At 36.6% G+C, this 136,001-nt stretch overlaps 4 protein-coding genes across 7 annotated transcripts; 3 read left to right on the plus strand and 1 right to left on the minus strand.

The window, feature by feature from the left end:
- Positions 1 to 5,564: 5,564 nt before the first annotated feature.
- On the minus strand, positions 5,565 to 39,788 carry LOC121431697 (CCR4-NOT transcription complex subunit 6-like-B). 2 transcript variants are annotated; one of them, XM_041629350.1, is made up of 10 exons: positions 39,660 to 39,788; positions 36,448 to 36,630; positions 35,344 to 35,530; positions 24,691 to 24,869; positions 19,319 to 19,387; positions 16,416 to 16,573; positions 14,672 to 14,826; positions 12,864 to 13,018; positions 11,974 to 12,264; positions 5,565 to 10,892 (listed from the first exon to the last, which is right to left on the minus strand). In XM_041629350.1, exons 2-10 carry the CDS (start codon positions 36,617 to 36,619, stop codon positions 10,462 to 10,464), a joined length of 1,797 nt encoding a protein of 598 aa, XP_041485284.1. In that variant the 5' UTR covers positions 36,620 to 36,630; positions 39,660 to 39,788; the 3' UTR covers positions 5,565 to 10,461. The 2 variants fall into 2 exon arrangements, with proteins under 2 accessions (XP_041485284.1, XP_041485286.1); XM_041629352.1 differs by lacking the exons at positions 35,344 to 35,530; positions 36,448 to 36,630; positions 39,660 to 39,788 and adding an exon at positions 28,702 to 28,757.
- Positions 39,789 to 43,397: 3,609 nt separating this feature from the next.
- On the plus strand, positions 43,398 to 61,190 carry LOC121432179 (39S ribosomal protein L1, mitochondrial-like). Its single transcript, XM_041630036.1, has 9 exons — positions 43,398 to 43,530; positions 46,875 to 46,998; positions 48,268 to 48,433; positions 52,597 to 52,725; positions 54,309 to 54,389; positions 55,609 to 55,798; positions 56,450 to 56,553; positions 58,358 to 58,439; positions 60,587 to 61,190. The coding sequence occupies exons 1-9, from the start codon at positions 43,398 to 43,400 to the stop codon at positions 60,721 to 60,723; spliced, it is 1,146 nt and encodes a 381-aa protein (XP_041485970.1). The 3' UTR covers positions 60,724 to 61,190.
- A 5,727-nt stretch (positions 61,191 to 66,917) lies between these two features.
- Positions 66,918 to 72,143, plus strand: LOC121432044 (extracellular superoxide dismutase [Cu-Zn]-like). Of its 2 annotated transcripts, none has more exons than XM_041629862.1 (6): positions 66,918 to 67,268; positions 67,663 to 68,051; positions 69,685 to 69,798; positions 70,369 to 70,535; positions 70,893 to 71,013; positions 71,767 to 72,143. In XM_041629862.1, exons 1-6 carry the CDS (start codon positions 67,157 to 67,159, stop codon positions 71,848 to 71,850), a joined length of 987 nt encoding a protein of 328 aa, XP_041485796.1. In that variant the 5' UTR covers positions 66,918 to 67,156; the 3' UTR covers positions 71,851 to 72,143. The 2 variants fall into 2 exon arrangements, with proteins under 2 accessions (XP_041485796.1, XP_041485797.1); XM_041629863.1 differs by having other exon boundaries at positions 66,920 to 67,268; positions 67,663 to 68,045.
- Positions 72,144 to 86,164: 14,021 nt separating this feature from the next.
- LOC121431580 (broad substrate specificity ATP-binding cassette transporter ABCG2-like) lies at positions 86,165 to 134,879 on the plus strand. 2 transcript variants are annotated; one of them, XM_041629125.1, is made up of 17 exons: positions 86,165 to 86,526; positions 103,071 to 103,276; positions 106,307 to 106,366; positions 109,129 to 109,243; positions 110,475 to 110,627; positions 113,099 to 113,256; positions 121,055 to 121,206; positions 122,265 to 122,360; positions 123,020 to 123,210; positions 123,837 to 123,902; positions 124,629 to 124,714; positions 125,406 to 125,495; positions 125,942 to 126,066; positions 127,576 to 127,730; positions 128,601 to 128,690; positions 130,711 to 130,778; positions 131,138 to 134,879. In XM_041629125.1, exons 1-17 carry the CDS (start codon positions 86,383 to 86,385, stop codon positions 131,283 to 131,285), a joined length of 2,103 nt encoding a protein of 700 aa, XP_041485059.1. In that variant the 5' UTR covers positions 86,165 to 86,382; the 3' UTR covers positions 131,286 to 134,879. The 2 variants fall into 2 exon arrangements, with proteins under 2 accessions (XP_041485059.1, XP_041485060.1); XM_041629126.1 differs by lacking the exon at positions 86,165 to 86,526 and adding an exon at positions 100,089 to 100,208.
- Positions 134,880 to 136,001: the final 1,122 nt, after the last annotated feature.

Genomic DNA, 136,001 nt, shown 5'->3' on the forward strand with positions numbered 1-136,001 from the left:
GTCATAGATATTTGAATTCCCTCTTTTAAATATGTTTTAGTATATTTGTGCCTAGCAGCTCTCCCAGAAGGAATTGATTTTATGTAAGCATGTATATGTTATTTATTTTCAGTTTTTATTTGGACAGGGAAATTGTTTCAAATGCATTCCCTCAAAATCGTGTGGGTTTAGCTAGACAAGGGAAGGGGGCATAGCTCTGTCACGCACCCTTGATCTATTGGAATGCTAGCAATCAAATTTTGCTTTTATGTTGCATTTTTTCAGTTTTAGGATTGTTCAACAATTTGAATCAGAAGACTTTGTATTGCCAGTGATATATACCAGGGGGTGTTTCACAAAGATTAAAATATAACTTGGAATCGCACTTAAATACCTAGTTACGTGCACTATAAAAGCCATGACCACATTGGTCAGATCATGCCAAGAGGTCACACACTGCTGTGTTTTAATCAATAAGATTGCATGTTGCATATCATGTTTGCGTCAGCATTTGAGAGCGACTCTAAGTCATACTTAAGTCATTGTGAAATACCTCCCTGGCCATAGACTCCAAATCTGCACATGGACAATTGGACATACTAATATTTTAGATAAACTTTATGATGAAACCTTGTGAGGGTGTGTGGTTATTGACTGTTAAGCCCCACTCTTGTGGTCAGCTACCTTTGATAGCTGAGAACAATGATAAATTTGATGTAAACTGGGCCGCGGCTTCTCATTTAATTCAGGTCAGGGGGTTACATTATCATAAAAGAGGTAGCAGGGCTATATTTAGCAATAACACTCAATAATTTGATGTAATGTATGTACATGGGTATGTGAAATATATATATGTTGATAACAATCTTGATTTTTCCTTGTGCCTTGATTGTGTATTGCAAGTGTTGTAGTTGATGGCTAGTGTTTCACAAAAAGGGTGCCTTAAAATCGCACTGAAATCACAAGTTGCGTGTGGTGTGAAATATCTTCAGGGCACCATTTTGGGAAACTCAGGTGTGTGTTGCGCTTAAGCACGATTTAAGCCACACCATGGACATAGTAGAGAGTCCATGGTCACACGAAGAAGATTCAATGACTGGAGTTCCAACAGGCAACAAATTTATTCAAGCAGCTGTTCATTTCTAAAGAAGCTCAAAAGAAAGAATGGCAATAAGGACCTTTCGATGTCTGCCTTCGAAGCCGCCAGTTTCAGTGAAGAAAGCAGAGGGGTGAAATTTTACGAATATCCATTTGTATCAATCTTCCATCTTTCATATTCATAAACAGACTGAAATTTGAATGCATGACAAAACATCAATAACCAAGCACTATTATGGCAAGATATTTGCCCGGATTATATCAATTAACCTGTAATTAGTGAAAAAAGAAAGAATTTAACCTTTACTAAAACCAGATTTTAACACTTCCGATCGTTTGCGGCGAATGAAAATTTCAAATGTGGTTTGTAGTATATTGCTGTTCATTACTGTATATGCCAGAGGAGTGCCCGCACATGCCCACTCGAGCAACTTTGAGTCGTATTTCAGGACATATTGCGTAGTTTATTTTTGCATGCCTCCAAACATTGTACTACACAACCAGACCAAGATGCGGCAAAAAGTAATTATCACAAAAGCCCTTTCCCTTTATGTATGACCTATAGCTGCGGAGTCATGCGGGAATCATTTGTCTACACATTTCCAAGAGTTGTTGAGCAAAGTGCATGCCTGACATACTTTCTGCTGGTGGCTTCAAACCTTGTTCAAAGAGATTTTATTTGCTGTTACTCCATCTCATTTGAAACCTCCTTGGTCTCACTTAACTCTGAAAAACCCATTGGTACCTTCTTGGAGGGGCAGCTCAAGCCAGATTTGATACAATACTTCCGATTGGCCCACCCATGAAATGGTATTCGGTCTAACCCGACAAGACCCGCCACTTGTTTCATGAAGTGATTTGTTCGTGATATTCATTGACAAACTCTCTCTTGGCCAATCAGATACAAGGATTTCAGGAGCTTATAACAAAAAAAATCATGCAAAATCCTGGACAAGTTGCTTATTGAAACACTCCCAATGCTGATAGGTGAATGGGTTTAAAAATCAAAGTTGGGTTCAACTTTGAACACCTTTGGTGAATGTTCCGGGAAGATCAAGAGAGAAGAGCGGAGAGCAAGAGAGAGATCAATTTCAGGTTGTCATAAAGGCGGATGAAACAAAGTATTGCAAGCAATCAAAAGGGGTTATTTTTAAAGGGAGTGTCGAGGAAAAGATAGATTCCCTGTTTTTTAACACTGTACTCCAGCATTATATGTTATACTGAAGTAAAGAAACATGATAAATGTCAATAATTTGCAAATAAGCGTACAAAGACCATTTTTTAGGGTTTAATCATCTTGCCAGTCTTCTGGTGTTTCATAAAGCTGTTTGTAAGTTAAGAGCGACTTTAAGAAGAACTGGTGAACCTTTCTTTTTGAGTGAAATAATCACCGATGAACATTAAATGGTGAATATCATTTACCACCAGAAAGGATCACTAGTCCCCATTAACTTATGAACGGCTTTTAGAAATATAACTAGTAAGCCATGCTGCTTTGTCGATCATCAGTAATAAATAAAGTTAGGAACTATAATTGGATTGCAGTTATTATTTTCTTTTGAAATCTCTTATCATTGGGCATAAGCTGCTGATGCAATTAAAATTGGAACAGAATACAAAGACAATTTTAATATTTTTTCACCTATGTAGTATGCCTAGCAATTGAGTCTTGGAACTCTCGTTGGAATGCTCCCCAGGGAGTTGAGAAGGTGCATATATTGTATGCGGGCATGCAAGGATCCGATTACCGGCCCGGGGTAATAATATATCTGTAAAGCGCTTAGAGACGTTTCGATGAGTTAAGCGCTATATAAATGCAGATTATTAAGGGCTCCATATCAAACTTAATTGGGCTAATCTAGAAAACGTGTGGTCACTTCTTTGATAAAGTGATAAATATTAATAATTGCTTCACTACTCAGATTCACAATGGCCCGTATTCTGAAGTCGGGTTGAACTTAAACTCAGATTTAAAGTTGTGGGTTTAAGTATGGATAGCCAATTGTTACATAAAACACTAACAGTAGAGATATATTTCAGCTCATTTGGCTCTCGATTCATTCACAATTGTCTAGGAAGTATAAATAGATGATTGTCTTCACCATTGATGAATGAGGAAAGAGCACAGTATTACATAAGAAACATACAACTTGATAATAATTTTGAAACGTTTGGCTTCCCATAATTTTAGCACAGAGTTAGACCATGGTCTAAGTTACACCTGATTTCAGAATACGGGCCAATATGTTGCAAACTTCTTTGTCTTTCTATACAAATTAACAAATTTGTGATGTCATAAGATGCAAGCTAAAATCTTATCAAGTATCCATGCTCTCATCTCTCTTGTTTTGCATTCACTCAGTCCCCCTCGTCTGCGCACACACATATCTGCGCGATTCTAGTAAAAGATTCGCAACGAACACAAACTCTATACATGCAACACATAGACAGATATTCATTAAAAAATCTGACTCAAAATGGTGGAAACATAATGAATTTTGGGCATGTGACGGCCTCAAAATGCAGCCTTTCTCATCAAAATGCCTGAATCAGGTGCAAAGTGAATGGGTGCACAGACATGTGGTATCTTTTTTCAATCTGAAAATGACTGCCCAAAGTTTTTTCAAAGAAAATCCTATATTTCTTTCAAATTTGTATGAGATATGTCGTACACTTACACATGATAATATAAGGAACATTATGAACAGAAAGATTTTGTGAAATAAAAAAAGTTCATGTTAGATTTTAACTCAAATCGTTAGGTGCGCAGACTTGGGGACCACCATCATGCATAACAAATGACACAGGACGCCAGTGAGGTTTCATGTTTTTTTAGCATTTCTATTATCCACATTTTTAATAATAAATCCCAACAGAAAATGGGGAGAAATTTCAATTAAAACAGACGAGCATTATTATCCCCACTCAATAACAGACACGACGTAATCTCTCTGCACCACAAAAAAAAAATGTCGCAGAAAAATCATTGAATTGGGATGGAGAAAGAAGAAAAATATATTAGACAAATTCTGATCCTACATCTGGTTCTACATCCTCTCTATCATTAACATTCTATGACTATGCAGCCATTTTTTCCCCCAAGATAGAAAAATGATCCAGTGTGCCAAATATCTATCTGGTCATCTGGAAAAATTGCCACAATTTACATCTACAATGCAATTACGCAATAAATTATTAACATTAGTAAATATATACTGCCTGTAAGCATGACCACTTATTGACAGCTGTTATCATTTCCATCTAATTTTTTTTAAAGTGTTTTGTAGACTTTGAAGTTGGCTCACCAAGAAACTGCATGGAATGAGAGCTCTGGGCTAGAATAAGAGGTAGGGAAGATACGTATCTCCTGATAAGAAAATTTAAAGAACTATTACAAAAACAAAATATGGTTCAAATTAAATTTGAATGTTTCAAACAGACATATATCCACTTGGTGTCAACTAAATTCCAAAGACTGCAAACACAGATGTGCCGATAGTGGTATTCCTACCAAACCATACAGTACCTCAAATTCATACAAAATGCTTAAGGAGCATATTTCCAATTAAATTTTGTTGAATACAATCCATAATTCATAGCACATTCAATAATGCAACATTAAAATAAGTGAGAAATATTCAAATTATTATTCAGAATGTCCAGATTGATTTCCAAAGCCCTTGCTCCAACACATGGTCTTGGCTTGCCACTGAGCCAATCAACTGCAAATGCCGGATCTGCCATAAATGCAGACGGTATTGAATTGGGATGAGTGGATGCTATCAGCCACCTAACATTGTTAAGAAAAAAAAACGATTGGAACTTGTACGAGAGACAAAAGCCTGTCTCGATTGTCCCACATCCAACTGTACTCCAAGAGATTAAATTGTACAAGAAAAAAGTGGAATGCTTACTATTCATCATCACACAAATCTGCCAAATACTGGTTAATATTACTGAATCAAGGCTGTGTTTACACCACAAGTATTTTCACCACCGAGCCTGTTAACGCCAGGTGTAAAATACGTTTCCGTGGGCATGTGGTTGCCTGTTGTATAAATAGGGGCACACCATAGATTTCATCACTAAAACGTGCATGTAATAATAAGTTAATGCATTTATAAAATACACAGATGTTTGTAGTGTGAATGGGAACTATCTTATTCTCCACTTCGCTTATAGAAATATGTATGGAGAGCGGAAATGGAAACACAGCCGTCAACTGTACATTGATTTCTGTATTGTGGATGGGACAAATCAATAAGCACGCATGCATGTTGTAATATAATTATTATGTATCCCACCAATTGTCTACAAACTAAGTTATGGCTTTGCATCAGTATATATTGCCGATTTCCATCTACATCCATTTCTCATAAAAAAATACATATCAGACATGTCTCAATGAAACTTAATTCAAGAGACCTCTGCATGCAGTAGCGGACCGTGACCCGAAGGAGACAAATGATTAGTGGGGTACTGTATTCTTTGTGAACAATGCTGTGCCCCTCCAATGCTTTGTCTCCTCCGGATCACGGTCCGCCACTGTCTGCATGCAAACTTGGACAGCTTTAAATATTAATACTTTTCATGATCAAATTCACCAAATATTTCTGACATACTTCCCTGCCAAGCGGGTAAAATCATCACCATTTTTAATCATGGAAGGATCATTTTTAATCATGGAGGGATCATTCTCCCATTATGGCATGTTGTTGAAGATGATAAAATATTAGATCATCCATGGCAGGGCTGACAATTGTCATGTTCAGGGAATTCAGAGAAGAAACTTATTCCTGTCCAAGCCATTCAATTATAAGTGGAAAATTACAAATGTGGTTTCATGTCTGACAAAATATTACCTGCTTTTATAATAAATAAAAGTTTATGATGCTCTATAGTGACGTAACATAAAGACTTCTACAAAGTGTTCCCATTCTACTCACAATTGGCATACGATATTGGTCTTACACCAGGGACAAATTGCATCTCGGCGACGTACAATGCAGTGTAAACACAGCCAGTCTACGGGTACACTACCAAAATAACACCGAGTGGGAAATCAAATAAATGTGCATGGTAGTATAAAAAACAACATCAAAGAGGGGAGGGTGGGGTGAGAAAGAAGGGATGGGGGTAGGGGGCACATACACAACACCATCTCTTCGTTTCCTAACACAGAAAATACCTCTCCCTCCAGATCGAAAGCTCTCTCTTCATTTAAAGCTAATAATATTAATAATGAACAACAATCATCTACAATAAAAAAAAAACAAAGATTAATTTCTACATTGTAAGTGAAACCCTCATCATTGAGCCCATGTTTGCTGATATCCACGAGCCATCTTTCAAAAATATCTTTATTTCAGTATTTTTTCTTAAATAATTTTCAAAGTCACACGGTGAACCATTAAACGTGGCAATTTTTTTTCATTCATTCGATAGATCCCGCCAATTAATCACAATTTGGGAGATCTAGACCTAAAAGTGACCAGTAAATGCCTCTTAGATAATATAAACAAAATATACGCATCAGCATTAATTTCCTATCGAAATTAGATACACCCTCAATTTTTTTGGTAAAAGCAAGACAAAATTTGAATTAAAAACCTTCTCGGACTGGCAAAAAAGGTGCATAGTGTATAAAGTTAAAAGAAGTTATTACACATTCCATTATCGAACCTGGAGTGGGTGAATAGTTTTCCAGAAATTGCACTTAATTAATAAAAGCTGTTCCCACTCACACAAACTCTCTGATATATTATGAAATAAATTGCCAACCTGATGCACTATAGTTTGGCTCAATATTATAGTCATCTAACAGGCATTTAAAAGCAAACTTTAAAAATCTTCTTGCAAAATTACTGCCGAAAGTGCAGTTTGTCCTTGATTTTATTTGATTATTTGAAATCTATGACTGAACAATAAATGTACCTGAATTCAGCGCTCATTTAAAAAAGGCTTGACTTGATGGACTTTAATTACCCCGGTTCTTAGCGAGGCGAAAAAGAGAAAGCAGGCACAGCCTCGGCCAACTCCATTTCGCCTCGGGTGAGAACCCAAGGCATGACTTCCAGAGGGACGAATAGGCGTATAAAAATATTCAACACACAAACAATATAACATACTATACACAGATTATGACACTAAATTCAACAGACACACAATGATAGCTCTGAATAGATTCAAGGCAACAAGGCGCTGGGGTAACCCCAGTTCCCTATGACCTCTGTTCATACTTATTCTTTCTTTTAAATTCTATGTACAATTTGACAATAGTTTGGCTAAAAAGTCTTGTACTGAATGAGCACACTGGGTCCCTCTGGAATGGCATTTGAAAGTCCCCCTATAAGAAAAGTTGACAGCACCATCGCTTTAAATTAGTGCATATTTACAATCAAGCTCTGGTCCTCTTTTCTCATTGGTCCAAATCAAATCACATGCATATTCATTAAATTAACATATTCATGAAAGATTGGAGAATGGCCAGCAAAAGTGGGATGGTTGATTTGGACTTCACTTACAAAACACACAAAAATAAATAGAAAAAAAAAGACTGATTCAAGTCATAATATCCTTCCACCCCTAAAGCATCAAACTGGATCAAGCTTTTTTCATAACTTCAAGTCTTTTCCCCATAAAAAAATCTGTGCCTTAGCACAAGAGCCTACTACAGTGCAAAAACAAAGAGATCTTTAAAATAAAAAGAAATAATGAAACTGTACACTACACATTACAGTAACAAACAGCGTACAAAATGAAAAGGAAAAAAAATAAAGGTGGTCGACATGTCAACGAGTGAAACACGCACCAGAAAGAGTATAAACCGATTTTTCTTGAGAATTTCTTGCCAGAATAATTTCATCTCCAAATGTACAATTTATTCTCAAAAAGACCTAGGATTGCATGAATTCCTAGTTTATGATACAGATTTACAATAGAAATCATCTGATATTTTCAAAACATATACTCATCCCCACCATCCTCGTTAAAAAACTGCAATATAAGATATGATGCCTGGGCCCCGTCTTACAAAGAGTTACGATTGATCCAATCCATCTTAACTCTATGGAAATCCATCAGTGTCATAATTTTTCAACAGGAAATTTGCACAATGTGTCCTTTGTAAACAAAGAGAAACACAGTGATTTTTTTCAAGAAAAAGTTTAATGCATGAATATTCATCATAGTAGAAAATATTTGGACCAAACATGCATAACAGATGTTGACGTTGCTGGCCGTCCATAGTTGTGATTGATCAAATCAATCGCAACTCTTTGTAAGACTGGGCCAAGATTGTACACATGCCTCGTATGATGCCAGCACAGCTTTTTTAAAAGGTATTAATGAACTTTTCTAAACCTATTTCTTTGAGATGTTTTGAGAAAGTTGCAATAAACCAAAGATATTTGTTTTAGGAGGTGCTTTAAAGGGAAGAAGATTTGCCATCCCATGAACTTTGTTAAGATTTCATTCATGACCCTTCTGAGTTTATACCCGCAGTGAAATCTGCTTGCTATGCAAATACTAATTATCTATCACACAAATTTGATTTACGATTTGATGGCTAGGATAAATACTACAAGCAGGATTGACCCAAAAAGCTTGATATGAGCCATAATTTGGGTAAACTTTCCCAAGTTTCATGGAGTTCACATAGGGGGAGGGGATCATTGAGATCATGTGTGGCCCTCCACCTCAAAACCAACAATAGGTAGCTAATGGTAAATTGGTCTCTAAAACTGAAAATCTAGAAAATTGGGTTATCTCAAGGAGTTTAAAGGTACACTCTTCTTTTTCTTTCTGTCAAATTTGAAGATGTTAAGTTAAACCAAAAATGTGAAACATAGGTTTGTTTCACACCATTTTACTAGGCTGCTGGAAGATTAATTCAGCTTACACAGTAATCACGTGGCATGCTTGAGTGAACCACAAACTTAAAACTTATTTTTCTCTATAAATCTCTCACTGAAATTAAATTAAATCAAATCAAGTAACTGTATAGGTTATTGTGAATCAATTATGTCAAGCTATTTATCTTTCCAAAGCTTAGGATCTGCTTTTGAATTAAGCAAAAATCTCAAAATTCAATTTGGCCAACTGGATTTTGAGGTAGAGGGTTGCAAATGATTGGGGCTGGTACAAAACATGGTCTCCAGTTTGTTTTGTAATATTGAAAATATTCTAATTTCTGGTAGTCTTTCTGATTGTTACAAGATATAGGGAGAGAAGGCGGGACATAGATCGCCTGACGTTAAAGTCCCATATTAAAGGTCAAAATGTCATGTAGTTCAAGGGGAAATGCACTTTATCACAACCGAAGTTTGCTTTATTATCTTTACATTCATTTTTTTAACAAGAAATTTGTGTCAAATTATGCATAGCACAAAATATTCTTATATAAAAATCAATAAATTAATGTGGTATGAATAAACTGCATGTTAAGTGACGGATTGCATAATTGATTACACTCCCAAGCAAGGGAAGAGAAATTTAGTTCATTATTTTGAATTTCTACTATTTATTTATTGCCAATGTTACTTGTATCTTTTAAAAATTTGAAAATTTGTGGGAGAATACCCCTACACCTGGCATATAGCATATTTTGAACCGCACTACTAGACAGAGGTAATAAAGATTTCTACAGCAATGGAATAAAATGTGATCCAAGAAATGGTATTTCTCTCTGGCAAAATAGCATCAATTATACACACTGTACAAAGTACGAATTACATAAAAATTCAAATTACCACAAAAACATTGCCAAGTGAGAATTAAACCTACACGCTCCCTCTCGACCAAACGGGTCCGGGATACCTGTAGCTTCAAGCCTCGGTCTGATTAACACAGGTTGTGTGTATTTGCATACTTCAAAAACATGAAGATAAAGTGCTGTCGAACTTAACCCTATTTCGTTTGTCGGAACGGCACAAAAGGACACTACTTCAAGATGAACAGCAACTCTAACATATCACTGGAAAATAAACTCCTTCGACTGAACCGACTATAATAACCTCTACTCACAAGAGACTGCAACACATGGACCGCTTTATGTACAAAAAAAAAGAAAGTGATCTGTTAACAACACATCAAACAATTTCACCAGAAAAACGAGGCATGAGGTATGTCGTGAATTGAACAAGATTATATCCACACAAAAAACAAGAGCCAACACTATACTACAGGACAATCTACAGAGTGTTGGCTCCCTCCTTTTCCAAAGTTCAAAGCACTTTAACTTCATAAGATGTTTTTAATACTCTTCTATAATTTACAAATTAGATACAAAAACACACAGAACCTGCTTTATTAGTTTCAATAGTTTTCTTAAAAATTCTCGAGTTCCAAGAACGAACACCACCCTGAGACCCCAAGCTCCGCTCGCTACCGCCTCGCGAGGGGGTAGTTCGGCGTTGGATGGTAGAGCGTCGACGATGGGGGCGACGACGGCGCTGAGGGGAGTGGCATCTCGAATTCGGTGAGGAGCGAGAAGTGGTCTGAGGGTATGCTGGCGTTGGGGCAGCCGTGGACCTTGCTCGTGTCGATCCATTCAAAGTCCATTGGACCCAGGAGGCCCAGGACAGACATGGCCTGCCTCGAGAAGAAGATATAATCAATGATGCCCTTGAAATCAAAGGTGTAATTGGTGAAGCGCATGGGGTTGTTCTGGTAGACCCGCTTCAGCTGGAACGAATGCGAAATGTGCCCGTTGGTCTCCGAGTTGGAGGAGAAGTTGCGGAGGACCTTGTAGTTGAGGTCTTTGAAGTCAGGATGGCGGACGGAGATTTTTCCCATCTCAAGGTACTCAACAACACCTAAAAGACAAAAAACAAAGCACATGAAATTAATAATAATCCACTTTTTATAATCGGGGGGGGGGGGGAGATTCACAAAGATTTAGGTGTGACAAGTCGCCCTTAAATTCCAAGCTGTATGCAGTATAACAGGCATCCTCGCAATGGTCATATCATGCCAAGATGATTTGCCCTACTGCATAATAATCAACAAGATTGTGTGTTACATACATATCATGTGCATGTCAGCATTGAAATATAACTCTAAGTCACACTTAACTTTTTGTGAAACACACCCCTGTTACACCCACAAATGTAATAAAATTATTACATTTGAGGGTGTTATTACATTTGTGGGTAAAGTGTTGTTACATATGTGGGTGTTATTACATTTGTGGGAATTATTGTATTTGTGGGTGAAACACACCCCCTTCCTTCAAATTATTCTTTCTTAGATGTGCACAAATAAATCTCTCTCTTGTATCATAATCATAGTAAGTTACATTAAGGAAAATCTAACATATTCAATGAAAAGCCAAATCCTAGTTTATATTCTTGGAGCAGAAAATGAAATATTTGTCATTTTTAATAATTCAAAATAGGAACCATGAATATCATTGTTTCAGGAACAAGTAATCATGTATCCTCCTGAAAGACAAGGAGACAAAAATACATTTATGTTTTTATCTTAACAAGCTATCCCTCTTCTACACGAAGATCTGCATCTTCAGGTTTGCAGATAACTATGGATAAGACATGTATAGAACTGCGTACAGAACTTCTAAAAAAAAATTCTTATGCCACTACTTTAGTTCCTGAATCTTAATCAGAAACTCTGTATAGACATAATGATATAAAAAATATGAGATGAAAAAACAAATGCATGCCTGCCAACCCTGACAAAGGAACAAATAACTAGGAAATTTCAAGAAATATGCATATCCTTAAATTTCCTATTCAATAACTACAGACAACTGTTCACAGAAATAGGAACACATGGAATGAAATAGCAAAAATCTCTCCCCACCCCTAAATAAGAATATTCCTATTTGATACAGCACTTGGCAGCTATCCAAATGCCAGGGAGACGTTTCATACTAACCAGAGTCGGGCAAGGAGTTGAGATCCCCGCACATCACTAATGGAATGGTCCCTGAAGTACTCTGGCTGCTACCACCGCCGCCGCCTCCTCCGCTTCCCCCTCCGCTCCCACCGGCTCCGCCCCCTCCTCCCGGTCTGAAGCTAACCGACTCCTCCTCGATGATCTTCTTGAGCTCGTTCATGAGCATCATGGTCTGGATCAGTTTGACGTCGCTGAACTCGGGGTCCCAGTGGATGTGGACATTTGCTACCAGGAGCTGCTGCCTGGCATTGGAGACTTCCTGTTGGAACGCTGTTAAGGGATTATAATAATAAGAATACTTTCTTATATAGCACTTATTACTTTACTTTACTCTGAAGTCTTTAAGCACGCTACTATAATGCAGCATAATTACCCTAGGTGATTTAGCATAAAAGCTGATAGGTACTTCTGCATTTCAATGAATAAAATCACGCTACCTCCACCTGGGTTGAGCACAGGGAAATGTCAATAATTTCTTGCTGAAGGGGATAATGCCTAACGAACTATGAAATATGCATACATTATGAAGCAGCAAGAAAGATTACAATTAGGTACATGTATTCATAAAAGGCCACTGATGTTTCTACATTATGTACAGAAGCGAAAAAATATGCATGGGCAAATGGCCAAAAAGAAATCCAAAGAAATGTCAAGTAGCACCCAAAAAAAAGATTACAATCAGTTCAATATAAAAGTTGTACAGAAACAGGAGAAATATCCCTAATATATTTTTTTCCTGATGCAAAGAAATGATTAAGTAGAAAGAACATTTTCCCCTTTTAACAATCTTCTCACAATCATTTTTGGTTTTAGATTCCGCATTAAATAATCTGTCTTATCTCTTTCATTATCAATCTTATAAAACTTACCTGAACCTTCATAGCATCCCTCTCTCGTTTCTAGAAGCGCTGCCAACCCAATATTGTCTTTCGTCATCACCCTGTTAAGCATGTCCTCTGACCCTTCAGCGTTTGCCATCGCTAGCTGGTTGAATTCAACAAGGTGTTCTTTGACTAACGCAAATCTGTGGGAATTATGATGTATATTAGAAGAAAAATATATCTTTAGTTATAGCACTTATCTTTGTGCTTTGCAGACTCACTCGAGTCATCTTTATACACAGGCTTTACTAGGTTTCCAAGACTTGGGCCCTATTATATTGAAAATACTATTATGGTATTAAACTTTGCCATCTTTTATTCTCAATGGCTATTCAGCACTGTTAACATTATAGTTGCTAGTGGATGGGAAAGTTGAAATAACAGTAAATTCAACGCATTGGTGCCCAGGGTAACAGGTGTTTCAATGAAGTGTAAATAAGTTGTGTATGAAATGTATTAAAAGGTCAAAAATAAGTTTTCAATCCAAAAGAAATATCCAGATGTACAATGCAGACTAACATGATTTAGTGACATAAACTAATTTATAATGAATATATACGTTTGCCATGCGATTATAGACAGGATAGTTTCTTGAACATGAAAGAATGGGGAGATCCCATCTACACTTAGGTATTACATCTATCATTCATCCAGTAGGTATTACATCTATCATTCATACAGTTATGCCCAATTTTATGCTTGGTTTTGTGAAACGGTCCCCAGACCATACAGGTGTTATTTTATTATTCATCTGAACCATGACTAACACAATAGATACACAAGCTAAGTTTGTACAAATAGGATTTTCCAGGTAACTTCCTCCTGTTACAAAAGCATGACTCATTCTTTCAATGCCAGCCTGAAATAGCAACTCAAGCACAAAATTGAAATTTTGCAAGAGTTTAGAAGTCAACAGAAGCCATGTCTTTCTTTCTTGTGTTGCAGTGCACCATCAATAGACCCCCTAAGCGTTACCACTAACAACTGAGATACTACAATCGCATGCCTTAAGCACCTGGACAAAGAATAACTTGATACATGAAAAGCCTGTTGGGATTCCAAATAACCTTGGTGGATTTTTTCTTATTATTACAATGAAGTAGGCAAGGGAATAACTTCAAATGAAAATGAAAGTTGCTTGAAAACATTTTCTAAATGAAGGTGACTGTTAAACACCAAGAACCCAAACAACGAGTTTAATTTGATGGAAATGCCTTTGCCTGGTATATTCATATTTCAAATCATTCACAAAGTTGTTAATTTTGAGAGTGTTCTTATCAAGGACCCATTGCTCTTAAGACAAACTGCAAAAATGTACAATTTGGTAATTCTACCATTAATGGCATTTCCGACAGTTCCTTGATATTGCGGACTGCTACCATGGTATTTATCTTTGAATGATGTTACCATAATCATACACACAAAGAGGCCAAGATTCACTGTCATCCTTGTCGTTCATGTTAAAGGGATTGTTTAATGTTATTCAGCAATGAAAAATATTTGCTTTTCTCTTGCAGCTATAGCTATAATCATAATTGTAGACGTTCAAGTCAGACAGGAATAACCAGAGTTTTTACAGCTAATCTGTCGCTTAATTGCTTCAATAATGACAAATTCAGTCATAAGCAACCACATGGACGCTTACTAGTCTAATTTCGCTCATGAATTGAGATTTTTTTTAGGTTTCTTCTTGAAACACTTTAGCCTGCACTGACAACATGTAGGGCCCTACAGCTCAGACTTTTGCAAAACTCTATACATTACTCAATTCCTTGAAACTTATCCTGTAAACTTACTTGCTGGTCCTAAAGAATATGGCACAGCCATCAACGTATTTTCTGTCCTCCTCTGACATGGTCTTAGCCCTGGACTTCGGGCTGAAGACACTGTCGTAGCCGTGCTGCTTGAGGGTTGGGCTGAAGAAATTGTAATACTGTTCCGTTTCGACTTCCTGGAGAGGAGATCAATCATTGGAAAACATGAAACAAGGTGAACACATGTTAGCCGTCACTCGATGAGGATTATTGTAATCAAAAGTATGGACTGAAATGGGGTAGAAGAAAGTGTGAGTTACATTTACATTAAACTGCTGGGGGCTGTTCTACAAAGATGAGGATTATTGTTATCTTAAATCAAAAGTATGGACTAAAATAGGGTAGACGTAAGTATGGGTTACATTTACATTGAAATGCTGGAGGCTGTTTTACAAAGAGTTAAGTTTGACTTGAGACTCGTGCTTAAATGCTGACTTGCACATGTATGAAAATTTAACATGCAATCTTATTGACCTATTGAATACTGAATTCTGTCATTCCCATAGACTTCGTACAGTATAACCCCATTCCAGTTGGTAACAGGTTAATAAGCAGTAGTGCGTGTCCTCTTAGTATGAGTTGACCAATGCGGTGATACCTTTTATATTAATGCGACTCTTAAGTCAAACTTAACTCTTTGTGAAAAACAGCCCCCTGGTATCATAGCAGCTAAGTATAATGAGCAATAAGTGCTTTACTATGGAAGGTCTGAGACCTATCATGCACTCTCCTATTCCATTTTCATGAAACATACCGAGAAGTGCCATTTTTCTATCAAGACATTTCTAATAATGTATTTACCAAACCTATCATTTATTTTTAAATGAAGAAAGAGAACAGGTTTTAACTTTCGTATGCAAAAAGCAACTGAAAAATACATCTAAGTGTAAATGATAGGTCAAAGAATTGCCAAACTTCAAATCACAGGAGAAAATTAATTTGTCTGAACCAATAAGATTACTATTCTCTGCCTCTTAAAATTAAAAATAGAATATCTCATATCAGCATGAAATTCCTTAAAAGATCAGAGAAAAAAATAAGATAGTTCTCTTTCTGGTTTTCACTTGGCAATATGGCGACCTGGAATCAAGCTCAGGAGGAAATGGACAACAAAAATGGAAATGGAGATTATAAACAAAGTGTCACGTTTCTGTAAACATAACTAAAAATAAAATACATGTGATTTCCTGAATTTTAGCATTGTTTCAATTGTGGTTTATTACTAGTAATAAGTAAGTACTAGTAAGATTGATTTATGAAGTACCTTACACGTTGGAAAGCCTCTTTAGCCCCATGCTGTCTGAAGATTCAGTTTAATGAACTTGAAGGAAAGCACTAACACTATAATAGAGACGTAACACAAAATTGATTTCAGAGGATGTTTAAACTTACAAACTTCAAATAATAGTCTGTGCTTTTAGCAAAGGACTCGATGTTTGTTGCGATGTTAGACCATGGTTTATTTATAGCCCTCAAGGTATTCAGATGAAATAAACCATGCTCAGGATTAGCCCTTGGCCATAAGCACATTCATCAGTGGACATTTTGCATAATCATACACAAAATCTGTAGAGTACTTGTTTCGAACCCCCTTCCGTTTTAAAGCTCTTTGTGAATTCAGAATGGCCTTTTAAGAGTTGAATTTTATCAAGTCTCGTAAAATAAGCCTCTGAAACCTTGGATGAGTTCAGCTGGAAATGAAGAATTGATTCTAAATCCGACATACCTGGAGGCATATGATGTCTGAACTTGCACCAAGGATCTCGTCCATGATCCCTTTTCTTCTATACTCCCACTCCAGCGCCCACGTAGGGCAGTAGGCATAGATCTGCTTGGTTGCGTACTTGTCACATAGAACGTTGTAGCTCATCACAGAGAATATGGCTGCAGGAACAATAAGGGAGAAATTTGGTTATTTGTAATGTGCCTATGTAGGTTAGGATCTATTTAGAAGTATACTTTGAAATTATATTGTGTAGGGTATGCTTTGATAGTATTTCCAGCCTTTGGCAACATACTGTATAAGAAGGGCCTATTCCATGAAATAATTTGTCCGTCCAACACCCTCCCCCCCCCCCCACAAAAAAAATAATGAATAAAAATATCCATTTTACCTCACTTCAAGAATTGTTCAAGCCATGATAATTGGAAAGCATTATAACTTTTCATTAGAACTACATATCAGAGACGAAACATTTCAGGAAGGTCCAACGTGTAGGGGGCTGGACATACTGCTTTGTGGAATTGCCAGAAGGGAACCAGGGAGCGCCGTTTTCTATGGCTAAATACTACAGTGAGTTGCTGTAGCAAGGATTATGAAAAAAGGCAAGAGGACCGATAATTCAAGGACTGGAGGAAATGCAAGCAAAGGCAGATGAAGGGATCAAAAAGCCTTTATCTCCAAACATATCTTCTTCTAATCCCTTCTTGTGTTTAATCACTGTGGCTATTCCTTATATCTACCAACATAATCTCAGTTTTCCTCTATTAACACATCTGTCTGTGTGTTATTCCCTTGAGCACTTCTCAATGCAGACCAAAAACAATAGATATTCAACAAGATACACCTACACAAAGCCGTTAAAGTGAATATATACAATATTGATGCGATACCTGCAATGATATAACTTATTCATGTCATTAGAGCTTTTATCTCTTGCTAATTGCATTTGTGTTGGTGCCAAACACCTCATTACCTGAAAGCAAGGTCATGCTATGAAAGGCAAACTCGGCCAAAAGTGTGACTTGCGGGTTGTGATTTCACATTAGCCATGTCTGATTCAATGTACAATACTGTCATTAAATATGCAGGATGAAAGCAGGATATCTTAGAATTCCTGTTATTTTTCTCACAGAGGTTACTTAAGTCTTATCAGTTCAATTCATAATTTTATCGGAATTATTCATGGCTGCTGGGAGCTTAATTGCTTACAAATAATCTATGCTCAGAGCAAATTGAGGCATGCTACAATATCAGCTCGACACAGAAATCTCAAGGTTCAACCAATATGATGTGCTGTAAAAACTGCCTTTACCCTGTTATCTCCACCAAGGGTTGCGCCATCACAGCTAAACTTCCCCCTGGTAACTAGGAGAGCTACTGGCATCCAACCAGACGCAAGCATTATCTACATGTATCTTAACACTCCTTTTTGGGCAAAAACCTCAATGTCATCAACTCCAGAGCTCCACAAAATCAATCTAAAGAATTTCTTTATACAGAATGAGCATTAGTTAATACATGTAGAACACGTACAATGTAAATCATAATTCTTGCATGGCTGCTTTCATCAGATTCAATAGGGCCGTCTGCACCATCCTGAGTTTTCAAATTAGCGTGCTATTTCTGATCCGACAAATTATCCCGATCTGAACAATCTCGAGATTATTTGCAATGGAGACGCAATTATCGTGCTAGTTCATAGGATTAATCTCAAGATTGCAATCCCAAGTCAACATGGGGGATTATTGGCAAAATAGCGCGCTATTTTACGAATTATCGCACTAATTCGTTGGTGCAGACGCACTCGGAATTATTTATTCTCGGCGATATACCATAATGCCTCGCTCATAAAAGCTCAAGCAGGAATCGCTCTTCTTGCGATGGTGGAGACGGGGTTTCTTGAATCTCGAGATTAATCGCGAGAGGGCCGATCGGGCTAAAATCTAGAGATTGGCAAACTCGGGATGGTGCAGCACCGCCTAATGAGGGGGAAATGCCATATCTGGCTGACACTTGCAGCATATCTTAATAAGGATGCTGCTAGGGACCACTGAGGTACGCTTTAATGATGGAACCAAAAATAGGGATGATATTTCACAAAGATATACGTCTCATTGAAAATCACGCTTTAAATTCCAGTGTGTAGCATGCTCATGGGACGCCCTCAACTGCATATGGATCAATGAACTTGTGCGTTAATGAACTTGTGCACATTGGTGCTTAAGCATGACTTTTAAGAGGATTTATCACAGATCACAAAGTCTTAAATGATCCACAATGTAAAGGGGAATGAAACCTTTGGAACAAGTAGGCTTGTGTCGAAACAGAAAAATCAAAGAATAAGAACAAAGAAAGTTTGAGAAAAATCAGACAAATAATGAGGAAGTTATGAGCATTTGAATATTGCAATCACTAATGCTATGGAGATCCTCCCATTGGCAATGTGACAAGGATGTGCGATGTCACATGTGAACAACTTTCCCCTTTGATGGACTATAAAATACCCTCAAAATGTCTCTTTTTGCTTTTTCTTATGGTTATACAGACTCCTTATCCGTGATGTATTCTTAAAAAATCTGTATCACATACCCTCCTATAGAAAGAACACATTATCTACTGATAGATGTGATAAACGATGCAATTTAAGTGAAATATACACTAAAGTAATGGCCCGGAGAGTTGTTCACAAGTGACATCACATATCTTTGTCGCATTGCCATTTTGAGGATCTCCATAGAATTAGTGATTGCAATATTTAAATGCTCATAACTTTCTCATTATTTGTCCGATTTTTCTCAAACTTTCGTTGATCTGTTTCTTTGTTTTTTCTATTTTCACACAAGCTTTCATACAATCTTGTTCCAAAGGTTTCATTCTCCTTTTAAATGTGCAGTATGGTATCTTACCTGAAGGTTTATTTCTGTTTGGATGTGCTACATGTATCCAAGGCCTTGCTGGGGGCAATGTGCCTGGGGCTAAAAGAACAAAAAAAAGGTGTTACGATTATGAAAAGATAGAATGAACACACATTGCAAAAGTCAAAATTAACAAAATATGACACAATCACTAATTAACATACAAACAATTATGTAGTGGGTAATATTCAAAGAACATAGTATTTAGTTTCAACTTTCCGATCTCCATTTAAGGGCACAAATCGCTCGGACCCCTTTACTAAACAAGGCAAAAGCATTTTGTATCTCACCGACTTACGAAAACAACTAGAAATATCGTGATTTGTGAGGGCACGCAAAAGAATTGTATCAAAACTTCATTCATTGTGAAATGACTGGGATGGAATAACACTTGTCATAAGAGTATTGCACGTAAACTTTAATGTTGACCTGAAAATGAATTTTGTCCATACCATGTGACCACCCAAAGCAATAGCATGCAGGTCCCCTATTACAGTACATCTACCATCCAAGTTTGGTTGAAAAGTGATTTACGGTTGCAGAGTTAGGGTCTTTTGAATTCATTAATTTAAATAAAATGACTTATATATCATGAACAATACTGGCATGAAATTGTAAAAATTTCTATCAGAATTGCAAAAAATATTCTATCAGGATTTCACAAAGTGGTGAATCCCTTTAATAAGAGATAAATGACACATGACATATGAGTTGTGATTATCTCTTAAAGCCTTGGTAATTATCAAGACTTAAAAACAACTGCTATTGCATTTAAAAAGTGTTCAACCTCAATAGTGAAAACCTACATGTATACACCAACAGAGACTATTGAACTTCAAGCAATTATAACTATAGGGGAAGGCGGGGTAAGTTGTGACAGTTTTTGCTTTTTGCATGTTAGAATTGATATGATTAATAATCTTGTCGAAATAAGTACCTTACCTTGAAATTTAATTCTTCTGAAATATTTTCCACCTATATATAACTTTCTATCCCCACACTGAAAGTCATCGTGACCTTTGAAAAATACGATGTCAAATGGCTCAACTTGCCCCATATATGGGGTAAGTTTGAGCCACCTTCTGGGGTAAGTTGAGCCACAAAAACTATGTAAAAAATGTATGAGGGGAGAACCAGCATGTCAATTTTTTGTTTAAAGTCTTTTCACTTGCTAATTCTCTATAAATACTAACATCCTTTAAAAGGAAAAGAGCAGTCATGTAAATTTGCTCCTTTCAGCCAGCATTTCAATCGATTTTTATGGTTTGTTTGTTTTTTAAGATACATTACCATAGGAATTACCATGGCTCAACTTGCCCAATGCTGTTTGGCTCAACTTACCCCAGTCCGAACTTAGTGCGATAATTTTGTATCCACACATTTATTATGCATCCATCATATAAAAGACTATGACAAGAATGAAGATCCATACCTGGACTAATAATGTTGTTATCATGTCTTTATTATATTTAAAGACATGTGTGTTTATAAAGCACTTATCTATTTCACACTCCTTTTTACTTTTTTGGCTGAAATTCATATTTTTCCCTCTAAAAAACTACTTTTTGTTTCAAAGTTGAAAACAATGTGGTGGGGTTAGGGGTTATGCTATGGGTCATCAATACATGACACCACCACAATGTCGGACTCATTCATTATTGGCCTGGGGCTGGTGGCTCAACTTGCCCCTATGCTCAACTTACCCCGCCTTCCCCTAACTATGAAAGGATTTGTCTTTAAATGCTGAATAAATTCTGAAAGGATAATAATGACAATTGCTCTTTTTTACATTTTCTTATATTTTGTTCCTTTCCTACTGCACCAATGATACTGATATTTATTTTGTACATGTAGATGTTACTTTAAAATTATAGCTTTACCATTCAGCTTTGCTGGTACACAGATAAAGGAGAACAAGTGGAATGCCTCTGGCCGTCTCACCTGCATCACGCGATTCAACATAGCAGCAGTGCTGACTTTGAAAACTATTATAACTCACACAAGATGTTCAGTGATACTTGGTTACTCTTATTTCCACGTTTTATGAATTAGACCAATACACTTACAGAGATAGGATGGTAATTCAACAAATACCCCCAATGCGGCCAAAGTTCATTGATCTCACATGACCTTTGACCTTGATCATGTGACCTGAAACTTACACAGGATATTCAGTGATACTTGATTACTCTTATGTCCAAGTGTCAAAAGTCAGATCAATAAACTTGCAAAGTTATGATGGTAATTCAACAGATACCCCCATTATAGCCAAAGTTCATTGACCTTTGACCCTGGTCATGTGACCTAAAATGTGCACAGGATGTTCAGTGATACTTGATTACTCTTATGTCCAAGTTTTATGAACTAGACCAACATACTTTCAAAGTTATGATGGTAATTCAACAAATACCCCCAATTCGGCCAAAGTTCATTGACCTTTGACCCTGGTCATGTGACCTGAAACTTGCACAGGATGTTCAGTGATACTTGATTACTATTATGTCCAAGTTTTATGAACTAGACCAACATACTTTCAAAGTTATGATGGTAATTTAACAAATACCCCCAATTCGGCCAAAGTTCATTGACCCTAAATGACCTTTGACCTTGATCATGTGACCTGAAACATGCACAGGATGTTCAGTGATACTTGATTACTATTATGTTTAAGTTTCATGAATGAGATCCAAAAACTTTTGAAGTTTTTATTGAAATTCAACAGATACCCCCAATCGGCCAAATTTCATTGACCCTAAATGACCTTTGACCTTGGTCATGTGACGTGAAACTCATGCAAGATGTTTGGTGATACTTGATTAACCTTATGTCCAAGTTTCATGAACTAGGTCCATATATTTTCTAAGTTATGATGACATTTCAAAAACTTAAACTCAGGTTAAGATTTTGATGTTGATTCCCCCAACATGGTATAAGTTCATTGACTCTAAATGACCTTTATGAAACTCTACTAGGATCTTCAGTATACAAATGATGCATGGGTTAGAGTGGGTCAGTAGGAACTGTGTGCACAAGGTAACTTTGGCATGGTTTAACCCACGAGGCGCAGCCGAGTGGGTTTAGACCATAATGCCAAAGTTACCGCGTGCACACAGTTCCACTGACCCACGAAAGAAACCCATGCATCATCTGTTTTATAGAATGGAAAAAATTTATTGAATAAAATACAAAAATTAATGATTTACCGGATGCATGATAATTTCATGCATCCGGTAAATTGAATTTACCGGACGCATGAAAAAATTTACCGGACGCATGATTTATTTACCGGATGCATGAAAATTCCAAAATGTAATGCAGACACTTTGATAACCCTGGACAACATAAATATGGGCTTAACTGCATAATATGTTGGCACAAAGGCATTATTATACCCAAAATGCCAAATACAGCTTTGCATTGACAAGATCTTGAGGCAGCCTCCGACCTCCAATAGCTGTGTGTGTATGCCCGGGCCGCGCCGGGGGCCAGCGCTTGCAGCTGCCTGGGCAGTGCAGTGGAGAATTTGGCTGTTCACAGCTCAGGGCAGTAGATCTAACATTAGATCGTATGTCTGGACTTCTCAACTAACAAGTATGCGGGCAGTTTTAATCCCAATGACAATTACGGTACCAGATTTGTACTTACAGATCATTTTGCATCCTTTATTTGATTCATTCTGCCTTGATCGAAAATTCAAAATTTTGACGTAAACAAGCGTAACAGTACATGCGCGATGACATCACAATGACCTTTTCGGGCGATAGCTTGTTTACAGTGGATATCGTTTTGATTATCGGGATATCGTTCGTGCAGCCCAGTAAAAATTCTTGCATAGCTCTCAACCAATCAGATTGCGGGGATTTTCTCATCCATTCTATAATAATACTTGATTAACCTTATGGCCAAGTTTCATGAACTAGGCCCATATACTTTCTAAATTATGATGTCATTTCAAAAACTTAACCTCAGGTTAAGATTTGATGTTGACGCTGCCGCCGTCGGAAAAGCGGCGCCTACATGTATAGTCTCACTCTGCTATGCAGGTGAGACAAAAACTGATTGCAATTTTTTACTTTAATTGTATGAATTTTGCAACAAGGATTGCAGATGAACTGCTCACGAACCAAATTTTCATTCGACAAAGGAAAAAATAATAAGAGTGGAAATTAGACCAACTAGGCATTAAACAGGTAAGACAAATAAAAATTTCTACCCAAGTGTTTGTATCTACAAATAAAAAATATACCGCCAATTGGCTCTGGAAGAAAATTTGTCATTGCTGAGAAATTAGCAAAATAAGCACAAAATTCTATCAGATGTTCGGTATTTTTCTATGCAATATTAATACACTGTACACTGTCCCACAAATGCTCTTCTATGTTAGTGATAATCAGAATTATCGATTTTCCGCTTACATTTCACAATTTCACAAAGATAAGTTTTCATCAATGTACCAGATGTAGAATCAATTATAACATTGTGACCATTATTTAAAACACTTAGTCATGAAATAACAGTTTTCTGCAATTACAGTACCATCTTTTGCCTTTAAAAGATGATTCAGAGTCAGGCAAACCACAACCATAATCAGACAATATGAATCTTTTCAAAGACTGATCAAACTTTGTTTGATTGATTCCATCAGTGGAGAAAACTCGATTAAGAGCACACTCAGCACAGCAAAGGGATGGTATGAGCAAAATTTAACAGCCCTCATCGCTGCTAATTTACAGAAGTAGGCGCCCATAGGCCAAGTAAAAGGTCGACATCCCGTGATGCGGTCTCATGTGGTTATCGTTTGCCAGGTGTGCTTCAATACTGTATATTGCCAATTCAACTAAACACTCTAGGTGGTCACTTCCCTTTTACTGCCATTCAGTTATTAATAATATTAAATACAGGTATGAAAAGCTTTTCATCTTATTGGTGAACTAGGAATAAAAATGTGTCAGTTTGAGCATTAATACATGTAAGTCATTTCTAATAAAAGGCGAGAGTGGAGTGCCTTTACAGTGTGACACCCCCCCCCCCCCTCCCCTGCCTAGGTTGGGTTAATAATGGCCTTAGATTAATTTCAACTTTGTCATCCCACCAGATCATCAACTAAAAGAGGAAAACAATATTACATTGCGTATGCAGGGTCTTATATCACGGTCACATTTGCTCTACGGCGGCCATACGGCGAGTCGAAAATAGCCGTTTTATTCATTTTTACTAAAACCAGCTATATGTAGCTGGTACAAACAAATGTTAAAACGGCTGTTTTTGATTCGCCGTAGAGCAAATGTGACCAAGGTATTACTAAGACCTACATGTAATAGATGAGAAAAAAAATACCTAGAGAGGGAAATATAAAAACTTACGATGTATGTGGTCCAACATGTAGGAGAGAAGCTTGTGGGTTCCTTTGGGTTCATTGTAGATACCCATGACTTCTGAGGCAAGGGGATTTCCCTTCAGACCTAGCACCTGGAGGGTGATGATGAGCCGCCCTAGCTCATAGGGTAACAACCGCAGCTGGTTGTTGTTCAGCATTAATTCCCTGGGGTGGAGAAATGAACCAAGGAGAAAATGGGAATGAATTGGCAAGTAGGTGATTTAAGCTGGCAAGCTCACAACCTGGGTTTAAATATCAACGGAAATGTTGGCACATGAACATGGGTGTGCAGAGCTACACTGTACATATTCATGCACAGTTGAGAGTCTAAAGTTACCACACACCTTGCCAGGAATGATCTCCAGGTACATGCAAAGAAAGTGCTTGTGGATATCATTAACCAAATCTTTTCTCCAAAAAGAAGTCCAGGGGGTAGGGGGTAAAGGTAGTTCAAGGTAGTAAGGAACCATAAACATTTACTGTTGGAGTCTAAGCCATATTTGGAAAATCCTTTGTTAGGATTTTTTTACTGCGTTAAGCTGCAAGACCCATAGTGCACATCTAGTATTACCTTTGGAGTCATTCAACATCATTGTATGTAGTACTGAACAGTGAAATCCTGCACATTCTGAAGAGAGGAGGGCACATCCACTACATACTAAATGTACATACAGGAGTAATCTATGTGTGTATTCAGAGAGTGTACATGTACACCATTTTCTATACAAAAATGCCCAATTTGTTTCAACCTGTGCTTTTCTAAACTGTTAATATTTTCCAGAAATAGTTCATCACACAGACCTTCATTTTTGAGGAGCGCGATCGCGCCGGCGCTCCTACCGCGCCCCTTAAAAAAAAATGAGGAGAGCAAAAAAATTGCACTCCTCAAAAAAAAAAAAAAAAAAAATTGAACAAAAAAATGAAAAAATTTCACATTTCACATCTTTAAATCCATGAAATAGCCCTCTTTTTTCCATAATTCCTTGAAATTACTTTGATTTAGTTGAAATCTATCAGAAAAATGAAGAATATTTATCTCTTTCCTGACTGATTTTAATTTAATCTCGGTAAATATTGCAGTCCCATGTAGTCCCATATGTAGATTTTCATGGCAACACCATGAAAGTCTACATGTGGGACTACAATACATGTATTTACCGAGGTAAGTTCAAATCAGAGTCTGGAAAGTGGTGAATATTCTTCATTTTTCTGATAGTTTTCAACTAAATCAAAGTAATTTCAAGGAATTATGGAAAAAAGAAGGCCATTTCATGGATTTAAAGATGTAAAATGTGAAATTTCAGCAATTTTTTTTTTCATTTTTTTTTTATTTTTTTTTTAGCAGGAGCGCGTACGACATCTTGTAAACATATTGACGTGACTCAGGCCTAGTTTCACCACAGATTAATTAATAGCACAGCTATTGCATATATACAATGTTAAGAAAAATCTACAATTTATCATACATGTATAGTAATGAATTGATTTGAGCTCCTCACGGAGAGCGATTCTGAAGAGCTCAATTGAGCTCCTCAAGGAGAGCGATTTATTGAGCTCCACGAAATTATAAACGTGAAGGCCTGATCACATACAGAAAACAATCCAAACTGTACATGTAGGCCTACTCGTAGTCTTATGTGTTTTTGTTGCATATTTACATGTAGGCTAGCAATGTACATCTATAAACATGAAACAATAAATCAATAACATGAAGAAAATTTAACAAGTAGAACGCCTATGGCTCTCTCGCCTGCATTACGCGATTTAATATAGCAAGTGCTGACTTTTTTATAACAATTATTGAATAATTATTCACAAAAGAAAAAACTCATAGGATAATACAATACTCCATGTATGTCAATTGAGTCAACATGAGAGTTGACCATAATCATGTGACCTAAGACTTGGGCAAAACATAGGCCTACTTGATAAACCTTCAATGTATGTCTATATTTCATAAACTACACGTAAATACACAAATACCCTTTTTACACAGGCTAAAATTTCCTTAACCCCGTACTATAGGTGGGGCTAAATTGCCATTTAGCCCCACCTACATGTAAAGTGCGGGGTTAAGCTTAGCCCACTTTCTTTTTACACATCATTTTTGCAAAGTGGGCTTACCCCACCTATAGTACGGGATTATTTGGCCCTGCAAAAATCAGGGTTATCCCACCAATTGCGGTGCTAAGAGCGATAGTACGGGGTTAAGATCGCTAGTGTAAAACGAAAGTGGGCTAAGCTTAACCCCGTACTATAGGTGGGGCTAAATGGCAATTTAGCCCCACCTATAGTACGGGGTTAAGGAAATTGTAGCGTGTGTAAAAAGTGTACGAGTGAAGTACTTGTACTACGAATGATCGACAAAAAAAAAAACGACAAGCAAGCATTCCTTATCTGGGGTTAGCAATAACAATTTGGCATGTGTGAAAAGGAAAAAAATTAGTATGGTGTTAAGGATAGTACGGGGTTAGCGATAGTCCGGGGTTAAGAAAATCCTGTGTAAAAAGGGTAATGGAGATCCACAAACTTAGAAAGTTATGCCAATTCAATACCCCCAATATGGCCAAAGTTCATTGACCTTCATGACAATTTAATCTTGGTCATGTGACCTGAAACACACACAAGATAGTCAGGAATACATGGTTACTCTTCTGTCCAACTTTCATTAACTAGATCTATAAACTTTTAAAGTCATGACAATTCCACAAATACCCCAACATCAGTTCGTTGGTCCTAAATGACCTTTGACCTTGGTCATGTGACCTGAAACTCTGGCAGGATCTTCAGTGATACATTTACTCTACAGTATTATGACTATTAAAGTTTCATGAACTAAGTCCATATACATGTACTTTCTAAGTTATGATTACATTTCAAAAACTTTAACCTTGTTTAAGATTCCAATATTAATTCTCCCAACAAGGTCTAAGTTCATTGACCCTACATGTGGATGACTTTTAACTTTGGTCATGTGACATGAAACTCTGGTAGGATGTTCAGTAATACTTGATAACCCTTAATTCCAAGTTTCATGAACTACATGTAGGTCCATACACTTTCTAATTTATTACATTTCAAAAACTTCTCCTTGGTTTATAAGATGTAAATGTTGACGACGCCACCGAACTATAGGCCTACATGTAAACTCCATATACTGTACTTTCTACCCTGTGTTAAGTTATGACGAAATTTCAAAACTTAACCTTGGTTAAAGGTCAAGTCCACCTTGGAAAAATGTTGATTTGAATCAATAGAGAAAAATCAGACAAACACAATGCTAAAAATTTCACAAAAATCGGATGTAAAATAAGAAAGTTATGACATTTCAAAGTTTCGCTTATTTTCAACAAAATAGTTATACGAACGAGCCAGTTATGTCACTCACTCACTATTTCTTTTGTTTTTTATTGTTTGAATTATACAATATTTCAATTTTTACAAATTTGACAATTACAATGTAGGACCTCCTTGCCCGAAGCACGAAATGTTAAAATAATGGAATTCCACGTGTTTAGGGAGGAATGAAACTTCATTTTACATGACAATGACAAGAAAATCAAAATATTTCATATTTCATATAATAAAATACAAAAGAAATAGTGTGTGAGTGATGTCATCAACTCTCTCATTTGGATGTAACAGGCTCGTTCATATAACTATTTTGTTGAAAATAAGCGAAACTTTAAAATGCCATAACTTTCTTATTTTACATCCGATTTTGATGAAATTTTCAGAGTTGTGCTTGTTGAATTTTTCTCTTTTTATTCAAATCAAGTTTTTGTTGGGGTGGACTTGTCCTTTAAGATTTCAATATTCATTCTCCCAACATGGTTTACAGTAAGTTCATAGACCCTACAGTAGATGTCCTTTGACCTTGGTCAAGTGCCCTGAAACTCACATAGGATATATTCAGCAATACTTGATTACCCTTAATTCCAAGTTTCATGAACTAGGTCCATACACTTTGTAAGTTATTACATTTCAAAAACTTCACCTTGGTTTATCAGATTTAAATGTTGACGATGCCGCTGCCATCGGAAAAGCGGCGCCTATAGTCTCGCTCTGCTATGTAGGCAAGAAAAAATATTGAAAAGATTATTAAATAAAATCCTGTTCATTCAAGTACAGTAGGTCTAGCAACTCTACTGTACATTTTCTCATTGGTCTTCCAATGCAGGCCTTCAACACAAAGTATAATTTAAATATTGAACAATGGATCATTCGGTGGTAATAAACAATACATGTAAGGGTACTTTGAGTGGCGATGTTTGTCCCAGTGCCAAACTGCATGTATGATAATTATACAAAAAAGAAATAATACCAAAACTTGGCAGAAGTCCACGAATAATTCATGTAAATGCACATCCGTTTACACAGAACCTGACAATAGTTAATGGACAAAATTACAAAGAATCACTTCACAACAAAGTCAACAATCCTTTTCTCAGCATCTGTGACAAGAATGGTTCAAAGGCCAACACATTTTATATTGCACAGTGTAATGTACATGTATGTGTATAGTAAAATACAAGAGAGGGCATGCCTCTGTCTTGCATTTCCAAGTACATCATGTAGGAAATTGTGACAAACTGTACAGTCATAAATCAATAAATTCAAAAGGCACAGCATATACATGTACATGAACATTGTACATGCAACTCTACATGCAATTCTGTCTCTACAATACATGTTGTCCATGTAGGTGTGAATACACTAGAGTACATACATGTACAATACAATGTTGAACTGGGGTTGGGTTTTTTTTTATCATTAGGGGCATACAAAAGAGCTACATGTAAGTTCCAGTGCAAGAAAATAACATGTACCTGTACATACACTGTACATTGTACATACATGTACATGTATGGATTACACTGTACACTATTCTGTACACTATTCTGTACACAAACTGTATTGTGTGAATAATCAGACCCTTACTGTAGTACTGTACATACTGGGTATTATCATATCAAGTTGCTATTTTTGTAAATCTTTCACATCAAATTTTATTCTTGCCACAATAAATTCCAATCTTTAAAGTACTAAGGTAAAAAAAAAAGTAAAGGGAACTTTATACTATAATGGCTCACACGCCTCACAGATTTGCATACAATCCATCATATCACTTTTCCAAAGAACAAGGACAAAAAAATCTTCACTGTATCTTCTATTTTTATATGATTTTGCTGATGTGACAATTTGCAAAAGGTTTTTTTTTCTCTCTCTCTCTCAATAAATTTTGCACTCTCAAGGTACTGTACAAAACAGGTGGGTGTTTCATAAAGCTGTTCGTAAGTTAAGAGCGTCTTTAAGAACGACTGGTGATCCTTTCTTGTGGTAAATGATATATTCATTGGCGAGGGTTAAGCGTGTAGGAAAGGGTCACCAGTCGTTCTTAAAGTCGCTCTTAACTTACGAACAGCTTTATGAAACACCCACCAGGTGTGACCTTGCCATGTAATTGCATATTACTTTTGGTAGTTTTGAAGTTCAATATTTTGATGATCAAGCTTGTATTAGTGTATGTATGTAATGTACAGGTACATGTATGCTGTCAATACTGGACGGCAATACAATGCACAACGGCATGTTGTGAATGTCAACTCACTCTAGATCTAAAGCCAACACTAGTTAATTTGGCAAAAGTGAAATCTTGGCAACATCAAATTTAAGGGGTGTTACATCGTACATGTACCACCCTAGCCAGACATCCTTCACCCACTATACATCATGGAACTACATGTAGTAGCTCCATAGTATACTTGTACATGTAGCTTACATATAGGCCCTACGTATATTTACATTTTTTTCAACTTAGGTACATGTAGGCAAGTACAGTGTAGGGGGTCTGTAAAATACATGACACCCAACAAAAAAATGTTGCATTTTGAATACATGCAGTGTACATGTACAAAGATTATTTACATGTTGAACCCGAACGCACAGGGTCATGACAAATTTGACAAAAGGCTGTTTTTATCAATAGGGCATTGAATTGACGACAATGAGGGTTTCCAATGAATACAGTCAGTCTACAGGGAAATCCCTCACACACACATCACTGCGTGGGAGGGTGACTCCATTGCACCTCATACACAAACAATAAAAGCAAATTTGTGTGGGAAGCCGATGCCTGCAAACCACAGGACATGTTCATAGTAAATGAGTGCAGGAGTGTAGAGTACTGTACATATGAAGTCATGTATATTAAAGTTATTATTATAGAAAGTGACACAGGTGATGCATGTCCTTTGTTTACTGACCAACAAAAGATTAAATGACTTTTGCACTTGAGAAGACAGAAGATAGTCATCAGACACCCCCAATTTAATGAATGACAATCCCTAATACAGAACTATAAACAGGGGACATGTAAAATGATATAAAGCCTCTATGTTAATTACATGTACTCAAAATTAAACACAACTTTTGATACACCTATGGTTTGCCATGGACATACATGTACAATGTATGGTGCAATAATGACAATGTACAATTAAGTACAGTAGTCCTCATATACATGTACTGTAGGCCTACAGTATTCCTTTGCTCCATTCAGCAAATTTTGGGCCAGGGTGGTGGGGGGAGGCGATAATAACTCAGAAGAAGCACAACAGTATATTCCACATGATTGCAAGTTAATTGGTCATAAACTGTCTCAGGGAGGGGGGGGGGTGTACATTAAATAAAATCGTAGGGATCCCAATCAGTATTTCATAATCACATTGTTTGTATACCATCGTGTAAAAATGAAAATCATTCATTTTTACAAGCACACTTCCACATTCTATGGCAGTATGAACTTTTAAAAAGGATCTTTCAGCAGCATAACGTTATTCTATACAGTATAACATCCAAGTAATACCCTAAACTAGCTGCACATCCAAGTAATACCCTAAATTTGCTGTATCCGTCAATGTGAATTCACAGAAAAAAGACTCCTAATTAGCATGATAACTCTTCAGTCTTCCTGTTTTCACAGAACACAATTACCTCCCCCCATCAATATTTCCGCTCCTACAATATCATTTCACAGGCAGAGAAGCTACCCCGCTGGATATACATGTACATGTATTAAAGACAGTTCAAGATTTCTTTTAATAATTGCTTGATATGTGAATTCCATGGCATGGGTACCAATGAATGACCAAAACTGAAACAAAAATTAATGTAAGCAATAAGCACCTGTAGTGAACACCAGAAATAGGGAAATTTGAAATGTACGAGTTGATCACAGCCTTGTCAAAGATATTCCTACATTGTACAAGCACTGTTATTAAAGTGTCATTCAACAATCTATTATACACACTATACTTGTAGTATATACCATTGATAATTTTCATTCCAAATCAATTCCAACTTCAAGTCACTAAAAATTGTATTGCTATTGATTAATAATGATTGATGCATGAAGAAAGTAATATTCCATGCACTTTAAACTAAATGTGCACATTACATACAAGGATATATGTAGCATGTAGGTACAATGTACATGTACAGTACACCATGCAGTAAATTACCGGTATTAATGAACAAGAAAAAGATGAAAGTAGGCCTACAGTGTCTATGTAACATGATACAAGCACTTTGCTGAAATTGCTATCACATGATGGTACTTCATTCCTGTTGAGTTCGCAAAAACAATGTGGTACATGTACATCGTACATGGACTGTACATGTATTCAACAGCCTCCATAAAAACAATGAAAAAAAAAGACACTTGGATACATTTTTACATTAATGTGGTGTTGCAAGAAACTTGCGATCAATTGCAAATCTATTTCTGGTCCCTGCATCAATCACATGTCTTGTAGTTACATGTACATGTAATTGCAAATTTAATTGATTGCTAATCTACTTCTCCTTGAAACAAGAAGTTTCATCTGATTTGCTACAGCTAACGTTGATCTGTCAGTTGTAAAATTGGAACAGAATATTTGCAATTGATCGCAATTATTTTTTGCAACACCCCCTAATACTACGTCCATTATGTAGACAATGATGAATTACATGTAAGAATAGATTAAGATTATCAATTGATCATTGATTTGACTGCACATGATCAATTTTTAAAAATCACGCACAGGTCTGATAAAAAACAGAGCTGCCAACAGTGTGCAACCCCAAAAAGGAAATTATATAACATTTGGCAAAAAATCTGGAATTTCCAAAGGAAAATGGATAAAAGCGACCCTTAAGTTAAACCCAAAATTGCCAACCTCTGGGAATAATGAATGTATTCAGTGATGCTGAAAACAATTATTCGAAATACTGATCCACAAATGACACATTGGTTTACCTCAAATTACATTATTCATCCAAAATACCTACATGTTAGTTTTAGAAATTAGAGACATGATGAGGAGACTATTTTTCTCAATAAAATACAATTTTCTTAAAAATAAAAAAAATTATGAAGAAAGAAGTAAATGTCACAACTTTCTGGCAAAAAGTTAATTACAGTGAAAATGTCAGTTGGCAGCTCTACAGTAACCTTAAAACTTCAAGTTTATAAAGCACCCATAAGCATGTTCATGTATTTTTCCTATTCTTGAAAATCTCTTGTCCACCTGAATCTTTTAAATTTCAATAGATTATGATTTTTCTATTATTCTTTGAGCTTGTTTTTCACATTGGGCACCTTCTGTGCTGTGTAGATATTTGGGGGAAAAGGAATGTAAAAAAAAGTACAGCTGTTGAGAGTCAGAAGATGATGACCATAATAAAACTTCCTTCGCAAATTTGACAAATACCAAGAGCTTTGATGCTTAATATTCATAGTAAAAAACATGAGCTGTAACATGAAAAATCTATCAAGTACATGTACATACTGTTGTTGTTTTAGCTTATGGCGCTTATCATTCATTAGTGGATATTTGCGCCAATACTTGCGTAAATCCATAAAGAATGGCTTGCATTAACCCTTTGCGTTCTGATGTTGCAATTTTGCACTTTCGTACAATTAAAATCAACAATTGTAATCATTAGTTTTGTCCCCTAGCTTCAAATAAAACTAATAAAATGCAACAGTTCTTGGATAACATCTACGATAAGTATACATGTAAATGGTGCAATATGGATAGCTTGAATTAAAGAAAATAACATGGAAACAGTCGTCATTATTATCCCCCAAAAATTAATTCAGTGTGCAAAGAGTTAAAGGAGAATGAAAGTCTTGGAATGCATCAGCTTGTGCGAAAAATAATGTAATTTGACAATGGGAAGATGTACAATGTCCATAACACTAAAATGCTCAATGCTCAACTTTAAAGTCCATTTTTTTTTTAAAGTTTCATTGAGCTTTTCTTATTCTTTGATTCTTCTGTTTTCACACCAGCTAAACACATTCCCAGTGTTCCATTCTCTTTTAATGAGCCAGAATCTCTAGGAGAATCTTTCTTTAAAGTACACTTGTCTTGAATCAGAAACAACGCCCACATTACAGATCAACAGGTTCATACAATTTACGTAAAGCACATCACCATCACCATGACAACTAGATACTTGAAAATGTGAAGTCCATTTCTAATAGGCAAATACACATGTTGGATTCTTTATGCTTAAGTTTTAGAAAAATAATGAACTCAATTAAATTTAAAAAACCCACAAACAAACCTGTGTATGTTTTTCATAACTTTACAAGTCTACATGTACATGTACATACTCAGGAATGAAAATTGAGTACCCCACCCCCCCCCCCCCCCCCCCATTTGTTTTATAATTCATGGATCAATATCTAGTCATTTTGGTGCATTCTTTCACAGGATTTTGTTATATTTGATAAATTTCAAAGTAACTTCAACTTTTATCCTCCATGAAAGTAAGGCTTTAATTACTACATACATGTATATGGAAAGATAAATGGTTCATGCCAGAATCGTATTCTCTTTTCACAAACTGGGCATCAACGGTCTTACATGTACATGTACACTGTAGCTGTCAGCGAATTGAAAGGGACTCTGCAGAATGAGTTTCTTTATGAGGAAAACGTGTTCTTTCATTAGGAATTACTTGCTTTTTAAAAGAAACATCTGTATTTCAGAAATTGGAAGTGATATGACCCAAATTCCTTTAGCATCATGTACATGTACATCATACAGAAAATATCCCCAATCAAGGAAAAGTCAATTTTGAAAAAAAAAATCAGAGTTGCTTCCTTTGTCATGACAGGGTGTTGCATACAATACAACTAATTTGATCAATTCGGTGATATCACCATGAGAACCGCATACCTTTAGACAGTTATCTCCTATGATCTCTTCAGTATGTGTACAACGGGGGTGTTTCACAACGCATCTTGACAGTGGTTTTCACTCACTAATTTGTTCTGAGCCAATCAGACACAAGATTTTAGAAGCTTAGAACAGCTGACAATAAAAATTACTATTGTTGCATAAAATACTCCCCAGTTTGTTTTGCAAGAAGATCTTGTCAGTGATCTCAAATTACTAATTTGATATTAGCCAATCACATGCAATGATTCCACTAGCTAGCTCGTATTTTAACTGTTGTATCATTATTTCACAAAATGCTCCCTCCCCTTTGTTTCACAGGATGAATTGACTCATTATGATGATCCTCAAACTGATCATTAATTAACAGAATATCGTTAATAATCACAACAGTGACATCTTACCTGAGAGATATCAGGTCCCCTATCTCTACCGGTAGGCTCCTCAGCTTGTTATACGACAGGTCTAATTTGACAAGATGAGTAAGCTGACAGATATCAGCAGGCACTCGGGTCAGTTGATTGTCAGTCATATACAGCACGGTTAAATGATTTAATTTCCAAAGCTGCGGACTGATATTGCGTATAGTACCTGGGGGAGAAATTGACAAGTTCTTTAAAAGCGTTCCTAAGCCAAATCGCCTGTCACATAGAAACCTTTTTTTTTTAAATGTCTTTACATGTACGTACACCCTGTCCCTTATAGGTTCATACATGTACTTTGTTTCTAAAGATCTGGGGAGCGTTTCATGAAAGGACTTGTCAGACGTTTTATCCGACAAGTCCAGTTTATCCGACAGTTACTATAGTAACAGTGCTTCTCAACCAATCAGAATCCAGGAAAGTTGTCAGATCTGACTTGTCGGACAAAAATATTGATGAAACGCCCCCAAGACATCCAAACCTCTAAAACAGAAAAATAGGGATGATTTGTGAAAAACATATAAAGGAACATCATTTCCAAAGAAAGTAGTAGGAATATTATCAAGACAAGTTGGTTCATGAACCACGAGTCTCGCCTGACATCGCTATCGACAAAAATATGCAATATAATCTTTTGACCTTAAATTTTCTCATAGACACATGTGTAGCAAGGCTCTACACTAACCCCTTTTTCTTCTTGTACGAACTGATGTCAGACCAGTAAATACCCAATTTTTCAATTTTTTACTGGACCGAACCTAAAATTTACTGGTCCCCAAAAATAAAGAAAAATATAAAAAAGACTTGGTTATTTTGCTGTCTTTTATTGCTTATTGTTACCTCCCCCCCCCAAAAAAAAAACATTACATGTACACACAACATAAATCATGAGAGCCATTTTTTGAGAGAACATATATTTTGTATCAGTTAGATATAATCTTACTGGTCATGTCAGACCAGTATTCTGGCTTTTTCTGAAAAGTTACTGGCCTGACGGCAATTTTTACCGGTCTGGGACCGTCGGACCAGTGCCAGTGTCGCGCACTGTGTGTAGTATTTGGATCAAGAGGGAAACTGATTGCTTACCTGTAAGTTCTAGACCCTCCCAATGTGACTTCTTGCCCCCGATCACCTCGTCCTGTGTCATGATACGATGACTCCTTTCTCTTGATATCCCATTGTGGCCCTTGTGAGTGTTGATTCCGTTGTGGTGACTATGGTTGTCGTACTTATCTTTATCATATTTATCTTTGGGCATCCTGGTGGCCTCTGGGATACATGAGAGAGGAAGAGAAAGTAAGAAAATAAGCATTGATCAATTCAATGTAAAATCAACCAAACAATTTTACAATAACAATTCAACATCACCATTCATCCAGCATAATTATTAACGTCAACAAAGCACCATTACCCCCCCCCCCCCAGGATTATTAACGTCACCAGACACCAGCAATGGCAAAATTAAAGACAATGGAATAAGAAATTTGCAGCTAGTGTAGCCAAAGTGTCCATATTTTTCCCATTTTTAGGGAAATAATTTTAGCTTTACTTTTGCCCAGATTTAGATCTCTTTAATTTCTAGTTTTAAATTGATCTAGCCATGTCGGGCCCTGGGAACAGCACTGCATATATTTCTGCTCAAATAATTAGTCATTCACACTAATGCAGGGTTAGCTATACTAACCTCGCACTACACTGTACCAACGTGATTACACAGTGGATTTTTGAGAAGTTGGTAAATATTGCTTCATAACAGAATTAATGTTTGCCGAAACTTTTTTTCGCTACTCACTAGGGCTGTTTTCAGTGAGAAGCTCTACAAATATATATATTTTTTAAATTTACGCATTGAAATTCCATTTTCACATAAGTAAAAAGGAGCCCGATGGTGGCGCTATTAAAATTCTCAACCTTAATTCCAACTTGTCTGTATTTTTATAATTGTGTCTAAATTCTTTGCACGAATATTTGATAAAATAAGGGTAAAAATTAAATACAATACCTTTGAAAACATACTTTAGATTACTGTATTATTGGTGATAACACTTTTTTGGAAATCATTTAAACCAACAACAAACTGAAAAACAGAAAAATTCTTTGCCAAGAACAAAACCAGCAGTACAGTTGTACAAGCCTTTCTTTGTCAAAAAAAACGATATACCGGTACCAAAGTCACTCTATACAATAAAAAGACTGAACACTTCACTGACTCGCATAACACTTTGCATCGATTTGCACATAAAATAATTTGAGTGCCTAGTCTTTCCCATGCAGTGTCTGATATGAATATTAAAGTCGCGTGCCCTTTTTAGGTGAAATATTTCTACAAGTATGTACATATCACTTCTGATATACGGCCCTTGTGAACAATAATTTTGAGAAATCAAGAGAAGGATCAAAAAGTGAGAAAATGACACTTGTTCACTGCTACCATCTGGCCTGTGGAGAATCTACAGGTAGGACTATGGTATGCCAATGCTGTATAGAGCACACACTTTAAAAAATCATTAAAATATCACTTTTGTGACCAAAATTACTAATTTCCATATAGTTTTAATTTATTTATCATTAGTAATGTGGGAATAATTTTTGTATTCACCAGAGCGCTCAAAAACTTGAATTTTGGGCATATTTTTGTGTACGCCCTCTATTGGTGGAAAGTAATATGGCAAGAAAATTTTCATTTTTTTGATCTCTATTTTTAATTAAGAAAAAATGATATAAAGAATCAAATTTAAATAAGGGCCAAGCGGTATGAATTAACAGGTCTAATGGAAACTGTCAGTGTAAAAAAATCAAGCATTTGCCCCAAAGAAAAAGAGAAAATAAGCCAAACATTGCCACCTTTATTTTGTCACACATGGAGATATAACTGAGAACAAGGTTATATTATAACCTTGTTCATTGAATGAGTGGAAAGTGACTTCATATTGTTCGGTATTAAAGTTTAATGCAATAGTTTTAATCTATCAACGAAGTGATTAGGCATCAGAATGTCTTACAATCCCATAAAAGAGCTGCATGTGTTAACTTGTGCCTGTGATATTTTGTGCGTGGTGCACGTACAACTGTTTCCACAGGTGGACTTAGTCCAAACTCTCAGTCGGCGCATCATTTCTGCTGTGAGATTATAAACTGAAGTCAGTTATCAAAATTCATTCGCAGTTATAGGGTCTTCTTCTTCCTGTTACTGCAGCAGTGCAGGCAAACTCCTCAATCGGGATATAATTGCTGCAGGTGTGTGTGGCTAGTGATGAATTATAATTAATGATGTGCCCCCGGATGAAAGTAGACATTTGAATTTTGTTTAGCCTTGTCTTAAAACCATCGACCGATCTTGGTTCTCTTCAGGAAACACTACAGGTCATCGTCTGACATGGCAGTAGAGGAGCTGGTCAGAAAATTGAGATCATCCCAGTTTACTTTCTCTCATTTTTAGATTTCTCCAGACGAGAATTCTAGTAAAGTTCATTAACATGTCAAGTGCGGACACCAATCTAGTCAATGTAAACATATCAGGTTTCATATTAGGAAGACAGCAATTCATAAAAAATGTAGAACATGAACCATGAACTGGCAGGAATCGATGTCACTGGATCTATTTTAGCACTCTCAATCCCTGTAATTGCCATTTGCTTTTCTGAATATCACAATCAGGAATGGCTGTCATGGCTGTAGACTCTTTTTTAGCTTCGATCTCGGGTCATTTTTTTTCGAATTTTCAGCCAGACAATGAGACATCACTTCACTTAGATTCGCCATAATTTTGATATGGACTGAAGTAAGTGACCTTAACAGCACGTCGTTAAGTCTATGTTATTACTAGTCTAGAATCTATAGTTGGCCGGTGCATACACTGCATAAAAATAGCGCAAAAGAAATTTGTGCTGCCATGCCAACTGCCATGCCTGGCAAAAAGTGGAACTGGAAGTGAAATTATTCACACACAGTGAGTAGACTGATGACAAATTTTATAATGCCTACTGCACATCAAATTTATAAAAAATCATCATAAAATTATTTACCTGCTTAGATTAGTGCTATGCTAGCTGCTTGCACGCTACCTTTCCTACGACACAACTCACACTGCACTCTGGTACTGCTACATGTATTGTAGGCATATACACACGATTCTCTCTATACATATCAAACAAAGAGTTTCCATTGGAAAGCGTTACTTACGAAACTTCACGTCCACAACAATTGCAACACGCAAATTCAATGCCAATTTCTACAACATTCACCAAAGGATCACACTCAGTAAATTGCTCTAAAATAGCTTTGATAATTAAACTTACCTTCATTGAGTCGGTTTTCACCAGTTCAGGAGGCAAAAAGACAAATAGCACATTTAACTTTTATGTTTTCTTTCCACAATTTCACAAAATGGCAGGCAAATTACGGGTAAATGAAATGAACCTTACGTACGTTCGCGCGTCCGAATTGATGGCGCGCGGCGCACGCAGATACAACATATACGCCGCGCGCCGCAAGGACCATTTCTCGTTATTTTCTCTATAAAAAAAAGGTAATCCAAAGCTAGGGGGGGGGGGGCTTGCATAGATTTTTCTTTCTTTTTTAACATGGGGGACAAGAGCATCTTTTCGAGAGATCGAATATACCGGGGAGACTTCGGCCAGCTAGCGAAAGGTCGTGGAATGAGTAGTTACATCCAAGGCCTGGAGATATATAAATAATATGGTGCAACAATTTCTTTTCTTTCTTCATTCATTTTTTAGGGGGTATAGGGTGTTAGGATGAGAATATGAAAAAAGAGGCATATTTGCTATGGGTTGTACTACGGTTTACCTGCAATCTAATATGGTAGGACTACATTTCGAAATATCTTCCTCGTGGCTGACCAGGAAAAAAAACTGACGAAAATGGTAGGTAAAAAGGTAAAAGGTGCAAAAACAGGGGAAAAAATAAGGGGGCAATTGCCTTAACTTGTCCGTGCCAGATTGTCCATTTGGCCAGACTGATCAATCAAACAGGGCAATTAATTCAACATATGTGAATCCAGGTGGGGACCGTGCCGCCCCCCTCCCCCCCATTAGCGGAGCAAAAAAAGGGGGAGAAAGAGAGAAAAGAAAAAGAGGGGGATAGAGAGGAGAAAAAGGAAGAGGAGAAAGGAAAGAAAATTAAGGGAGGGGTAGACTTGGAAAAAAAAATACATTCATGTCACTTTATGAAAGTATTGCTCGCGTTTCGCGTTCACATCGCATGTTTGATGAGATAGTATCTTCAATAGGCTAATAATAGCTATATGGAGCTTAAATTATCAAATTTTGAAGTAAATATGCAAAACAAATTTCAGCTCGGTCGAGCTTTTATTATTTTGATTTACAAATTGATTTTTTAAAAGGGCTCTGACTATGATCTTCAGCTCGCGCTGTGCGCTCACATTTTAATCGGTTATGTATACCACTATATTAATTCATTAATTGTTCTATAACAAACTACTTAAAATCCCCCGTTGCCCGGAATGGTCAATTTTCAGGACAATTAGAATACATGAAAATAAAAAAAAAATAGCTCGCGCTCGCACTATTTAAATGGGGCGTATGAAATTATGGTAATTTCTTATTGTTATACAAAAATAAAGCTAAGAAGTGCCAAAAAATATCAGCTTTGAGCGGCCGATCGAGGAACACAATGGGTGAAAAAAAATCACCCCCCCCCCCCCCATTGGCGAAAGCTGGATCCGCCCCTGAATATGTTTTTCATCATTTTTTAAGCTATAATTATATCATGCAAGCTTTGGGCTTTCATCTAATGAATTCCAGCATTTAGTGCCAAAAAACGTAAATATCTTATTTGCAAAAACGGTTCTTGTCAATGGAATGTGAAAAATAGTTTGAATGTCTTATTGGGTAATTACGTATGGAAAAGTAATTGAAAGTAAAAACGATCATCGACTTTTAATATTTTATTAGCAAAGAAAAAGGATTATTGTGATATACATTTTTTTATAGCATGTCCATTTTTTCAGATCGGAAAGAAAAAATGATTGTTCTGCGCGACCACTCCTTCCAAAAGAGAGAAAGAAATATGCCTTCAACAGAGATCACATTTTCCTCCTCAAATTAATATCAAATTCTGGATCTAGAATAAGTTTTGGAAATTCGGAAGGCATTCCTTTATATGTGGCATTGGATGGGGTGCAGAAGACGAAAAGAAAAAAAAAGGGGGAGGGGAAGAAGTATAAAAATGCACAATAAATAAACATATAAAGATTAAATGGAGCTCATTGTTTTGTTCCGTCGCATAAATATTTTTCCTCTTAGGTTTGCATTGAGATAAAAATTATTATATAATCTTTTAACATACTTATAATGCAACTTTACATATAAAATATATATCTATATCTCCAAATATCACAGCTCGCGCTTCACACTCGTATTATTCATTTTCTGACAGACTGACAATAAAGTCCTCTATATGATTCTTCTAACATGTCTAAAGGTGAAACTATGCTTTAAACGTTCATTGGTCAGTATCAACTCGCGTTTCGAGCTCACATTCATGCAACGATATTGATATCGTCTTTTTACAAATCCCCATGCTTTTTTTTCCAGGTCGGTATATTGAAAAACAAATCCTCGCACGCTTCGCGCTCTGCCACTCGCATTTGTACATAGATACGCGTTCTATTCGCTAATTTATTATTTTTTGCACAGAATGCCCTGTTTGCTTTTTCACTCCCAGCCCCGCCCCCCTCTCTCTCTTCTTTTGATTTTTTTTTTCAATTAGTTCAGCACACCCTTTGTGCTCAATAACAGACATTTTTATACGCCTGTTCTAGCTCTGTTTATGATTTTCCTACATGTCAACCAATAAATGAAAATGAAAATCAATGCCGAGCAGCCGAGTAGGGAAAATGTCCCCTCTCTATGATTCGTCAATGCAGGATCAGCCCCTACCTTGTAATTGCCAGCCACCGCGGCTTTGGCCTTGGAGACTTGTCTTGTGACTTTAGGCTTTACTAATTCCACAATTCGTTTTACTCAACATAAAAACGTCTTTTAGAGATTTTCATACCATAAACAGAGGCGGTTCCAGAACCTTTTTTTTACTGGGGGAGGGCATTTTCCCAAAATAGTTGACAAGCCACCCCCATTGCAGGCCATCACTCGAAAATGAAGGGTGTTTGGTCTCCATAAAAAAGACAAGCAGGCAAAAACAGAAAATAAAAAATCACTCAAAGATGAAGGGTGCTTGTTCTCGGGAATATTTTTATTAGGCCTATGATTTTCTCTTTGCGCTTTTCAATAAAAAAAAATAAGCCTGTATTTTTAATCCAACTACTTCTCGTGTCTCACTATTAGTGTCTTTCAACCACAGCTGGAATCCCTTTAAAGGAGAATGAAACCATTGGAAAAAGATAGCTTGTTTGAAAACAGAAAAATCAAAGAAACAGATCAGCAAAAGTTTGAGGAGAATCGGACAAATAATGAGAAAGTTATGAGCATTTGAATATTGCGATCACTATAGCTATGGAGATAGCAAATTGGCAATGCGACAAAGATATGTGATGTCACTTGTGAACAACTCTCCCCATTACTACAGTATATATTTCACTTGAATTGCCTCTCACATCTATCCATATATAGATCATGTATTCTTTCTACGTGAGGGCATGTAATACATATTTTCTAAGAAAACATAATGGATAAAGAGTTTTTATCATCATAAGAAAAAGCAAAAAGGGACATTTTGAGTGTATTTTATAGTCCACCAAAGGGAAAGTTGTTCATCAGTGACATCATACATCCTTGTCGCATTGCCAATGGGAGGATCTCCATAGCATTAGTGATTGCAATATTCAAATGCTCATAACTTTCTCATTATTTGTCCGATTTTTCCCACACTTTCTTTATTCTTATTCTTTGGTTTTTCTGTTTCTACACAAGCCTATTTGTTCCAAAGGTTTCATTCCCCTTTAATCAACATGATTATTTTCTTTTTCAATATCAAACGCTGAACTATATAGGTTCCGGTACCTGTCCAATCCCAAGTACCCGTACCGAAGCGGTATGTCTCCCTCTCTTGTTAATGTTAACCGTTCCCTTCAAAATGGCAGCCTCCATGAGAACCGAAATTCTTGCTCGGCTAGTCCGTGGATCAATTATCGGGATCGGTTTGTTCATGAATTGTCTATTTATTTTTGTATGAAAATATAGCTATTGTAATTGGTATGTACTATTTTGGCCAAAAGTCATGGTAAAGGTAGGAACTTGAGAATTTTGTGGTTCGTGGAGTGAGAGAGAGAGTGTCACTTGTCTTGCTCTTCCTCTGACTGAGCTGACATCGCCCATCGGCGGATCTGGGTGCGCGGTGCCGGCTGAGCCGGGGCGAGGGTCTCTCTCTGCACTGGCTGCACTGCCACTGCCAGTAGTCAGTACTGGTGTGGTGCTGATGACTTGCCAGCTCCCAGAATTGATCATATGGATTCAGATTTGGTCACTTCTTGTGTTGCAGCCACAGCTCAGTCTGCACAAAGTAGATCTTGATCAAAATCCTTTTATTAAAATCTATTCTTAGTTAACCCACAAATCCACTGCCTGGCCTTAGTTGCAGTTGCACTGGAAATAAATAATGTTGTTAGACTTAAAGCTTGTAAATACAGCTGGCATGATGGCAATCCGTCTGTTTCGAGCTTTTTAACATTAAAAAAAAAATATTTCTCCTACACAGACGGCTCGCTATCGTGCAGCCACCATTTTATAGGGGGTTAACTTAACAATGCATGCAAAATCCCCGACGGGGCTCATCAATTTTTGTCTTCATTTCATAAAAGTATGTAAAAAGAACTATACCAAATTAAAGATTATTATTCCGTTTTGGCCTGAAATTCACCAAAACGGGGAAAAATAAACTTAAAAGGGGATAAAACTGGTTTTCTCTGGCTGTTGCACAACTTCACTTCCCTGATTTATCCATACTTAAGACATAAACATATGGCCATTTAGTCACTGTACAGATCGAGCAAGAACTTTGGTCTCTGTAATTGGTGAGAGGAGCCAACAGAGTTCAGCAGAACAGCCAACATAACAGAGAGCTTTAAGTCTAGTAAACTAAGTAAAATAATATGGTGCTTAAATCAATGTTAAGTCGTTAACTAGGGAGTAGGGTCTTACTCGTAAGTTAAGTCTAACTGGCTCTGAAATATTGTCAAAGATATTCCACTTTACAGGGGAAAATATGCAATTTGTTCTATCGTTATACAAATAATGAGACCCTGTTGAACTTTGAATAAGGCATGTTTGAGACTGAGTAGGGTCTGGGAGATAGGCCTAGCCTAGTGACTTTTTGAAATCTTGAAGGAATCCCAACCAATTTGGTACCATTTGAAATCTTGTGAAATAAAAAAAAGAATAGTGCTTGTAACCCTAAATCAACTCATGATGTCGAATATTGACAGAGCTATATTCACATTTGAGTGGAAGAATGTGCAGATTTTTTTCTGCAGCAAAAGCAGATTTACAACACACAAAAAATGCAATGACTGGGACTGTATAATAATTTTTTAAGTGCAATGTGTTGCTATGTGAGGCAGTATATGCCCTTGATTTATAATGCATCATTTCATTAATAAAACTTCAAAGTTTCTCATGGTATTACTAGTAATTTGGAGGTCTTTCCCCTCATTTAAGGCTTTTTATAAAAGGATACATGGTTGCAGATACAAATTATGAAAATTGAAATTGAAATTGAAATGGTTTATTCAGAAAACTTCATCGCAGCCAAAGGCTGAATTGCGAAATTCTGTACAAGGTAAAATACAAAATATATACAATAACAATTGCTATAACAAAATGACATATAAAAGTAATGAAATAAATAAATGTTATATGCTGTAAATTAAGAAAGGAGAAGATTAGAATAATTTTATACATGGGATAACAGTAATATTGGATAGTTGTAACCACAATATGATTCTGTGGGGATAAAGTCAGTAATTCATAAGCTTGCATGAATAAAATAAGAAACAAATTATAAACAAATGATATTTCTTTAAAGAATTGAATATGAAATGTAACTGAGCCGGAATAAGGGGGAAAATGAAAAATATGTTGATGAGGTTGGTAAAACTGATTAAAGGACTTCTGTCAATGAGTTAAGTAGTAGTAGTAGTATTCACCTGGCTTACACGGAAATAAGAGATATCATAATTCTAATGATTGATTAAATATTTTCTCGCTGTATATGTATAAAAATGGAATTAGCATACTAAACAATTATACCAAGATGGGATAAAACAACAATGCCCATTGAAAACAAGCAATGCTAGATGTGGTAAAAGTAATATTAAGTACATCATGTAAGCTTGATTATCGTAATAATTTTGCTGCAAAGAGTCGTAACCAGAATTTAAAGCGAACGAAAACATTATGATATTATATTAGAAGATAGCATATCAATTTCGCTTTTAATAAAATTTATTATGCATAATTTGGATATCATTAACACATTGATTGCCTGTTGAGAAGTTGTGTCGTGTATTAAATTAATCGTAAATTTTGAAATTCATTACATATTCGATTGACTGTTAAGTAGTCGGACCATGTATGGGACAGCGCTTTTTCGACGGCGTTCTGTTCTACAGCGTATTTCAGTGTACATATTGCTGTAACGTAGTGAACGTTTGTGGACCGCCTCTCGAGTTGGAGGTAGCCAGTCGTGAAAGGGGGAGGAATGAAGACTCACGCCCTTTGCCAGTCTCATACATAGTCCTTCTCTCCGCTTATCTAGAGTAGATAGGTTAAGCAGTTCTAGTGCATGGTCATAATCTTGGTAAGCGGGCCCAAGCATGAGGCGGAATGCTCGTTTTTGTATTCTCTCAATTTGTTTTCTCTGTGATGCGTCGAGTCCAGAGTGCCAAACTGGTGCACAGTACTCTAATGCTGGACGAACATAGGAGGTATAAATTACCTTCAAATCATCAAGGGGTAGTTTGAATCCCTTGAGGATGCGCAACATATGAAGCCTCATGCTTGCGCGCTTGGTGATCTCATTGACATGATATGTCCATTTCAAATCATTCTGAATGCAAACTCCAAGTAGTTTCATGAACTGGACTTCAGATAGTTCCTGCCCTTCGAGTTCAACAGTGGGATTTGGTGGACTTGTTCTCATGAAGCTTATGTGCATGACAGCACATTTACTAGGGTTGAGTTTCATGTTGTTATCTTTAGACCACTGCTGAAGCTCATGTGCACTCTTCTGGATGGTGGCAGGGTCGCTCGTTTTCCTGCTTTCTAGTAGGAGTAGATCTAGAGAAAGTGGTATTTTACTGATCTCTAAACACAAGTCTGGAAAACAAGTTTGGACTTGGAGTTGGAATAATAGAGTAGATCTAGAGACCTAAAAGTAAAGACTAAAGCACCTAAAATCGGATGCTAAGCATAATCATTGTTCATTTCATTCTGATAGTGATAGAAAATCATGTAGTATGATTATATTATATAATTGTATGATTTTAGCCTCACTTTCTGTTCTTTTGTTCACAGGCTCTCAGATCGGGAAAGAAGCAAGCGGAGCAATGAGGATAGCCAGACAGATGAAAGTGTCCCTTAAGCCTCAGAAGACCAAATACATGATCCCCTTCCTTCACAGCAGATGCCTTTGTCAGAGGTGAGATTGCACTATAATGTTTTTTTTAATAATTTACCTGGTTAAATGGTTCCTTATCAAATGATGTATGACAGATGGGATTAGTAATACAAGTCTATTCCACTTGGCTTAATTTAACCCTATCTAGGCCGGGGGGGGGGGGGCCTCGGAGGCCCCCCCTCAACAAATCGCGCGATATTTTTGCCGTGCGAATTTTTTTGACCGCGCCGCTCGCTGACTTTTTACTTTCAAGTCTTGCGCAACTTTTGAGACCAATTTTGTGTCACCCGGGTACGTGGTTACGAAATTACACAACATTATGTAAGTGCATGTCAGACCGAAAATTGCTCAAAAACGTGATTTCATGTACAAAGTCAATGCAAATTGTGTTTTCAACCAAAATTCATAAATGTATGATTATTTTTAGTTTTTGTAGTCTAAATGTATTCATTTTATGCTTTTTATGATCACAGAAGAGTCCCCAACAAATTTCATTGAAAAAACAATGAAAAACAAAAGGTAAAAAAAACAAAGAAATACATAAGAAATTGCAAAAAACAATATAATACAAAAGAAAATGATTTGATATCACAATTTTTTTCATGTACACTTGCTAAGGACACCACAAAGAGTTTCTATACCAAAAATTAGTACATTTGGAGCTTTATTTAGGGAGTTAGAGGGAAAAGTATGATTTCTCATACTTATTACGCATAAATTAGCATAATCACTTAATAGCGATTCGCATGAAATTAATTACTATACAATCTGGTAGATTATGTCCCAGACAACTCGCGTGCCAATTTTCGGCGCGATCGCGTGGTCAACGGCCGAGATCTTAGGGGGGGCCTGGGAGGCCCACCCCCCCCCCCCCCCCGGCCATAGGAACTCCCAAAATACCCCGGCCTAGATAGGGTTAATTATAAGTTTGTCTCTTATCCAGTTTGGCCTACTCCAATAAATCTGACACAACTTTGGCAAGTTTCACTTTAGCTGAAACAAAATTTTAATCAGACCAAAGAATAGTAGTATTAGACAAGTGGTCATTAGACTGTTTGGCAGTTAGACCAAGTGCCAGAATGAGACAAAGTGAAAAAAAAAAAATTCAAAGAAATGAAGAAAAAAAAAAACGAAAGGAAATAAAAAGAAAAATATAAAAGAAAAAAATGAAGCATGAACTCAAACAGTTTAGCGAGGATCAAGATGGCTCATCTGAAAATAAGACCAACTCATTTCAGACCAAGCATGTACAAACCAAATAATATCATTAATTTATTCATGACTGCCCAGTGTAAACCAGCTCTCAAGTCAAAAGGAGGACTTTGCCACAGATGATTCAGATGGAGAAGACAGTATCGCGTTGGATGAGCTTGGTCTAGAGGTGAAACCTAAAGGTTATATGGCAGCGAGACCAGTCGACGATGTATACATGATCCAACATTATCCTCCACAATTGGTAAGTTATAGATACCGAGTGAGTCAAAAAGAGCTTCACACCTAAAAAAACGCTAATTTAGTGAAAGATGAAAATGCTCACTTTTTGATTAAATTAACCCGAGGGTTGATTCTAGAAAGCTTTTATTAAACAATCCTCATGTTATTTATTGATTTTTATTTATTTATTTATTTATTTATTAATTTATTTATTTATAAGGAGGAGGAGGCGCGATAGCTCAGTCGGTAGAGCTGGGGATTCGTATTCCGGTGACCCGGGTTCGATTCCCACATGGTGCGCTAGTGCCCTTTGGTAAGGCATTAATCCTCAGTACCAGGTCTTTCGGAGAGGACCTTAAGCCGTCAGTCTTCTTGTTGCTTGCTTACAAGCATTCATGCTTTCTTAGCAGTCAGGTAAAAAAATCACCACCAATGTATTGTAATGTATTTATTTGTCTTTTTATTTGTTTATTTATCTATTTATTTATTATTATTTTCATCTTTTTATATTTTTGGGGGGAGGTGGCTATAAATTTTACTGCAACTCTCATGCCTTCGTTGACACCAGATTCATTCATTGCAGACTGCAGTTATGTCTGATATTTTGACACATATCAAATTCGACATCACATCAAAGAACACCTCCTAATTATCCAAGTGTAAACATTTACCACATAAAAATGCTGTCAATTTATTTAAGAAAGGATACTGTTCAGGATATACTGAGGTGTTCATTACAGATCTTTTCCTTAAAATTACATTCTTAGGTGTACTGCACAGATTCGTTATTACCCACTCAGTACAATCAGTCATGTTGGAAGACTAACAATTCTGGTGTCTATTTGGAACAATAAAATATGGATGGATTAATTGCAAAAAAAAGTTTGTTCAGCACATCCTTAGACTCTTTTTCAGAGGGGAATGTCACGCCTGGTCCTACGTAAAACACATCCTTGGTGTATTGTACTGATACGATTCCCACCCATACATCCTGTTCATAATTGGATATTGTGCGCCAAGCTTAGCCGAATAGCTGTTGAACAGGATGTATTAAATCTCATTGATGTCACAATGAGATATATTTTGAATGGCTTCCACTTTCTATAAGCCTGTTCATGGTTGTAAACTGCGCACACGCAGTGAAAGGTCATTTGAGATAAACCATGAAGGTGGTTTTCAAATTCACTGACGTAGGCATATGTGATTTGATGATTATTCATGTATTCCTTTTAAAATATTCTTTTCATCACATCCAAGCTGAAGAGAAAGAAAAGTCTTCATAATCACTGGTATTTGACAGTAGCCCAAACTATAGTCAAAATGTGCCAGAAGCAGACAATAAAACAAACAAATTTCAAAAACTTTACCCGTGATGTACTATTCTAGTCACCTGGTCTGTACAGTACTTTTCATTCTTAGAATTTGAATGCTTTGTCGTGAAAACTTACGCAACATCTTCATTTGAAAATGTTATTGCTCATCCAAATGAAAAATCGCAAAGGTCATTTGAGAAAGGTTGATCATCAGCTAACCGTGAAGTGGCTTATTGTGTGAACAAGCGCTAGCTGTGTGGTCATACACTATGGGGTTGCGATCAAAGGCAAAGCACAAGTCCACAAATGTGCACTCTTGATTGGTTGACAGTCTATTTGTATTTGACATTTGGAGTTGTCTTTGATTGCAGCTCTCTCAGCAATGAGCCCCTGTTTAATAACCCTAAAACAAACTTTTTACAAGGTTCCATGACATTTGCTCCGACAACAATCGATCCACTGCAAATTCGACACATCAATCTGGTCCGGCCCTGGAGCTTAGTTTTGTCCAGCATCAATAATCTTTCCAGAACCATATCTCTTGTAATGACAATATCATTAAACCTAAATAGACTGGGCTATTTCGACGCCTAAGAAGACTGGGGGGCTGATTCAGCCCCCCCCCCCCTTATGATCTCGGCCGTCGATCGCGCGATCGCGATGAAAATTGGCACACGCATTACCCATGGCACTATCTACAAAACTATAACATCAAATTCTGCAAAAAATCTCATGTCTCATTAATTATGCTAATTTATGCGTAAAATCATAAGTTTGCTCTAATTAATAAAATAATGCCCCTGAAATGCTAATTTTTGTTTCACATACTCTAGATAGGCATCTGATCAAATTTATTTTAAAAAAATTTCAACATCACATTTATTTTCTTATGTATTCTATTGTTTTCTAAATTTCTTATGTATTTCGTTGTTTTTCGACTTTTTGTTTTTTATTGTTTTTTCAATGAAAATTGTCGGGGACTTTATTTTGACCATAAAAAAGATTTAAAAAATTAATTGATTTCAAGCAGTAAAAGGAAAAATAATGATACATTAATGAATTTTGGATAAAAACAATATTTGTATTGGATTTGTACACAAATTCACGTTTTTGAGTAATTTTGGGTCTGCGTGCACTTACGAGATGTTGCGTAATTTTGGAACTGCGTACTCGGGGGTCACAATTTTGGTCTCAAAATTTGCGTGAGACTTGAAAGTAAAAAGTCAGCGAGCGACGCGGTCAAAAAAATTTTGCACGGCGGATTTATCGCGAAAAATGTTGAGGGGGGCTGAATCAGCCCCCCAGTCTTTTTAGGGTTAAGAATAGAGTCAAAGGGTCTCTCAGGAAATGAAGGAAGATTACTGGTATCTTCTTGCGTAAATATTGATGCAAAAAAGTCATTTAACACCTCAGCTTTATCGAAGTCATCATCTACAGTTGTGCCGTCTGGCAGAGTCAACTCTCCAAGACAGGATTTGGATTTTGTCGTATTTTGTACATATTGCCAAAAAGATTTGGATTTGTTTTGACCTCAGATGCCAGTTTATTTTCAAAATTCTTTTTAGCCTGCTTGATAATACTTGTGGCTTTATTTCTGGCTTTGTTGTAATCCAATCTATTAGAGATAGTTCTATTCTTCTGATAGCGATTCCATGCTTTGTGTTTCTCATGAACTGCCTCACTTGCTTTCCTATCCAACCATGCAGACCTTCTACCTGATGGTTTGATCTTAGGAACGAAGAGATCTGTCACTTCTCTCAAAGCCTGTAGTATCTGTGCACATCTGATGTTTACATCAGAATTAGATGGTACTGCAAAACTGTTGTTTTCCTTTACATAACTCTTCATCTCCTCATAATTGCCACGAAAGTATGCATAACGAGGACCTGGTTTAACTCTAACTGGGCACATCTCAATTTCGAAAGAAAGTACAAGAAGGTCACTTTTTCCAAGTGGAGAACTCAAATTCCAGTATTCAATTATCTCTTCATGATTTGTAATTAACAAGTCCAACAAATTAGACCGCTGACCATTTCTCTGTCTTGTAGGTTCAGATACCAATTGTGTCAGAAATAAATCATCAAGCAATTCCAAAAACTGATCAGAAAAGTTCCCGCGACTTGTTGTTGAATTTCCTTCCCAGTCTATGTTTGGCAAATTAAAGTCACCAACAATAATGACATGAGTATGGTTGTATCGAGAGACAATTTCTTGAAGTTGGTTGAGAAGACTTTGATTATTTTCATCAGAACTATTTGGGCTTCTGTAAATGCATCCGATTAAAATCTTATCCCTAGCAGTTTCCAGAAGGCACCACACACTTTCTTCAAATTCACATGAGATTGGCAAAAGTTCTTGTACTTGTAAGTGTTCGTGAACATAAATTGCTACTCCCCTCTTGTGTTTGCTTGGTAAAAAAAGTCGGTAGCCCGGCAAGAGGGACTTTAAGAACGACTGGTGATCCTTTCCTGAAGTAAATGATATTCACCATTAAATGTAACTTGGTGATTATTCAGTGCGGAAGAATAGATCACCAGTCGTTCGTAAAGTATAAATACAATTAATACAATTAATCATACAAATCACCCCCAATAATCACTTACTATGTTCTTTTGTATGGTTCCTGATCTGAATTACAAAACCACAGAATAAAAAAAAATCTCTTACGGACTTCCAAGTGTGACTTGAACTATCAATCACAATAACATTTGAAAAGGAAGGGGTCTCAAGATTACTCAAGTTCATATTTTAAAGTCTGAGACCAGGGATGCAGAGTTTTTGCTTGATTCCACCTCTTTTGGTCGCCCCTTCATGACAAGAACATAAAAAAGAGGAGTAACATTGGTTTCATTCATTTTTTTTTCTTTCACAGGTTACATTCCATGAAGCCATGGAAAAGCTGAGGTCGCATGATCGATGGGCGCACGTAAGGAAACCGGAACTCTACAAAAACAGAACAGTCACCATAGGTATTCATCTAGATATGACTCTTGAGAAAAAGGTAAATCTATATATTTGTTTATCATTATGAATGAATGCAATTCATTGTTTTATTGATGATTCAAATGAATGATATCATTTCTTTGTCAGGCTTCATCTAGCAATTTGCTTGAAATTCCATGATCGTGAAAATTAAAGCCTCAAAATAGAATGGGAGGGGCACGGCGACTTTAGAGGGGACACTTTTTCAAATTCCGGGCAGCAGAGAAAACCAAGACCACTTCTAGAGGTGCATTTGATGGGAAAATAGCACCATGACCAAATAAAAAAAGGACACGATTGTATTCGCCTAGACTTTGATAAAAGGGAAGAGGGTGTCATGGCCATTATAATGGGTGTCAGAGACCACGGCCTCTCAAAAAAATAGAAGAAAAATGCATATTTGATTGTTTGAAATAGACATGAAATGAAATAATCCGAAAACTTGCTTTGCCCAATTGATCGGGGACCCGGCAGTCACTGTGTAGAGCTAGATCGACAAGGCTCTATCCCTTATTCCCTTTAAAGGTCAAGTCCACCTCAGAAAAATGTTGATTTGAATCAATAGAGAAAAATCAGACAAGTACAATGCTGAAAATTTCATTTCCAGCTGATTTCTCTTCGTTGTATTTGGTAATCATGGGAATGGAAGCAGCTAGTTTTCCATGTAAATCCTCCCCTGAGATGATCTGCATTTTCAGAGGAGATTGTTGACTAATTATGGTGCATTCAGATTTCCCCTACTGCGGCTGTTCGGCAAGTCGTAAACAGCTGTTTTATTAATTTTTGTTTGACCCCTCTACATGTAGCTGGAACAAAAAATCTTAAAATGGCTGTTTTTAAATTGCGAACGGCCGTCGTAGGGGAAATGTGACTGCGCCATTACTCCCGTCTGTCTTTTGAAGATGATATTTCTTCTTCTTATGCTGCTTTGTCTGATTTACATGAGAATTGTCCCATGATTACTATGTTGATATGTATTTTTAAGACCCAAGAAATCCACCCTTCAAGAGGTCATGCTATTGCATAGAAAGTGATTCATGTAGAATAAATTCATATCTTTAAAGAACTCCAGGCCTGCCAACTACTCCTTTTTCCAGGAGTTACCCTATTTTTTTAGATTTTCTTATCAACCAAAAAGAGGAGCGCTCTGTTTTTCCATTTATTTAAGATAAAAAATAAATCAGCCCACAAATGTATTTTTGTGGTGGGGTGTGGGTGTATGTATGGGTGTAAGAGTAATATAGTGTTTCGTTCAGCACTTGTAATTTCTCAATGTTTAAATGTACGAATGCTAAACATGTCTTGATTTTAAAAAAGTGAGGGAGACCCACCTGACATCGAGCAAAATAATTTGCGCCGCGTGATTATGACTCATGTTTTTTTCATTTTCAAATGTTTGTAGGCCAGTATCTGTCAAAGAAGAAAATTGTCAATTTTCGAAAAAAGTAAAAAAAAAAAAATGATAGTAAACACAAACAAAAGGATTGAAAAAATTCCTAGTTTTTGTCTAATTTTGTACAAAATCTCACCTATCTGTCTCTCCAATATTTTGTTTGCTTTCAAACAAACTTTCATGGTGATTATTTTCTCCCTTTTTTCCAGAAAAAAGTAGTTCCATTTCAAAACATGGTGATCCTACCACACCCATTTAAAGAAGACAACAAGGTATTATGCTTTGCTGAGGTGAGTATCATTTCTATCAGGACCTGATTCATAAAAATTATCATATCCATCATAAAAGTAATCTGAATCATGTGACCAAAGATAATTCCGTCCAACCTAAAAAAAATGGCAAAAATTGACCATTTTCCTGAGGGGGTTTGTGTCACCATGGGAACCACAGTTGCACCCACCCTTTCTAGTAGCAATACATATTGTTTATTTATTCAGTGGTAACTGCCATGGAATTCTTTATTTTGATTGTTTGTTGAGTATTGTTCCATGTGGGACACTGTTCTCACTACCGTCCTAAAGCTAGTTTAACGTGTAATTAGAACAGTTGAAGCAGTCTTGAGAGTGATCTTCCAACCCGGTTCAGAAATCCACCTCGTAATGTAGTTTTGAAGATCACTTTGCCTCGTTAAACTGGTTTTAGCGGAAGTGAGGCCACAACAGTTCTTCGGGAAGCGATTCTTTCGCACATTCCGAGCACGCTACTCCACACACTGTATGTGGAATGCCAACGCTGCTGTTTCAAATTTCGCGCAAGACATGTCATCCTACTGAGAATGTTTCCATTGCAATAAGACCGCTTTATGTGAAGTGGTTTTGAAAAACACTATTGGGTGATCAATTGAGAACGCTAGCAAAGCGATCTTCCAAACTGGTTTCTTGATCCGGTTTCCAGTAAACCAGTTTTAGAAATTTTAATGAGAACAATGTCGAAGTTATCCTTTGATGGCATTTTACCATAGTGATATAATTATTTACATGTAGATCCTTTATCAAAACTATGATTTCTTTTAATGGTTTACTTATTAATGTTCATCAATTGTCATTTTCAAGTATCAATTGTGTTTGGAAAAATAATTAATTAGCTTCATGCATCAATCATATGATTTCTTGGGAAGCAGTTGTATAATCTTTGCAGGGAATAATTTTGCTTTACAAATTTGAATAGCATTGAAAAGCTCTCAACTAAGTAATGCAAAGTCCTATGTAAAAATAGACTATACAAAGGACTTTATGCATAGCAGTCTTTAAAAAATGTGGAGCAAATTGCGATGCGATACCAGGAATATTATTCCCTGCACTGTCTTTGATCAAGAACATTTTTTCTCTTATAAGAATCAAATATATACAAGTATAAATGTGTACTCTTTCTTAGTTTCTCCTTAAGTTTAGTTAGAAATGTCTTGGAAAAATCTCTGACTAAATATGATGTTAACTTCCTTATTTCTAGGAGTCTGACACCCAAGTTGCCCTAGATTCAGGATCTTACATGGTTGGTAACGCTGACACTGTTCAAGACATCCTTGACCACAGGATACATCATAGGTCATTTGACTACTGCGTTGCCACTCCAGAGATGATGCCCAAGCTGTCCAAACTAAAGGAGAAACTGAGGAAAAGATTCCCCGCTTCTAAAAGAGGTTTGTATACATTTATCATTTGCAATTATTGTAATTATTATCATAAACATGTAGAGGAAGTGTAATTTTTTTCATCATGTGTAGATATATATATATGTCTGACCCTCTATGTGAATTTTCCTTAAAAATTCTGTTTTCTAGTTCTTATCAAAATGTGTAATGCTGTCAAATGATCATGACTGTGGCAGTTCATGAAGGTTGATTGTTGATTGGAATTTGCCATTTGTCTTGAGAACAGTATTCACCATAATGTACTTTAAGAGTGTTGTGGCCCAGTGGATTAGTCTTCAAACTTTGAAACAGAGGGTCTTGGGTTTGAATCCCAGCCATGGCATAATTTCCTTCAACAAGAAATTCATCCACATTGTGCTGCACTCAACCCAGGTGAGATTAATGGGTACCTGCCAGGAATTTATTCCTAGAAATGCCTCCGCACCATAAAAGGCTGCTGGGCTAAAGCCAGGGTCATAATATCCAAGTTCTTTGGAAGCACATAGGGACGTTATGACATAATGTGATATGTGCTATTCAAGAACTGTTATAATTATTATTAAATATGTTTGGATTACACAATTTCATCTGTGGAATATGTAGGAAATACGCTATTGCACTGTTGACATACATATATCTTTGTCATTGATTTACTGACAGGGTCTGTTAGCAACAATATCCCAGCCATGTTGAATCTATACAGAAAGGGACAGGAATATAAAGTACAAGTCAAGACCGGCACCATCAACTGTGCTATTGGCAAGGTAAGAGGAGTAAGAGGAGGAGGTGGAAGAGTGGGAGGGGAGAGAGGAGGTAGAACAAAGAAGAGAAAGAGAAAGAGGAGGAGAGGGGAGAAAGAGGAAGAGAGGAGGAAAAGTAGGATGAAGAAGAGGAAGAGGAGGAGGAAGGGAAGAAAGGAAATGGAGGAGAAATAGGAGGAGAGGGAAAAGGGGGAGAAAGAAGAGGAGGAAGATGAGAAGGAAGAAGATGAGAGAGGAGGAGAGAACAGAAAGAGTGAAGGAAAAGGAAGAGGAAGAAGAAGATGAGGAGGAGGAAAGAGAGGATGAAGAAGAAGATGAGGAAGGGGATTCTATGCAGGAGAATGATGGGAGGAAAGAGATGAGGTAGTAAAGGAGAAGGAATAGGAGAAGAGGAGGAAAGAAGGGAGAGTTAAGGGGAAAGGTGGAGGAAGAAGAAGAGGGAGAGGATGAGAGAGAGGAGGAAGAAGAGGAGGAGGAACAGGAAGAGAATGAAGATGAAGATTGCATTGACAAAAATAGAATAATTTTTTTGTGTGTAAATGATAATGATAATATTCACTCACCTCCTCTGTCACATAGAGAGGATCATTGTGTTTGAGTAACATCCAGCCTCTTGCAACATAAAAGATATAGGCCCATATTCTGAAGTCGGGTTTAACTTAAACGCGGGTTTAAAGTTGTGGTTAAAGTATGGAAAGCCAATTGTGACATCGATCACTAACAGTAGAGACATCACATTTCAGCTCATTTGGCTCTTAAATCATTCATAATTGTCTTGGAAGCACAAATAGATGATTGTCTTCACCATCAGTGAATCAGGAAAGAGCGCAGTAAACATAAGAGACATACAACTTAATAAAAATTTTGACATTTTTGGCTTCCCATAATCTTAGCACAGAGTTCGACCATTGTCTAAGTTAAACCTGACTTCAGAATACGGGCCATAATGTCTATCTACAGCTATGATCAATCATAATTCTATATCAATCCATGTTACTAGAATTGTTAATAAGATTGATTGTACCTCATTGTGATACAAGTCCAAACACAGCTCAAATTGACTAAATATAGCTATTGGATAAGAAGTTGGTTTGGCACTTACCATGACAATCATTTTTAGATATCTTAAGTCATTTTCACAAACCATCACAATGGGGTGTCTTTGGACAGAAACTAATTTTGAAAATAGGAAAGTACATTTCTGAATTTAATTTTAATGCCATGAAAATACAGTTAAAGGAATCGAATTAGACTGTCAAAGAGTGGATATTTTGAGATAATAGATATATGTCAGACTACTTCATATATTGACATTTTTTAATAGAACATAGAATTTTTGAATTTTTAACAGAAACAACTTTTGGAAATTTAAATTAAAGTATTTTTTTAAATTTTAATCAATTTTGGTATCTTAGTGGTATTACATATTCTTGTTATAGATATACAAAAAATGAAGAAAAAACAGTGAGTAATGAGTCATATTTTCAGACCCTCCAATGAATTTATTGACAATTATTTATCAGCGTCATTAGTGTTACGTCATTTACTGGTAATGCCTTTTTCATTATTGATTTGAGTCTATGCATTTCTTTTTTATTTAGAGGAATTCCCTTTATTCATGAATATGTTGCCTCTATAAATCAAGTTAGTGAAGTCTGAAATGAAGATTGAAATTTGACTCTGCTCAGAGTTATCTCCATCACTTTGTATATTCAAATAAGATGTGGCAAGGATTTTATTAAGAAATGAAAGGTAACTTCTGAATTTAAAAACCATCTCTTTCTCCTGTATCTTATAAAACATACAGCTCAGTCTGACCAATGATCAACTGGAAGACAACATGGCTGCCATCATATCTGATGTGTGCTCACATAAACCCCTTCAATATGGTAAGTAAATCATACAAGTGAGATTCGTAGACTTGGGAGTAAAACAGTGGGTTTTTTGACTGGGTATATGGGATATTGGTTTGTCTGTAGCTTATGGGGGACATAGATTAAAGGCTTGCTGGGTAAGGTTAAAGTGATTGGTTAACATTGGTTTGACTTTTAAAAAATCTGAGCTAGAAGGTCACACTTGTCACCTGTGTCTGTGATATGTTACAAAAACGAAGCCCAGAAAAAATTGCATTCGAAAATAATTATTTAGTGCTTCAAAAATTGAAATATAAAGTGACCGGAAGCACCATCTTAATTTCATCCCATACAATTATGTGTACTATTTAGGCGTCTATAAGACGCCTATTTACAAAATCGGGGTTTGCCTTGTAGTTTCAGCTTTTCATTCTCAATAATGGTTGTTTTCAGGGTTTATTAGTTCTAATACATGCACTTGTACACATGTTTCATCTTGGTTTGAGAATTTTTTAAATCGGCTGCTCACAAAGTTAAATAATACCTTTAAATAATGTTAGAAACATATTTTTAATTGCAAGCAGTAATGTGTTAACATTATTCATACTGTGCCAACAAACTTTTAAATTTCCATTCAGTTATCCATGGCAGACTAAAATCAAAGATACTGAGGTATTCTCATTTGATTGTGCCCATTTTACAGAGAGTTACGATTGATCCAATCAATCGCAACTATGGATAGCCAGCAAAGTCAACATATAAAATGCATGTTTAGTTTAAAAAGATTCTAGATATGAATGTATATCCATAATCGATTGATTTCTTGACAATTTGGCGTGATCTCCTTTGTTAACAAAGCACATTTTGCAAATTTCCTGGAGAAAAAAATTATGACACTGATGGATTTCCATAGAGTTACAATTGATTGGATCAATTGTAACTCTTTGTAAGACGGGACCCAGGGCCCTTTCTTATAAATAGTTGCGATTGATCCAATCCACCACAAATATGAACGGCCAGCAATGTCAAGATCTTAGATATTTTCTAGATAGGATGTATATTAATACATTCATTGTTCTCTTGAGTTAAGTGTGATTCTCTTTGTTTACTAAGGAGGTGGAGCACATTTCTTTTAGAAACAAATTTATGGTATGTATGGATTTCCATACAGTTGAGATTGATTGAATCGATCTTTATAAGACGGGGGCCCTGCTCTGAACCCGAAATGGCCTAGTGGTAGTGTCTCTGACCTGCAGTCAGTAGATGAGAGGTTCAAATCCCGCTGGTTCCAAGATTTTTCCTGACTTATTTTTCAGATCGAGCTTAAAATCTTATCTTCTGGGTATGGGCCAGAAATGTATAAACATGATTACATTACACTTTGATGACGTCAGAATCTGAAAAGCAATGGACTTCCATGTTCATACCTGCGTATTTAGGACTCGGCCAATTATGGTGTACCATTGAATATGATCACAGGATGGGCAAAGGACACCGCACACCGTACGATTCGTCTCGATCCGATTTGGGAATGAAACGTAGTATAAGTTGATGCTAATATTGAGACATGGAATATCTTACTGTGTAATGTTCCAAACCATTGTACAAATACCTATGTTCAAATCTGTGACTGTGCTGTCATCCTTATTAGAATAAAAGTGAATTTAATATCTAGTTGTTTTGATATCGTAACAATCGTACGATAGGCTACGATTTCAAATTAATTTGACCTTTACTCCACAATAAATGCTTGCAGTCATTCAAAATTTTTATGTCAGTATTCTTTCAGATAATTTGACCCTGAAATTAAAAGATATTCTTCCTTCACATTTTCAGAAAATGAGCATAATGCGATTTGCTGCAAATCGGATCGTGGACCAGTTGTAAGGTGTGCGGTGTCCTTAACAGAGCGCTTATTATAGAGCAATTCCCAAGTTTCGCATTACCTTACCTTTTCTCCTTGATTACAACACTTAGCCTGCCATAATTGAGTTCCACCGATATGTTCCAACATTATTCAACCTTTAAAAATCCAGGACTCTGTTATTCTTTGGGTGGATTTTTGCCAAACTAGGATTAACAGGTTTTTCGTCATTTCCCAATTTTTATATGACAAAAAATCTGCTTAAACTTTTGTAAAATCAAGCCTTCCATGTTTTCATTTTGTTTGTATTTATTTTTAGGTCCATTCATCAAGAGACTCACCCTGACTGCCTTTCTCTTAGATGGTCACAGGATTAATTTCAAGAAGTACCTTCCCATCGCTGATGAAGATAAGAAGCTCAAAGAGGAATTGGAAAGATTAGAACAATCGTCATGATAAGATTTTCTATGTTAGGTTGTATGGTCCTGTGGTTTAGAGCATTGGACTCATAATCATAAGGTTGTGAGTTTGAATCCCCGCTCTGCCATTTCCCCATTTTGACCCGAGAGTAATGTCATCTGTAAGGTCTCACCTCTATGCCTGATTGACTTAGACGTGAAATGTTTCCTAATTGGTTATACCAGTTTGGCGTTATACCAGCAGAAATTGTCCTGAGTTCCTACGGGAGTTACAAGAACAGAAACAGAATATTTTCATGATGGAATGGTAATAGAATTGTTAATGATGCATCACCATGTGATAGTCCTGAAAAGGACTGTTTGTGATCTTTCATGAGTAAAGAGCTACCAAATCTCCATCAAGATCACCAACACCCCTTGTCAGGAGTATCATGTGGTAATGTTCTGGGCCCCATCTTACAAAGACTTACGATTGATCCAGTCAATCTTAACTATGGAAATCCACATAGTGGAAATCCAATAGTGTCATAATTTTTTCTACTGGAAATTTGCAAAATGTCCTTTGTAAACAAAGGAGAACACACCAAATTGTCATGAAATCAATGAATTTATGGATAAACATTCATATCTACAAATTGTTTCTTTAACAAACATGCATTTTTATGTTAACTCTACTTGCTTTCCATAGTTGCGATTGATTGGATCGATCACAACTTTTTGTAAGACGGGACCCAGTGCACCCTTCTATTATCCTGCTGCTGCTGCTTTTCATGTAACGAGCTCAAACAAGGAAAATCAGTTACAAATTCATACCTGTAAACTCTTGGTGAAACAACTAACCTGTGTAACAAGGCTCAATTTGTGTACAAAGTCAATGGGACGTCGGGGCCCGGTTGCATAAAAGTCACTGTAATGGCTACTTTGTCATGCTTGTACTTATGTAATGAAATCACAATTGAGTGCAATTATGATTGATTAAATGTTTTAGCGCTGTCCTTTTCTGGGGAATTCAATGAGTTTTGGTTCATGATATCAAAACAAGGCCCCTGATTTAGAGTAAAAAAAAATAGATATTATTACAAGGTCGTCTTCTGTTTTTGTACATAAAATGCCAATATAAATCAAAAGGATCATTTTTCACTTCTTTTCTTCTTTCTTCCAGTTTTACTGATGATGATTGTGATTATAATCACAGCTTTCTGAAGGCAGTGATGGTTTATGAACAAAAATATGTCATGGTAGTGGTGATGTTGAATTAGTTTAGTTGAGAGGAGGATAATGATGATGATCGTGATTGACTGACTGAATGATCGGTCTGTCGGCTGGTCTATTGAGTGATTGTTCATGTATATGAGTTTATTTTATTTCAAATTTAAATTTTCAATGAAAAATACAAAGTAAGGCAAGTATTTTGATGATGATGGAGATGATGACAGTGGTGGTGGTGGTTATGATGATGATGGTTATGATGATGATGATCATGATCATGATGATAATGATGGTGATGATAATGATGGTGATGATGGTGATGTGATGATGATGATGATAATGATGGTGATGATGGTGATGATGATGATAGTCATTATGGTGATGATGGTGATGATGATGATGATGATGATGATGGTGATGATAATGGTGATGATAATGATGGTGATGATGATGGTGATGATAATGATGGTGATGATGATGGTGATGATGGTGATGATGATGGTGATGATAGTGATGATGATAATGATGATGATAATGGTGATGATAATGATGGTGATGATGATGGTGATGATAATGATGGTGATGATGATGGTGATGATGATGGTGTTGATGGTGATGATGATAATGATGGTAATGATGATGATGATGGTTATGATGATGATGGTGATGATAGTGATGATGATGATAATAATGATGGTAATGATGGTGATGATGATGGTTATGATGATGGTGATGATGGTGATGATGATGATAGTCATTATGGTGATGATGGTGATGATGATGATGATGATGATGGTGATGATAATGGTGATGATAATGATGGTGATGATGATGGTGATGATAATGATGGTGATGATGGTGATGATGATGGTGTTGATGGTGATGATGATAATGATGGTAATGATGATGATGATGGTTATGATGATGATGGTGATGATAGTGATGATGATGATAATAATGATGGTAATGATGGTGATGATGATGGTTATGATGATGGTGATGATGATGATAGTCATGATGCTGATGATGGTGGTGATGATGGCGATGATGATAATGATGATGGTAATGATGATGATGGTAATGATGGTGATGATGGTGATGATGGTGATGATGGTGATGATGGTGATGGGGATGATGATGATGATGATGGTGATGGGGATGATAGTCATGATGATGATGATGGTGATGATGATGATGATGGTGATGATGATGATGATGGTGATGATGATGGTGATGATGATGATGGTGATGATGGTGATGATGATGATGATGGTGATGGTGATGATGATGATGGTGATGATGATGATGATGATGGTGATGATGATGGTGATGATGATGGTGATGATGAATATGATGATGACAGTGGCATAGCCATCAGAAAAAGCTCTCGAGGCCAGATGTAAAATTGTTTAAAACATAAGATCATGCATACTCTTTGATGTGAGAAAGATCAGGGTCCTGTCTTACAAAAGCTTACGATAATCTGATCAATCACAACTATGGACGGCCAGTGACATCAACATCTAAAATGCATATATATTCAAATCACTTTCAAGATATGATGCATTTTCATACATTCATCGTTCTCTTAACAATTCAGTGTGCTTTTCTATGTTCACAAAGTACATTGTACAAATTTTCTGAAGAAAAAATTATGGCATTGCTGGATTTCCATACAGTTGAGATTGCTTGGATCAATCATAACTTTTTGTAATACGGGGCCCTGAAGTGACTTTGCAGTAAAAAAGGTTAGAGGTCAAAGAGTCCTTACTTGCAGATTGAAACATCTTGTTAGAATTTTGTGTGCTGTATTTTAATATAGTTGCTTATTGTTTTTACCTGTAAAGAGTACAGGAGATTATTGAATATTGTTGATGATGAGTTTTATACTCTTTTTAAAATATTATAAAGAGTCCATTATCCCAACATTTCATCGGTCTGTCATCTCTTAATGTAAATATGCTGGTCCTCGAAAATGGAATTCCATAACGTAATATAGCTTCCTACTTCATTTTAAACCAAGTATGATAACTTTTTTTGGTCAAATAAACAGATAACCTAGTCTCGCACCATTCCCTTTTTCGTCATCTGATACGCCGCTGGTCTCAAATATCGATATCTGTCTAGACGACATAGTATTAATTCAATTCACATAAACATTATTTTCTTCCATTTCACTTCATTTTTCGTAAACATTAATTCTTACAAAAATCAATTGGTTATGAAAAATATAAGGTTTTCAAGCACGTCAAGGGGGGGACTAAGGTATTCAAGCGCGTCAGGGGGGGGGGTGGGCAAAAAAGGTTTTCAAGCGCGTCGGGGGCAGGGATATGTCATTGGCATGGGTTGTGACTCGTCGGGGAGGGGGGGGGGCAGACTGCCCCCAGTAGGTACGCTAGTGCAACAAACAATGTAAAGGAAAGGGTAGAGAAGAGAAGAAAAGGGAAAGAGATGGTGACGTGAGCGGGGAGGCGGACATGAATTAAAATAAAATGTTATTCAAAAAAAAAATTACCAACTGAATAAAATAGAATACTCAGCAAAATATCAGGGGGGGGGGGGCAAAATATAAATGCCGCAACAACAATTTTCCAAGGTTCATGTGATCATGTTAACAAGTCAAAAGGAAATGTAAGATGTAAAATATTCATATATACAGTGCGTATCAAAAAAAGTTTACACTTTGAAAAAGCCATGGAAATTAAAAAATATGCAACATGTGGGTAATTTCTTCACATATAATCTTTGGTTTCGGTCTCATCTATATAATGGAAGTAAAAGTTTTGACAGAATGTTACACTTGAGTTAGCACTGTCAATTTCTGTAAAGCTCGCAGAAATCTGTTTGCGCAGAAATCGTTTTCATGCTGTGTCAAGGGGAAAGGACGAAATCAAACTTACACTACAAAAGATTTATCCCACATTTCCCTTGCACATTTAGTCAATTGGAATAAAAGGGATAAATTCAAGCATTTTGTGACAATTTTGCCACCCAAATTTCAACACTTAATAAGCACAACCTTTACCCTATTTGTGCCAGCTGGATCTAAGGACATAACTGAATCTGAACAAAAGTTTATAACAGATCGACATCTCCAGCATTTTTTCACTAAGTTTTTATAATTGAATGTTGGTTTACATTTCATTCTTCATTTAATACTTGTTTCCCCACACTTTTCCCAAGCTTAGCAATGATTAACAAAATGAAAATCAAGCTTAAGCCATTCCATGCAAATCACAGCTCAGTGTAAAGCAAATATCGTCACGATTGCCTCGGTGTGTGGGGGAGTGGGGTGGGGCGAAATGCACTCTTCGAAGTGTTTTGGGCAAGGAAACAAGTCAAACAATGTAGAAGATATCTTCAAATCACTTTTACTAGCTAAATTCCATGTGTTTTTCATGATTAAGGTCTACTTTTATTCGCATAACTATTTCAAATTTCTGCGCAAATCATTTTTCACTAACTTTTCAAAAGTAAGTGGTGCTCACTCAAGCGGAAATATTTTTCGACAGTTATATCGTCATTTGCTTTAATGGACCTGTACCAATGTTAAAATGTGGAACAATCTTCAGGATATTACAAATATATAATTTTACAGGATTTTTCAAAGTGTAAACTTTTTTTGATACGCACTATAGAATTACAGAAGCAATTTTTTCATTTTATTTTTAAAGCTTGTTGTTGATAGAGATTTTTTTATGTAATCCGGAATTTCTTTCCATATTTTGGGGCCAGTATAACGAATGTCGTGGATTCTATGTCAACTTAGGCCCCCAAAAAACTACAGTCATAATAATCATGGACAATTGTTTTAGCTATTATATCAGTAAAAATTAATAAATAAAACAAGTCTTGTATAGCGCATATCACATGATTTTAACCTCTCTATGCGTTTCCAAAGGACCTGGATATTATTACCCTCGGCCGACTTCAGTATTTAAAAAAAAAAAATTCATCTAAGCCTCGAACATACCGTTATTGTCATGAGCTTCCAAACGGTGGCATAATGAGGAGAAAAATCAGTAAATCTCGGAAAGAAATATATATATTCAGGGGAAATTTACAAGATAGCAAAGCGATCAAAATTAAAATTCAAATAGATGGTTTTTCACTTCAGATTGGCCCGGGATGTAAATATCAAATGGGACATACATTTCAAGGAAATCATGACAAAAATTGTTGAAACTGTGATTTTTTAAAAAATAAAACAGTACCATAATAAAGAGACTGACTTTAAGACAAAAGATAAAGGGGCAGGGACTCTTCAGCCCCCCCCCAAAAAAAACCCCAATTAACTCCCTCAAAAGTACGTATTACCCCCCTCACTTCCATGATATGAACTGAAGAGTCGATAACATCGGCGCCATGTTTGAAGATAAATTGGCCGTAAAATCCATGGATCGGAAGTATTTAAATTGTGGCAATAGATATTTTATACGTGCTGGTACGTATCCATTCACGTTGAGGCTATAGAGTTTTTTTATATTATTATCTCAAAGCACATGGATGGCATCAATAAAATGGGGCTCCTTCACTCAAAAAAAAAGAAATATGAACTAAACATTTGAAAGGTTGGAGGAGTGACAACATTTTCTAAATGTTGCGTTTACCACTTTAAATGGTTCTACCCAACACTTAAAATGTTGGATTCAGCTCTATACTAGGTTGGATGTAACATTTGGAAAAGGTCACTCCTCCAACATTTCAAATGTTGATTTAACAGATACCATCACCTCCCGAGATGTGAAGACGCCGCCACCGCCGACGACATTTCATTTAACAACATCACATTTCCCTAACTGAATTTTACGTTTAGATTGCCCAAACAGATGTACATGATGAAAATTATTTTTAAAAATATAATTCAACCACCGGGGGGGGGGGTGGTCGGGGTTGTAAAGACAGTGCAGCTGGTTGGGGGTCAAGTACCAGTATTACAGCATAATGCTTCGTCATTGTAATTCGTGCCGATGTAGAATTATAGTTACTGGTATACCGGTAGGGTATAGTCATTAATCTATTTCAGTAAGACACAAAATTTACCATGCTTTTAACTCAAAACCTTCTACAAGACCCATTTCTCCAGCATTTGGGGATAGTCATTTTCTCAGCTTACCCACGATCCCAATTCATCTTGTCCGAAGGCAATATAACTCAAACGCTACATTACTCCGCTGACAGTCAGGAAAATTACTTATTCATCATTACATAATTTAACTTTGGAATAATAATCATCGTTTTTAGCCTTGTTATTTTATTGTATGAATCGCAAGGATCGTGTCAAGATGTTTACATGTAAATATTGTAAACGCTCAACATGGGTAATGATCTTCTTGGTGATTTTTCTGTCGGTAATTATTGTCTCGTCACAAGGTAAGAATTTGTTTAATCAGGTATTCTTTTTTCTTTTCCTTTCGTTCATGAGAGTATAAGAGTATTATAACACACTTGTACACTAAGATCCTATACATATTAATATGGACTGTTATTAACTTCTGCAATTCGGGTATCAACGAGACGAATTGATTTCTATGCCGGGTTTCTATGACTGAAGTCAGACTGAAGTCATACCCTTCTTCCTCCTCATGTCACTTATTGCATACGTTCTTTCCCCTTGTTTTCCTTTTTTTAATCCATGATGTTTTCTCTTTTTAAAATTCTTATCCGGTTTCTGATTTGAATGTATATTTTTATTTCAATAAAAGACGGTTTGAAGTGCTTATTTGACTCTTTCGTCAAACTAATTTTTATACACTACTCTTTTCAGCCATGACGATTTCTCGCGACGAACTGTCCCAACTCTTTGACGGGTTTCTCGACAAAATCGAACAACGGAGCGACGAAAACTCCGCCGAAGTCAAAGAGAACCCTCGTCAGATCCCGCAGATCGTCGACGACGCCGAAGAAAACCGCTCCAAACTCTCCCAAAGACTCGCATCCATCCTACACGAACTGAACGAAGAAGAATCGGATAGTGATACGATGACAAGGCCGTCGACGTCGGAGAGTCAGGAGCAGGACCAAAATGCCGATGCCGTCCTGATGGAACTCCTGAACGAGGGTCGAAACATGGCTCATCACCAAAACAAAACCACGGAGAACGAGGATTCTCATGATGATAATGTTGAAGCTGAAGACGCAAATGAAAATGAAAATGTAAGCATTGTGATGACCATGACATGTGAGCCTTTCCCCCATAAGGCAATAATAGGTAAAATTTGTTTTAGTGAAAAGGCAAGCAAGCGAGCGAAGCAACCCATTGAGTGCACTTTGTATATATTAAAAAATAGATTAAAGGCTAGAGTATGCCTGTTATATCTTTCGATTGGGCTTAGAAGCAGTCGCAGTTTTAGAACCAAATTTATAAATATGTGGGGATCTGGAAGCTGGCTTGGACCATGCCAAAAAATTAGAGGGCGAGGATGATGCAATTTTCATGATAACACTGTCAATAAGTCTTACCCTATTCTTCGTACATGTATATTTAAAAATTAAAATGGCGTATTTTGCAACTACACTTTGGTTTATACCGGTCCAAATGTTTCCTTCCCAAATCAGCATATAGGGCTTCATGTGTAATAGTGAGGAGTGGGCGAGGAAACAATTAATATGCACTCTTTTCGTGGTAAATGTAGGCCCTACTGTAGGTCTCCATTAATTATAAGAAAAATAAGTTTCATTAGTTTTAAAATTAATTTTCTTTCCAAAAATATACAAATTAAACATACGTGACAAATGTTACGATGGCCAAGTTCTTATCCTGATGCTGAAATGGAGGCATGAATAGAATCGAGTTGACCGCTTCCAGAACTTACTTTGAATTGAATATGGATTTCTTCACGATCGCGAGCGAATGCAGTGAGCGAGCAAAAAATACCAAGTTTGTGTACAGAAAACAACCTGAATTATTGTGACTACAACCATTTCACGAAATTCAATAGTTGAAACATTAACATTATCACGCTTGAAACATTTTAATTTAAAAAAGCTGAGACCCCTTTAATATGTTTAATATAGGCCTACATTGTTCTAAAACTTAAATTGCATGCAAAACCCAATCCCTTTCTCCATGATAAAACCAGAAAGAAGCCATGATAGGCCTACATATTGATGGTTCAATGTTCGTGTTAATGGTTCAATAAAAATGGCAATTGAATGACTAAATTCTAGAATGAGAAGAATTTTATTGATACCCTAATTCCAGAGTCGTATTAATCTTGCTTGGCGACTCAGCGGAAGAGCGCCCTTCCCTGCCCAACCGATTCATGAACTTCTAATGAACATCTAAAAATCATGAAAATGGGACCTTTTGCTCACTAGCGTACCTACGGGGGGAGGGGGCAGTCCCCCCTGACGAGTCACAACCCATGCAAGGGACCTATCCCCCCCCCCGACGAGAAGTTGAAGACTTTTTTTTTTGCTAGTCAAAATTCATTTTTTCTGCTGTGAAATGTCCTTTATATCCTGTTGAGGACCCTTTTTTGTCAACTTTTTTGCGGAAGAGTTGCCCCCCCCCCTCCCCGTGGAAAATCCTAGGCACGCTTCTGCCTCATTGCAAGGTGCTCGATATATTAGAATTGAGATGGGAATTAGACTATTGTATTATGCAGGTCTTTTGGAAGAACAGCTTTAGTTGAAGTGGCCATAAATACGAGTCATCATTTAGTGAATTAAACTGTTAAGAATAATGTCACATGATTACTGAGTTAACCCTTGATAAGAACAGAAACATCGTCATGATCACGGTCACATTGTTAGAAATTTTACTTTGCTGTTTATTTTGATATAGGCGTCGGGTATGTACGACTTTGCTACATGTGAGCTGAGACTCAACGAAAGACTCGAACCCATGACCTTGGTAAAATACCACGGGCTCAGAGGTACAGTCAACTTTCGACAAAACGTAAGTATTCTTTTTTTATCGGGAACCTTATGATCATTATTTTACATTATACTACGGTACTTCCCTTTCTCCAAGATTAATAAAACTATGTTTTAATAGTTCATTATTTTACAAGCGTTTTAGAGTTTGTGATCAATGCATTTATTTTTTAAGACATAGATTTGCACCGTTCTATAGAAGTCAAAATTACGCTTGGCGGAAGTAAACCTAGTTGGCATCCATGCATGCTCGTTTTGATTAAAATTACGTCGATACTGCGATACGAAAACAGAAGTTCTCGTTGTTTTGTTTGGAATTGAAAATTGAAATTATATGTACATGTATGTACAAGAGTGAAATCCAAATGATTATCATTTCATAGACATCCTTTAACGTGTCCAATTAAAGGTCAGCTGTGACAGCATGATCATATTTCTTTCTTTCTTTTGTTCTTTCTTTCTTTCTTCCTTCCTTCTTTCTCTTTCTCTATTTATTTATCTATTTACTTATTTATTTATTTATTATTTATTCATTAATTCATTCATCATTCATTTATTTAATCAATATGATTGAAAAATCTTCCATTTTCAGAGATCTAATGGGTCACTTGAGGTACTGATTCGTCTTTTCGGTCTTATTCCAAGCAACATGAATAGCCAAGGTCATGGCGTTTACATCCGGGAGTTTGGTGATCTTCGAGATGGCTGCCATCGGCTTGGACCAATCTTAAATTCCGATAGCGAGGATGACTCGAACAGGTAAGAGATGGAAAGAGAGGGGGAGAGAGGGGGGGGGGGGCAATGGCTGGCCGGCCTCATCATGCAATCCTTTATTTGAAAGGGGAGGTCTGTACCGTAGTCAATAACGTTTAATAAAAGCATAACAAAATTAAAGAAAAATATTTTTGTGAAGGATGTGCCGAAGAAATGCAAATAATATTCTTGAACATTAGTCGTGTATCTCCTCCACCCCGAAATAACATCATCCTTACACTCATTCCATATTTCCTTTCAATCATTCGCTTTAATTCATGCTTAAAATAACTCGTCTAAGAGATAAATCCCTTATAAACAAACTTTCATCATGTTCATATATATTTTCAATTAATTCCGCAGGTCGTCTGGTATGTTAGCCGTCGTATCACCCGATGGGAGTGGCTATGCTCAATATAGATCTACAGAGGTTGCACACTTTGACTTGGCAGGAAGTAATAGTCTGTACGGAAGGTCGATTGTGGTAAGACAATATCATTTTGGGAGAGAAAAAAAATAGAAAACAATTACAAGCATATAAGAATTACCCAAGTCCATGATAATTCAATTTGAGAAAATCAAGAAAAGGGAAACGATTTTTGTGTTACTCTGATTATAATTTTGGTCAGTTTTTCATTTAGAGCAGCACTTGTAGGATGAATTTGATGTCCTCATGTATAAAGTATAATCAACAAATATTTTTAATTCAATTTAGCCAAGGTATTGACCTGAGTTATTCTTATATCTATTTACTCTGCGCCCTACCTTCTTAGGGTCATGTTTAAACTTTTATTTATTAATGCCCATTTAAGATTTGACTTACCAGGGTCATTAGTCCCGTCGTAATCATAGTAACACAAAGATTTGCAATCGAATGCGAATTTATAAAATGTATAACGATGCGAGGTGAAAATGGGGGCATATCAATCGTGAGGAAACAACTATCTACCAAAATTCTATTCATTTGGTGTACAATTTCGAATGGAGTCAATTTCGACTTGGACATTCTTGTACAGCAGTCGATTCTTTTTGGGGTTTCATATTTTGAGTGACAATTTATAAAATAATGTTCTTTTTTTTTCAAAATATGAATTGCGTCTCATTTTTAGTATGAAAAATGATCACGATGATGATTTATTAAAGATAATCAGATCAGAATGTCCACATTTAAACTCGTTATCATGTCAAAGTTGATTGAGCTGATACAAAATGAGTACCTTCTCTTTTCTCATTTCAGATTGAGGAGAATCAGAACACATTCAGTGCTCCATTGGGCTGTTGCGTCATCGGAGTAACACGTGATGTCGGAGATTGGATGTGATTGGACAGGTCGAAATGGTCATGTGACCCATCTCTTTTGAACACAAATCAAACCCATGAACTTGTGCAATATTCTGTGAAATCCCCAAATCGGATACCATGGATGGGGGGTTAATTATTAGACCCTGGCGTGTGTTGATATTCATTATATCTTCAAAAGAAGAACTTGCGAGTCATTCATGGAGCGACTAATCAATGGTTTTGTGTTGTTAATTTGTTCTGGCATCCGATTGGCTGAAAGTTACATGTCAGGAGGAATTTTGACGACATTAAACGTTCAACTCTGTCCAGGAGGCGCGTTTCCGTTTTACACCCTGGCGAAGGCATTTTCCGGAAAAGTAGCAAAAAAGCGACTAGTGAAGAGTCTACACACGTCGCTGGTTGCATGCAGCGTGCGACACAGGCGAGTCCACCACCGCATGCAATTTGCACAGTTACTGATCAGAGCACAGAGTTCCTCGGCACTTCATGTACAGAGAGAGCGGCAGTCAGGAGAGAAATCCGAACATGCTTTTGCAGTCGCGTTGTTTATGATAGTTTTTTTTTCTAAAAATAAATTATTAACTAAATGAATAGAATGATAGACAAAATCAAAATAAACAGATACTTAGTAATGGAAAGACAAATTGAAGTTTGATGGATTGATACACTTAGAAGGGCTTAGAAGCTGCCGAAAGATAGATATAGAAGACTGATAAATAGATAAAGACAAGATAGACAGATAGATAGATAGAAATAGAGAGAGAGAGAGAGGTGGATAGATAGAAAGAAAGAGAGATCGGAAAGAGGGAGAAATGGATGGATAGATAAATAGAGAGAGGGGGAGAGACAGAGAGGTCGATATATAGAGGAAGAGGGGGATAGAGAGAAAGAGAGAGAGAAGGATAGATCGATAGATGGAGAGAGAGAGATGTTATAGATAGAAATATGGACGCGGACAAAGAAAAGAGAGAAAAAAGACAGACAGATGCTAGAGAGGGAGAGAGATGGAGAATTTGAGAGACAGATAGATCATGTTAGGTAGATAGATCGAGGATAAAGAATGAGAGAGACAGAGAAGATAGACAAATTAAAAGATAGATAGATACATAGATAGACAGAGAGAAATAGAAAAAGACAGACAGGTGGATAGATAGAGATAGATAGATGTTAGATAGATAAAGAGGGAGAGAGACAAAGAATATTAACAAATTAACAGATAGATAAGTTAAAAAAATAGATAGATAAATAGATAGAGAGAATAAGAGAAAGAGAGACAGATGGATGGATAGATAGAGATAGAGAATTTGAGATAGATAGATGTTAGATAAAGAATGAGAGAGACAGAGAAGATTATTAGATAGATAGATACTGCAGTTACATAGATAGATAGAGATAGAATTTGAGAGATAGATATACAGATAGAGAGAAAGACAGACATCAGCAAATCGGCAAGGCAAATGATCGAGGCAAACATTCGTATTGAACCTGGAAATTTAAGCTCAGCTGCATTTGCAAGTATATGTTCTGCGGATAACTTCGGTGCGGACTTCAGACCCAACTTTGGATCGCGCGCCCAGCTGATATTTGTAAACAAACGTAGACGTAGACTCTTCACTAGTCACTTTTTGGCTACTTTTCCGGAAAATGCCTTCGCCAGGGTGTAAAACGGAAACGCGCGTCCAGGAGAGTAGAGGAGAAGTATTCCATGGGTATAGGGAGGCGACGATCCCTGTCATTTTTTTTAAATAAGAAAAAAAACAGGAGAAAAATTGAAATTGCTCTCATTAAGCTTTATTCACATAGAACTTAAAGCGCCAGTTTTCAAATATTCATAAGGACACTTATAATAATGATATTATTATGGTCCATCCATATCGCACAGCTACTATATATACTCAACAGCGCTTGGTATTGGTATCATAATTATTCTCATCCCCGGCCGGTTGTATATAACTGAGCCGCCATATAGGTGCTAAATCATTCAAGGAATGAATTCTACCGGGTACCCATTCACCTCACCTGGGTCTAGTGCAGAATAATGTGGGTAAATTCTTGCTGAATAAAAACACGCCATGGCTGGGATTCGAACCCATGTCCCCGGCTGATTGAAAGACGAGAGTCGTAACCATTAGACCACGACACGACGCGCCCTATACTATATCTGATTGATTTGCAATTTCTTTCAGTATATGCCACAATCACTAACAGCAAAGGCGGAGTTACACAAGTTTAAACCAAATTATTTTCATGTATGTATTGTTTAATATTTCATGTCAGTTTGCATAAAATGAATTACTTGAAAACTACATGCGATATGATGAGTTTGTAACTTCAAAATGTCCTCTCCGGCGGTGGGTGATGATAATGATGTTGATGAAGATGGTGATCATGATGATGGTGATAATAATGATAATAATGATGATGACCATGATGATGATGATGGTGACGGTGATGGCGGTTATGATTAATTATGGTGATGATGATGATGATGGTGATGATGGTGATGCTGATGATGATGGCGATGATGATGATGATTGATAATCATGACGATGATGATGATTACGATGGGGATGACGATAAGGATATTTTTATGGGGGGGGGTGGGGCTGATTGGGGCCAATCGTGACCGAAGCGACAAGCTGAGCTCCTACTTTCCTGAATTACATTCGTGGTTTTACGTGTTTCGGGATCATATCTTATGGTCTCAGAGGGGTGAGTTAAAATGATGGATGCTCTCGGCAAGTAGGAATCAGTGTGTGTGTGTGTGGGGGGGGGGGGTCTTGAGCTTTTGTGGGGGGGGTAGGGCTTGAGCCCCAAAGCCCTCCCTTAGAACCGCGCCTGATGCATACCCCCTTCCTGCAAAATCATCGTATATGTACACCGTCTGCCTTGAATTCACACCCAAGCTGTCCTATCAAGGTCATGCAGATTGAGCAATCATTAAATAATTTCATGTATATATAAACATATGAAAAAGAAAAGTGGAGATGTGACATCATCAGCCCATCTTATGAATATTCAGAACTAAATGGAGTAAAATTCACAGATTGAACAAAATGCTGAAAATTTCATAAAAATCGGATAACAAATAATGAAGGTATTGAATTTTAAAGTTTATCAGTTATATGCACATCGTCATGAATATTCATTACTTTCTTTTTTCTTATGTTATTAAATGTACATGTTATCATTAATGTTTCATATTTTCATACATTATGTAAAATTTGTCTCAATTATGATGAAATAAGTTGCGGCAATAAATAACTAATGCACTTAATCCATTGGCAAACCAATTATTGTTTAAGTTCTTGGTAAAAAAATGCAACAAACCTAATTTCATATGATGAAATACAAAAGAACAAGTGGGAGTATGATATCATCAACCCACCTAATGAATATTCATAAAGACATGCCTAGAACTGTTTCACCGGAATAATGCAAATCTCTAAAATTCATTAACTTCGGGGTTTTTTTATTATCCGGTTTGATAAATTTTTCTGCATTTTGCTTTGTGAATTTTACTGTATTTATTAATATATGAATACCTCCAGCCTGGACCATCCCTTTAAGAATTACATGTATTTACGTCTATCAACTATTGATGTAATATTTTTAGGTTGTATACTAAATCGTGTCCTCCCGTGAACTATATTATCGCAGACTGTCCAGCCGACGGTTTCTTGCAGCGATGTATTGAGATAAAATTCAATATTTCAACACACTTGCTATGGCAAAGGTGCAATCTGAAATCTGAGTAGGCTTTTATGGACATGGATCTGCTGTGGGTAATATTTTCAATGAAAATGTCCCAATTACTTTTAAGCATGAATACTAGAAGATATAACATTTTGTTTGTTTTCTAAATCCTTATAGATTTAGAGTGGAACGAAAATTTCAGGATTAACATCGCATGATATTTAGCCTAATATTCAATATGACCATTTTTTTACAAGTTAGGTGCTCAAAGGGCCTTTAATAAGGAAAACAAACTGAGTTACTGAATCTGTTCATATTAGAATTGTTGCACAGAATCTAAGAACATACTAGTACAACCACTACATTGTTTTCACATTAACTTAACATAATATTTTGCCTGATATTCAATAATATAAATATGACTTTTTTTCAAGTTAGGTGCTCAAAAGGCTTTTAATAAGGAAAACAATCTGAGTTACTGAATCTGTTCAAATGAATATGAATGAATTAAAGGCTAAGAATAAAATTCTAGTTGAATTTCAGATTATTGAACCTTTACCCAAATCTTAGGCAGATTATTAAAACACGATACATGTAGCATAGAGATTTACTACCCTGTACATTTGATCTTGCCCGCTTAGAAAATGATCGCAACGGGCCCCTGGGGCCCGTTGCAGAAAGAGTTGCGTTTAAACACAAGCCAAAAATCAATCGCAAGTCCCAAATGCGCGCTGTTGATTGGTTGAAAATCAAGTTGCGCATGATTTTTAGAGTTGCGATTGATTGCAACTCTTTCTGCAACGGGCCCCAGATACACCCGAACGAGAATCGGAAACAATAAATCATCCACGCTCTTGTAAAATATCTCAAAATACATCAAATTCTATAAAATATAGGGACTCGCAATGACCTATGGACTTACTGAAATAAGTTCTATAAATTGCAAAAAAAAAATGTGCCACCCGAGTTTAAAGATGGAAGTCATGCACATATCTTGAATACATGTGCATATGCATAGGCAAACTAAAATGTTAAGTGATAAAATTAGATTTTATTGTATCAATAATAAGAGGGTGAGCTTTTTCAGCGTTGGCAAAGAAAAATGTAAACAAAATACATATACATGTATAAAGAAAATAGGGCTGATTAAGAATACAACGAAGACATCAACTCCACCTCATTTTTCAACTTGTAAGTTGCCTCGAACTGTTTAACTGTTATCATTTCGATATGGACCCCTGCTTATTCCTGCTTGCCCAAGCCTGCCCCCTCCACTTCAAAGATCGCCTAGAGGGAGAAATCGGGATTCCATGTAAAGAAGGGAAGACAATATAACAGGGGCGGCGGAGCAAAGTTGAAAGTGGGGGGGGGGGCACTATTTCAAAAAACAAAGAAAAAATTATTTGTCTACCCCACCCACATGACTCATGAAACTTTAAGCACATAGGATTGTTCTTACAAGATATTTTCGTTCATAAGTATGAAATATAAAATTGAGAATAATAATAATAATAATAATATTGTACTTATATATAGCGCATAATATTGGTAATCTCTAAGCGCTTAACAAATGAATTATCTATTACATAAGAGATCAAATTATTAATATGGTTTTCAATGAAAAATAAAATATTATTCTACATTAAACTAAGTATTGCGCTACATTGTAATAAACATTACATTTACATATATCATTATATGGTATTAATTTAGTACTTAACATATTGAATAAAACTATATTAAACTATACAAATAATGCTGTTTCTTTATGAGAATTTACCAAAGTATAGCAAACTCTTGCAGTTCCTGTCGATATTTTTGGCAATTGCTGTGAGGTCCAGGGCATTGAACACGCTTAGGTTTCCTCTGAGCAGCGTTTTGTTTCGAATAGCAACAGCCTCGTATTCCTTAAGATAATTACTTGTGAAATTCATCAATTTAAAATGTGTTTTTTTTCTTCTTCTCCAGAATCATATAATAGGAACACTTGTACCAAAGGAACCGGGACGCCATCAGATTATTAACACACTGAACATTTTGAACAAACTAGAAAAGAAAAGGGGCATTTATAAAAATTTAGTAATAATATTAAAATAGGGCATTTAATTAGAGGTTAAAAGGGATTTATTTCATTATCAAAAGAAAAAAAGGAAGTAGCGAAAGGAGCAAATCATGTTTTAAAAGGGATTATGCGATTAAAGGAATGTACTTGTAGAAGGAACCAGAACACTAAATGAAGAAATCGGGCGCTCATCGAGCAAGAAAGAGAGTAGTTTTTAAGGACAACTTATCTGACACATAGAACAAACCTAGAAGGCAAGGGGCACTCGTTAACACATAAAAGGGGTCCTCCTCAGGTGAAAGGGGCACAGTTCACGTTCGTGAGGGAGGGGGCGGGGGGCATTTTTCTTGAGTAAAAAATACAAATTTTCAGAGCTTCAAAAAAAAGGGGGGCACTGTGTCCCCCTGGTTTCCCCCGCAGGATCGCCGCCCCTGCAATATAGTTTTGTTTTGTTTGGCAATCGTGTTGGAAAGAAATTACCAAATTGTTGCTAAAAATAGACAAGGAATCTTCTTTTATATCTTACAATGTGGCCATAATGTTCTTCACAAACACCTGACAAGCCTTTAACCCTTCCCACATAAAATACGAAAAGAAGAGAAAACAGGAGACAAAAGATGGGCTCACTTCTTCACCATTTTTCTTTCTTTTTCCATATTCTCTCGTGGGGGGGGGGGGGCTAATCCGCCAATGCCGCTCGACATTATTCATTACTCAACTCGTCGTTTGGAAGTATCTTTAAGTTTTATGTTAAGCAAATTCTTCCAGGTTTATTTATGTTTGGTCGGATCATATAACTTTATCTCATTCGTCCGATATACTTCGCTAAAAATATCTTTTTTGATTATTTTTGCTTATTTACCAGCTATAGGATTCATTTGACCTCCATCATTGTTCAACCAATAAGAAGTTGCAGTTGCAAATATATATCCAAGGTGTCATGATTATGTATGGCAAATCTGAAATCCAACGTACTTATCCATGTTCGTATTACAGCGTATAAAGGGAAGAATATTGTTGCTGGAAGTACAAACATACCCACCCACACACACACACACACACACCCACACCCTCACACACACACGCACACACACAATCTCACACACCCTCGCGCACCCTCACGCACAATAATGAATAAAATACTCAAAAAGATAAGGCTGAAGAATAAGGCAAAATAATGCACATTCCAGAAGATAAACGGTAACAATTTTACATGCATATCGAATTGTTTTAAAATATGTGTTATCATTTTTACTAGTATATTATCAATTAAAAATGAATAAAAGAATGACAGAAATAAAGAATGATTGAATGAATAGTTGAATGAATGAATGAATGAATAAATAAGTAAATAAATTAATTAATAAGTAGATGAATAAACAACTAGACGATTAATCAATAAACAGTCAATAAAATACAACTTACAACTAAATATATGAATTCAAATGATAGAATTCTAGAATGAATGAATGGATGAAAAATTAAATTCATAAATCAACTACTCAAATCAACAAATAAAGAAATGAATGAATAAATAGGAAATATATCAACTGATAAATCAATAAATGAAATGCTAATTATGATATGCACTTTTTTCTATTTATCTGTGTCAATTGATTCAGGGGCGCCGAGTAAACAAACATGCAAATTATTGGCGTTATCTTCACGGTTTTATTAGCTGATTGCATGTCAAGTATTCGTGTTCTGTTTGACCATCCCTCAAGACTAGAGGCTCAAGTCACGTCAACGATACCGAATCCCGACCGATCAAAGTTGTCATGCACGTATTGCATGACAACTTTTTTTTCTTTTTCTTTATTACCATCGTTTATGGGGGTAGGGGGGTTAAGTGTAGCTAAGGGTCTGGTTTTAAGTAGTGTGTTTACATATATTTTTTGTATTTATATAACTTCCTCATTAATCAGTTTGATTGAAGAGTATGGAGAATCTTAACTTGAGTTTTATATACAGATTATGTAAGTGTATTTCCGTAATTCAGATTTTTGCTGTTGTTGTACCCGGATTCTGTTCTGTATTTATCCCTTCGTGATTATAAGTTGTTAAAGAAATGTGAGCAGATTGATTCTAAGTTTACATTTGAAATTCATATATATTCCTTTTCTTACCATGTTAAAATGTTTAATATGTGTAAACTTGAAACAATTATGAGTTAATGATGTCATGTTATATATATTTTTTTATATGTGATATGAGGAAGAAATAAATATGATTTAAAAAAAAAGTATTGCGGGATACGGGCGTATCCCTCCACAAGCTTTGGCTCCTTGGGACTTATACGCTTTCTTCAATAAACATAACAATTTATATATTCGTATATTTTATGATAAACTGACTTTGCATGAAATTTTGTTTACAAAAATGAAGAAATTTGTGAAATGGAAGAAAATAACTGTCTATATGAAATGGAATAAAATGAAGTGAAACAAAATGAAATGGAATGAAATGAAATAAAAACGTTATATCCAATGACATCATCGCTCGGTTTGCAGTGGTTTTAGTTGGTGCACTCTGAAAAAAGAGTGTAAAAATTTACCCAATATTGGTAGAAAGGGAACATGCATGTTTGAAGGGTAAATTTTAACGCAACGCATCTTTTTACCCAACCATCACGCATGTTCCAATTTTACCCAACATTGGGTAAACTTTTTTTGGGTGTAACTAGCAAGATAGACCACTCTGACAGTCATATTGAATCCTATAAATCCAGATAAGATATTCGATATTCAACATTCCATTATTTATAAATAATGATTATTTGTTTTTCATTATTTATAAATAATGATTACTTGTTTTTCATTATTTAGAAATAATGATTATTTGTTTTTCATTATTTATAAACAATGATTATTTGTTTTTCATTATTTATAAATAATGACACTACATACTTGATTATTTATAAATAATTGCAATTCGTTTTTCCATTATTTATAAATAAGTTTGTCAAGTTTTCTCTAATTCATACATAATAATTATTTATTAGCAATGCCAGTGCACATTTCTTTATTTATAAATAAATTGTTGAGTTTCCCATTATTTATAAATGATTTTTTTCGAGTGGCCATTATTAATTCTCATTATTTAATGTTCTAGTTTTCCATTATTTATAAATAAAGATTATTTGTTAAATAATGCAGTATAAACATATCGCAATGAAGATTTGGCAAAAATCCACTAAAGGATAAAACAGAGATATATTCTTTTGTTAAAAAATAAAATCATAATTTATTTTAGACTGAGCACTTGAAAGCTCACGTCCCATATGTTTTGTATTATCAATTCCATGAACTTTACCCTTGCATATAAAATCAGGCTCAATATTTCATTTTTTAAAAAGGTCATACATCACACAGGAAACACAATTTTGTTTAATTTATGTTCCGAAGGATATCAAGAAACATGAAAGTGACATGAAAAATTCATAACTCTGTTATCATGGTTATTGTTCACTGGCGAACAGATGGGGTCTTTAGGGGCTCTGCGCCTAAAATTCCACCTCCAAGAAGACAACAAAAGAAAAAATTAAAAAAGAAAGAAAGAAAGAAAGGAAAAAAAAGAAAGAAAGAAAGAAAGAAAGAAAGAAAGAAAGAAAGGGAGAGCGAAAGGGTTGAAATATAATATTATTTGTAGAGTATTATGGCCTCTATCTCAACATTAGAATTTCATTTTAGCAAGGCTAAGTCGCTCGCGGCTTAAAAAAAAATCTTCCATTGATCTTCGATGGATAATTGCTCCCTCATTTTTTGTTTGGCTCAGTACGCAACTGTAACTTATTGAATATTGGTCATGTTGGTTGCGTGATTTATTCCCAAATGTCAATAAATTCACGTGTTTCTCTAATTTTTCTTTTATCAAAACCAACTTCAGACGAGGCAGCTCTTCCCTTTTAGACTACAGGTGATGGTGTTAATGATTAATAAAAGGGGGTGTTTAAATACTCGATGAGTTTGTTAATCTTTTACTGTGAACTGTTAGGCAGCGGCCTTCTCTTCTTCTTTACCCATGTTATCTCTCTGCCTGTCTGTCTCCCCCTCTGTCTGTCCGTCTCTGTCGCCCCGGGCCGCGCGTGCACTCGTTAAGGGTATATCAAAAACACCGATTTTCAAAAAAGGGGTAGTTTTGAAAGATTGGTCAATGGTCAATCGCAGGGTCAAACGTATTTTGGGTATGTTTTTTCAAAGTTTTTTTAAGACCACCCAAACGTGTTTAGGGTGTGTTTTTTCCCCCAAGCTTTTTCCTCGAGGACATTCTGACGAAAACTTGTTTAGGGGGTTATTTTGCACACATAGAAAAACTCGTTTTTAGGGGGTGTGAAATAATTTGGTCACGCGTATGTACAGCGATACATTTGACTGCCCCCCCCCGGGGCTCTCTCTCTTTTCCCCCTTTGTCTGTCTGTTTCTCTCTCTCTCTCTGTCTTTCCGACCTCCACTTGACTCAAAAAGATATGATAGGAATTTAATAGATTATCGGAATATTGCTATTCCCCTCATAATTGGCGAGGTCATCAATAATTTCGTCTAGTTCTTCTTTAATCTCCAATTATTGAAAAATTTGGGTTTTACAAAGCGAAATAACATTACATATAGCGTATATAAAGACAAAGAATCTCTTTAGCATTGAAATTAGTAAAAAAAATCGCTTAAATACTGAATCTACTTTCCAAACGTAAAAGATTAAGTTTGACCGGTATTTCGTTTTTTCAATCCTTCGCAAAATGTTTGATTTTATCCCCTTTTTTGAATTAGCTAAGGGAATTTAAATAAACAATTTTATAACCATGATAACAACACAAGAAAAGCGGAAGTGACTGTTACATAAAACATTTTATGCAATTTGAGAGGCTTGAAATTTCGTTTTTCTTTTGCCTGTAAAATAATGTAAAATAACACTAAACTGATCAGAAGGACGAGTCTTTACTTGAATCTTTGAAAGGGAGTAATTCATTTTGAGGTATTTGGTCATCTTTTCAAGAGCTTAAAGCGAAAATCTACGAGGCATTGATACAAACTTTAATCCCAGTTTCTATCATGTCGACTGGTAAGCATGATTGGAGGGAAAGCCTCCTTCCAAAAAGAAATCGGTTTTAGGAAAATATTTCTGACATGATTAGCATTAAGGGGGCCAAGATCATATCCGCACATTTAAAGAAATAAATATTTCTGCAAAAGCTTCATTTGTCCTGTTTGTCATTATTCATCATGTTCTGTGTCTTCTGTGACGATATTATACCAAAATAAGCTCATCAAAAATTAGATAAGGAGACTTTTTATAAAACAAAATGGAAGGCTATCACGTCACAATTTTCTATAAATGACGTATTTCTTAGGGTGTGGGTAGATATTGGTATACCTAAATCTCTATTAATCTCTCTTATAAATCATTACATCAAACAGCCCCCAAATCATCGATTTTCCTTGAATATCATTCTGGTCAATTTAATATAATATACCTACAAAAAAACTGACAGATCATTTCTATCAATTTCGAGTTTTCCGCTCTTTTCCTCCTTTCTCTCACATTTTTAGATACAATTCAGCCCCCAAAATTAAGGTTTCGTTGGTTGCCTACTTGGATTATAGGTGCATACGGTAGGGTCATGTAGACAAGAAGTAACATTAAACACGTGGGGTACATACTCCGACTGCACTATATGCCCTACCATAAATTTCTTCCTTTATTTGATGAACTTTATGAAATATGATTTTTTTTTGTTCAATCTATAGCGCACCATGGCTGTGTAATGTTAAAGTGAGGGAGGCAAGTTAAGGGTAAAAAAAAATGTTGAATGCAAAGGCGGATTACTCTTCATTTCCCCCTCATTTTGAAAATTTCTGGGGGGGGGGGCAACGTACGGGAGGGGCAGTTTCAACTGGGCACCCCCCCGTACTGTCACTGGTGGGTTTCCGTTGGTTGATGATCATGGTAATGCATTGTTGCGGTTCGCCAATGGGCCCCACTGACCTGGAAATGATATAAAATCAATAGTAGTTAAATCTAAAAGATTTTTTTATCTGCGGTGCAATCGACTCAAATGACACACATGGTCAATGGACCCAGACGCCATATTTGTCCACTTGTTATAAAACTCCCAAATGGTGTATAAATGAGTGCAATGCCTATTCTGGTATTTATAAAAACGTCTCATTGTTGTAATGTTCCCTCGCTGTGTTTCTCAGCCCACACTGAAAGCATAATCATTGTGTAGGCCTACTGTTAGAAAAACCACCCTCTAAGTGGCAGGATTTGAAATAAATCCAGATGGACTGTATACAAAGTAAAAAAAAATAGCACGCTGATTAAGCCTGTTACTCTAACAACAAGATGTTTAAACTTTTTAAACAAGCTGTTTATAAAGTTTAAACAGTTTAAAAAGTTTAAGCAGTTGTTTAAAAAATTAAACAACAGTTGTTAGAGTGACGGGCTTAAACAACGTGCTTAAGATTTTAAACAGCGTTTTTACAGTGATAGGGACCAATCGAATTCTGGATTTGCTTTGAATCCTGAAGATTAATTTTTAGATCTCAAAGAATTATATTTCAAATGACTCGAGATTTAAAAATATTCAATGGATTCATTTTTAAATCTCAAAAGATTTCATTTCAAATCCCTCTTAATCCAGAATTTGATTGGTCCCTAACTAAATTCCATCTGGATTTATTTCAAACCCCTGCAATTCAGAGCGATCCAGAGAACCACTTACACCTTTCAATCCTATCGCGAATAAAATATTTTAAAAAGTTGCAAACGAGCGAATCAAGCAAGCAGAAATTTCGACATTAAAAGACGGGGTTCAAACAGGCGTTTGACGAGAGAAAAATATGAGACAGAAAGAAGGGGGAAACGGGAGAGTAACTGTAATATATAGTTGACGGTATGACTGGCGTCGTTACATAATAAACACATCAGACACCAATCATGAACACATTTATTACAGACCTGTCGATAAACATTCGTTAATGTGTAGATTATAAGTGTCCTTATCGCTATGTTTTGTTTGAGAGAAACATAAGAACGTAACGACTTTATAGACTTTGGTATTGTATATCTTTGTAATGGTTATAATCAGCAAACCAAAATAAATTAGGAGTACGTAGTAAATGGATGTTGAAAACTAGTCTGCAAGTGCAGACTCTAATTTGACACATTAACCAAAACCATGTCTAGATCGGAGACTATAGGATTCACGCTACTGCTGCATGCACTAATATAATTAAGCGAATTGCGAAAACCACCAAGGGTTTGTGTCTGCGGACATGTTGGATAAAGAGGTCCGAAGATCAAGCCCCGGATCACTGCCTTTCGAATTGTGACGTTCAGTGGGATAAAAGTGAGCCAAACAGTTTTGAGGGGCACAACATGTAGTGTAAAGCGCAATACTTTAAAAGTGGCGAACGGGCGAGAATCAAATAAAATGACATTCCCCCCTTTTACGTTTCCTTTTTTTCTTTGTAGGTCGTGCAACTTATGGGGGGTTCGGTAAACGATGCCACCTATTCCCCCATCTATGTCCAGTGGTGACGTTATATCAACCCCTTGAAATGCATGCAGTCTATATAGCTAGGTGTCAAAACTCAAACACAAACTTAATATTTGATATGTTGTTGCTCTTATCAGAAAAGGGACAACTTAATTCTTCATCTTTATGTTTTTTTTTTGTTATGCAGGGCGCTTTTGGAAGTACCTACACTGTTAAAAATACCCTGATTTTACAGAAAAAAGAAAGAATATTTTGCAAAGATCAATCACAGAATCATTCTGTTAATTCATAAAACAGGAATTTTTACGCAATTTAACAGATCAGGTCTGTTTAAAAAGGGGAAAAGAGTGTTTTATTAAAGGAAATTTGTAAGGTTCCATACACCAAATACCAATTTCCTGTAAGATTACGCAATTTGGTAAGATTACAGGTGTTCTGGAGACTCTGCTGCAGGAACTTCTTTTATTTTAAGGACAAATTTTCTAACAGTGTAGGCAATATAAAGCGAGTATACTGAATATTTTCCGCACATGGCTGAATTTGTAGGGCAAAGAACGAACCAGGCCTTTTCACATTTCGGGTTATCGTCGAATGAACTCATTGAAAAAAATCAGTTCGAGGTGACGCTTCATTATAATTATAAGCCGATCACTTTGCATATCATGTAATCTTTGTTATTCTGCGCCTAAACGAGTACCATATATATTGCAAATTAAAACACCGTGGGTAAAACTCCCCGAAAACGCCCGAAACACAATCATCCACATTGGCACATATTAAACAAAAATCGAAAAGTTGTGAAAATTCCTCGACTGATTGGAAATATTTCTCATATTTTTTTTATAGATTAATTTGTCTAGAGATTCGTCCATGTATGTTTTCTCGGAATCGCTCCCCAAAACATTAGTATAGAGTTCATACTGTTCACACCTCCCCCTCTCCCTCTCCCTCTCTCTCTGTCCCTCTCCTCGACTGCACATGCACGTGCAGAGGACAGATGTATTACATAACCGTGCGACCATCTATTGTTTACAACCAGTGAAGATGTATGTGGATTTTAGATAACACAACGCACCGCCCTAGCCTTGTTGCATATACACCACACTGCACTGGTGATGCGATCGTTGCGTGCCAATTTTTTGAGTCGAGGTTGCAGCACTGCTTGGGATATCATTATCAATACATTTCGACACAGGTCGCGGATTCGTTTTATGAGATTTAGGGATAGATATCTTCAACATTTGTTTTAATTTTCCAGCTGAGGTTGGAGAAGCTATTATCGCCAAACTTAAAAAATGGAGGGAGAGGAGCAGGATACGTACTTTGGAGCAACGGAGGAAACGACTCCGGCGCCGGCTACCGAAGCGGGGACCGACGACCAGCCCGCTGTGTTGGAAGTAAACCATAATGACAAGGGCGGTGAGACGAAAATCAATATGGTATGTTTTTTTTATTACAATGCCCATCTTTGTATAGGACCTGGGTATAGCCTATAGGATATATGCATGTTGAATAAAATGAAAACGACGCGGCGCGGCGCGAGGGTAAATCTCCACAAACTAAATTCCCGGAGTCATGGTTTAGGCCCGGGGTTTACAGGTTTAGGATGTTTTTGTTTTGCATATTTCATAGCCAAGAGACTCCTACCAAAAATACTAATTGCTTGCTCCTTCACTAACGTGAGCTTACTCTGAATGGTTTTTGCTCCCTTTGAGCCCCCTGGTTAGTCACTTTGGGGCAGGTGGGCTATACAATCTTTAGTTCCCCAGTATTCTTGTACCATTTCACACATTTTATAACCCCAAACATGAAGTCCTTCTGATGGCAAATTCTCAATTGAGTTTTTTTATACCGAACACATGCAGAACTATGTTATTTTGAACAAAAGCCTGACCCCTTATATTTCCCCAGTAAATAGTACTTAGTATAACACCACACCACTATCGTTACCATCACCACACTATAATTGTCACCATGGCCATTATCATCATCATCTCATCATCATCATCATCATCATCATCATCATCATCATCATCATCATCATCATCATCATCATCATCATCATGGTCGTCATAATAATAATCATCGTCATCATAATCGTCATCATATCATCATGAATCCTCATCATCTTGGACGTCATATCAATCATCCACCATGACCATCATAATCGTCATCATATTCATCATGCTTTCTCATCATCATAGACGTCATATTAGTAATCATTGTCATCATCTCCATCATAATGATAATCATCCTCCTCCTCCCCGTCATCATGGTCGTCATCATAATCCTCATCATCATCATGGTCCTCACCATCATTTCATCATCACTTCTACCAACATTGTGATTGCAATCTGTGCGTCGTTTTGTTGAAATATTTGATAACCATAATCCCCTTTGTTCATAACTATGAATTCCATTATAATCGTCTTAACTATCACCTCCACAAATATTGTTATCTCATTAATGCTCAACCATGATCGTCATCGTATTCATCATAGTTTTCACCCCTCACCATTACCACCAACAATTTCACCATCATCAACATCACCATTATTCATCATCGTCATCTTTCATGCCTTTGTATCATTATTCATTTGCCATCAGCATCATATTTTTTTTTCAAAGGTCATATGGTGCTGGCATTTTATTACCAATATCTGCACAGTACTTCTTGCACCAATTATTTCGTTACTCTATCACTTATTCAAATGGTTTTTTTTTCTTCAAGACTTAGAGCAGTAGAGATTAGTACAATTCTGGAGTGCCAGTTGCGTGTCATATACCATCTTGGACATTGACCTCCGTGTTTGGAGTTCAATTTGGTTGCACGCAATTTTGGTCTCACGATAATGTCTTAATTAATCAGGCGATTTTTTATCAGTCATTGAAGTTAATATATGCATTATGTCTTGTTGATAAATTAGGGTTAGGGAAGTTAAAGCCCAAAGTCCAAACTTGTGATGTAACCATGATCAAATACACCAAGCCTGATTAGGTTAAGAGTGTTCTACTGCCATCCTAAGTTCAACTTCAGTGATTAGACTGATCGTTTATTACCGAACTTCATTTCCTTCAGAAACTCCGAGATGAGGATTTCCATTTTCTACATAAATATTATGTAAAACGAACGGTGTTGGTTGAACCCCATTCTGCAACACTATGTAAGACAACACCAGAGAAGTGCTGTAACAAACAAGCGTAGAATGAAACCGATGTTGTTTCATATGGTTGGGTGTTGTTTAAGCACCGATTTTTCGTGTGTCCAAACAAAACTGATGTAATTGCAACACTTCTTTGCTATAATGGCCATAAATTCCGGGCTGCTGCACCAGCTGTAAACTTCATCCTTACCAAAGGGCATTTTCCATAAAATGTTCAACCATTTTGTACCTCCGACCCCCATTTTTCTCAATTCTTACTTCACTTTATAAGCTGACTAAGTCATGGACATTTGACAGCATTACAGACCGTCATAAGAACCAGAAATCAGAGACAGAAAATTTCATTAAAGGGATGGTCCGGGCTGAAAGTATTTATAGCTTGATAAATAGAGTAGAATTCAATGAGCAAAATATCGAAAATTTCATCATAATCGGATAACAAATAACAATGTTATTGAATTTTAAAGTTTAGCAATATTTTGTGAAAACAATTGTCATAACTATTCATTAGGTGGGCTGATGATGTCACATCTTCACTTGTTCTTTTGTATTTCATTTTATGAAATTAAGCTTATTCATTTTTTTTCCTCCAAGAACTAGAAAAATTGGATTGACAACTGATTTAGTGCATCATATTTATTGCTGCAACTTATTTCATATAAGGGAGACGTATTATTCACACAAGTATGAAATAATGAAAAAATTATGATTTTATGTAATAACATAAGAAAACGGAAAGTGGAGATGTGACATCATCAGCACACCTAATGAATATTCATGACGACTGTTTTCACAAAATATTGCCAAAGTTTAAACTTCAATAACTTTATTATTTGTTATCCGATTTTGATGAAATTTTCGGCATTTTGCTCAGTGAATTCTACGCTATGTATTAAGATATATTTTCAACCCGGGCCATCCCTTTAAGGTCTCACATACAGTCGAACGTACATATCATATGAAATTGCCCCCAAAGATATCCGTCCATGGTGAGACCCCGTGTTGGAGATGTCTTCAAAAATCAAAGATGTTCAAATTAAACAACACAGCAAAAAATGTGGTGTTAACCGGTGTACATAGAGGACCACACCAGTTATTTTACACCGGTGTTAAATTGGTGGTGTTAGTTTTACACCTATAGGTGTTATGACAACACCTTTGGTTATTACATTTACACTCTATGGTGTTATGTTCAATCTTTAGGGTGTAATTATAACACCTCAGGATGTGGTCCTCTACATGTATAAACACCGATTGGTGTCAGTTTTATCACCACAGTTTTTACAGTGTAGATTGCGATGACTGGGTACCCTATTATGTAACTTTTCACTTTTTATCCCATGGAACGGTGCTGTCTAGAATCAAATTTTATCATTTTTCAACCTACATGTAACACGTTATCAATACAATATTCGATTAGGTGAATTCATTTGAAATGAGAATTGCTGGATAGATACAAGAAAGTCACGCATTACCGTTATTTCTCCGTTTGTGTCACATTATTCATACCATATCTTGCATTTGCATTTGAAACCATGTCGACCAAATATTTCAAATTTGATATTTAAATTTTCTTCTCATTATGTTATCATGACTTGTGAAACAAAGTTTTATTCCTCCTTGAATACTGTACGTGGCATGACCATTGTTTCAACATTTTGTGGTTCAATCAAGTTGGCCATTATTGCAAACCCGTAAAACATATCGTGTGTCAAACAAAAAAAACAATAGAAATAGTAAGTCTTTCGAAGCAAAACACTTTAATCATAATCAATTTCACTACCTGAAAACATTATGAACATAAGTATAGAAGTCTCAAATAAGATTATTTGAATTTGGGAAGCAACTTTGAGTTTCTTTTGTAGATACAAAAACTCCGGTCAGTCGCATTACGGTCAGGCGCATTATACACTTTGTCCGACACCACAAATTTGACATTTTTAAAAAACCCTTTCCCGCAACTTATATTTGAAAATTTTCTTTCAATATGATGTAAAATGGTGACCTTCAGATAATCCAATTCGATTTATATATATTGCATATTTTGCTATATTAATCCAAGCCATAATTTAAGATTTATTGATGAAAGCGCCCTTATGAATCAAGGTCAAGCATGCGGGTGAAAGTATGTTATTTTTGTAATGCACCTTCAGAGGCAACATGGACGTGATCATTTTATTTTAGTATCCAAGAAAACAGAAATAACAATGTGATCATAATCCAAGCAATGAAAGCTTAAAGGGCGAAATCCACCCTAAAAATAAATGAAATTTTATTTAAAAAAAAAAGAAATATCATGCAAGCATAACGCTGAAAATTTCAACTAAATATATAGGAATAAATTTATCTTAGAATTAAAGTTACGACATAATACAATTTTCTCGCATTTTTTCACAACACTGTTAATAACACAGCGATGTCGATGGTGTGACTATTTTATTGTTTGAATATACAATATTCAATTTAGGCAGATTTTATAAAAAGGGAAATTTTGTTGAATCACACTTACAATATTGACAATTTCATGTGTTTTTTTTTAGGAGAATCTACTTTGTTTAATATTGCAATATTGAAATGAAAAGCGAAAGAAATACGGAGAGATTTTAATGAAATTTTAGCTTCGTTAATTTTCTCTATTGATGAGGTAGACTTCCCCTTTGCAGATAGACGAGGTCATTGTCAGCAAGAACTCGAAACCAAAATGAAATATATATTATGGATGGAAAAAAACATATATTTTAAGATGGTACTTCAGAAAAGTTATTGCTTCAAGCACCTCTGTGCTTACAATCAGTGGTTGCATGCAATTGCTTCAAGCACCTCTGTGCTTATAATAGCTGACCCCTGTATTTTACCGAACTATATCACATGCTTAGGTATGATTAATTATCAGTCTTTTCTGTATTATTTGCAATGTATCTCTTTAATTGTCACATTTAAATTGTATTCATTCAATTATGTGAACATGTTAATTTATCATTGATTTATGAATAAAATGCAGAGACTCCTGCAAAAAAGTCCTTAAACAAATATGAAGATTGAAGGACGCTCGTGGATTGCAAAAAGCGATATATATCTGTTAATATACCATTAAAGAAAATTAGACTAAATTGCAGACTTAAATGTACTAACTTATTCATTCGTCATGTTCGTATAAGGCTTTCCACACTGGATTACAGATTGAGGGGGAGAGGTTGGGGCCATGCCCCCCCCAAAAAAAAAAAAATCACCGCCAAGAAAATAAGATGAAAAGGAAAAAAAGGGAATGGAAAGGGATAAAATGAGATGTGATATTATTTTCTGAATTTGTGATGAAAATCTATTACAAATTGTTTTGTGTGTTAAATGGTTCTATTTTTTGCTCGCTCGCTCGCAGTTTTTGTCTCACCTGCATAGCAGAGTGAGACTATAGGCGCCGCTTTTCCGACGGCGGCGGCGGCGGTGGCGGCGGCGTCAACATCAAATCTTAACCTGAGGTTAAGTTTTTGAAATGACATCATAACTTAGAAAGTATATGGACCTAGTTCATGAAACTTGGCCATAAGGTTAATCAAGTATTACTGAACATCCTGCATGAGTTTTAGGTCACATGACCAAGGTCAAAGGTCATTTAGGGTCAATGAACTTTGGCCGAACTGGGGGTATCTGTTGAATTCCCATCATAACTTTGAAAGTTTATGGATCTGATTCATGAAACTTGGACATAATAGTAATCAAGCATCACTGAACATTTTGTGCAAGTTTCAGGTCTCATGATTAAGGTCAAAGGTCATTTAGGGTCAATGAACTTTGGCCGAATTGGGGTATCTGTTGAATTACCATCATAACTTTGAAAGTTTATTGGTCTAGTTCGTTAAACTTGGACATTAGAGTAATCAAGTATCACTGAACATCCTGTACGCATTTCATGTCACATGACCAAGGTCAAAGGTCAATGAACTTTGGCCGAATTGGGTGTATCTGTTGAATTACATGTACCATCATAACTTTGAAAGTTTATGGATCTGATTCATGAAACTTGGACATAAGAGTAATCAAGTATCACTGAACATCCTGTGCGAGTTTCAGGTCACATGATCAAGGTCAAAGGTCATGTAAGGTCAATAAACTTTGGCCATGTTGGGGTTTTTTGTTGAATAACCATCATATCTCTGTAAGTTTATTGGTCTAGTTCATAAAAAGTGGACATACGAGTAACCATGTATCACTGAACATTTTGTGCGAGTTAGAGTAGTTTTCAAAGTCAGCACTGCTGCTATATTGAACCGCGTGATGCAGGTGAGACGGCCAGAGGCATTCCACTTGTTAAAAATAATTTTGCCCCATACACCATGTCTGCCCCCTAAAAATGACTTACAACGCTACTACTTTGCTAGACATAGCAACAAATATGCAAACTGGCTACCCCTAGTGTATTGGCCTATCCAAGGTTACAGACGATACCATCGTTTTATGGCAAGAAATTATCGCCGCCATATAATGATGGCAAGCAAAATAAAGGTAATCATTACAAATTTATCATACGTTTCTTCCAAAATTTCTTAAAGAAACTAAGAAAGCATGCAATATGAAAACGTCCGGGGAAATCCTCTTCTCTGTTATAAGCTATTCGCGAATCATCTTCTTAATATGGAAAATTTTACCATCCTTCAGAATTTTCGAATTTCTTAAAGAGTTGCTGTTCATTATTCGAATTCGAATGTAGGCTGTGGTTTTTTTAATTATTGAAGAAGTGGGTCTGTATTCGCTACAGTCGAATGAAAGAGTCACTATTTATAATAGAAAACCAGTCTTTTCCTTTATAGCTTATGACTAGCGACATTCAGTACATTCTGTCGCGAGTTTTGCCCCACCCCCTTTTGGTAGGGGAATTCCCCCCAAGTCCCTCCTGCTTCCGGTGTCCCTGGTGAGCTGGAACCAATATTTAAACTTTTGGTTAGAATATTTAAAATTTTGGTTAGAGACAAGGGGTGGCGATCCTGGGGGGGGGCAGGGGACACAGTGCCCCCACTTTTCGAAGTACTGAAAAAGAGCCCCTTTTTACTCGAGAAAAATGCCCCCTCATGAACGTGTACTGTGCCCCTTTCACCTGAAAAGGACCTGTTTCATGTGTGAACAAGTGCCCTTGCTTTCTTGTAAGCATGGGCGGAAATCTGTCCCGAAAGGTAGGGGGGACCACAAGGGCGGATCCAGCCTTCGCCAATGGGGGGGGGGGCGATTTTTTCCGCCATAATTAATCCCCGATCAGCTGCTCGGAGATGATTTTTTAACATTCTGGGCAATTTGTTTTAACCTGAAAAAGATGTGTGTGCAACTAAATGATTACTACGAACGCAAAGTGCGAGCAGAAATGAACTGATATAAAAGGTAGGGGAAGGCGGGGTAAGTTGAGCCACCAGCCCCAGGCCAATAATGAATGAGTCAGACATTGTGGTGGTGTCATGTATTGATGACCCATAGCATAACCCCTAACCCCACCACATTGTTTTCAACTTTGAAACAAAAAGTAGTTTTTTAGAGGGAAAAATATGAATTTCAGCCAAAAAAGTAAAAAAGAGTGTGAAATAGATAAGTGCTTTATAAACACACACGTCTTTAAATATAATAAAGACATGATAACAACATTATTAGTCCAGGTATGGATCTTCATTCTTGTCATAGTCTTTTATATGATGGATGCATAATAAATGTGTAGATACAAAATTATCGCACTAAGTTCGGACTGGGGTAAGTTGAGCCAAACAGCATGGGGCAAGTTGAGCCATGGTAATTCCTATGGCAATGTATCTTAAGAAACAAACAAACCATAAAAATCGATTGAAATGCTGGCTGAAAGGAGCAAATTTACATGACTGCTCTTTTCCTTTTAAAGGATGTTAGTATTTATAGAGAATTAGTAAGTGAAAAACTTTAAACAAAAAATTGACATGCTGGTTCTCCCCTCATACATTTTGTACATAGTTTTTGTGGCTCAACTTACCCCTGAAGGTTGGCTCAAACTTACCCCATATATAGGGCAAGTTGAGCCATTTGACATCGTTTTTTTCAAAGGTCACGGTGACTTTCAGTGTAGGGATAGAAAGTTATATATAGGTGGAAAATATTTCAGAAGAATTAAATTTCAAATCAAGGTACTTATTTCGACAAGATTATTGATCATATCAATTCTAACATGCAAAAAGCAAAAACTGTCACAACTTCCCCGCCTTCCCCTACCTGTTAAAGACTGCTTGCAATTAGCTATGTAGGCGTTACATACTTTAACAGTTGAATAATGCGAGCGCGAAGCGCGAGGTGAAATTTTTTGAAATTTTACCTTAAAGAATGGAAATTCTAAGCACTTTTTGTAACTTAAACATAATATGTATATAACTGGACAATTGATGTGGAGCTCGAGCGGAAAATTTTGAGATTTAGACCTAAGAACGAGACACTCTATTCATGTTCTGTAAATCATGAAAAGGATGAGTAATTGGGGGTCTTGCTTACATTAATAATGTGAGTGCAAAGTGCGGCCAGAAAATGTTCATATACGTTTAATTTGAACTGATCGAAAAGGTACTTGTTAAGCAGGGGCGGATCCAGCCTTCGCCAATGGGGGGGGGGGCGGATTATTTCAGCCATATTTTCCCCGATCGGCCGCTCGAAGATGATTTTTGGTTTCTTTGAAGGGGTAGTCCTAATAGTCACTTCTTAGCTTTATTCTTATGAATAAACATAAATATATAATAACATAATCCTTATTTATATAATGAGAGCGCGAAGCGCGAGCAATTTTTTTTTGAAATATAATGTATTTTTTCCTAAAATTTTGAACATTGTGGGAAATGTTTGCTATCCTTAAAAAGATGTGTATGTAAATGAATTATTACTACGAACGTGAAGCGCGAGCAGAAATAAACTGATGGAAAAGGTACAAAAACTGCTTGTAGTTAGCCATGAAGACGTTACATATTTTTTTTAAAAAATCAAATAATGCGAGCGCAACGCGAGACCTATTTTTTTACAGTTTAGCCTAAGGAATGAAAATTCTAAGCATTTTTTGTAATTTAAACAGATATTTATATAACTAAACAATTGATGCGAGCGCGAAGCGCGAGCAGAAAAAATCGAGATTTATACCTAAAAACGGGACACTCTATTCATGTTTCGTAAGCCATGAAAAAAATGAGTAATAGGGGATCTTCCTACATTGATAATACGAGCACAAAGCGTGAGCAGAACATTTTTGATATTGTGATCTGAAACTGGATAATGATGTAAATAGAGAACAAGGTGAGTATCTGAATAAACATGTGCGCTTGTATCATACTTAGACCTAGAATCTAGGCATTCTAAATACATCTTTTATCATCAAAATGAAAGCGAGCGCGAAGCACGAGCGTAACCTATTTGATAATCCGTTCTGAAAAAAGTCAATTTCAGCTCTATATTTCAAGCACTCTATAGGAAAATTGTGAGATGGATGTGGATCGCACTTAATAAAGAGCTGATATTCTTCATTATTACTTGAGTTTTGACATAGGACCGGGACATCCTTAGGACATGTCATATGAAAATGATGACTATCTTCCTATTCCTCTGGCTAAGCGCGAGATGAAACAAAATGGACAATTTAATCATTAAATTAATATCTTATTTATTAATGCCCAATGAGGATGAGAAATCTGATGATATTATGGCCTGAAAACTGGACATTTCAAGCGCTTTTGTAATTATGAATGCATCAGTTAAAGGGGAATCCAGCCTTGGCCATAAAATGTTGTGTTTGGAAGGAGAAAAATAAATTAAACAGAATGGTGAAAGTTTGAAAGAAATCGGACAAGCAATACTTCTGTAAAATTGAGATCACTAATACTATATAGATTTCAAATTGGCAACTGGGTAAGTAAATTATGACAAGGGGCAAGGACAACTTTCCCATAGGCCATGTACTTTATTATCAGGGATTTGTAGTTTTCTCCTTAGTACTCATTCCCCTGGGGCAGAAATCTAAATATAACCCAAGTAGTATATTGTTTTATGTCCTCATGAAAGAAAAATATAATTTTAATAAAACTTTTGGGGAAAATGACATTTAGCCATAATATGTATTGGAGTACATGGAAGAGTAGTCCTTGCCTGACATCACTATGACATCCCATTTGCGGCCAATTTGAGGTATCCATGGGTATAGTGATTACCAATATTTACAACTTTTAAAAATTCATAACTTTCTTGTTTTTTTTAAATATTGTTCAAACTTTCACCTATCAACATGTCTGATTTTTCCTTCCTTATAAAAGCAAGTTTTTATTCGGGTTGGATTCCCCTTTAATATATTGTTAACCATTAATGCGAGCGCAAATCGCGAACCAAAATCTTGTCATGAAAAAAAAATCATGAAAACTAATACTGAGACATATCTAACTCGCCAATCAAATGCGAGCGAGTAGCGCTATCTCATACGTTTTGACAATCAGACTTAAAAAGGGATATTTTTAACAGAGCACATTTAAAAAAAATCAGTTTGTAAATCACACAAGTAATGAAAGTTCGATTTCCGAGGTGAATGTGTAATGTAACTTCCAAATTATTAACTTCCAAACTTGATATTTAAGCTCCATATTAAACAATCACTTAACAGGCAATGCGAGCGCGTAGCGCGAGCGAAAATTTTGTATAGTGACACTACAGATTCATTTTATTTTCCAAGTCTTCCCCTCATTTTATTTTATTCACTCTGGAAAATTTGGCATGAAAAAAAAAGGTTTTCACCCAAATTTAAGGTCATTTAGTCCAAAATACAGGTATTATTTAGCATGTGAATGATGCATTTTTTCCATCATAAAAAAACAAAATAGTAGGGGGGACATTTGATATTGTGTCCCCCCTATTATTTTTTGTAGGGGGGCACGTTTCCCCTGTCCCCCCTTGGATTTCCGCCCATGCTTGTAAGTGCCCTTTTTCGAATCAGTACCTCCTTTCCCCCAAGAAAAGTGCCCCTTTCGAACGTGTTGTGCCCCTTTCACCTGAGAAGGACCCGTTTTATGTGTTAACGAGTGCCCCTTTGCCTTCTAGGTATCTGTTCTTCATATCAGATAAAAAAATACAATTTTCGTGCCCGATTTATTTATTTAGCGTTCTGGGACCCATTTCATAAAGCTGTTCGTAAGTTACGAGTGACTTTACGCACGACTGGTGACCCTATATTGTGCTATATGATGTATCCCTATGTAGCTGACTTATGGAAAAGAACATTTTACAGTCGTTTGTAAAGTTGTGCGTAACTTTACGAATAGATTTATGAAACACCACCCTGGTCCCTGCTGCAAGTGCATCCTTTAATCGCATAATCCCTTTCAAAATATGATTTACCCCTTTTGCTACTTCTTTTTCTTTTGATAGTGAAATTCATCCCTTTTAACCTCCAATTAAATGCCTTTTTTTAAATTTACTTGTTATAAATATGCCTTTTCTTTTTTAGTTTGTTCCAAACGCTCAGTCTGTTAATGTTTTGATGGTGTCCCTTTTCCTTTGGAACAAGTGTATGATTCTGGAAAAATACATTTTAAATATTATCTTGAGGAATACGAGGCTGTTGCTATTCGAAACAAAACGCTGCGCAGAGGAAAACGTAAGCGTGTTCAATGCTCTTGACCTCACAGCCACTATGCCTAAAAAAAATGTAGACAGGAACCGCCAGCGTTTGCAATACTTCGGCAAATTCCCATAAAGAAACAGCATCATTATTGGTAAGAAACAAGAAAATAATAGTCCGTCCAATTTTTTATGTTTTTACTTACATGTACGAAGGAAAAAAAAATTGTTAGAATAATCTTACATGTACGTGCTTTAAGTTTCATGAGTCATGTGAGTGGGTAGACAAGTCATTTTTTCTTTGTTTTAAGATGGTGTCTTCTTCGAAAGAAAAGGTGCCCTTTTTCCTGTGCCTCCCCTCCCCCCTTCAACTTCGCCGCGCCGCCCTTTCGAGAGTGATCAACAGTGATCATACTTTCAACTAATGTGGCGCCAGCTAGCGTCAAAGGCCTGGATTTTCCGAGCTGCGTGAGCTCCTTTGGCTAGTTTGAGCCGCGTTGTACGGAAGCCTATTTTTGTCATATGGCAAGAGGGGGGTGGGGGTTGCTTCAGCCCCCCCCCCCCACTTTTTTGACACTGAATAAAAAAAAATCTGATAGTGATTTTTGTTTTGCATAGTAAGCCCCCCCCCCCCTCGCACACACTTTCGGCTCAGCCCCCCTTCCCAAACGTTCCGTATAGCCCCCGGTATAGCCCCTGATGGCAACATTGGCATGAACTTATTTTCCAAATCGCCCACATGACAAGCTCGGTCAGTTTCTTCGAAGTTATTTTCATGCGTCGGCCCCCTCCCAAGGAAAAATAATTCTGCATGTCGGTCATGCTCCCCAACGGAGGGGGACCAACACCATTCTCCCATCGCCGAATGCCCCCTCCCACTTTCAGAACCGGTTGACGCCCCTGGTAGTTACTAGTCGTTTATGAAACAGGGTCAGTAATATGTCATGTCTGGAAATCGATTTTTTATGTTCCAATATTCATGATATAGATATATATATATATAGGCCTCCTTATTTACGACGAAGAGTGTGTGTTAAGACTAAACAAAACGATTCTCTCCGATGTTTCTCGTTCGTTTTGTCGATATTATGTAGAATTTGAATATTATTTTCATCAGCGAGAGTTATTTATTTATTCTGATTTCATAGAAGAGCTGGTGAAAATGTTGGCATGGTCGCAGACGGTAAGAATTCAATTCATTAATACTTTCGGTAAGGTCCAACTCATGAGTTTATCTTATTAGGTCCAATTATGTTGTTAGCATGTTTGCTGGTCTTATGAGTTTATTACATGTAGGTCCAAGTTGTTAGCATGTTTGCTGGTCAAGATTTACAAAAGACTGTTTCAGAGTCTGGTTAATGTTAGGTCAAGTGAAATTCATCATTTCAAAATGAGATAAAATCACTATAAGTATCATTAATTAATGAAAATAATAATGTGTGAAAGGTTCGAACTATATTCCCTCAGAATCGATGGTAAAGTTTACAATCTTAACAAGGCCTGTCAATTTAAAAAAAAAGAATGATTGACTTTTGATTTTTCTCCCTTTTGATTTACAACCACTTTCCAAACGTGGCGATGAAACAAATATTCAGACAATTTTCACATAATATATAACTTTCTGAATTCTGTTTAAATGGTATGCCTGATGTATTTGGATGCATCAGGGAAAAGGGAAATATTACCTCCATGTCCTTTCCTGCGAAAAATTCATGTAAATTTAGTGATAACGAAAAACGCAAAACGCATCAGAGAACATTGAGACGAAGGGCCGGGTGAATAATTTCTACCCACTCAAAATTGTTTGTAGGATAATTTCATGTAAGCGATTTCTTTTTTTTTTACCCATATTTCACCTCCCACCCCTGATCCGATAAATAGGCGTAACTTATATTTACGTGGAAGTTTAATTATTATGATAAAAGAGCAATTATCAATTAAGGCATAACAGGAAAAGGGAATGTGACACCGGGCAAAAGGGGTGGGGGGGGGGGTACATCGATAATTGGAAGGAGAAATCTGTCTTGTGGGGGTGCAGTGTGCAGCAAGAAAATATCGGGAACACTTCGGCGACGCTTATATTAAAGGCAAGCCAGAGTTGAGAGTTATATTGTGAATGGCAATCAATAATCTTTTTGATATTTGTTCAACATACCGTACACGAAATTAAAGAAATGATGATCCGACCGAACCATGTACAGATGTAACCATGTCCGTGACCGTGATCGATCGATTGGCTGTGATACCGAAAGTGAGGTCTGATGCGTTTCTCCTTCGTTCGATTGTAATTATATGTGATAAAATAAATCGGAATATACCATCAGAGGGATATTGGCCATTCAGATTTTGTAGAAGAAAAAGTGAAAATGTCGGAGACGGTAAGAATGTGATTTTACCTGTATTTGGTTTATTGATGGTTTATATTATAAGGCCTTTTTCACGGTCCCTGGTCCTGGTCGAATCATGGGATCGCTTTTTCAGATGCGCGTGCTGGTGTGGCGAGCATCGCGGAGCTTGCTTGCCGGTTCTGAGAGAGAGAGTGTCCGAGCAGGGATATGCAATCCCTGGTCGAGCTTCAACCAATATGAAACCAACTTACATATGCTTGTACCTATTTTATTTCCACCGATCGCCGATGTCGACATGCTCATTTCTTCACCATGCATGGGCCTATTTACAATCAATTTCCCTTTCATTCATGATATTAATATTATTAAGATTGAAAAAACAAAAACATTATACCCAGTCACCATTGTTATTTTCCTCCTCCCCCTCCGAGTCCTTCCCCTACCTCTCCTTCCTCTTCCTCCTTCCTCCCCCCTCCTTCCTCCCCATCCTTTCCTCCCCCTCCTTCCTTAATTCCTCCTCCCCACCTCCTTCCTCCCCCCTCGATCCTCCCCTCCCTCCTCCCCCTCCCCTCCCTCCTCCTCCCCCTTCCTCCCCTCCCTCCTCCTTCTCCCCCTCCTTCCTCTTCCTCCTCCCCTCCCTCTCCGTTCTTCCCCCTTCTCCTTCTCACTCCTTCTTTCTTCCCCTTCTCCTACTTTCTTCCCCTTCTCCCCCTCTTTCCCCTTTCTTCCCCTTCTCCTACTTTATCCCCCTTCTCCTTCTTTCTTCCCCTTCTCCTTCTTTCTTCCCCTTCTCCTCCTACTTTATCCCCCTTCTCCTTCTTTCTTCCCCTTCTCCTCCTGCTTTCTTCCCCCTTCTCCTAGCCTAGGAGAAGGGGGAAGAAAGCAGGAGGAGAAGGGGAAGAAAGAAGGAGGAGAAGGGGGATAAAGTAGGAGGAGGAGACCTAGCTCCTCCTTTCTTTACCCTTCTGCTTTCTTCCCCTCCTCATCCTCCTTTCTTTCTTCTCTTCCTCGATCCTACCCTTCCCCTCCCTCTCTTTCTTTTCCCCCTTCTCCTCTACATCATCATCCCACTATTTACCCTCATTAATAATTATTAGAATTCTTTGATTTAATATTCTTGGTATATGTTTTTTTTCAAAAGGTGGTCATTATCTTTTTGTTCCCCCTCATCATCTTATTCATTATTATTTTCATTATTACTTTTAGTTGTATGTTGTTTTATGGTTCATTTTATCATGAATTCATGATTTTTATTTGTTGATGTTGTGATGGTGGTAATGGTTGTTCTACTGTTGTAATTTACATTTATTTTGATGAGGAATGAAAATGGTTCCCTAGATAGATCAATCGTGACCAACAATGATTGCATTCTGAACAAATGTTATGCTTACTTGCTAGTGTAGTTGCTATTCAAGAGAGGTGATTTTTTTATTTTTATTTGGGGGGGGGGGCGGGAATATCTCAATCACTTTCCCATTTCCGGTCTTGTGTGATTTTTTAGGCCCTATAAATGATCATATATCATGGTTGAAACTGTTGTGCTATGACAGTAGATGACAATAACAAGCAGTCCTGAAGTTGACTTTGAAATCATTCCATTCTATACACATGCAAAATATAATGTCAAAAGAACATCAAAAAGATCTCTTTGGAAACATTAAGTCTGTTTCTGCAAGATGAATATTATCTTGTATCTTCTCATTGGTTTCAATTTTTCATTTGATCAATATTTCTTCAGGTAGCTGATGATATTTCTGTATTATTTTCACATCAATGTCTCTGTCGAGATTTTCGAATGGATATTAGTTAACCCATTGGCTACTGGAACCTGGGTCCCGTAACACAAAGCTTGGCAATGATCGTAGAACATTTTTCTACGATTGATTCCATTGGCTACAATGTACAATCAATCGTAGAAATCAAGCGTAGATTAATCACTAACCTTTGTGTTACGGGACCCTGGTGATCCCTGTAAAAGAGTGTGGGAGTAACAGATTTCAGTGGTCATCGGGTTAACAATGACCATTTCAGTAATTAACAATGAATATAATGCTATCAGGAAACTATTTTTAAAGATAATGTATATATAATAAAATTGTTTCAATTTACAAATAATTTTCTGAAGATGGTCTTAAAGGTCAAGTCCACCTCAGAAAAATCTTGATTTGAATCAATGGAGAAAAATCAGACAAGCACAATGCTGAAAATTTCATCAAAATCGGATATAAAATAAGGAAGTTATGACATTTCAAAGTTTCACTTATTTTCAACAAAATAGTTATATGAACGAGCCAGTTACATCCAAATGAGAGAGTCGATGATGTCACTCACTCACTATTTCTTTTGTTTTTTTATTGTTCGAATTATACAATATTTCAATTTTTACGAATTTGACGATTAGGACCTCCTTGCCTGAAGCACAAAATGTTAAAATAATGGAATTCCACGTGTTCAGGGAGGAATGAAACTTCATTTCACATGACAATGACGAGAAAATAAAAATATTTCATATAATAAAATACAAAAGAAATAGTGAGTGAGTGACATCATCGAGTCTCTCATTTGGATGTACATGTAACTGGCTCGTTCATATAACTATTTTGTTGAAAATAAGCGAAACTTTGAAATGTCACAACTTTCTTATTTTACATCCGATGTTGATGAAATTTTTCAGCTTGTGCTTGTCTGAATTTTCTCTATTGATTCAAATCAACATTTTTCTGAGGTGGACTTGACCTTTAAATAAAAGATGAAAAAATTGAATTCAACATGATTCTACTCGTTTTTCCCTTTCTATATTCATTGTTGTTGCTAAGCTATTGTTTTTGCTTCTGATGTTATAAAGCTATTTTATTACACTCTGCAATCAAAATAAACCTTGATGTTTTTCAGGACCCAGTTCTTCCTAACTCAGAGAAGTCCAATCTTGGATACGGCAGTGTCAAGAATGGTCACTCTAGTCAGACCAAAGTCCATCCATCCTTCGCAAGAAGTTCTTCGATCGATGGATCAGTCGTATCCTTCCACGATATCACCTACACAGTCAAGACTAAAGAGAATCGCAAGAAAGTGACGAAGACCATCCTTACAGATGTCAAGTAAGTGAAATTCATCTGCTATTATTTTTTTAATTATTATTATTGCTACTAATATCATTGTTATTGCTACTAATATTATTGTTATTGTTATGTAGGCCTATTGTTATTATTTTTTATTATTATTATTATCATTATTATTATCATTGTTATTATTGTTTTTAAAATTTGTTATTCTATTCGGCAAATGAAATAATAAAACAAGAACACTTTTGAAAATGATGCATAACTTCAAATATTGTTTAACATTGTTTTTTTTTTAGTTCTTAATTAGAGACATAAAGTTGGTTCATGCAGACAGGTTGGATGATAAGTTTTGTTAAAAGAGCTAATAATAGCATTGTTTGTTGAAGCACCACACAGGCTCTCTGGATATGGTATGATTGCACTTAAATGTTTTTTTTTCATTATTTAAAGGGGAAGTTCACCGTGACTTAAGTTGGTTTTAATAAAAGCAGAATAAAGAAAGAAAATTATTTGTGTATGTTTCATGATGTTTGTGACATCATATGCAGGCAGCTCCCCATATATCATGTAATACAAATTCCATAGATTAAATTCAAATTCAATTCAATTCAATGAATGGTTTATTCAGCAATAAAAACAATGAAATACGAACAAAAGGAATACAAATATTTTTTTGATTGAAGGGGCTTTGGAATGTAGTTTCTGATGATATAATTTTTTTTTAATCACATCAAATTTATGTCACACAGCATATATGAGTAAGCTGCCCGTCTTTGACGTCATAAAATCAAAGCTTAAAAAATTCTGAACTCTGATATTCTTTGGTGGACTTTCATCAAACTTTCATCAATATTAAAGGGATGGTACAGGATGGAGATATTTATATTTCAATAAATAGAGTAAAATTTACAAAGCAAAATAATGAGAATTTGATCAAAATCGGGTAACAGATAACAAAGTTATTGAATTTTAAAGATTTGCATTATTCCGGTGAAACAGTTCTTGGCATGTTTTTATGAATATTCATTAGGTGGGCTGATGATGTCATATCCCCACTTATTCTTTTTGTGTTTTATTATATGAAATAAGGTTTATACAAAAAATTTCTATCAAGAACTAAATCAATTGGATTGACAACTGATTAAGTGCATTGGATATTTATTGTTGCAACTTATTTTTATAAAAATTGAGAGACATCATTTAAACATGAAAAAAATGAATCATTTACGATTTCATGTAATAACATAAGAAAAGGAAAGTGGGAATGTGACATTATCAGCCCACCTAATGAATATTCATAACCATGTGCATATCCCTGTTTTCACAAAATAATTGATAAACTTTAAAATTCAATAGCTTCATTATTTATCTGATTTTTATGAAATTGTCAGCATTTTGCTCTGTGAATTTTACTCTATTCAGATATAAATATTTTTTTAGTCCTGACTATCCCTTTAATCTCTATTCTGTCTGCTTTGATTGTTATCATCAGGGTGAACTTCCCCTTGAAGTGACACCTGGGCTCCGTAACACAAACGTTAGCGATTAATTGCAGCTTGATTTTTATGATTGATTGTACATTGTAGTCAATGCAATCAACCGTAGAAAAATGTTCTACAATCATCGCTAAGCTTTGTGTTACAGACCACTATTTACCTATGGGAACGAATCATTGAAAAGAGAGTTGCTGAACGTCCTGGGTACGCACACAGACCTGGGTTTGACATTGAACAATCTGTTTTGTAACCACATGTGCGCAAGTCCCGTTTTATAACATGCAGTGCAAAATGCTCTATTATATTCATTGTACTCTGACCCAAATAATTGCATCAACAAAGGACAATGGTTGGCCCACACACAGACAACATTTAGTATCTCATATAGGGCTGTGATGAAGGGAATCATAACCTGGGATCATAACTCATAACATTTTCTGTGTTTTCTACTGGATATGTTGAGTCCAGTATATGCTTTACTTTCCCGGAGGGGGGGCACTTACATTGACGAGTGGATACCATGCGCGACCCCCAAAAAACACGTAAAAAGCATGTCTTTTTCAAGATAGGGCACATTACGTACGTAACGTAATAAGTGTCAAACACACAAAAATAATGAAAAAAAGGTATCTATTTTCGCTAGGATAGCTATACGTGTTTAGGGTCGAATTTGCGAGGGTGTAAAAAAATAATTAAGACTATGGATGTACTTTTTGCCTCAAGAGTCAACACTATACGTGTTTAGAGTACGACGTGTACGAGATGTGGGAGGTGAAACCCAATGATATAGGCACCGATGACCAACGTCCGTGACATAACAATAGAAATATTGCTGTACTTGTTAAGGGGGTCAATTCAGGGAATACTTGCCAAGAGTATAGTTTTGTTTTCAATACTTGTTAAGGGTAGGGTTTCACACACCAATACTTGTTAAGGGGCTCATTTCCAGAATATTGAAAATACGGTGCTTTTCGAGATCCCATGGGGCATACAATTTGTAATCCACTCGTCATGGAAGTGCCCCCCCCCCCCCCGGATCATAACTCATATAACATTTTCTGTGTTTTCTACAGGATGTGTTGAGTCCAGTATATGCTTTACTTTGTACCGATCTCTTCTCTCAGACATCTCTGATCTACCTGACCTTTCTTTATGCAGGTCTACTGTTTGAAAAAAATGGTTTAATTATTACAATAATGAATAAGCATTCTGTAAGACATACCTTACGAGACTTCATATATTCATTCACTAAAAAGGTAAACAAAATATACAAAACTTAATGCTTAATGCAGAACTATCCAAGCAAATTGTAGATGATCAGACTACGGTATTCTATTTTAACCATCCATAATTGGTTTATCACAGTGAACTTTCTGCTTAAGATATGTTTTCATACATAAACAGTTATCAATGTAACAAAACTTTCATAAATCATGTGGCCAACCTGTTATCACCCCCCCCCCTTCTGAACTAAGCTGAGTATCCCACTATAGTAAATTGTGGAGACGACTTTGTAATTAGCAATACCATATTTTCTTATCAAGTAATATTTTTCTTTCTCTATTTGCAGTGGATTATTCAAGCCTGGTATGAACGCCATTCTTGGCCCTACCGGAAGCGGCAAAACATCGTAAGTTTAAAGGATCAATCCTCTGTCGTTTTCTTCTTGATGAATGAACAAATGAAAGAGTCAAATAGAAGTAGTGTTACTACCACTGAAGGGAAGAACTGGATCATATCTTACAAATAGTAGTGATTGATGGATTCAAAGAAAACTAAAATTGAGATTGATTTAGATTTGTGTGATCAAAAGACAAGTCCACCCCCAATGAAAAGTTGATATGAATAAAAAGAGAAAAATTAAAAAGCATACAGAGAACAATTTTATTTCATATTTTTCTGTTTTCTTTAGGGAAGTAGTAATGCTGGTCTGAGCTAAATAGGTCATGGAAAAGAAAACATGTGTACATAGCAGATTTTCTAAATGAGAGCTATTTTCCCTATATGTATGTACATGTTTGAAGCTCATAGTAATTCAAGGAGTGGGTGGCTTATTTGCAACTCCTGAGGGCTATTTTGAGAGTTACTTATCCTTGCCATTTTCCTTTTTGACCTGGTGTAACTAGCACATGTGTTTTAGTTCCGACTGTACAATAAAGAAAGGTCTGCTATTTGATATGAATGTTCAGATTAAAGAGAAGTACCAGTATTTGCAGTAAACACTGATTTCATGAGAAAGTCTGTAAAACCAGACTTAATTTTCAGTATATCATCGAGGATCTACATGTAGATCTTTTACAGTAACATAAACTGAACCTTGTGAAATCCTGAAATCTACGCTGAAAAATGTTCACACTGAAGATCACCAACAGAGATAAACGCACATGGGACAGTGTATTATTATTCAGGGTTGGCGATTTTTTTGATTTTTTTTAAAAAATCAAAAAAATCGGATTTATTTGATTTAAATCAGATTTTTTTTATTTAAATCAGATTTTTTTGATTTTTTTGATTTTTTTAAAGTTCCTTCGAAAAAAAGGGTAATTATCCCCCCCCCCCCTTACTCTTACAATGACATCAATATTGATGTTATACATTTCACCCCTAATATTGTTCTTAACCACATATTTTGTCATTAAAATCCAGTAAAAATGGACAATTAAAAATAAATTTGAGGAATCATGTATCTGAACTTAATTCTATCATACATAGGCCTATGAAGGAATATTCCATAGGGAATTCCCAGTGAAAATTCCCCTCTGGGATTTTTCATTCAAATATTTAAAAAAATCCAAGAGAAAAAATCCCTTATCAAAACTGCCAACAAACCCTTTGCCAATTACTAGTATTCATGTATATTGTAAGAGAAATATTTCTCATCAATGATTTTTTTTTTCAATTAGTCACAGCTTTACAATAGTCAAAGAGAGACTACAACTGTATATGTTAAGGATCTTTTTATAAAAAGCTCTTCTCTTGCTACAGATATAGATGCAAAACTCTCAGTTTTGGAGAACAATATAGGAGATAGCTTAGTCAAAGGGTGACTATACTACATTCTGTTACTGTGATTTTTTTACATTAATCTACAATTTTTATTCCCATATTCTCTACAAAAAAATCTGTTTGATCCATGAAGTATGAAAAAAAATCTACTTACTTTTAACTTAAAGGATAAAAACTGCAAAACTGCTTAAATTACAACAAATGTATTACAAAAAGAAGTATTTTATTTTAAATGAGACACAGCTTACAACTGCCAATGATTGTAACTGAAGTACCTGCATCTTAACATTAAAATACAGTGTTAAATGTTTATTCTGAGTTTTGCAAATTGTTGTTATAGAGCTCTTTCCATTATTACATGCAGATACAAAACTTCCATTATTTGTAGCACTGAACATAAAACGGGCTGCAGTGACTTAAAAGGTTTATAAGAGAAAGCTTTTCTCAACAGTCAAATTATGACTGTACTACATTATGTTAATGTGATTTTTATAATTAAGTTATTCAAAACATCAAATGTATGATAAATGTAACAATGCGGAATAAGAGGCATGTTAAATATGTTGATTACATGCAGGTATCATTTTTTATTTTACATGACAGAAGTAGTTATGTGTAGGCGAAGGATCAAAACTGGAAAACTGCCAACAAACCTTTTCTCATTGACTTTTATATATTATATTTTTTTTTACAAACTGCTCTCTGAAAAGTCTTTGGATTATGTGAAAACTTTACGTTAAGAAAGAAATTGACTAATAATAACTGACAAAGAATGTAAAATTTCAGAAGTAAAACTCGACATAATTTACAAAAAATGAGTACCTACTGACAACATACATCTGTAGTTTTTAAGGAATTACCTGATTTTATTAATTTGATTTTAATTTGTTTTAAGTAGATATGAAGACTTTGTTGATCTTTTATTGATATAAAGTTAATTCAAAGTTTTTCAGTTGACTTGAAGAATTAAAACTGCATTGAACAAATACTTTGTCCATGATTTGTACATGTTTCAATGGAAGTGATTTAAATCAATGATTTTTTTAAAAAAATCATGGTGATTTAAATCGCGATTTAAATCACGATTTAAATCAACGTGATTTAAATCCGCCAACCCTGTTATTATTGCTCTGAATGTCGGCCCGACGCTTGACCCGAATCCTGTGCTTATTTGCTATTTTCTCAGCAATTACACAATTTCTTCCAGAATCCTTTGGCACATATTTTTTATTCTTACAAACAGACACTTTGGTGGTCATTTCATTGGATTCTCTACGAACTCATTTTGATATTGTTACCACAACTGGCATTTACCTTTAATATATTGTTTATTCTGTACATGTATGATATGAAGACCATTAATGATATCACCCCTTCTTCTTGCAGATTATTGGATGTGTTAGCAGCTAGGAAGGACCCGGATGGACTGTCCGGCCAAGTACTCATAGATGGCGCCACACAACCAAAGAACTTCAAATGCATCTCAGGATATGTGGTTCAGGTAAGAGAGCCAGGGCTGGTTGCATGAAACACAACTCTAAAAATCATTCTCATCCTGATTTGTAGACAATCATAAGCATGGATTCTGGATTTGCGATTGATTTTATGACTTGTGCTTTAATGCAACTCTTTATGCAAAGGCCCCCAGCAGAGCATCCATCAACATTGGTCACCTGACTGTCCTTGAATTTGATGGGCTTTGAAGACAGGTTAATTCTCTGACAGTTACCGTAGAAAGAGTAAGGTACTGGTGGTTCTCAGCCAATCAAAAGTGAGGATTTTACTGAAATTGTCGGAGATGGTTATTTAGTCAGTGTTGACAACTTTCATGAAACATATACCCAGTTCTCTGACTGTTACTATGTAATAACCGTCAAAATGTCAGTTTTTACGAAGTTTACAAGCTTGTTAATGTTTGAAATGTGTAATGAGTCTTTTAATTGTTTGTTTGTTGTATACCTGAACAATTTAGCCATTTGGCTGCGACTCATGTTTTTAACAAACCTTGAATTGAATTGAAAACAAAATACACTATGTCTGATAAAACATCAAGTCGTCTTATAATGTTCTATTAATATCATAAAAATGCATAATTGCATATGGTTACAAGTATTACCTACTTAGTTTCAGGACTTTGTACCGTGAGGTCATAGGGTTAGAATTCTGTTGTGAGAATAAGGCATTCTAGGAAAGCATTGATCTCTTTCAAACTGCCACTCTCTATCAGGGTGTAGAAAGTTGTTTATCATAATTTATAGAGCTGCCAAGTGGTACGGATTTTCAGTACTTACTACTGAAAATAAGAATACTGATGGTTTCATGCAAAATACTGATTTCTAAAGTTTCTATTTTATGTGTTGTCTTATGGTATTTCATTGAAAATACTGATGTTATCATCAAAATAATGATTTTCAGCTTTAAAAGTACTATGTTCTTTTTCAGGTTGGCAGCTCTGCATAAATGCACCATATAGCTCCAATGTTGTGCATACAGGTGACGAAATTTGGGCTGATAGCCCTTGGCCAAAAGCCCTTGAACTTAAAAGGCATATAGGTTTTAAAAATCATGTTGTGATATGCAATAATGATGTAATATTTTCACTTCAAGTTATTGTCTGTTATCTCATTACCCTGCCATATTGTAGATCACAAGAGATTTCTAATAAAGTAAGTTTTAAGTGCTTAACAGGCAACTAAGTGTATCATTTTGAGGCTTCATATCATTTATCCTAGGATGACGTCGTCATGGGAACACTTACCATCCGAGAGAATCTTCAATTCTCTGCAGCTCTCCGTCTTCCTAAGACGGTCGGTAAGAAGGAGAGGGACGACAGAGTGGATGATATCCTAGCTGAGTTAGGCCTTTCGCATGTTGGTGATAGTAAGGTAAAATTTATTTTATATCCATTATAGTACAGTTTCTTTAAAGTTATGAGAATATTGTCCAGTTTTATGGTTTCATAGTTAATTTTTGTTTTTGTTGAAAGTCTTTGAAGCTTTTAAAACTAATTTCAAAACTTCTAATTGGTTTGGTTTCAAGTCAGTTTTGAGGAACTACAGTGGATAGGAATGATGCCATCTTTGATTTCCCCCAAATTTTTTTATTAAAACATTTAAAAAAGAGAGAAAAATGGATTTTAAAATAGAAGAAAAACAAAGACAGAGAAGAGATCAAAAGTAAAGCATTAATATCTTTTAGGTAATGTAAATATGCAATATCAATTCTTATTTTTGTTTTCATCAGCTGAAATTAATTGATTTTAGCATGATTTTGCTTCAAAAAGATTCTGCTATAAATTTGACGAAAAAAAACAGAGAAAAAGAAATTGTCGAAAAACAAATAAATACCGGCACATGAGATTTTCATAAAACAATAAAATGCATAATAAATTTGTTTTCGAACCAGGAAATTTTTTCATTTATAATTGTTAGCAATGCTATAAAGAATATTTATACCAAAATTTCTCATTCTAGGTGTGTTTTTAGTGAATTAGAGCAAAGGTAAGAGTTATGAATAAATTAGCATAATTAATTGATATAATGAATCTATTTTTGGGGAAAAATTAACCATACAGCCTTGTAGATTACATTTATTATCATGTCGATTTCACAGCTCTAGGGCGTTTGGCAGCTGAGATCTCAAGGGGGGTTGATTTCATCCTCCCCTGGTTTTCTAACCCCCCCGAAATCCAGGCCTGCATGGTTGGGGTTAATCTTCTTTTATCTTGTCCTCCTGATGTAACATGTTAGAGTATATAGACAAAAAAAGTAGAATATGGTCATTATGGATTTATGACTTCGTTTGAAGTATTCAATATTGTCTGTGTGATGTCACAATTCATGTCAAAAAATTATTTGCCTCATATTTGCTTTGGATATAAAGTACATCACACTGGTCTTAGTCAAGAATGGTTTAACTGAAGGCACGAACTAGTCATAAACTGTGTTGTTCAAACACTAAAGCATATTTACCCTCCTAACCTGAAGATCCTTGCAGATCCAGGTGGGTGCCGTTTCATAAAGCTGCTCGTAAAGTTACGCACACTTTTACGAAGGACTGGAACATGTTCTTATGTCCTAAATGAATGACGGATGTATCATTAAGCACAAGAAGGGTTTACCAGTCGTGTGTAAAGTCATTTGTATCTTACGAACAGCTTTATGAAACACCCACCAGGTTACACAAGTTTATGAGACCAATAAAACAAGTGTAAATTGTGATGTAATCACACCAGGGGCCTGTAACACAAAGCTTAGCAATCATTGTGGAACAATATTTTTACGATTGATTGCATTGACTACAATGTACAATTAATCGTAAAAGTCAAGCGTACTATTAATTGCTAACCTTTGTGTTATGGGACCCAGCTGATTGATCTTACATAGTATGTCTTTATCACAGTAAAGACAAAGGTGTTCTTGAAGAATTCACAGCATCTTTTTAAGAAATTTGAGAAATATCACCCCTAATTTCAGATATACATGAAGGCAATTAGGCTTGGTATATTTTGAGGGTGTGTAATGAAAAAATATCACAAAAGGATGACATATTTATGGCACTGTCCAAGTCAGTCTGCTAATGCAGGGGGGATGGAGTTCATAGACAAATTATTTTGCCCCTTATTTGAAAAATCAAAATACACATGTAAGATTGAGATTTAACTCTTTATATTTAATTATGATGACTGATAAGCGAATTTTTGGACCATAGTTCAATTCCATCTTACATTCTCTGGCCTGTATTCTGAACTCTGATTTAATTTAAACTATTCTAAAGATGTGGTTGAACTATGGATAGCCAATTGTGACATGATATATATAACAGTACAAGTTAAATCTGTCAGCTTATTCATAAATGACTGAGAATGATTACTGAAATAGCTCTATTCATAAATGAAACTTGAGGAAGGAGTCAAGTAAAGATAAAGAAACATAAAATTTTTAAATGCAATTCTGAATTTGTTGGCATCCCATAATTTTAGCAGAGTTAGGCCATGGTCTAAGTTAAACCTGACTATATCTTTGTGTTGTAAAGTAACGAGAAAGAAAATTAAATAATGGGATGTTTTTGTGAAGGTGATTATAATCACCCGTCAAGGGTGAGTCTCATTACCCACACTCTCAGATTTTTTTAAAACCGCTATGTAAGTTCAAATATGAACCTACCAAAACAAAAAAACATGCAAAGTGAATTGGGATTTTTTTTAAAACCAAGAATTGGTCAGTTAATTTTTGGTTAGAAAAAAAATTGAGAGTGTAGTAGTGAAAAAGAACTAATCACCTCTGATTCACAGGCCTAGTTGATAGCATAATCTGATATATTTTTATTATTTTCTTCCCTCTTATGTATGAACTAGGTTGGAACAGAGTTTATCAGGGGTGTATCAGGAGGGGAGAGAAAGAGAACTAATGTTGGAATGGAACTCATCACCAAACCAAGTGTTCTCTTCTTAGATGAACCTACCACAGGGCTCGATGCAAGCACTGCTAATGCTGTAATGCATCTGTTAGCCAGGTAAAATCAATTTTTAAATCAATTTTAGACTTTTCTAGTTTTTTTTATTTCAAACTTTTGCAAACTTTCCTTTTTTTTCCTTGATCCATTTTCTGAAGAGAGACTCAACTGCTGCTGCTACTACTATTACTACTACTACTACTACTACTACTACTACTACTACTACTACTACTACTACTACTACTACTACTACTACTACTACTACTACTACTACTACTACTACTACTACTACTACTACTACTACTACTACTACTACTACTACTACTACTACTACTACTACTACTACTACTACTACTACTACTACTACTACTACTACTACTACTACTACTACTGTGATATATGCAGATGCACTTTGGTTATGACGTCATTGTAACCTTGAAGCATGATACCGAAGTAAAATGTATGAACCGAAAATCACCGCATAACGCCGTAGTTCTGTTGGTAGTCCTGACGAATGAACTGTAATGTATGATTGAGTTATGAGACATGACACTGGCGACGAGGACGGGATCGTCTAGGATTACGAACTGGCAACGTTAAGGCAATTTTTCAGAGATAAACGACACGACGAACCGTGGATCTTCGGTGAGGGCAATAACGTGTTGTCCCACGTACTTAGTTTTCTGTGGTGTTTTCGAAAACGTCTGTTCAACGCAATCACGGGTACGTCGCCCGCACGGATACGGTGAACTTTCTTTGACTCTACAAGTTAAGTGAAATAACTAGCAATGGCTTTGGCACCATCGCGTTTATTGTTTGAAGAGTTTGACAAGGACGGAGATATTGAAGCATATCTAGACAGGCTTGATCAATATTTTATCGCTTTGGATATCACAACGGAGACCAGACATGAGGGTAAGCGTAAAGCTATTCTTCTCAGTAGTATTGGTAGTGACACGTACAAAACGGTGAAAGATTTGGCATTTCCAAGCAAACCAAGTGAGAAAACGTATGATGAACTCAGTGGAATTTTGAGGGGACATTTCCGTCCTAAGCGCTTGGTTGTATCAGAAAGGTTCAAGTTTCATAATGCTAAGCAATCACCAGGTCAAACAATCTCAGGCTTTGTCTCCTACCTGAAAAAGCTTGCTTCTTCATGTGAATTCACAGGGGGAGCATTAGAGGAAGCTCTACGAGACCGCTTCATTGCAGGCTTGTACTCAAGTTCCATTCAGAAGAAACTTTTGTCCAAGAACTATAGATTCCAGGAAGCTGTGGAATTAGCATTAGCAGAGGAGGCAGCATCATGTAACATCAAGGACATGTCCAATACTAAAGTAGATGATGGGAAGGTGAATAAGGTGTCATATTCACACAACAGACGTAAAGATGCTACCCAGGTCAAGCAGGGTCAATCTAGTACAAGTAAGCGACCTAAATGTTATCGCTGTGGACTGTCAAACCATTCCGCGCAGCAGTGCAAACACAAAGACGCAGTGTGTTTCAAGTGTCAGAAAAAGGGGCATTTGAAGTCGGAATGTAAGTCAGGTGGGAACCAAAGAGGAAAAACAAATTTTCCACGTCAAGATAATGGTCGCAGGTCAGTGAAACAGGTCAAGGAAGATGATGATGATGGAGCGTATGATGGTAAAGACAACGTAGACTTCCTAGACTCTGTTTTTCATGTGAACAACGTGACATCTCAGCCTCCGTATATCGTACCAGTAACAATTGAAGGGGTTGAACTGCAGATGGAATTAGACACGGGAGCTGCAGTGTCTATCCTCACCTATGACGATTACTTGAAACATTTCAAGCATGTACAATTGCAAGCGATCAGACGTCCGCTGCGCGTATATGGAGGTGCAAGGCTAGACTTAGCAGGAGAGATTGATGTGGAGGTCAAGTACCAGTACATGAACCAAGCTATGACTCTTACCTTGGTAGTCGTCAAGACTTCTCAACACGCTCCACCTCTCTTTGGACGATCTTGGCTGAGGAAACTGAAGCTAGACTGGAAATCATTGATCTCGGATCCTCAGTATTCAATCAGTGTTGATACAGATGTGGGAACGGTTCTGCAGCAGGAGTTTGCGGATGTATTTAAGGAAGGACTTGGGAAAGCTAAAGGCCCACCAGCGTCATTGCATCTGAAGGAAGGTGCTCGACCAAAGTTCTGCAAGGCACGCAACGTTCCATTTGCTCTACGTCCTGCTGTTGAGAAGGAACTGGAACGTATGCAGGAAGATGACATCATATACCCTGTAGATTACAGTGAATGGGCAACCCCATTGGTATGCATACCGAAGGCCGATGGACGGGTACGCCTATGTGGAGATTACAAGGTGACTGTGAATCAGCAGATTCATTGTGACCAGTACCCCATTCCTACTACAGAACAAGTCTTTTCAAACTTGGTGGGAGGAAAGAAGTTCTCTAAGATTGATCTTAAATGTGCATACCAACAAATGATGTTGGATGAAGCTTCGCAGGAACTGGTGACGATCAACACCCACCGAGGTCTCTTCCGCTACACCAGGCTGCCATTTGGTATATCATCTAGCCCAGCTATTTGGCAGAAATTCATAGAGCAGGTCATATCTGGACTGGATTGTACTTGCGCCATCATGGACGATGTGCTCGTGACAGGGAACACAGACGAAGAGCACATGAGAAATCTGAAGCAGGTATTCCAGCGTTTCCAGAAGTTCGGACTTAGGGTGAAGAAGGAGAAGTGTTCCTTCATGAAAGACAGTGTGGTCTACTTTGGGCGGAAGCTATCATCCAAGGGAATTCAACCAACGAGTGATAAGGTTGAGGCAGTTCGCCATGCCCCAACCCCAAAGAATGTGTCAGAGTTGCGCTCCTGGTTAGGAATGGTTAACTATCACGCGCAGTTCATTCCTAATCTTTCTACAATGGTCCATTCCTTGAATGAACTACTTGGATCAAAGCCGTGGTCTTGGGACAAGGACTGTGATAATGCCTTCCAAGCTGTAAAGAAGGCGATTTCTACAGAGAGATTGCTTACACACTATGATCCAGAGCAGGAGCTAGAACTGAGTGTAGATGCTTCACCCTATGGAGTGGGTGCAGTTATCTCCCATGTGAATAACAACGGCAACAGGAAGCCAGTAGCATATGCCTCAAGGAGCTTGAATCAGCATGAGAAGGGATATGCACAGTTGGACAAGGAAGCACTGGCCATTATGTTCGGTCTTCAGCGTTTTCGCACGTACCTGTATGGAAGGAAGTTTGTGATACGTACAGATCACAAGCCCCTGGAACGGATTCTAGGTCCAAAGACTGCAATACCTACCTTGGCTGCCCAGAGGTTGCAACGATGGGCAATCATCCTGTCAGCTTTTGATTATGAGCTGAAGTATATTCCAGGCAACCAGAATCTTGTGGCAGATGCTTTGTCACGACTTCCCTTACCGGAAACTGTGCAAGGAGATGACGACATCTATAACATTGCAGCCTATCACATTGAGAGCCTTCCTATCACTAGCAAAGAAATACAGAACAAGACAAGAACAGATCCTGTGCTTTCTAGGATTCTTCACATGGTGAAAACAGGAACATGGGTGGAGGACAAACAAGATGAAAGACTCAAACCATTCATCAGAAGGAAGGATGAATTAAGCATGGAACAGGATTGCCTCTTGTGGGGTTATCGAGTAATTGTGCCTCCTAGTCTACAAAGAGACATTCTACAAGAGTTGCATACAGCGCATCCTGGCATGGTGCGTATGAAGGAAATTGCTCGCAGTCATGTTTGGTGGCCCAGGATTGACTATGACATAGAGCAGATGGTGAAGTCATGCCAGACTTGCCAGCAGACGCGGAACCTTCCAACAGTGGCACCACTTATGCCATGGGTATGGCCACAGTCACCATGGACACGTATACACATAGATTATGCCCAGAAGGACAAGAAGGACTATCTAGTCGTCACAGATGCATATTCCAAGTGGCCAGAGGTCATTATGATGTCAAGTACAACGTCAGCTGCAACTATTTCAGCATTGAGGGACTTGTTCAGCAAGTATGGAATCCCTCTGCAATTGGTTAGCGACAACGGCCCACAATTTGTGAGTGAGGAATTCGAGGATTTTCTCAGGAGAAATGGTGTGAAGCATGTCAAGGTCGCACCATATCATGCCGCAAGTAACGGTGCAGCTGAAAGGATGGTACAATCCTTTAAAAGATCATTGAGTGCCAGCAAGGCTCAAGGTCGCAGTCTTCAGCAGTGCTTAGATAGTTTCCTACTTACATATCGCTCAACTAAGCATGCAACAACTGGACAGACCCCAGCAAGTTTGTTTCTGGGACGGGAGCTTCGCACACGTCTCAGCTTAGTCAGACCTAGTACCGAGGACAAGGTCATTAACAAGCAGAGTGACCAAAAGCTTCATCATGACAAACAACATGGTCTGCGTGAATTCTTCCCTGGAGATCGCGTGTTAGTCAAAGACTTTCGTCAAGATGAAACTTGGTGGTCAGGAACAATCGCTGAGCGACGAGCGCCAAAGTCCTATGTAGTCATCCTGGAGGATGGCAGAGTCTGGAAAAGACATGTGGATCAGTTGCGTTCAGAATGCAAGGTATCGATGGACGATACCACTCGTACACAGGTGCCAACACCATCAGCACCTGTGAATCCAACAGAGACTTTAGAAACTGAAAGACATTTGTCTGCCCCAGAAAGTCTGGAGGGTAATCACTCTCCCATTCAGGCGAAATCACAGATCGAAGATGATCCAGAAACTATGCCTTCCAATCTTGGCGAGGCACTCCCTCTTCGACGTTCTAAGCGTGTAAGGAAGACGCCGGATCGGCTCATCGAGTCCATGTAACAGATGAAGGATGAAGTTTGTAAATATAGTTTAAGCTTTCTAGTGTTAGTTTTTGATGATATTTTGATGTTATTTCTTTTCTACAAGATTTGAGTGGTGTTGTTTGCACGATACGACAGTTGAAGCAATTATGTTCTTCTAAACAACTCAAACACTTGAAACCGATTATTTTCATTTAGCATACTATATTGGAAATATTAAATTTTAAAGAAATTGTTGTTCAAGTACAAAAAAAAAACAGTTTCCAAATGCCATTTATTGGGAAAACCTCACATTAATGTTTGTCATTGATAACATGGCGGTACAACAAACCGGTGCAAAATTTGTACATTTCAAAATCAACAACACAACTCAGATTTTGTTTGTAAATATGTTTCTTCTTTGTTGCTCAAAAAAAAAAAAAAATGCAAATTTTTGCATGGACATAAATGCCATTGCTGAGACAAAATTGGGCAAAGATCATCATTATTGCTTTCATGACATTTATTTCTTTTCCAAAAGAAGTATTGATCAGTGGGATGAAAATTGATATTTTCATGGCTTGATTTTCTTTAAAAAAGAATGGTTCAGAAAAAAAAGAAAAAAAAAGGAGGAATTTTTCAGGCTTGTGCCAATTTTTGATGTTGTTTATACTGCAAAAGAAAAGAACAAAATTATGTTCGTTTTTGCATAGAGAAAAAAAGCACATTGGATTTTAGTTGAAGTTTTGGAGGAATAAGCTAAGGAGGGAGGAGTGTGATATATGCAGATGCACTTTGATTATGACGTCATTGTAACCTTGAAGCATGATACCGAAGTAAAATGTATGAACCGAAAATCACCGCATAACGCCGTAGTTCTGTTGGTAGTCCTGACGAATGAACTGTAATGTATGATTGAGTTATGAGACATGACAACTACTACTACTACTACTACTACTACTACTACTACTACTACTACTACTACTACTACTACTACTACTACTACTACTACTACTACTACTACTACTACTACTACTACTACTACTACTACTACTACTACTACTACTACTACTACTACTACTACTACTACTACTACTACTACTACTACTACCTACTACTCCTACTGCTCAATGCTCAATCTCAGGTGAGCTCTCATTCCAACAAAAGGTCCATACTTAACTTTTCAATATGAAATAATCCTGAATTCAGGATTATTCAGGCTAATTTGAATGAGCTTTCAAAAGTAGCAGGAATTTCAGGAATTTGATTTTATGACCCCCTTTTAAACTTTCTCAGGAGTCCTAAGAGAGAGAGAGAAAAAAAACACCCCCTTTTTAAAGAAATGTCCGAGTGAAAATACAAATACACCCCCCTTTTTTTACAATTCGCGGGCCGGACTTGTCCCGCTAAAAAGTATCCCTTCACCGGACATTTTTGGAACACGCATGCGGTCCTTCCGACCCCGGAGTGGGGGGCCGAGCTACTACTACTAGCTTCTACTACTACGTATTAGTACTGCAAAGTTTGCTTTTCCATTATGATGAAACCCACTATGAATATATATTGAGCCACACATCTAAGAGGCCTCTCACACTCCAATCAGTAGGCCACTAATGTTTCCCACTCTCGGTTAATGTACATGTACTTCGATCCACTGTGTTGTCATAACAAAGGGATCACTGAGGCACCTATCCCATTGTATTGCTAGTAACTTGTCACCTCAAGATCTTCTCATAAAACATGTTTTGAAAATGAATTAAAACTGGCTCCCTAGGTTATGACATTCAAATCACTGATAGCGAGTTTTTCATTGGTTATGGCTTTTGCATTGGTTACGGATGATAAGTTTTATGATACAGAAGCCTCAGTTGTTTCAGTAAGTTTCACATCATATCGCCTATTGAATATTGCTTCTCCTAATGAGTACATCATTTTCTTCTCCTTTTTTTGTTGCTTTTTAAAGTCTTCCCACTTTTTACATTCTCTATTTACATGTCAGATATTTGATCTTGGAACACTTTGTTTTTTCATATGATTTCTTGTGTTGTTTGATAAAAACTGTAACAAATAAATTTAAATCAAATCAATTCAATTCAATCCAAGTTACCCGCTACTACTAGTAGACCTGTACATGTTCTTGAGCTAGATGAAATATCCCAATTTGTCCCCTTGGGCTCGTGGCATAAAGCTTGTGCAAAAAAATATTCTGGCTGAAATATTATGCCATTGAAAACTACACATTAAAACACTCTGGCAAAAATATTGCCAGAGTTATTTTATGGCAAAAGTTTTATGCAAAAGGGCCCCTTGTGTACAAACAAACTTGAACTGAATTTTGTGTAAGCCTCATCAAATATTGACAGACTATAAAATTGATTTTGAAGTGTTTGTTCAAAAGAAACATTCTTATTTGCCAAGATTGTGTCAACTTTCTCTGATGTGAGAGAATGATTTTAAAGTGGACATGAGTTTTATGTGAGGTGTTGAAGAGTAATTGATCTATTCAATGAGATGCAGCCATGATAGATAGAATATTTCTCTCTTTCACTTAATACAAAATTGCACCATTGCACAAGACATAATGTTTGATATTTGTGTTATAACACTGGATAACCATGAAGCTGAGAAATTTATGGCAATTATGACAAATAATCAAATTCTTTGTCAACAAATTTAGGGGATGTTTCCTAAAGATTTAGGTCTGACTATTCAATAGTATTTATTTGAATAAATGCATACATTTAAAATTATTCTGTATTGTGAGATCCAGAACCTTCACTTTTGGAACAGTTTTCATCTGATCATTACCTTCAACAAAGATGAGTAACTTACCTTTTCTTTCATAAAAGAGACATGCATCACAGTACACTTAATTGGACGTTATATTTTGATGTGACCAGATACTTAATCAACTTATCAAGTTTGCCTTATACTGTACGTAAGATGGGTTTATTAGACATGCAACTTTTGACAAGGGATAAGACACCTACATTTTTATAATAATTGCACTTGCCTTCTAATATCTGTCTTCCATTGTAGTCTATCCAAGAGAGGGCGCACTATCATTTTCTCAATCCATCAACCTCGCTATTCCATCTTCCGTCTCTTTGACAAGATGCATCTGCTAGGAAGGGGGAAGACTATCTACCATGGCCCAGCCCAAGAGGCCTTGGAATATTTCTCTTCAATTGGTAATTTACAAATACCTTACTTGGTCCATTCTTAAAGGGGAAGTTCACCCTGACAAAAAGTTTATTGTAAAAATAGCAGAAAAAATAGTAAGAAATATTGCCGAAGGTTTGAGAAAAAAATCATCAAATAAATAAAAAGTTATTAGAATTTCAATTATTTGATTTGTGACGTCATATGCGAGCAGCATTCCTACGTAGCGAATGGTAAAAAATCAATAAAATGTCATTTTCTCAGAAAATTGAAAATGTTTTTCACTCTACCTTTTGTATATCAATAGACAAATCATTTCACACCCGATCATGAATAGAAAACAAACTTAAGTCATCAGGAACAATACAAAATTTGAAATTCATGCATTTTATATTACATAATTAACACATGGGACAGCTGCTCATTTATGACGTCACAAATCCAAAACTTTGAACTCTAATAACTTTCTTACTCTTTAACGGATTTTTCTCAAACCTTCACCAATATTTTTTACTATTTTTTCTGCTATTTTTACAACAAAGCTTTTTTAGGGTAACCTTCCCCTTTAACTGCCATTGTCAATGCATATCAAATAAGGTTGCACGCACATAGGGGGAAGGGAGCAGAGAGTTGCCATTTTTCTCCTTTGGTCCTTATTTCTTGTTATGGAATTCCTTGTTTGAAGGGAAAAATATGAAAGTGGACAATTTCACCGAGTTTCATGTGAATGTTGCCTCAGACATTGAACATATATTCTTTGTCCCCATCCCCCCCCCCCATCTCCACAATGAAAAAAAAATCTGACATGACATAGTTGCAATATTTAGAAAGCAGTAGTAAACTTAACATGCATGATTGAATGAGCTGCTTCACCGAGAAAGTTTCTTATCTCATCTGATATGTAGTTTTTGTTATAGATAAAAGAAAATGGTCCAGTATTATGAATATTGTCACTTTCAAGTTTTGTTTATTAAAGAATTTACGAACAATTTGGAACAGGATGTATCGGATTTCATGATATGTGAGCTAACTTTTATAACAGGAAATGTTAATTTCTGATTGATGATTTTCATAATTTTATCCGCAGGTTTTGAGTGTGAAGAACACAACAACCCACCAGACTTCTTCTTGGATGTTATCATTGGACAATCAGAAGATCGGAAGGAATTAGAAGACGGCCAGGGTAAGTTTTTAAACAGACTGAGTTTGTGTCATTTTAAGATTCTAGCCTGTCTAGATCTCCTCAAGATTAATCTCAAGATTCAATAACCATCTTTTCTTTCATTAAAAAAGGGGAAATTCTCACTTATTCATTGAATAGGACTTTTGGCTATATGCGACCTTTGGGCTATGTGTATGTTAGACATAATAATATGGTCCATAGCGAAGTTAATTCTTTCCTTTTCTCTACTTTGCATGATACCAAGTATCATATCACTACCCTGGCTGTAGCTGAATTGCCGCAAAAGCATTCAAGTAATAAGTCCTATATATTACCCATTCACCTCACCTGGGTTGAGTGCAGCACAATGTGGATCAATTTCTTGCTGAAGGAAAACACACCATGGCTGGGATTCAAACCTGTGACCCTCTGCTTCAATGATATAGATATGAGACAGGTCTGATATCTGGGTCTGGATGTTATACACTGCAGGACCTTCTGGTATAATTCACTAAGTTACAAGAGGGTGCTGTTGAATTTTGTCAAAATAATGTTAGATTTCTTATATATTAATGAGTTTAATGCCAAATGAATTTTTCTACTGCTATTTCTCCTTAACATCTCCTGAGACAGTGGGATGGGCTTAACTGGTGAGGGTGTTTATATCATTCTATCCTTAGGTGATGTTGAGCAAGGCCAAGCCGTCTTGGATGATGGAGTGAAGAGCAACATCAACCTTGCAGAATGCTACGGGGAGTCCCAGTACTACAGGACGATGAAAGACGCTACTGAAGGCATCTACAATGAATATAGGAATCAAGAAGAAACAAGCATCGTCTCAATCGACTACCCAACATCCTTCTTCTCACAGGTAAGCTCCAGAGATGTTACTCTGAGATGGTCTTTTTCTGTCAAAAATATGTTGATGGTATCATCTGTCAGTGAGCCATGAGTTCTTCTTCTACAGCACTCATGACTGTTAGAAATGACCTTCGTAGCTCTTCCTGGTTTTAGTTTAGCTGTGAATAAGTTACTTTAGCATATTAAGGAATGAATTCCTGCTTGGTACCCAGTTACCTCACCAGGGTCGAGTGCGGCAAATGTAAATCAATGCCTTGCCAAAGGATGTTAGTGCCACCCCATACCTTGTGATCTGTATGCAGTTTCGAGACATACCGAGCACGACACTTCTGCGTTGCACTACAAGCCCTAGGCATGCATTTGCTTTCTCTCTCCTTATAAAGGAGGCATATAATTTTTAACTCAAGAACCTTATCTAGTTGGTATTGAGCAGGTTGAAGGAACCAATTACCATGTGTCAAAATCAAACCGAGGTTCATTGATTTGGTAGAGAGAGACGCATTCAGCTAAAGTAATTTGACACAGTGAAACAAAATCAGTGGAATTAAACTTAGTATAAAGCTTGATCTTACTGCTTTGTTATTTTTCTCTTTAGATGTATCATGTATTAATCATCGATGCCATTTTTCTTTGTAGCTGTATCACGTTTCCCACCGAGCAGTACTGAACATCCTAAGAAACCCATTCCTCACTATTATCCAGGTATGTTGATAAAGGAACCTCAGTCGAATAATTGATTCAAAAGTTTTGTATGAAATTACAAGGAACTCTGTCATTTTGATGTTCCTAATCACATGGATCAGTTTATCATTACACCTCCCTGACGGGTGAACATTCAAATTAGCTAGATTTAATATGGTATTTAAAGATAAATTCCAGTTTTGGTAACGATCCCAAAATCACTTTCTACAGAATCTAATATAATGACCACCCAAGTGTCTGTTTGTATGAATAAAAGATATGTGCCAAAGGATTCTGGAAGAAATTGTGTAATTGCTGAGAAATAAGCAAATCAAGTGCGGATTTGGTCACTTCCGTCGGGTCTTTATTCTAGCAATATTAATACACTGTCCCATGTGTGCCTATCTGTGTTGGTGATCTTCAGTGTGATCATTTTTCAGCGTAGATTTCAAGATTTCACAAAGTTCAGTTTATTTAATTGTGCCAGATCTAGATCCTCGATGATATACTAACGTTTTACTGTATTTCAAGCAATTTCATTTTTGTTGCACTTAAATTTATGCAGATTTTAAATAAGTAAGTGATTTTTGTCATAATATGGAATGCGCTATTCTTGGGAAATTACCGATAATGAAATTGATCATCAGTCATATTGACAAAATATTTATTTCCTATTAAGCAATTTCTTGATGTGATTGTGAAATTGATTATTATTGAATATATATCCTTTTTGTATAATCCATTCAGAACATGACTGTAATTTTATTCTCTGTTGTTATTGGTGGAATCTACTTTCAACTCGACACATCTATCGCATCAGGATACCAGAACAGGTAAATATTATATAAATAACCCAAAGCTGTCACTGTTTATAGATTTAATATATCAAGGGACTGTTTCACAGAGAGATCTGATTGAATATCCACCACTGTCATTTGTTATGCATGTATGTCAGGCATCTGTTTCAATGAAAGATCTCAGTATATATCCCACTGCTGCCATTCATTATCTGTCAAGGGTTTATTTCATGGACAGATCTCAGTAAATATCCCAACGCTACCGTTTATTATATGTCAGGGATCCGTTTCATGGACAGATCTCAGTAGATATCCCACCGCTGCCATTCGTTATATGTCAGGGGTCTGTTTCATGGACAGATCTCAGTAAATATCCCACCACTGCCATTCGTTATATGTCAGGGGTCTGTTTCATGGATAGATCTCAGTATATATCCCACCGCTGCCGTTCGTTATATGTCAGGGGTCTGTTTCATAGAAAGATCTCAGTAAATATCCCACTGCTACCATTCGTTATATGGCAGGGGTCTGTTTCATGGAAAGATCTCAGTAAATATCCCACCGCTGCCGTTCGTTATATGTCAGGGGTCTGTTTCATGGAAAGATCTCAGTATATATCCCACCACTGCCATTTGTTATGTCAGGGGTCTGTTTCATGGATAGATCTCAGTAAATTTTCCCACTTTTTAAATTTGTTTTCTTGCCTCTTTTATTTTCTTTATTCTAGAATCGGTGCCTTCTTCTTCCTTATCATGCAGATGGTATTTGGTAATTTGAGTGCTGTGGAATTGTTCATCAGAGAACGAGTTATATTTATGTAAGTTACTTGATGTAGAGAAGTTCAAATTCTCATTACAACAATGTGTGTTGTATCTAGATCTGGTAATAGATTTTGTCATAGTTTCATTATTTTTCCAACATTGTGACTCATTAATTCTTATGTGTGACTTCCTGAAAAATAGAAGAGGCTTCTTAATGCACTCTGTGCACCTTGAACAAAGGCAGTAAAGTTGTTGAAATATTGGAGATGTGACTCCAAGATTGTCCTTAATAAAACTAGAATTGTCTTCAGTGTCTTCCTCGATTTACCTTATGATACCATGCTTGGTCAATAAGGCCTACATGAATAAGGGAGCTCTAAATTTTATTTCATTTCCTTCTATGTTCCCCTTCAGTGTTTTTATGTAAGATAATGTAATGTCAGCCATTTTCTTTCTGCCTTTTAGTGAAATCTATGTTGTTGTTTTTGTCATTCTATTTCAGTCATGAATCAGCGAGTGGTTTCTATCGCGTCTCGGTGTACTTTGTGGCCAAAGTCTTTTGTGATTTACTTCCTCTAAGAGTGATACCCACAGTTCTTTATGTTGTCATCACATACTGGATGATCGGTAAGTCCCTGTTGCAAGTAGATGTATTTCTTTGGTAAACTGTTATTTTTGTCTACGCCCACTTTGTCTACTTTCCATTCGGTCTCATCCTGTATAGTCTTATCCTACTTTATCATTGATAAAATTTTGGTCTAATCGCCATTTAGCCTATTTAGCACGTTGTCTTATTTCCAGTTAGGCTCCATACATTTCATCTAATATCCACCTGGGCTCCGTAACACAAAGATTAGCGATCAATCGCTAAATGAACTGACCAATCAATATCAATGTTACACGCGCATTTGGTTTAAAATACTGACCAGGGACCAATCAGTGCGGTTCTTTCATATTTGCGATTCATCGCAAACCTTTGTGTTACGGAGCCCTGGTCTGAAACCACTTGGTCTATATGATTTGATAAAGTGCAAAATAGTAAGTATAGTGGAAATATAAATCGTCTTGGAATTAGGCTAAATGACAGAACAAACAAGTAATATTAGACCAAGTGATGGTGTGACAAAATGGTTATTAGACCAAATTGATAGAAGCCCAATTGAGTTTAGACATGATGGTGTTATATGATCTGAGAATTAGACCATCTGCTAGTAGACCAAGTGGGTTTAGCCATGATGGTGTTAGATGATCTGAGAATTAGACCATCTGCTATTAGACCAAGTGGGTTTAGCCATGATGGGTTAAGATGATCTGAGAATTAGACCATCTGCTAGTAGACCAAGTTGGTTTAGCCATGATGGTTTTAGATGATCTGAGAATTAGACCATCTGCTAGTAGACCAAGTTGGTTTAGCCATGATGGTGTTAGATGATCTGAGAATTGCACCATCTGCTAGTAGACCAAGTTGGTTTAGCCATGATGGTGTTACATGATCTGAGACTTAGACCTTTTGCTAATAGACCAAATGGGTTTAGCCATGATGGTGTTAGATGATCTGAGAATTACACCATCTGCTATTAGACCAAGTTGGTTTAGCCATGATGGTGTTAAATGATATGAGAATTGCACCATCTGGTAGTAGACCAAGTGGGTTAAGCCATGATGGTTTTAGATGATCTGAGAATTAGACCATATGCTAGTAGACCAAGTGGGTTTAGCCATGATGGTGTTAGATGATCTGAGAATTAGACCATCTGCTAGTGGACAAAGTTGGTTTAACTCTGATGGTGTTAGGTCTGAAAATTTCACCTGCTAGTAGACCAGGTGGATACAATACATTTCATCTTGCTGATCAAATCATGAGTGGTTGAATTCATTATTGTTTTTTTAAGATATTACATGGTGTATAGCTGCAATATAGACAAAATAGACAAATATCTGTCCTGATCATTTGTAGTATAGGGTGATTTTTATCATAGAGATTTATTCATATTTTCTGTCGAGAGAATAAGAATAGCTAATTAAATATATTTACTCTGATAGATTTGCCCATTTGCAGCTTAATTGCTACTAGTTATAATGGTTTTGTAGACACTTATGTCAATTTTTTTTCATGCTGGTCTTTGATATTTCTAGGTCTGCAGCCAGATGTAGCAAAGTTCTTCATCTACTTCTTGACTCTACTTCTCGTCACATTTGTGTCCAGTGCCCTCGCATTTGCCATCAGTTCCAGTGTAAGCATTGCTGGCATTGCTACTCTGCTCATCGCGATGTGCTATGTGCTTATGATGGTAAGTTGACTTACATATATGGCTTTTTCATTTTTACATTTTGAAACATTTCCTTTTCATACCCCCCCTCCCCTCCCCTACCCTGACACAGTCTGGTGTGTCCTCATGTTAGCTTCCAGTCAATGATTTGCAATATATTGGAGAGACCCTGAAGGGCTTTTCAAAACTCCTTCCCAACTTGGAGCAAATTCCATCAATCTTTAAATAATGGAAAGCTATCTGTATTTCTGTGGTTTGTGGTGTTCATTGTTGTGTATAAAGTTGTGCATCCTTGTACAACTGTAGAACACAGAAACAGCATCCAAACTATATAATAAACAAATATATCAGGCTTTGAGAAAGTATAGTGGAATTATTTTTCCGAGGTTAGTCTGGCAATTACTATTCATTTAAATTACTAGATATAGTAGTTTTGCCAGTCCAACCGAGGATAAATAATTACCACTATGCTTTTGAATGAAACGCCTGATATATTTGTTTTATATCCTACTATTAATAATTAATAACCAAAATCTATGTGCTGAGCTTGCAAAGTCCGGTTACTTGCCTTGAATTACCTACTTTTCTCTGAGCCACCGCGCTCAGCGGAACGCAGATTAGTGCCTGCGCCGACGCATCGCGGGACTTGCCTGGGAGAGAGAGCTTGCTGGCTGGTGCGCCTGAGAGTTTAGCTAAATATCCAGTTTTCTGAAATAATGACTTCAGAATATTGGTATAGCGAAAAATATATCAAGGTCTGACGTCACACAACATCTTAGTTGAAATATATTTGGTCACATGATGTAATTTGAACCAATCACTATACAGGATTCAATCTATGTAGGATATAATGAGTAATATTCCATCCTTTTTTATTCTTCTATTTCGTAGGTGTTTGGAGGACTCTTAGTGAACATCAGCTCCTTACCTGTCTGGCTCCAATGGCTTCAGTATCTTAGTATCTTCAGATTTGGTCTCAATGTAAGTAGTAGTAATTCACTTTGATTTGGACTACAGGGTTGGCCAAATCACCTCGTTCTCGCAGAAATCGCCCCTTCCCTCCATTTTATTCCATGCATCCACCTCCCTTAACCCATCCCTCCTACTCTCCTCCACCACTTGCTTCTTCCATGTCTTCTATGGTCACCCCCTACCCCTCTAACCATCCTCCTCAACCCAACCCTCCTACTCTCCTCCACCACTTGCTTCTTCCATGTCTTCTTTGGTCACCCCCTACCCCTCTAACCATCCTCCTCAACCCAACCCTCCTACTCTCCTCCACCACTTGCTTCTTCCATGTCTTCTATGGTCACCAAGTTGGTTTAGCCATGATGGTGTTAGATAATCTGAGAATTAGGCCATCTGCTAGTAGACCAAGTTGGTTTAGCCATTATGGGATACTCTCCTCCACCACTTGCTTCTTCCATGTCTTCTATGGTCACCCCCTACCCCTCTAACCATCCTCCTCAACCCATCCCTCCTACTCTCCTTCACCACTAGCTTCTTCCATGTCTTCTTTGGTCACCCCCTACCCCTCTAACCATCCTCCTCAACCCATCCCTCCTACTCTCCTTCACCACTAGCTTCTTCCATGTCTTCTTTGGTCAGCCCCTACCCCTCTAACCATCCTCCTCCCTCAACCTAACCCTCCTACTCTCCTCCACCACTAGCTTCTTCCATGTCTTCTTTGGTCACCCCCTACCCCTCTAACCATCCTCCTCAACCCATCCCTCCTACTCTCCTCCACCACTACTTCTTCCATGTCTTCTTTGGTCAGCCCCTACCCCTCTAACCATCCTCCTCCCTCAACCTAACCCTCCTACTCTCCACCACTAGCTTCTTCCATGTCTTCTTTGGTCACCCCCTACCCCTCTAACCATCCTCCTCAACCCAACCCTCCTACTCTCCTCCACCACTACTTCTTCCATGTCTTCTTTGGTCACCCCCTACCCCTCTAACCATCCTCCTCAACCCAACCCTCCTACTCTCCTCCACCACTACTTCTTCCATGTCTTCTTTGGTCACCCCCTACCCCTCTAACCATCCTCCTCCCTCAACCTAACCCTCCTACTCTCCACCACTAGCTTCTTCCATGCCTTCTTTGGTCACCCCCTACCCCTCTAACCATCCTCCTCAACCCATCCCTCCTACTCTCCTCCACCACTACTTCTTCCATGTCTTCTTTGGTCACCCCCTACCCCTCTAACCATCCTCCTCAACCCAACCCTCCTACTCTCCTCCACCACTTGCTTCTTCCATGTCTTCTATGGTCACCCCTTCCCCTCTGATCAGCTACCTCAAACTGAGGTAACTTCAACTTAATCTTTCATAGATCCTATATATATATGGCAGAAAAACAATGAAAACAATATTTTGACAGTAGTTCGATTCTGTAAAGGATGTACCTCCAATTATCTTTATGGTTCATCTCACTTCCTGATTTATATGACAAGTTGGAATACTCTTAAATTATCATGGCTTGAGCTTTTCTTGAAGTGAAGTAGAAATGGGTGAAAATGAGGGTCAGACATCCAAAATTGTTTATGATATTGTGGCATTGCAAAGTACTGTAATTAATTTTGTTTTATATTTTGATCTACAATCGTTGATCGCTAACATGCTTTTGATGTCTGCTTTTGTTGTGCATGACAATTTAACAGCTTCAATTCTACTATTATGTACTGTACTTTTACTTCATAGTACTCAAGGTAAATTTGAAATGAGTTAAACAGAATTTGGGATGAAGCAAGCATTATCAGAGTCCTACTTTATCATTATGCTATCAAAAACACAAATCATTTAAGGTGAATATGAAAAATAGCCTTCAGCTCTATATGCAAAAAAAAATCAACAAAGCATCAATCAACAACTGCAGAAGTTTATTCTTATTTATAATTCATCATTGTTTATAGTTCATTATTTATAGTGTATTATTACTATTTACACTATTTCCAAATAAGTTTTTTATTCATTCATTTTCTTTCTCTTGATACTTGGCTAGTCTTTACTAATCAATGAGATGGTCGGTATGGAGTTCTGTGAAACGGTTGGAAACGTCACCTTACGATGGTAAGTGCAATAACTTCAGCAAAACTTTGAAAGGTTGGTGTCACCCGAATTCTATAAATGATAATTTTGAATGTATCAAATTTGGAATTTTTTAATTACATTTATTATGAAACATTGACTATTCTCAGTTTCATTTGTTATTGGTCGGATAAGGTTGAAAATCTTGTGTCTGAGTTTGAAATAGCAGGCATGAGAAGATAAATTTGGACATGAGCAAGAGTTCCAAATGTGCGAGTCTTCACATGGCTGCATGGATTCAATTTTAAACCCAAATAGATCAGACCACGGCTCAAACAGCTAAGCCATACCAGTACTTCAGTACTTATTTCTCCATCCAATATTCATGTTTTACACTCCAGCATCCCAGGCACGGACTACCTCGATCAGCAAGGGATCGACTACAGCGACTGGGGCCTGTGGCAGAACGAGATGGCTCTCGGAATCATGACCTTGGGACTCCTTGCCATTGCTTATATTCAACTCCGACGATTGCCCAAGGTCAAATAGATACATATTGGGTGATAGCAAGCAGGCATGGGTGGAGATTCATTTAAGCTACTTGTCACTTCTGCACAACTTTACGCATATAACTCACTGGCATCCGAGAGAGCGCTTGGAGCTACGGACCTCCCAAAAGGTTCATGACCAAGAAAAAAATGGGAAAGGTAAAATATAATCTTATTTTCTGAAGATCATCTCAAAATCTATCATAAAGTTAGATTTGTGTGTTAAAAAAGGTCAACATTTTGCATGCTCTCTTGGAGCTTTTTCAAAAGAAAATTCCCCCTTACACCATGTCGAGCCTCCTCAAAATCTTTAGCTCATTGCACGACTGGTATGACTGGTAGACATATTCTCACTGGAGGTGCATGCTTAGACATCTACATAGCAATAAACAGTGTTTGTGCACAACGCATGAAAACAATCTCACACATGCCAGCTTGGCACTAGTTTCTAGAGCGATAAAGAAAACGATATGAAATATTTTCAACATGTAGTTATTTATGCCAGTCTTACTTATTTATGCCTTACTTGTAGATACTAAATCATTCCAAATTCATGTCATCTATCTCGATAACAACCATTAACAGATATTTATGATACTTTTATGAGATATTTCTACTCTTTGGGTCAAAATTGCTTAGGTGATGATGTACATTAACAGTGTAGATGTATGAAAAAAAAATTAAAAAATCATATCCCTGTAGACCTATTCTCAAGATTTATTCGCTATATACATATATATTTATTAATATATCATTGAAAATTTGCATTTTTGAAATGTAGTTAAAGCTATTTTGAACTCAAAGAAGGGTCAAGCCATATTTGTGGCCTTGAAGACAACTGTCTGTATTCTGACATATGGTTTTAGTTAGGTCTAGGTCTGTTTTAAAGTTACGTATAGCCAATAATTCTACGTTTCCTATCATTACTTAGCTCTTTCCTCATGTTTTTATGATGAAGAGAACTATTTCAGTAATTAATCCAGGGGTGTGTTTCACAAAGATTTAAGTATGACTTAAGTCGCACTTAAATGCCGATGCGTACATGATATGCAACGCGTGATCTTATTGATAGATACTCATTAGTGCGCGTCCTCATGACATGATCTGACCGATGCGGTCAAGCCTGTCATATCGAACACAACTCGGTGTTTAAGTGCGACTCTTAGTCATACTTGAATCTTTGTGAAACACCCCCCTGGTCAGTTACAAATTATTCGAGTGTCAGAGGAGCTGACAAATTGGAACTTGGACTGTTCGAGATACCTGTCACAATTGGCTATCCATAGTCATAACCACATGTTTAGAATAGAATTTGAATTAAATCAGAGTTCAGAATATGGTCTGAAGCCTTACACTCCAAGTATTAGTCTAGTGTAGTAGGTTTCATGGTACACCACGTATCTGTCTTGTGCAAGTGTTGGTCCACTTGCCCAAGAAAGATACACGGTGTACCGTGAAACCTACTACACTATTCTTCTTTGCCATGGAAACCTTCAAAAGTTACAAGTATTAGCCTATGAAACATTAATATGTTTAAGCAGGTCCAGGGTCCCATTACACAAAGATTAGTGATTGATCGCTAACTTGAAAGGCCAATTCTGATTGGTTCCTAGTCAGTCTACTGAGTAAAATGTGCATGCAACGAGGATCGTGATAGGCCATTACATTTAGTGATCAATCGCTGACCTTTGTGCGGAGGGGCCGGGTTCTGTTTTGCTCACTTAAATTTGCTGTGAAAATGTTTATAAATGTTCTTGAAAATTCTCTCAATGTTTACCACTTAATTTGGTTACCTCATGAATAGCTGCATGCCAACGACACACATAGGTGCCCAAAGCCTGAACAATAGCTCATGTGCCTCAACCACTTTTTGCTGATGTTCAGTGGTCTGTACTGTCATTGGGATTGGCATTATCATAATGTAGGGACGAGTCAGCAAACATTTTTTGGTGGATTTTATTAAAGAATAAAGTCATTTTGATATAGAGGAGCAATACAGTCTGTATTCCTATTGTGATAAGTTTCTGATTTATATGTATTCATCATCATTCCTGGTAAGTTGAAAGGACAAAATGTTTCTATGATCACTGTTATATTATGTTATCTTTTTGTCGAGTAATCATGGCATTGACTGTGTATATACTTTAAAAAATACAAAAGAAATAATCATTGATAGAATATTTGTTGAATTTTATATATTTGGTGATATTTTGATACTAACTCTAACTTACACGCAAATAATCATATATTTTTATTTTGCAGCACAAGTTTTAAGTAATTACACTATACTGATTGTAAATATCTATTATTGAGTACTAATTTTGGCTGTATGTATTTAAAGTCATGAGCTTCAATAAACCAAAAATGTGCTAGAGACCAAATACATATACGTAACGTAAATGCATGATGATTGTAAAACCATTCTATGTTTTGTGCTCTTGCTTGATGCTGTTTCCCTTAATATTGTGCAAGATGTTGTAGTTGGGTGTTAGGGTTATTACATCTTAAATGCCACTCCTCCCCATATTTGATTTTACTTCAGTAGCATTTTTAGACATGCCAACCGTTCCCTTTTTAGAGTATTTGTGCCTCTTTTTTGCTATGAATATGCCAATACTTTTTTGTATGATTTGTTACTTTTTTTTAAATATCCGATCTTGGAGTAAGTCTTATACACAGCGCCCAACTCTAGCGCCGGTCCGACGGTCCCAGACTGGTAAAAATCAGTGCCGGGCCAGTATCTTGTTGCATGAAAAGAACAAGTAAGTTCTTGCCTATGAGCACATGTTTAAAATGTTGAATCATCAAGTTTTCAAGTAGTCATTCAAAATGTTTTTTGACAGGTTGGTGATTGTTACATTGAGACAAATTTTAAAAAAATACTCTTTTTTGTCAAAAAATACTTATTTTTTCATCTAAGAATACTTATTTTTGTTGTAGAGGGTTGGCAGATATGCATTTTCTGAATCCATTTTTTTTTAGAATGTAACTTGCCATATAATTGATAATTGTCCGAAATCTGTTGAATAAGATGTGATAATTGTTACAATCTTATAGGTTAGGATTAAGTTTTGGTATATGTTTAGGGTGTCAGTTGTATTTCTTTTAAATTCAGACTTGTTTCAGGTCAAAGAAAAGTTCAAAATTAATTTTTAAGTTTTGTTTACAAGTAAGGTCGCACTTGGGGTTTTTGATTCAGTCTAAGTGCAGCACTAGAGTTAAAATTTCATTTGGATCATTTCTTTTATTATTATTATTGTTTGGTTTTTATGCAATAGGTTTTCAAGTTAGGATTAGGTGTAAGTGTGTTACCTAGAATCAAATGTAGAATTATGAATAATTTAGGACATTGAGATATTGAAAGCAATATTAATTGTTGGCATTTGTGTAATTCCATTATCGAATGTTACACGTGATCAGTCCCTAAAATTGAGTGTACAAAGTAATACATTTACCTCTCTTTTCAGTCACCATGCTTTCTGTGAAAAGGGTTATCTTTCAAATGAGTTGACCATGTTCTAATGATATGAAACATTCTTTATGCAAGAGTTGATTTTATTGATATATTTATGATAATAAAACTTTAAAATGGCAATATTGACTTGACGTGTGACTGTTCTGTAGCTGTGATTGCTTAGGGCGTTATCCACCATTTTCCTTTGTGCTACTTCTATTCTATTATCAATTATCTCACCTTCACTGTATTTCTCTCTCTCACTACCACACCCCCTTTCTCCAAGCAATGTTTCCACTGCATCCTTCCTTCACCCCTGCACCCTCTCTCTTTTCTTTACTCCCCCATCCCCTTTCTCCAATTAATGTCACCACCCAACCTTTCTTCACCCCTACCCCCCCCCCCCCCCGTCTATCTCTCTGTCTTCCCCCTTCTCCCTCTCTCATGACCCCATTCTACAATCAATATCTCCATTGTACCTTTATTTTATCATGACCACCCCTCCTTCCCCCCCTTTCTCTCTCTCTACCCCATCCCCTTTCTCCACTTAATGTCACCACCCAAACTTTCTTCACCCCTACCCCTTCTCTCCCTCTCCATCTTCTCCCTCTCTTACGACCCCATCCCCCTTCTACAATCAGTATCTCCATTGTACCCTTTCTTTATCATGACCACCCCTCCTTCCCCCCCTTTCTCTCTACCCCATCCCCTTTCTCCAATTAATGTCACCACCCCAAACTTTCTTCACCCCTACCCCTTCTCTCTCTCTCCGTCTTCCCCCTACTCCCTCTCTCACAACCCCATCCCCCTTCTACAATCAGTATCTCCATTGTACCCTTTCTTCATCATGACCCACCCCCCCTCTCTCTCCCCTCCGCTCTCTCACTACCCCATCCCCTTTCTCCAATCAATATCACCACCCCTCTCTTTCTTCACCCCTACCCCCACCCCTCCACATGCTTTGTCTCTTCTTCTACCCCTTCAATTTTCCCTTTCTCAAATATCTAACCATTTCAAAGCAATCAAGCTCAAAAGTTTTTTTTGCACAGTATATCATAATTTTATTCATATTTTTACCCAAATCAGGGGCAAGATTGTTCATTTTACATTTTTAAGAATTATTGAAAAGCAGCTAAATAAATGTATATTTATTCTATGAAATTCACATTACCATTCACATTTAATACAAACCATGCTAACATTATGAATAGCGTCTTACAAAGACCTAATGTTCGTTGAATAATATTAATCAGATAAATACAT

This window comes from Lytechinus variegatus, chromosome 18 (genome assembly GCF_018143015.1).
Source record: "Lytechinus variegatus isolate NC3 chromosome 18, Lvar_3.0, whole genome shotgun sequence".
Classification (NCBI taxonomy): Eukaryota; Metazoa; Echinodermata; class Echinoidea; order Temnopleuroida; family Toxopneustidae; genus Lytechinus; species Lytechinus variegatus.

Bases quoted from the DNA above. Each gene is read 5' to 3' on its own strand.
- LOC121432179 (XM_041630036.1), top strand. From the start codon at position 43,398: ATGTCTCCCTCTCTTGTTAATGTTAACCGTTCCCTTCAAAATGGCAGC. The intron at 55,799-56,449 runs GTTTGTATACAT...ATTTACTGACAG, and splicing joins ATTCCCCGCTTCTAAAAGAG to GGTCTGTTAGCAACAATATC. The intron at 58,440-60,586 runs GTAAGTAAATCA...ATTTATTTTTAG, and splicing joins ACATAAACCCCTTCAATATG to GTCCATTCATCAAGAGACTC.
- LOC121431697 (XM_041629350.1), bottom strand. From the start codon at position 36,619: ATGCCCAAAGATAAATATGATAAAGATAAGTACGACAACCATAGTCAC. The intron at 19,388-24,690 runs GTAAGTTTTTAT...TTGTTCTTTTAG, and splicing joins CATGTTGGACCACATACATC to CCCCAGGCACATTGCCCCCA. The intron at 14,827-16,415 runs GTATGTCGGATT...TCTCCTCTCCAG, and splicing joins CAGACATCATATGCCTCCAG to GAAGTCGAAACGGAACAGTA.
- LOC121432044 (XM_041629862.1), top strand. From the start codon at position 67,157: ATGAATCGCAAGGATCGTGTCAAGATGTTTACATGTAAATATTGTAAA. The intron at 69,799-70,368 runs GTAAGTATTCTT...TTCCATTTTCAG, and splicing joins CAGTCAACTTTCGACAAAAC to AGATCTAATGGGTCACTTGA. The intron at 71,014-71,766 runs GTAAGACAATAT...TTCTCATTTCAG, and splicing joins TGTACGGAAGGTCGATTGTG to ATTGAGGAGAATCAGAACAC.
- LOC121431580 (XM_041629125.1), top strand. From the start codon at position 86,383: ATGGAGGGAGAGGAGCAGGATACGTACTTTGGAGCAACGGAGGAAACG. The intron at 103,277-106,306 runs GTAAGTGAAATT...CTCTATTTGCAG, and splicing joins ACCATCCTTACAGATGTCAA to TGGATTATTCAAGCCTGGTA. The intron at 122,361-123,019 runs GTAAGTTTTTAA...TTCTATCCTTAG, and splicing joins GGAATTAGAAGACGGCCAGG to GTGATGTTGAGCAAGGCCAA.